Source organism: Paramisgurnus dabryanus, chromosome 6 (assembly GCF_030506205.2).
Source record: "Paramisgurnus dabryanus chromosome 6, PD_genome_1.1, whole genome shotgun sequence".
NCBI lineage: Eukaryota > Metazoa > Chordata > Actinopteri > Cypriniformes > Cobitidae > Paramisgurnus > Paramisgurnus dabryanus.
The window spans coordinates 11,639,630-11,783,808 of record NC_133342.1 but is presented as its reverse complement, the minus strand read 5'-3'; the positions used below and the strand labels follow the sequence as shown (position 1 = coordinate 11,783,808).

At 38.2% G+C, this 144,179-nt stretch overlaps 8 protein-coding genes and 3 long non-coding RNA genes across 16 annotated transcripts; 6 read left to right on the top strand and 5 right to left on the bottom strand.

The window, feature by feature from the left end:
• Nucleotides 1-4,325: 4,325 nt before the first annotated feature.
• LOC135757824 (uncharacterized) lies at nucleotides 4,326-9,290 on the top strand. Its single transcript, XR_010536338.1, has 6 exons — nucleotides 4,326-4,391; nucleotides 4,474-4,536; nucleotides 6,948-7,007; nucleotides 7,116-7,170; nucleotides 7,767-7,826; nucleotides 8,304-9,290. It is a non-coding gene; the product is annotated as an uncharacterized lncRNA (long non-coding RNA).
• A 5,827-nt stretch (nucleotides 9,291-15,117) lies between these two features.
• Nucleotides 15,118-24,330, bottom strand: LOC135757811 (uncharacterized). Of its 2 annotated transcripts, XM_065272542.2 has the most exons (4): nucleotides 23,973-24,330; nucleotides 17,141-17,986; nucleotides 15,416-15,509; nucleotides 15,199-15,335 (listed from the first exon to the last, which is right to left on the bottom strand). In XM_065272542.2, exons 1-3 carry the CDS (start codon nucleotides 24,217-24,219, stop codon nucleotides 15,457-15,459), a joined length of 1,146 nt encoding a protein of 381 aa, XP_065128614.1. In that variant the 5' UTR covers nucleotides 24,220-24,330; the 3' UTR covers nucleotides 15,199-15,335; nucleotides 15,416-15,456. The 2 variants fall into 2 exon arrangements, with proteins under 2 accessions (XP_065128612.1, XP_065128614.1); XM_065272540.2 differs by lacking the exon at nucleotides 15,416-15,509 and having other exon boundaries at nucleotides 15,118-15,335.
• Nucleotides 24,331-26,315: 1,985 nt separating this feature from the next.
• LOC135757815 (uncharacterized) lies at nucleotides 26,316-33,846 on the bottom strand. 2 transcript variants are annotated; one of them, XM_065272547.2, is made up of 6 exons: nucleotides 33,502-33,845; nucleotides 33,321-33,468; nucleotides 31,799-31,896; nucleotides 31,624-31,702; nucleotides 31,406-31,453; nucleotides 26,316-28,283 (listed from the first exon to the last, which is right to left on the bottom strand). In XM_065272547.2, the coding sequence occupies exons 1-6, from the start codon at nucleotides 33,589-33,591 to the stop codon at nucleotides 27,757-27,759; spliced, it is 990 nt and encodes a 329-aa protein (XP_065128619.1). In that variant the 5' UTR covers nucleotides 33,592-33,845; the 3' UTR covers nucleotides 26,316-27,756. The 2 variants fall into 2 exon arrangements, with proteins under 2 accessions (XP_065128619.1, XP_065128618.1); XM_065272546.2 differs by having other exon boundaries at nucleotides 33,321-33,846.
• Nucleotides 33,847-35,104: 1,258 nt separating this feature from the next.
• On the top strand, nucleotides 35,105-40,235 carry tpgs1 (tubulin polyglutamylase complex subunit 1). Its single transcript, XM_065272535.2, has 2 exons — nucleotides 35,105-35,611; nucleotides 36,094-40,235. Exons 1-2 carry the CDS (start codon nucleotides 35,343-35,345, stop codon nucleotides 36,638-36,640), a joined length of 816 nt encoding a protein of 271 aa, XP_065128607.1. The 5' UTR covers nucleotides 35,105-35,342; the 3' UTR covers nucleotides 36,641-40,235.
• On the bottom strand, nucleotides 39,721-42,301 carry plekhj1 (pleckstrin homology domain containing, family J member 1). The gene is made up of 6 exons (XM_065272536.1): nucleotides 41,992-42,301; nucleotides 41,699-41,766; nucleotides 41,549-41,615; nucleotides 41,082-41,172; nucleotides 40,940-41,003; nucleotides 39,721-40,853 (listed from the first exon to the last, which is right to left on the bottom strand). Exons 1-6 carry the CDS (start codon nucleotides 42,083-42,085, stop codon nucleotides 40,761-40,763), a joined length of 477 nt encoding a protein of 158 aa, XP_065128608.1. The 5' UTR covers nucleotides 42,086-42,301; the 3' UTR covers nucleotides 39,721-40,760.
• A 377-nt stretch (nucleotides 42,302-42,678) lies between these two features.
• On the top strand, nucleotides 42,679-46,828 carry sf3a2 (splicing factor 3a, subunit 2). The gene is made up of 8 exons (XM_065272531.1): nucleotides 42,679-42,763; nucleotides 43,237-43,460; nucleotides 43,616-43,662; nucleotides 43,742-43,851; nucleotides 45,584-45,633; nucleotides 45,766-45,906; nucleotides 46,042-46,110; nucleotides 46,251-46,828. Exons 2-8 carry the CDS (start codon nucleotides 43,263-43,265, stop codon nucleotides 46,533-46,535), a joined length of 900 nt encoding a protein of 299 aa, XP_065128603.1. The 5' UTR covers nucleotides 42,679-42,763; nucleotides 43,237-43,262; the 3' UTR covers nucleotides 46,536-46,828.
• Nucleotides 46,829-47,263: 435 nt separating this feature from the next.
• Nucleotides 47,264-54,013, bottom strand: LOC135757806 (uncharacterized). The gene is made up of 7 exons (XM_065272533.1): nucleotides 53,939-54,013; nucleotides 53,308-53,420; nucleotides 51,629-51,657; nucleotides 51,492-51,558; nucleotides 50,696-50,830; nucleotides 48,815-48,909; nucleotides 47,264-48,505 (listed from the first exon to the last, which is right to left on the bottom strand). Exons 2-7 carry the CDS (start codon nucleotides 53,411-53,413, stop codon nucleotides 48,158-48,160), a joined length of 780 nt encoding a protein of 259 aa, XP_065128605.1. The 5' UTR covers nucleotides 53,414-53,420; nucleotides 53,939-54,013; the 3' UTR covers nucleotides 47,264-48,157.
• An 18,158-nt stretch (nucleotides 54,014-72,171) lies between these two features.
• On the top strand, nucleotides 72,172-83,475 carry LOC135757810 (uncharacterized). 2 transcript variants are annotated; one of them, XM_065272537.1, is made up of 6 exons: nucleotides 72,172-72,243; nucleotides 73,767-73,816; nucleotides 73,921-75,964; nucleotides 77,082-77,171; nucleotides 82,344-82,385; nucleotides 83,064-83,475. In XM_065272537.1, the coding sequence occupies exons 2-6, from the start codon at nucleotides 73,799-73,801 to the stop codon at nucleotides 83,327-83,329; spliced, it is 2,460 nt and encodes an 819-aa protein (XP_065128609.1). In that variant the 5' UTR covers nucleotides 72,172-72,243; nucleotides 73,767-73,798; the 3' UTR covers nucleotides 83,330-83,475. The 2 variants fall into 2 exon arrangements, with proteins under 2 accessions (XP_065128609.1, XP_065128610.1); XM_065272538.2 differs by having other exon boundaries at nucleotides 72,180-72,243; nucleotides 73,924-75,964.
• A 10,413-nt stretch (nucleotides 83,476-93,888) lies between these two features.
• On the top strand, nucleotides 93,889-95,327 carry LOC135757818 (uncharacterized). The gene is made up of 5 exons (XR_010536336.2): nucleotides 93,889-94,051; nucleotides 94,570-94,663; nucleotides 94,762-94,894; nucleotides 94,978-95,078; nucleotides 95,189-95,327. It is a non-coding gene; the product is annotated as an uncharacterized lncRNA (long non-coding RNA).
• LOC135757821 (uncharacterized) lies at nucleotides 95,260-96,763 on the bottom strand. Its single transcript, XR_010536337.2, has 3 exons — nucleotides 96,254-96,763; nucleotides 95,693-95,829; nucleotides 95,260-95,374 (listed from the first exon to the last, which is right to left on the bottom strand). It is a non-coding gene; the product is annotated as an uncharacterized lncRNA (long non-coding RNA).
• A 6,643-nt stretch (nucleotides 96,764-103,406) lies between these two features.
• On the top strand, nucleotides 103,407-141,797 carry lingo3b (leucine rich repeat and Ig domain containing 3b). 3 transcript variants are annotated; one of them, XM_065272550.1, is made up of 3 exons: nucleotides 103,407-103,983; nucleotides 135,792-136,290; nucleotides 136,530-141,797. In XM_065272550.1, the coding sequence occupies exons 2-3, from the start codon at nucleotides 135,820-135,822 to the stop codon at nucleotides 137,871-137,873; spliced, it is 1,815 nt and encodes a 604-aa protein (XP_065128622.1). In that variant the 5' UTR covers nucleotides 103,407-103,983; nucleotides 135,792-135,819; the 3' UTR covers nucleotides 137,874-141,797. The 3 variants fall into 3 exon arrangements, with proteins under 3 accessions (XP_065128622.1, XP_065128621.1, XP_065128623.1); XM_065272549.1 differs by lacking the exon at nucleotides 103,407-103,983 and adding an exon at nucleotides 105,831-106,090; XM_065272551.1 differs by lacking the exon at nucleotides 103,407-103,983 and adding an exon at nucleotides 133,638-133,676.
• The last annotated feature ends 2,382 nt before the right edge of the window (nucleotides 141,798-144,179 follow it).

Sequence of the window (144,179 nt, the reverse complement as noted above, 5' to 3'; positions counted from 1 at the left end):
TAAAATGGGTATCACGGCGATGCAACTCGGTGTGCACGACGAGATGGATATAACAAGCAAACGTAATGGGTATCGTCGTGGATGAAGTTCAACTAATGTACAAATGGTAAGAGATAGAATTACTGTATGACTTAATGTGATATAAATGAAATGTTGTAAACATAGTAGGTGTTGATGTACGTTCGCAAACTCAGACTTGTAGTGTGTGTCGTAGCGAAATAACTAGCAGTTCGGTCAAGCTGCAAATACGTCATTTCAACATACGTCTCACACCCCGTTGCTCTGATTGGTCGTAGGTCTATCCAATTGAGTGCAGAGGCATTTTTCGGTTGAGACACGCCTCATAATTATAGCTCAATGGAGCGGTATCAGACTCAAATTCTGACTAGAATTGAGTATGACAACGTCAGGCTAGATGTCTTGTTCTTCACACAGAAGGCCCTGACTCACACATAAAGACCAAAGACAAGAGATCATCAAAGACTGAGAGAAATGGTAAGATTGTTTGATGTAAAGTGAATTCATACAAAAAAGTCCAGTGTTAAATTAACTCTCACAGAGTTGATTTCAACACTTTTTCAGAGTTTATATAGCTCCAAACTTATCAAGAGTTAAATGAACACTTTCAAGAGACACTTTCAAAAAACATTTTTAACACTAGGCCAGAGTTTCATTTTTTTGACTTAAAATAGTGTTAAAATAACACTAAAAGGGATTCAGACAATTCACACTGTTCAGAGTTAGGTTTGACTATTTAGGCTTTGACTAGTTAAACTCAGTGCAGAGTTAAATATTTAACACAATGCCAGAGTTTCTTTGACTCATAGAAGTGTTAAAGGGGTCATATTATGAGACTTTTTAAAGATGTATATTAAGTATTTGGTGTCCCCAGAGTGCATATGTGAAGATTTAGCTCAAAATACCCCACAGTAGGGCTGCACGATATGAGGAAAAGCTGCGATGTGCGATGACATTGTTTAAAGGCGCAAAAGAGGATGTTTCCGCCGACTGAGAATCCAAAGACCGTTACTGAGTTTTTTAAATAATCATTTCTAGGGAACACCTTCCAAACCTCGTGCACGAGTATTTGAACACGAATGTTTGTTTACCAATGGCATATGCTGTGTCGAGTCAGTGGATTCATTATGTGAAATGATATGGTAATAAACACATAAGACTTAAAGTTAGATCAGTCGACGCTACTCCCATTTCAACTAGCATGTAGCAGACTGGTCACTGCCTTACAACTACAGTACAAGAACAACGTCGATATACCTGAATAACAGTACAACAATAATTATTTCCCAAAGAAAGAATAATCACTGTTACCTGTCGGGAAGAATTTTTGCGAACTGCGCGGCTGTCTTGACACCTCTCTGTTCCTTCATTGATTTCCAGCGTTGAAATGTTTCTCCAATAACACCTCTGTTAACATTACGTTCTTCTGACAATTTTCTCCTCTTCTCAGCGACTTAAAAAGTCTTTCTCTTACGTCCTCTTTCGGGTTTCTTCTCTTCCGTGGTGCAAATTCGAGGAGGAAAGCAGGAGCGACAATGAAAACATACCAAAACTAAAGACGGAGTTTCATGCGCTATGCGCTAGCCGCTATATTCTACTTCTTATACTATCTATTGATTTTCTGTGTTCTCCTCTACATCTACTCATGTAAAGCTGCTTTGCAACAATTAACAATTGTGAAAAGCGCTATATAAATAACATTGAATTGAATTGAACGTCTCGCACAAGGAACGTAATGGCAGTGATTGACAAGCCAGAGGGCCAATTGCTGATGCAATGATTGCATCAACGATTGGCTGATGTTTTTAAGGCCCTACCTTATGCACAGATGACGTATATTAATATTATTACTTTCAGTGCACCTAATAAATAGTCTTTTATCATTTAGTAAAGACGTATTATGTAAATGTATTAAACAAACATCCTCTTTTCCACCTTTAATGTTGCGATGACAATGTGATTTGCAATAAATATTTTTTTTTCATGTTTTAGGTGCCTAAAAATGCGTGGAAAATGCTAGGCACATAGGTTCTTGTCACATTCTGAAAATTTTAATGTTTTTAACAATAGGCCAGAGTTTCGTTTTTAACTTGATGCAGTGCGGACACGCCTGGAAAAACAACCGCATTGCACTGTGTGAGTGTCGCGACCGATTCACTTTCTGTTATGAGCGCACATACATTAGAAATAACAAACTTGTACGTACAAAAGACACGATATGTAAATCATCCCTTACACAGTTCCTGTGTTTGTAACGCGTCATCTCTTCTAAATCCAAATAATTCCATATAGCTGAAGTGCTGTTCCTTTTCACCACAAGGTCTTCGTCAGACACCACATTTTCCTCACTCATCTTTCATTCATCCGCCATCGTATTTGCTAACGAGCACAGCGTCACAACTAAATTGACACCTCACAAATCAATCTGAGCATAGCTGACCTGGGGGTTCCCCTGATTGGCCTAATAGCATCAACGCGCCAACCATGTCTTCAGGGCTAAAAGTGATAGGTCAAAGGGTTATAACACGTGCTTAGCGTGTTTTCCCCTATTCATCGTGTTAGGCTGTCTGTTGTAATGTGTTTATATTGCAATGGCGATAAAAATTCGATGTATCGTTCTGCCCTTCCACACAGATAATTTTTTATACCATGTTAAAGTTGCCACTTTGTAGGTGTGAGCAAAAATGTGCCGTTGTGGGGTGTGTCACTTAAAATGTGAACGAACTAATGAAATGCAAACACTGATCGCAATGATGGTGACTTTAAGTGAAACACCCAATATCTAAACTAAGTTAAGAAAATAACTTTACATGTAAGATGTAAAATGCAAGTTTAGGTTTCAAACATAGATGGTGATAGAGAGGATAATGTTACAGACTGCAGCTTTTAACTCTGCATCAGTTTTACTTTTTAACACTCTTTAAGATTGGGACAATACACCCAGCAGTGTTCACCCAGCAGTGTTCAGGATTTTGATTTGTGTTCAGATAAGGATACTGAACATTAGAAATAAGCATAGTATGCAGCCACAGAATATAAGTTTATAAAATTTAATAAAAGTTAAAATCAGAGCATTAAATCTAAGTCTAATAACTTTGTTTTACCTACCATTCAATCAGCAGGACACATGGAAACAGAAGACTGAAATGTGTGGGCGGAGTGTAATTACATCTCTAATGCGTATCTACCAACCGCGTTTGAGGCGTCAAAATCGCGTCTACCACATCTAGTTTGCCGCTTGAAGAGTTTGAATGCATTCGCGTGTCTAAAAAAAGCAAGCATTTGACGTGCATCAGAGGCAAAATCCACTTCTTGTGGGAGGGGCAAGTGCTATGCGGTTGTCTGTTTGCAAGATGACTGATGTTGATTGTGCATTTATCGAAAGAGTTACCGGTTTGTATTTGGTAACCTTACTATAGGGGGAAAATAAACGGCGTGGGTCGATAAACGTCACGTGACTCAAAAGTGAAATGTGTATTTACAACTTACCAGGTTGCCCAATGTCCTCACTGACACTCTTCCAAGTGAGGTCCTTTGTATTTCTGTCTCTATAGAAATAAGAACTTGTGTCGTATAGCTCCAGGTGACTGCTCACGGACAATATTAAGCGTTCCTTTAGGTTGAATGAGTGACTCCACAGCAGCAAGCGGGCTCCTGATTGCTTAACGCGGCGCGAAATTCCGCCAAAGTTAACATTTTTAAACTCGGGCGTCAGCAGCAAATTTGCGTCAAACGCAAAATGCACAAAAAGCACCATTCGCATGTACCGCGCCAGGCGCTCAATTCGCGGCATTTGTGTGAACTAGACGTGCGAATGAGGCAGAATTGCGTCTTCGCCCCGCGCGTCAACGTGTCTTCACATTGACTTAACATTGAAATCACTCGCGCTTCACACCTCTACCGCGGCTGGGGTAATCGCAGCATAAGGAGTTGGGTTAACACTGGCATGATTAACTCTAGCAATTAACTCAATTAAGTAAAATTTACTCTTTAGGAGTTGAATTCAACTCAGAAATGTTTAACACTGATATTTTAACTCTCCATTTTTTGCTGTGTATAGTTGATTGCTTTGTCCACTGACATTATTCACGTTTACCAATACAGATGTAACTTGTAATGTGTGATCTTCACTTTCCTCTTTTCCAGAATATTCCAGACCTCAGAAAGAAAGACCTGAGCCAGACGAGCCTTATGATTCCAACTCAGATGGCATGTATTTTATCATACTGTATACAGACTTTCAGACATGTAGAGCAAAGTATGTTTTGACTTGATTTGTGCATATATCATGAACTGTCTAGTTCTTCACACAGAAGGCCCTGACTCACACATAAAGACCAAAGACAAGAGATCATCAAAGACTGAGAGAAATGGTAAAATATAGTTGCTTGTCTTCTCCACGCACGTTATTCACGTTTACCAATACAATACAATGTTCTCTTTCCCCTTTTCCAGAATTGTGCAGAACCCAGAAAGAAAGACCTGAGCCAGATGAGCCTTATGATTCCAACTCAGATGGTATGTATTTTATCATACTGTATACAGCAGGGCTATTCAATTGGCAGCCTGCGGGCCGAACCTGGCCCCTGAGATAATCCGTTCCGGCCCTTCATGTAGTCTAGTGTGAAAAGACATATCTAGAATAAATGAAGTTTAGATGGACAACGGCCATACTGTTATAAGGTTACGCGCGTGCGTCTGTTTCATACAGCAAGAGCTGAACAGCAGAGCGTGAGTCACGTGACTTTAGGCGAGTAGAGCGAGCAGCTTCTCCCGTAAGACGCGATGAGTGACAGTGGTGAGTTAAAGAGACCACGGACTCTATGGCCGTTATTAACTTTATTTGTTGTCTTTCAAGCTTACAACACCACCTTTTCTGTCAGTTGTTGTCAGATACGTGAGCTCAATGACTTGCATATCCACAATGACATTAGATGGCTTAGTAATGGAAACGCACTGAAACGATTTAGTGAACTATACCAAGAGATCCTGGCAAGTCTCCGAAATTCAAAGCAGGCAAAGTTTCAAATATTATGCGAGTCATCGTTCTCACACAAGAATGCAATTAAACTGAGTAATCACTCATCGCAAAATATAGGGCTACAGGAATAATTTACTTGTCAAAAAACAGCATATAACAATGTTATGTTCCATATTATAACTTACTTTTGTTACGTGCAATTAAGTGAGTAATAGTCTTGTGCCGGTGTTAAATTTTCATGTTGCTGTGATTTATGAAGGTTTTATTACGGTAGGCGATATTACCACAGTTTTGAAATGCATAACAAAAACAGGTTGAAAAGATAAGCAAATGTCATTGTTATGGTGTAAATAAAAGGTTTAATAACTTAAACTTGTTAAAATTATATATATAAAACAATATCCAGTAGAAATATGTAAACTGAACCAATCAGAATCAAACAGAATAAAGTCCAAACTGCACAAGAAGACAACTTTAGTGGTTTAAATGATTAATTAAGTGCAAAATATCATCAATCCATATGCACCCCAACGTTAGAAAGCCTCTTTGACCTTTGACTGTATGGCTTCAGCTAAAAATGAGCCAGGAGCAGCACTGCTAGATGCTTGGATACTCTGTAAAACAGGGAAGAAAATATTATGTTATGCTTTAAAGATGCATTTTAGACAATTATAGAGAATAAAAAGAAGGTAAAGCTTACTGATATTTAGTCTTTTTTTGCTTGTTTGTATGATTAAATATGATAAACAAATATGTGTGTTCCTTCAATTATAGTAAAAGAACACATACAGCTAAATATACCCATTTGTACCCACTGTACTGTGTATTCAACATACATAGTCAAATAAATTATGTATGTAACATTAGATTCATGGCTGTAAGTTTAAATGGTCATTATTACTGACAGTCAGACAGTGACACATCTCTTAATTCAATTCACATTTATTTGTATAGTGGATTTCACAGTCAATGAAAATATACATAAATAATGTACACAATTAAAATATACATAAAACACAATTCTGAAAATTTAAATCATATTTTTTTGTAAAATATAACGTACCGGTGTAAAGATACTGTAAATTGGGTTATATGATCAAACTTGCGTGACCTGGTAGCAGTTGCGTTTTGCACTTTACATTAATTGTAGTCTATTTATTAAGTAATTAACTTACTGTAACGTTACCTGTTAGACTCAATTTCAGCTATAATTAATAATATATGTTTAACCGGATATATATTAGGATAGCCAGTATAACGTTAGCTTAATAGACGTTAGACAAATGTTAGACAAACTAAACATTAGCGTAACGTTAGCTAGCGGACCTTAGCATTGCTAAGTGGACACTTAACTGTTATTATTTAGACACAAGATATGAGATACGATGCAATGTATCTTACCTTTATCTCCGTGAACTGTGGATGATTGTCTGTAAAGTTTGTGTTCCCGTATTTTGCTGCCCCTTTCCGTCCACACATTCTACACATAGGGAAATTGTCTATCGCCAGCACGCCAGCAATCAAAAGTCTTTTTCACGTTAATTTGAAGACCCCGCAATAACACTACCGTGCAGTTTTACTACCGTGGTTTATCGTATTACTGAACACATGCACAAGCCTAGTGAGTAAATAAGTTAAATTCTTGTGTTAAATTGAGTGTAATATGGCTCTGTTATTTACCCCTTTTGAATGTAGAAAAAAAGCTTAGTTGGATGTCTTACAATGCACTGATGTTGTTGTATGTTTCAAAAAACAGCATGACTATATTTAAATGTAGGGAAATGTAGTCATCATTGCTATATCTCAGGCCCCTCATTTGAGATGCTTTTCATGAACTGGACCCCATGACAGACTAATTGAATAGCCCTAGACTTTCAGACATGTAGAGCAAAGTATGTTTTGACTTGATTTGTGCATATATCATGAACTGTCTATGTTCTTTACCCAGAAGGCCCTGACTCACACATAAAGACCAAAGACAAGAGATCATCAAAGACTGAGAGAAATGGTAAGATTGTTTGATGTAAAGTTAATTCATATAGTTGATTGTCTTCTCCACTGACATTATTCACGGTACCAATACAGATGTACTGATACTTTCTTTTCTCTTTTCCAGAATTGTGCAGAACCCAGACCTGAGCCAGACGAGCCTTATGATTCCAACTCAGATGGTATGTATTTTATCATACTGTATACAGCTTACGCCTGTATCACACATACTCCGTATGCAGTACGTTTGCGGTGCGTAATTTTTTACATCCCATGTTAACAGGTTAGAGCTTTCACACAGTATACGTATGCGGTCCGTCCGGTCCGTTGCAGATGCGGTGTGGTGCAGCAGTGCTGCAATCGTTTCGGCAGCGAGTCTATTTTTGCTGTACGGCACGCAAGCTGCACACGCTGATTTAAAGTGATAGCGCATGTTTTGTGGTCAGAATAAACACAGATTTACACAAAAATGCAGAAATTTCACCCTAAATGGATGTAAATACAGTTTTTCAGTAGTTTTGTCTGTATTTGTTTAATTCACGTATGAAGCAATTAAAGCAAAACACTTATCACGAGTTGAAAAATTATATGTATAACATCTTGTTAAATATTTTACCGTGTTTATATACATAAAGTATGCTATTCATTTTACCATTGTTTAATTATACTAACATACATACGCACTGCATATGGAATATGTACTTTCAGACATGTAGAGCAAAGTATGTTTTGACTTGATTTGTGCATATATCATGAACTGTCTATGTTCTTTACCCAGAAGGCCCTGACTCACACATAAAAACCAAAGACAAGAGATCATCAAAGACTGAGAGAAATTGTAAGATTGTTTGATGTAAAGTTAATTCATAAAGGTCCCTACTACATATTAATACTACATAAAGGTACTACATATTAATTTGGTTGTCACTTCACTTTTAATGCTTAATCCTGTTCTATACACACACAGTTCAGTAATTTATGGAACTGGTTTCATATTTAAGTAAATTTCAAGTTAAACATGTAGCTATATACAATCTATGAAACATGCCCCTTTCAAGAGCTGACCCGGACTCTACAGTTCCAAGCAAGAATCGGGCCAGTGCTATAACATATATTACTATATTTTTTCTTGAGTTTAGGTTTAATGCACATATAAAATATTATAATACACAAAAATTATAAGACATGCATACATAGTGATTTTAATGATGTTAATGCCACAATCACACTTGCTTGCTATAAATATTGTTTGCAATCATTCTATGGTTTTATGACTTGGAGATTAAATTTGTGACTTTCTGTTTACTGTTTTTAGGTTCTCCTAGGCAGAAGAGTGGGAAAAGGCCCTGGAGTGATGCTGAAAAAAAGGCAGTTCCTGGCAAAGACAAGTGTACCAAGAGAAAGAACCAGTGCTACAAAACAGGGACTGGAAAGATATTTAAAATCATGTGCACAATATCATTCAATCTTGAAAGAAAAAAAGTTGATTAACTTTTTGTGTGTAAAACATGTTTTTTTATGCTTAAAGAGATAGTTTATTCAAAATTGAAAATAAGTATGAGTAATTTGACATCTTAAATTGATGGGTAATTTTTTTACTGTTTAGGAGCACGTTTGTTTGGAAATAGGCTTATTCTCCCACTCCCCCACTGTTAATAAGTTAAGTTTTACCCTTTTGGAATCTATTCAGTCCATCTCCGGGTCTGGCGATAACACTTTTAGCATACATCATTAAATCTAATTAGACCATTAACATCACATGTAACCTGGAGATCGGCTGAATAGATTTAAAAAAGGTTCAACTTAACTTATAACTGCGGGGAAGTTGGAAAACAAGCACATTTCCAAATAAAGGGAAGTGTTGGCCTTGTAAGCCATTGATATATATTGAGGTTTGATTTTGACAGGCTTTGGATTCATCATTTTCATTAAAATTATATATACAAGTATATATTCTTGAATATTCAAATAAATGTCTTCTGATTTCTTATTTTGGAGGATGAATTGTGGTGGATGTCAAACCTTTTATCTTAAGTTCATACAACAGGTTTAAAATTATAATTATAAAAAAAACTTGAAATGGTATTGGTTAATGTAAATGTTCATCATAGATTTATTATGTTACAAACAAAATTAACAGATTAATTTTGTTAATAATTTTCTAATAGCACTTCACAATTTTATTGATTCACTGACAACAAATATGTAAAAAAAATTAACCATGGTTTTACTACAGTTAAAAAAAAAAACATGGTTACTGTAGTAAAACCATGGTAACCACAAAATAACCATGGTTTTGACAACCATGGTTTTCAAAAACCATAGTTAAACCATGGTTAGTGTAGTAAAACCATGGTTTTGCTCATAGTAATCAATACACTAAAAAAAACATGGTTACTACACTTTTACCACAATAAAACCATGGTTAATTTTCGTAAGGGTTGTGTCAATGACCATCAATCAATAAACGAGACTATATAACCTACTATATACTGTAAGAAACTTGAATTCAAAATTTATTTGAACACAAAAGTGGCTTGTAGTGCAATTACATTCATTAGTACACGTTTAAGTTAGTCATGTTTTAAATGCAACATTTAAATAGGAAACTATCAAATTACTGAAATAGTACATAAAAATAAAATAAGTTCATTAAGTGATTAAAACAGTTGTTTAGTCTTATAAAGATTAGTACCTATATAACTCTTTAAAACCGCGTCCAATGAGTCTTTAAAACCGCCATTATGTGCTCTCAAATCTGCATAGCAACCGCCGGGTCCTCAAAACCCCGACCAACTTCACCAGTTTCGCGTGTATCGTGTTTGTTGAAATTTTAAGTGATATTCTGTTTGTCTACTCCCCCCTAGTGGTAAAAATATTTTTTTCATTGTCCTAGTGTCAGGGGAACACTGGGTCCTCACAACACACCCTAGGGTCATGGTCCTCACAAATGTACTAAAACACGTGTGTGTGTGTGTGTGTGTGTGTGTGTGTGTGTGTGTGTGTGTGTGTGTGTGTGTGTGTGTGTGTGTGTGTGTGTGTGTGTGTGTGTGTGTGTGTGTGTGTGTGTGTGTGTGTGTGTGTGTGTGTGTGTGTGTGTGTGTGTGTGTGTGTGTGTGTGTGTGTGTGTGTGTGTGTGTGTGTGTGTGTGTGTGTGTGTGTGTGTGTGTGTGTGTGTTTTCTTTACTCACAGATGGTTTTTAATAATGATTAAAGTGTTTGCTTAGAAGTAGTATTGCAGTAAAAGATTTAATATGTGTTTATCTATCTAAAGAAGTTAATGTGTGCCATATTCATATAACCAATTTTACAAATAATGAAATGATGTCATGATATTGAAATATGTTTTACATAATAATCACTTTCATCTTACAGCTTATGTTTTTTATAAATGAATGTTTTATTAATGATTTGTTTTTAAGAAAGCATTATAACATGCTATTCAAAGTGGAGGAGTACTGGAGAGGAACTGCAGGGCTCCCAGGGATGAGAGGAGAACAGTTTGTTTTTCTTTGTCTATGTGTGTCCATCTTTGCCTACAGGCTAAAATTGGGTGTGGTGATGGAGTCAGATGGACGAGGGGAACGGCCTTTGTGGGTGGAGATTTTCTGAAGAAAGATCGACGTCACATATTTTATAAATAAGCATGTTACTTCCTGAGCTGGTTGTTCGCTACTTGAGAGGACCCAGCGCTGTTAAACTTTTTCAATCTGATCAATAAATATTTGAACTTAGATATTCGTATCTTGTGCCTTTCCTCTAAATTACACGCAATGGACGCCTTAAAGTCCAACATTTCACAAGACTAGTAATGCTCATTGAAGTTTAAATGCTAAGCACTACAGTGCAACGTCTCCCTTACTTCCCGATAAAACAGTACTTTGTTTAATTTAATACCAATAAAAGCCGTACATACCAGCAAAACGCTCTTCATAGATCCTGTGTGTGCTGCCGCGTAATATTTTGGAGCACGAAGGAGCTGCGTGCCAGCTTAACCAATAGCCTTATTCGACTTCATGCGGCGCCGCAAGAATCGACAGCCGGATTACATCAAAGTACTGCGAGAGGATTCATATGGAGGAGTTTGCTTTTAAGTTGCTCTCGTGGAATTTTGACGTCACCGGTTGTCGGTTCTTGCGGTGCCACATGAAGTCGAATAAGTCTAATAAAAAGTGCAGCAGCAACAGCACGCTGCACGCTTGTGCGTGCTGCGCATTCACCTCCGCTGGGAGATTTGAGAAATGTTAGTAAAAATCAAACAGTGTAATGTTTTCAGCGGGGTGGCAACAGGGGTGGCAAGGACTTCGTCTGGGGTGGCAATTGCAATTTGCAAATCCGAAAGGTAATTCAACGTTGATTCAACGTTGGTCCCTGACGTTGATTCAATGGTGAATCAACGTTGAAATGCCGGCTGGGAAGGTTTTATCACTAGTAACAACCAGTGTTAGCATATAGCCTCTAGCATCACCAGTCGGTGCCGGCTAAAGCTAGCATTTCTTACCGTCAGTTTACTTAAATCTGCCTTCGTTGGCGATAAAATGGCGGATTCATCCGATGTATGCTTTTCTGACCTGTCCACACCAGATCGGGAAGCTGTGGGAGCAGGGTTTAAATTGGGCCGAGGCCGTCCGGGGCGAAGCCCCGGCACATAGGCTGAAGCTCGCGCTCTGCTTGTTAAGAAGGGCTTTATACAACAGTATATTTGTAGTATACTTTTACAGTCATTTCATTTATTGCATAAAGACGAGCTCTTAGCGCCCCCTAGCGGAATGTATACGACACACAAGGAAGTTCTGGAAAGTGCTAATAAGTTCAGTCGGTGGCAGTAATCGGTAGGCAGTGATGCATGAGAAGTTCGCGTCAATGATGGAGATAGTTATAGTGTAATTGTGTGCGTGCATCTAAATGTAAGTTATATGTTATAGGGTTAATGTCACTTATGTATGTTTATAGTTATTATCATGGGATATATATGGATATGTATATACACATGTGGAATTAGGTCACAGAGTTGACGACGCCCATACGATCCTAACTTTGGCTGTTTATATATTAATATTATATTTACTAAGATTGCATGGCTATTGATTCATTTAGTAGTTTTTAGAAGTAACTGATTTTCCTATGCATGGTTTATATCTAGTTTAATAACAGTAGATTGCCGAACTGAAAATGCTTAGCCATTGTATGACGTCATTTATATTACCGACGCTATTTGAGCCCATATAGCCTATTATTCTATATTCATTTGAAATGAGTGGATAATATGACTAAATCATATATTTGACTGTGTTTTCAGTTTAATTGTGCAAATGTTTATATGTATGCTATTGTTTATTGTTACTTCCTTAAATGTAATACTGATTTTCCTTTATACTGTTTGTTTATAGAACCACACACTGATACATTAATGGCAATAAATCCATAAGAAGTAATGGGAATCTTCATTGTGTCCTAATCAGACCTGCCATAGTGATTAATTCATACCGAACCATATTGGTTATTACACTGCTCTTGCCAGTGCCTGTGCACTGACGCGAAGGGAATAATGCGTTTCCATTCATTATGGGGCATACTCACCAACGCAAGTTCAACGATTTGCGCGAGCAGATTACATACAAATTCAATGCACAGACGCAACCAGGCGCGTCCTCGCACGGGGCGATGAAAATGACGCGAATGGGGCGCCGCAATTGCCGCGAAAACACGCGCTTTTCCCTTTAAACGCGTCTTCGCGCAAGTTATGCAACTCAAGCGAAAAAACTCAGGCGATTGATTAACTGAGTGACTGTCAGGCGGCATAGTCACATTCGGCATCCAAATCTTTAGAACAATTAACAATTATGAAAAGCACTATATAAATAAAATTGTATTGAATTAATGCAAACACTTTATTTTTTTTTAATTTTATTATATTGCATGTCCTTATACGAATACCAGATGCAACAGATGAAACATAAACGTTTTTTGTCTACTGAATTATTTATTTGTCATATTTACAACATGGTGTATGTACGCAAGGGTTAGTTTCACTGTATACTGTCTATGTCCATGTATTTACTTCATAAGTCTGTGTGTGTGTGTGTGTGTTATTCACCTTTGGAGATGCGCGCGCGCGCGCACACACCATGGCGAGTGCGACTTCATAACACACAAGCATTCCTGTGTTGATTCTCATTTCAACAGCATCTCCAGTTCAAGTTGAACCCTATCAAGGTATCATCTCACACCCTGTCAAGGATCAATCAGCAGGATCTGCAGGTACATTGTTAATATATTGTCTTATAGATCATATCTTATATCTGCATTTATATAGCAATGAAGATGTTTTCTAGCCTGCTTCTGAAGCATCATGAGTTATAATGATAATACATGACTGAAATGCACAATTTTCCTAAATCAAAGGAGTGATTACAGAAAAAATATATCTGCTTAGGTTAGGGTTACCGATTACTGTACAGTAAAAAGAAGAACAGTGCATGTGTGTGCTACAGAAGATGAACACTGCATGTTAGGATAAAAATGCAGAAAAGGTCATATATTCATCTAATTAATAGCAAAAATACAGCACAGAAATGACTCTGCATGTGCATTAGATTTATTCAAATTGTAAAACAGTAGCATACATTTGAAACATTGATCTGAGATGAGCGTCATGGCATCATCAAAGATGTACTTTACAGAAACGCGCGCGCGCACACACGCACGCACGCACGCACGCACGCACGCACGCACGCACGCACACACACACAGAGATAAAGGCATTTCAAAGCCTCCAATCCTAGAACTGGCTTTTGTTGTAGTGCCGTCAGGAACCAAATCTAGCTTTGAACACACAGGGACGAGGTCATAAGAGAGATCCTCAAACGCTTAACATTCTGCTTCATCTGAAGAATGTTACAACTTAATGTCAAAGTATGAGTCTGATCTATTAAACTAGATTAATATGTATATTTTCAAATGATATACATTGAATGTGGCTCTGTAAAAGGGTTTTGCTTTGTATTTGCTAACTTATTAATATCTTGTATGTGATGTTTTTTCACAGACAGATTAAGTTATTACATTCTGATTTAAGATAAAACAGACAAACGTGTTTTCCTTGATATAATGCACACTGATGAAACCAGGATGTATAAAGTGTTCGTTTAAATTTCATGATTAAATACCAAATTGAATTCATATACATTTTAATTCCTGACCACAGCTGTGAATTTGATTGCAGCAATCTGAACTACACAAGCAGTGTGGCAATCATGACAGAAGCTCAGGATTATCTGATGGATGAAAGTCCGCTCCTCACCGCTGCTCATCTGGGCAAACTGCGTTTGGTTCGACTTCTGGTGGAAGGAGGCGCGCAGGTGAACGCACACAGCCAGAGAGGAGAAACACCGCTGTTGGCCGCTTGTCGAGCTCTTCGGGGTGACCAGTCTGGAACAACGATGTTGAGACTTATCAAGTTTCTCCTTAGTAACCAGGCAGACCCAAACGTACAGGACAAGGCGGGCCGCACCGCACTGATGTACGCCTGTATGGAGCGGGCCGGAGCAGAGGTGGCGACCGCTCTGGTAGCGGCAGGAGCCGATCCAAGCATGGAAGATAACAGCGGAGCTTCGGCTCTCGTATATGCGATAAACGCCCACGACCAGGACACGCTTCAAGTGCTGCTGGACGCCTGTCGAGCCAAGGGACGTGACATTATTATCATAGCTACAGATCTGAGCTGTGACGGCAGTAGCATAACGCGCCGCTATCTGAACGTTCTGCCCTCACCTGACAGCTCACCTGTGTCCTGTATGTCCCCCTCAGATATCGAGCTGAAGACTAACTCGCCAAACTCAGAAGGAGAAAACATCTTTAATTTTCGAGGAGGTGGCAAGGTGTCTCCTTCACTGCAGAGGAGCGATACTCTGAGCGGCCAAAGGCTACGCTCCGAGCCCTGTCTGGCCATTCAGAGCCTAGCCAATCTCAGCCACACCTATGAGAAAAACTCAGAGGAACAGTTTCAAGAGGAAGATAAAAAGAAAAAAGATCAACATTTCACTTCTGAGGAGGATCAGACCATCTCCTCACTTACTGGAGCTTTTCCAAGAGCGTGCCAATTAAAGAAAACGCATTTAGACCCGACAGAGAACCCATTAGGCCAAGAGCAGCTACAAAGTCGAAGAAATACTCTACCTGACCTCCAAAGCCAAACATTACTTCAACTGCCATCTTTGAAACTGACTCTGTCTAGCTCGGACACTCGTTTACATAATCCACCCGCCACATCAGCAACGACTTTGCGCTTCCCCTCCATCCACAGAAGCGGGTCGCTGCTCCTCAGGCCTCCTGGTGGACTTCTTGACTGCAATACAGTAAACAAAAAGAAATCACGGGCTCACTTTAATGCTTTCCTGCCCCCCGTTCATGCTACCGTGCAGATACCTGTGTGCAAAGACTCGAACCCTGACCTCTGACCCTGAGCCTCACATCCACTCAAACAGGAAACTCAAAGAGGCAACGGTGAGATACTCCATCACTGGATTGAGCAGGAGCAGATAGGACAGACACCAGGTTCAGAGGAGGCTCTCTTAAATCAGTCTCTGGCAATTAATTAACAATTTTCTGGAAGCTACTAATATATTTACTTTTAAGTTTGGTCCCACTTATTTATTGCCGTTTGGTTGTTACACAAAACAATTCTCTCACAAAAATAAAGCCACCGAGCACACAGACTTTCAGTTTCAGGTAAATAAGGTAAAGTTTTTCTGAGTAGCAATGTAAACAGTACAAAAACAACCATGACAAAGACATGAAATGTTTGATGCTTCACAGTTCACTTCAATAATGAACGACAATTAAACAGCAAGTGTGAAGTGAAATGCCACTTACAGAAAACAAAAGAACTGCAAAAATAATCATTGATAATAATAAACTCATGTGACTGTTGTAATTCAACAAAGTGCAATTCTAGGGGTAGGCGGTATGAACAAAAATTTATGTCAATGTATACATGTTTTTCAGTTTATATTGTATCCACGGAACAGAAAAATTTGTTATGTCTGACATTTTATTTCACTGTAACAGAACATCGTCATACCGCTCAGCCCTATGCAATAAAGGGTATGCATTGACGTCACTTTTCCACGCGAGAGCTCGCCCTGTTGAGTGACAAACGTTCAACAAAATGGCTGGTTTTCATAGCGGGTGCTGCGAAAATGCCAGTAAAACTGACTTTTATCAGCTTAAATTGAATTTAGTTGGACTTGATAGCAGAGGTGGACAATACTTAGTTACATTTTCCAAGCATCTGTGCTTTATTAGGAAGTTTGTATTGGGAAAAATTTGACTTTACTACATTCTAAAGCATATAATCATAACTGTCTACTCTTTATATGGCATATTAAAATTAATTTAATAACTAATTACATTTAAACTGTGTACTTTTACTTGAGTAAAAGTATGTTTATGTACTTAAATATTAAATGTAAAACAAAAACTTATTATTTATGAAAGGTAATAGAGTAAAAATTATGATAATATGCTTTGGAATGTATGTTTTCCAAAGAAAAACACGGATAAAATACAAATACTTGAAAAAATCATTTTAAGTAGAAAGTAAAACCTCTGCTTGATAGTGACCCTAGCAACTTATCAACCCACCTGTGGTCTGTGGACGTTGACATGAACGATCAATTTATTTCTCCTTTCGGTGTTTTTTGGCAGTCTGTAAAACGATAGACCGAATTCTTGTGAATCTCTGAGTGCATTCTATCGCACAACAGCTGTTCCCCATTTAGACGCATTTTCGCCGATGTCACGCTGCACTCAAATGTTGCCGCTCTGTCTTTTGCCACTCAGTGGGCCTAACCGCAGTCCCTCTCGCCGACGGTGACGTCATGTGCATACCTTCTATTCTGTATTTTATTTGAATATAACACTTCATCTAAAAATCAACCAGTAACCTTTCAAACATAAGTGCAGGCAGATAAACAACATGTAGGGATAGATTTCAACATGCACAACAAAAACAAACTAGTTTTTTTTTAAATACAGAAAGTTGTTGTCGTCTAAACATGTTGTGATCTCCGAGCATGTCCGGTTACCAGTGCTGCCCACTGTGCAAGCGCACGTGTCTGAGACAGTTATCCTGTCTGGAGAACATCTTACCACACAACTGACAGCGAAAGGGTTTTTCACCCGTGTGTACTCGTCTGTGTGTTACCAAGCGTGTTTTCTGCGTGAAGCCTTTACCGCACTCCTCACATCGGAACGGTTTTGGCCTTGCATTGCGCCGTGGGTGGTCCGCCATATATATATTCTGCGCGAGTGTTTTAGGCAAACGTGAGCCGGAATGAGACGATGGAAATCTGCTAAATGTATTGGAGTCGGTCGGGCCGGTTCTGGGCGCAGTCGGTGATCGTCTATGGGGATCCTGTCGTGCAGACATCAAAAGGTTGGAACTGTACTCTATGTTTTCATTTGCTGAAGCACTAAAGCTCTCGTTCTCCAGCACAACACCAGAGCCAAACAATCCGGAAGAAGACTGAGAACTTAGCGGATCTTCCATCAACACTTGTGTGACATATGAATCTGTAAAAGTCTGAGTTTGTTGATGGGACTCTTGAATAAGACCCTCAGAATGATCAAAGGCTTTCTCTGGATGTCCTCCTGACAGCCATAAATCAGAGTCATTATTGTCATTTATAACACAGTGGTTTTGTTTGTCACTCTTTTGCTCTGTCTGAACGTCACTTAGTTTTTGATCAACAAGTTCTTCTACCTGTTCAATCTTCATCTCAAACTCCAATCCACTGAGGTCCTCTTCCTCGGCCGGGGTTCCTCTGGTTTCCTCTGAAGGTTTAAATGGCTTGATCACCTCCTCTCTTCTTAAATGATGTGAATTAATCTCTGATGAAATGCTCGGCTTCTCCTCTGAAAGCTCTTTCTCTGGACTGGTCATGATGCTCTTATCCTGACCTTCAGCCCTTGACTCTCGTGAACAGACCACCACACCTGCAGTGGAAAACCAAAACTCGATATGAGAGTTTAAAGAGCCCCTTTCATGTATTTCAACTTTTTAACTCTAGTTACAGTATAATGTAGCAGTTTTGAGCATAAAAGGGATGTGCAGAGTTACAAAGCTCACAGTCCAATTTAAAGGAAGATATTTCCTTTAACCGAAGGCCTTTTTAATGTACTACAGTAAACGCCTGAGATGTAGTTCCACAGTTATTTTCGTGACCTGATGACGTGGACGTGTGCATTTGAATAATGCCCGCCCACTAGCTGCTTATACCCGCCTACTTGCTGTTGTCAAAGAGACCTGATTTGTTAAATAGCCCAAGTCTATATGCTAACGGTATTGCTGTCATGCTTTTACACAGTGAACAAAAGTAACAGGTTATGTGACAGACAACTAGTCCAGTTCTCTTCAGTAGGCTACACAGCAGAGCTTCACCGAAAATTACTACAAGTGGCCACGATCAGACTGCTGCACCTGTGCTCTCACTCTGTCTAAAAAGCCCCGCTGTGACAAAGCGGTTTTACATTACAGACACTAAATATTAGGGATGCACCGAATATTCGGCCACCGAAAGACTTTTATCACCGAAACAATATGGCCGAAATGTTGTGATGACGCAAACAGAAACCGCGACCTGCACGTGCTTGTCTGAAGCTGAAGCAACATGTATGCGGCGTGGATGTATTTAATCGCAAAAAGGCGCTAAAGTACGCACAGAGGCACCTGCGGTTGTGTCCGGTCCAGACTAGGGATTTTAACCGATGACCGTTTGACCGATGGTTGACCGTATCAACGTTAACCGGTCAAAGTTGTCGGTTGTCGGTTAAAAAAAGGGATCTGTAAATTAGGCTATTATAGACAGTGGACTAAACCATGGGCGTCGGAAGCAAATGAAAAGTGGGTGGGTCCCCACATATCCCCCCCACCCCCGAAAAATACATTTACTGCAATATTTGACATTTTCATGTTTCCTTTAAATTAGCCTGAAAATTTGCGTTTATTAAATTAAAGACAGTAGCCTATTGCGGTCGAAATTCTGGTAATAGCCCTTTAAATATTTTGCAAATAATGACAGATGTCATGTTTCATTTATCTTTCTCTGTGTCATTTTTTTCTCTACTCTGCTGACAGTAGGCTACAATGTTTATTTTTTTTTTTGAGGAAATAAAAGGAAAAACGAATGAAGGTAAACTGATACAACTTTTGTATACCTTTTTTATTTGTTATACACAATCTCTCTTTCTCTCTCTTAGAGAAATATAAATGTGAGATTCTGGAAATGAGATCACTTTATTTTATGGTATCCGTCGGGAAACAATGCTGTCATAAGAGTTTGAGCATGTGTAGCCTACTTCTAAAACACAATCGATTAAACAGAGGTATGACTTTATGAATTATCTGCAAATGTACCTCGCAAATAATAAAAATATGTGAAGACGTTCATATCGTAAATGAAAAGTAATTGGCTTCTGTAAAAAAAACTTGAAAATTATCCAGCGATCGTGCCATAATCAAAATAAACTATTTTACAGCAGTAATAATATTTTAACGAGTAGCCTACACTTTTAACGTTTGAAAGGAACCCCATTTAGTGCTGTGTTAATTATCATTAAAAGCAAAACGGGAGTCTCTGTGCCTCCGCGACAGACGCAATTCTTCTGGCATCTCTCCTCATCATCTCCTCCTTTTTTTCTTCTGTGTCTTGAACTTGGGGCTCGAGTCCGAAGGTTCGAGCTGCCTTTAAGAACACCAAGCTAAGTTTGTTTACCGTTAATTATTAAGACTAAATGGGCAGGCAAACTCGTGAAACAATGAAAGTAAAATAATCCGCTTTAATATGGTTTTACACGTCTATAGAAAATATACTATAAATAAAGCAGTTATTAATTTTCCTAATGCATGGTTTTTTGACATTTACTTCTGTGAACAGACAAATGCGCTAAATTAGAAAAAAAGTGGGTGGGTCCATTATCATTGGTCTTAAAAAGTGGGTGGGTCCTGTCCCACCCACGTATAATGGTTCCGACGCCCATGGACTAAACTCTACTACAGTTAGTCATCTCTTTCTTTCCAAGATCTTTTGGTGTGAAGTGAACAAATTGAACAAATCCCTCACACTCAGTTTTTCATTACTGGTCTGTTTGTACTTTATAAACCAATAAAAAAACATTTGGCGCAAGGTCACTGCTTTTGGTTTCGCATGCTCACAAGGTTTGCGAAAAGTAAATGCTACAGGCTATTTTTTGATAAATTCCTTTATTCGAATAGTAAATAAAATACAGCAATAAAATAATTAAAATTAAAGTCTCTCCTGGTTGTGTTCCAAATTATTCACATTTATGTCTCTTAGGCTAACAGTAAAGTGCAGAGTAAGTTTTGTTTCTGTAAATCCTCAGCCATGATTTTTACCACTTTATTAAAGGTATTGCGGAGGATTTTCTATTTCCGGGTGGATCATCAACACTATTGGTCCTCCTAGTTGTCAATCAGGAGTGTTGTGCAATTGCATTTTTTAAAAATGTGGATAAGGCGGTTCTTTTTTAAAATTCGAGAAAATCCTCCGCTATACCTTTAAGTTTTGCTTTGTAGAAAGCATTTCTTTAAAGTGAATTTGGTTTTGTATAAATTGTATCTTAATTTTAATAAATGTTTCATCAACCAAATGCATGTATTTAATAAATAAAAAGCAAATATAGCAGAGTATATAATTACGGGTCCGTGCATGAAGGCGCCGGCACGGCGCGTTCACTTGCATTGCATTGTTAATTAGAACGCACCTCATCATAAATAAATAAAACTCAGCGTAGGCCTATATGCCTCATACAAGCATTAAATATCTTTGCTGCATTTGTTCTAGAACAAAAACAGTGCGAGACCTGCTTTGGCCGGTGCTTTTACACATTCTGAAGGTGTCCGTTTAATCCATTGGTTTTATTGTGTTGCAAGTCTATTAGGCAACATTCCGCATAAGATGGGTTTAGATTTGGAAATACATTACATCTATATTTAAGTGGTAACAGAAAAGGTGATGATGATCATCCTATGTCTTTATTATTACTACCCCAAACTAAAGCGCAGTCTCTTCTGAGCTGTCATTTTATTAAATGAGCCGTGGCAATTTTCAAATGAGCTTCACAAACGCCTTTATTTTCAAGTTCAACGCGATCACCTAGTACCTAAACTATTTCGAAACTAAGCATGGCGCCGCGTTTGCGGGACTTATGTTTCGTGCTGTAGGGGATTTAAAAAGTATTGTGAGGTCTGTGTGTGTGTGAGCCGGAGGCAGAGCGCACAGAGATGCCAGTTGCGAAATTGCAGGCGCGGCTCGAAATGGCTGTTATTTTAAATAGCATAGCATATTTTAAACTAATAGGCCTATCGGTTAACCCGTTTCAACCGGCTAATGAGGCTCGGTGGCCGGTCAAGAAAATTTTTCGTTTTCGCCATCCCTAGTCCAGACGTGATCATCACAGTGAGTACGCCCTTCAAAGATCAGAACTCTTGATGTGTAAACTTTAGAGAGAGTCGCGCAAATGTGTCTCATACTGTATAGTCCATTAACATACATGTGCCGAATAAAGCAATGAAAAACAACGTAACGTTTTTATGCTGCGCTGTTTGGGATTCGCCTTCGTTCTCTGTGTGCCCGCGCGTTTAAGTGCCCTCAATAGTGCAAACACGAGTGAGACGCAAACAAGCAAACGTAAAATCTTTCTGTTATTGACAGGGCACATATAAACAAAATTATCTCCAAAGTATTCTTTTTCTAATAAAAACATTTGTTTATGTCTTAAGTGTATGTATAGATTACAGTCATAAACCAGTCTCTGCTTATTTAAAGAGACCTCAATTAACCTACTTAAGTCTAACAAAGAGACAAATAGCTCTAAAAATAATAATATATTTAATTTATACCATAAAGACAGTGTTATGACTCATTTAATTTGATTTCTGTACCAAATGCTAATGTTAGCCCTTATTAATGTGCAGCTTTGTTCTTTTTTATAAATGTTTTTAATTTCTTTATTTGTTATTAGATTTTTCCCACCCCCTTTTTGCTGATCTGAAAAATAATCTGATCCGTGCCTCAAAAACTGTAATGTGATCTGAACCTTGAGTTTTGTGATCTGTCACATACCCGTAGTAAAGTTAGTACACACTGATAGCCATAAATGCATTTGTACTAATAATTGGCATAATAATTTGTTTCGGTGTTTCGGTTTCGGTTTTTCGGCCTTGGTTACCTCATTTTCGGTTTTCCGTTTCGGCCAAGAATTTTCATTTCGGTGCATCCCTACTAAATATCTATGCAGACACTTAAATGAAGAATTGTAATACACCGATTATTTATTTAGGGGGTTTACCTTTATTTCTAAATATGGAAAAATTACAGAGGTTTGAATTTTCATGACTCTGTTGTTGCAGCCACAATACCTCCGAAGTGTAAGGTTGTTTCAAATTAAGCATTGTGAAGCATCCTGCTCGATTCGTCCTTGGGAAGGAGTTTCTGTTAGATTTGTTTCTTTCTGCAAACTCTCTAAATCTGATTCAGGCTCAAACTGCAAGGTAATACAGATGCAATAGCCTACTAGAGGCAGTTTACAGAGAAAATTGTGTTTGATTATCTGTACACGCATGAGAAACCGAAAACCGATTATGGTAATGGACATTTCGAACGCTACAAGGATTGACCAATCACAATCGTTTAGAATCCCTGACCAATCAGAGTGTACTTGGCGTTTGTGGGGGTGGGGCTTTGAAGAGACGCTCTGCAATCAAGCGTTTTAAAGCCCGGTATACACTGTGCGATTTTAAATAGTCTTTTAGGATTGTTGCTTGCCACACTGTGCGATTAAGATCGTAATTAAGTCCATGTCACACTATACGATATCAGTTTCCATCAATGTCAGACTGTACGAGTTTAAAGACTTTTAAAAATCGGACGCACGCAAACAAACGCATCCGCAGTTTTACGCCATCGATTGACGACGGCTGGGAAAACACACGCTGAAGCGAAGGCTAACAAACCGAAACAACATCTACTGTTCATTTTAATCATGACTTGTCTCGAAAATAAAAAGAAGACAAAACGAAGGAGACGAGTACCTGGCATTTGAATTTCCAGCGCGATTTCTCTCCAGGCTGCTTCATTTTTATCCTATCGTGGTAGAGTGGCGATGACACGTTGTACAAACACTCTTTATTGTTTCCATAACTCCACAAGTTTCTCCTCCTGCTGTACAGTCTACCTGGTTCTTTTTTACATTTGTCTGCATTGATTTGTTGGTGTCGCCGCACTTACTGTGTCATTGGGTTCTGTGCTTCTATTAGTTATTGAGCTGCCGGTTGTCGTAGGCAGCTGTCACACAGCAGGATTGTATCTCAAAATTTCTGAAACTGTCAGAATTTTGTCGGAGGATAATTTTGATCGCAGCGGTCATTAATCGGCTGTCTGTGAACATGTCAAACTAGCAATCAAAGACGGCAGATTTTAGCCTGGGATTCCAGAAATCGTTTAGGATTTCAAAATTTGTCCCAGACAGCTAAATCCTGGCTGAAATCTCACAGTGTGCACCGGGCTTTAGAGAGAAAGATGTTGCAAATATCTATATTATGAGAAAAATAATGCGTTTTTTTTACTTTAATTCAAACAACAGTATTGTGGTAGACCACAACAATAAATATATAAACTTTTTTTGTAGTCATTTTAGTGGCTCTTTGAGAGCTGGCTTTAAAAGTTTACTATAAACCAGTTTTTAAATCTGAATTTGTGAAGCAGTAAACATACACAAACCCATCAATGCTATAATTATTATATTATAGTGGAAGAATTATCTGTATTAACGAATTGAATTGTTGTTTATTCGGTGTTAAATCTCTGTCTTTTATCGTAGTTTTGTAAATGCGCTACAAAAATTTTGATCTGTGCTCTTTAAGTTTTAAATGACAACATTTGGACAGAACTGTAACCCTTACTTGTGTCCATCATCTCCACCTGTACGGCCACAGAGCTTCTGTCTGTAGTAAACCGCTGTAGTTTAGTCTCGGTGAGGATCAGTCGAGCTTTCAGTCCCTGGATCTCCTCGTTTCTCCTCATGATCTCCTCATGCAGAGCAGCAGCGTCGTCCTCCAGCAGCTGACCGATCTCCGCCACCGCCGCCTTCACTAACACATCCATGATGGCGGAGATCTGCGCCTGTAACATCACTGCGCAGCTCATCATCTCAATAAAACAAAATCAAATATGTTATAAATATTAAAACGACATTTAAATCACTGCGACGACTAAAACAACACACACAAACATCGCTCGCGCACGTCTAACAGACGAACTTCCGGTTATGCGCAAACATCCGCCAAATTAAAAGACTTCATAGAAATGTTGTTTTAATTAAAAAGCTTGACTTGGCTATAGAATAAATTAGTTTAGGTCTGCGAACAAGTAATATTTTAGAAATATTTTGTTTCTTTCAAATATTTTACCCTAAGTTTTGTTGCACACGCCCACGCACGCACGCACGTGAGATCAACATTGCTCCAGTTCAGTTTTCAATTCATCCTTTAGCAGCACAAAGCAGGCAGATGTCTCTCTCTCTCTCTCTCTCTCACTCTCTCTCTCTCTCTCTCTCTCTCTCTCTCTCTCTCTCTCTCTCTCTCTCTCTCTCTCGTGTTTTTTGGGTAAGAAAACATACATATGATTTAAATAGATATTTCCCTTTTCATTGATGAACAGGTTTGCATGTAAAAAAATCACAACACTGTATTTAAAAGATTTATTTAATGAAATTTTAATACAATATGCTGCATGTGCTACCTAATAATTATAGTACTATAGTATTCTTTTATGTATCTATACAAAATACCATGTTACAGCCATCTGAGACAAGTCCTACTTGCATTTATGTTTTTAGATTCAATGATACTATCACTATGTCTTATATGGTTTAACTGTTTGTTCTCAGACAATCAATCTACAAACTAAACCAAATAAAATAGTATGCTTGTCAGATCTTAAGTAGATATAAGATGATCATTTTATTATCTTTCACCATGTAAAGTGAAACCGAGGACGAGACAAACAGACCCAGTCCCGGTAGATGTGAAAGTCGGCACACCTCTGATCTACTGGCCGTCCTTCAACGTTATGCCCAGCTGATACCTGACCAACGATCACCGGCAGAACCGCTTAATCTCCGCTAAATCTCCATTTCCGTTCTCCCAAGGGTTTTTCCCTCCTAGGACTTATTTTTCCTCGGATAAAAGCCCGGGGTTTTTTTTTTCTCCTAGGGGGTTTTTCACCCCGGGGAGGCAGCCTTTTTGGGCTTTACCTAGCTTCCTCTTCTATACGTTGCTTTAGTAATACGTGCAATTATAATATTGAGTCATAGCCGCAGCAAATTTAACTGCTCATGCTATCATGTATTCTGTTGTGCTATCTGTCGTTTTCTGTGCTTTTCACTGCTTCTATTTATGTAAAGCTGCTTTGAAACAATTGACTTTTGTGAAAAGCGCTATATAAATAAAATTGAATTGAATTGAAAAGTCTGTTTTCAAATGTCTTGGCCTTAACCCTTAATGTAGGCTACATTTTATGAGAGATTGCAGGGGTGTGACAGATCCACTTAAGCGGCACTTTAGTGGCCATGTTAAAATTGCCTTCTATAAAACATCATTTGCTCAGATAGCCCTCTCAGTGAAAGGTGTCAAATTTTGGAATTGATTACCTGATTAAATCTGCATCAAGTTTTAATTTAAAAAAGCAACGAAACCCACGGTTAAAGGAACAGTTCACCCAAAAATGAAAATTCTGTCATCATTTACTCACTCTCATGTTGTTACAAACCTGTATAAATGTCTTTGTCCTGATTAACATGAAGGAAGATATGTTGAGGAATGTTTGTAACCAAAATGTTTGTGGACCCCATTTACTTCCATAGTATTCTTTATTCCTACTATGGAAGTGAATGGGGTCCACGAATGGTTTGGTTACAAACATTCCTCAATTGCAATTATTGTAATGGACTAAAAAAAGCCCTTCTAGGGACAAGTGTTGCAAATTAGCTTGAGCTACAAGCACTATTATACGTGCATTGGATGGCAGTTGTTGCAGTTTATTGTATCTGTTCTTATGCAAATAAAATAAATGAAAAATACTTTTTAGCGAAATTCAATACAATAATAATAGCATGGAAGTAACAAAATCAAATGTCAACAGATTCCAGAATTACATTGAAAATATAATCTTTTTTAAATTGCATTGAAGTGAAAATGTACTGCAGAAGATGAAAAGATACGATTTAAAAGTGTGTTTTTTGCAGCTTAAACACTACCAAATATTTAGGCAACGAGTTGAACAGGAGAAAGAACAGGACCCATGTAAGTGTATGTGGTCAACTACAGCTTTTAAATGATTACATTACTAACAGAAGACAAAACTGCTATGGTCAATATTATTTGTGCCCTTAAAAAATTACCTGCTTCATTGGCTATGCAACAAACAGCTAATTGTCCAATGACTTGCCTAATTAACCCAATTAATCATCTAAGCCTTTAAAATGGGCTTTAAGTTGAGAATTAGTATCTTGCAAAACAACAAGTAAACTGTTATCATGGTAAAGACAAAAGAACAGGCATGGACAGGCCAAGACATAGTAATAGACTAAGATGTTGCCGACCAAAAAAACGTAATTTCTGAAGAAGAGCTAGACGGAAGTTTGCCAAGGACAACCTGGAGAAAAATACATGCTGGAAATGTGTCCTTTGGTCAGATGAGACAAAACTAAAGCTCTTTGGACACAGAGATGTTTCTTATGTTTGGAGGAAGAAGGGAGAGGCAGGAGCGTTCCCACAGTGAAACATGGCAGTAGGAGTATAATGATGTGGTGATGCTTCAGTGCATTTGGGACTGGAAATCTTGTCAGGGTCAAAGATAACATGAAAAAGGAAGACTACGAGAAGATTTTGAAAGACAACCTCAGGCAATCTGCAACAAAACTTGGTTTAGGTCTGTGTTTTATCACAGGCTGTTATCAAACAAAAAGGACACAACAGTGACCATTAACATCAGAGGGCTACGGTTTTGACCAGTTTTTATTTCTGGTTTTAATTTTGCTTCGATTTGTATAACAAACATTCCAAGCTTCCTAAATAAACTATTTTATTTTTATAGAAAATGTTTTCAATCTGTTAAACAGCACTTGGGAATTATTTGAAAAAGACAAACATTTTCTTTAACTGTATTACGTTCATCACGGCAAGACACAGTGGTTGTTTCTCAGTCATTTTCCGTAAGATTAAATGGAAATGATTTTAAAGTAATGGCTTTATTATAACATCTGCATAAATCTGATCTAAAGCAAAACAAAGGAAACAAATTAAACACCCTTCATTCTTCATATTATATAAATCCAAAATATAGCATGCAAACAAACGTAAGGAAAACAACAACAACAAAAAATCTAGTTAGAAAAAAAATAATGGAAAAAAGTCATATGTAAGAAAACAGCATCAAGTTATATTAGAAAACTGTTGAAAGTCTTATACAAATACTTCAATGTGACCAGTAAACCAGGAGTAATATTTCATCATTAATCATCCACAACTCTAGAAAAGAAGTCTTCATTGCTACATACCCAAATGACCCTTTCAGTACATATTATATATCTGAAAAGTGTTCAATTGCACAGCAGTTTAAATGTGTTTTTAGCAAACGATTATATCATTTCTTTCTTTCTTTCTATTTGAGTCCGTATGACCAAGGCTACCAATACACATATGCCTCATCTTCAGTGTGGCTGCGCTGGTGGAGTTTAAGGGAGTTTAAATGAGAGTAAGATTTGCCGCATTCTTCGCAGCTGTACGGTTTCTCTCCGGTGTGCGAGCGCTGGTGTGATATCAGATGAGAGTTGCAGTAAAAGCCTTTGCCACACTGTGGGCAGGTGTACGGTCTCTCTCCGGTGTGGATCCTTTGGTGGATCTTCAGGTAAAAGCGTGTGGTAAAAGTCTTGCCGCACTGAGCGCAGCGCGAGCTTCTCTCGGCCACGCCGTCGCCTCTGTGATCCGATGCCGGTGGAAGAGCGTCGTTAGCGGAGCGCTGGGAAAACTCTGAAGTTCTGTACGGCTCTTTGACGTTAAAATCTTCTCTTTGGTTTGGAGAAAGTGGACCTGCTGTAGCATGAGGAGAAGTGTCCAGACTCTGAGCTTCTGAGTTTAAAGGGCACTCCTCCAAAACAGGCGAATTCCACAAACCGCTGGGCTCCATTTTATTTGTTAGGATAAATTCACCACCTACACATTGAAGGACAGAAAATACAGTGGTGGGCTCAGAACCAACGGGATTTTTCTCCATGAGTGGCATTGGCTTGCTTACTGGGAGACTGCTGAAATGAGGTTAGGTTAGGGCTTTGTTTTGCACACTACATTAATAATACTGCTTTCATTATTATGGTCCAAAAGATTTCACATTAATTCAATTCAATTTTATTTATATAGCGCTTTTCACAAGTGTTAATTGTTGCAAAGCAGCTTTACATGAGAAACATTAGTATTAGCCTACTCATTAAATTATTTGATTAGAATCACTGTAAGAGAGGATTTGTTGGTTCATCATGGAGAGGTGGGTTGCCTTGAGATTTTGGGTGACAAGTGTGTCTCTTTGTGCTTGCTGGTATTTTGGGTCAGGTTAACTTGGGGTGTTGGAGAGGCCGGGTAGCTTACTTACATTAGGCTAAGCTTAGCTATCAAACCAGCGCATGTACTCCATTCTAATCTATATTCAAAAATTTCCATTCTTGACTTTTCTTTGTTTCTACTCTATATGAAGCTGCTTTGTAACAGTTAACGATAAATACATTTTAATTCAATTAAATAAAAATGGTCACTTTGACCCCAAGTAACAAGCAACATTTGGACACATTGGAACATTTAAGATTAAATTGCTTTACTAAACCTTCATCTCTGAAAGTGAAGTAAGCGGTAAACAGCTCATTCATAACATTGAATCCCATCTCATGATAACATTGATAACGTAACGATAAAATCTTAGCATACAGTAGTTTACACAGGACTGGTGGGAAGTGTACATTGATACACCTTTCTTCATTCTACATGTAATGTGGTTTATTTTGATAGGTGACCTGTCTTTTTAGTGTTAAGAGAGGGTAAGCTATGAGCGACTGCATTGCACCTTCACCAGTCCAGATGTGTTAAAGACATTGAAGACAAATTCTTTTCAGCTTGCCACTATAAATCGATATTTTTCTGCACTAACCAAGTTAATTTTGCCAAGATACTTGTAGAGAAGATAGACAATATGTTATAAAATAATTTTAAAAAATTAATTTTCCTGGTACCATCCCAGAATTATATTGGGCAGATTTTCCAGATATTTTACCAGATTTATGGGGCAGACGTGGGCTAATGGTTCAAGTCAAGAGTTGTTGGTTCAAGTCTCACAGTTGGCAGCTTGCGACTGTAGTGCACTTGAGCAAGGCATCTTACCCTAAAAAGTGATAGCTGCTCACTGCTCTGGGTGGGTTCATGTATGTGTGTTCACTTATCACTGGGATGGTTTAAATGCAGGGGTCACATTTCAAGTATAGGTTACCATGCATTAGTTATTTTGTAACTTTCACACTTCATGCACGTCATACATCATATTACATTTTTATATATATATATATCCTTTCTTTTAAAGAGGCCCTTCCACATAAAACCGTTTTTACTTGTATTTTTTTATATGTTTGAAAAGCTTATCGGTGTGACGTGGAACTGATCGAGGTCATTACTATTCATGAGCTCTTCAACTTGAGACCGCGCCCACATATTTCGTGTAGTTGAGTTAGTTTTCATAACAAGTTACAGCAAGGATGGCTAAACGTCAACCGTACCGTATTCGGGCCATTGTTTTTGTTGAGAGACATCATTCCTATTAAACGAGGGAATCATAACAGTTGCTACATGTTTGGATGTTCAGAAGAACGCTGGATTTGAAGAGAGACTGCGATTAAAAAGCAATGCTCCTCTATCAGTATTGGATCCGGACAGAATGGCGCAGCTTATGTGAGTAAAACACTTTAGTACTATGTGTCACTGTGGCGGCCGGTGTTTTCTCTTCCGAGGGACGCGAATTCATGCTGCACACACGTTGAAAGGGTTTATGATAAAAGACACGCGTGTGTGTGTGTGAGTAAAACGCTTTAGTACTAACTTATGTGTCACTGTGGCGGCCGGTGTTTTCTCTTCCGAGGGACGCGAATTCATGCTGCACATCAAATGTGATAAAAGACACGTGTGTGTGTGTTTGTGCGTTCGTAACACGCGCATCGAAGGGTTTATGTAAAAGACGTGTGTGTGTGTGTTTGTGTGTGTGTTTTTGTGCGTGGGTTTACGATAAAAGACACGTGTGTGTGTGTGTGTGTGTGTGGGGGGGGGGGGGTTTTGTGCGTGGGTTTACGATAAAAGACGCGTGTGTGTGTCAAAAGGGTTTATGATAAAATATGCGTGTGTAAGAAAGACACTGTGTCTTAAGACACTCACTTAACATTAAACTGATTACACATGAGATTAAATTGAAAGTTAGTTTGAACAAAAAACTGTTATCCAATCATAGCAGTGGGCGTTTACTTCCAAGTCGTCAATGCAGCCCGCCCATTAAAACGGATCATTTCTCTAACCAGCTTCAAAATCAGGGTACAAAATAGCCTATTACTTATTGCTTTTGATGTTTTTGGATGTAAAAACCATGCAAACGTCATGAGTAGACCTCAGACAACAGTATTAAACAATAAAAATGACAGAGGAAGGGCACCTTTAAAGTGCACCCCTTTCATTGCTAAAAAGGTACATTATTTTGTGTATTTGGTATAATACAATGTGTTTGCATGTTTTATTATTCAAAAACACATTACTTTCCACATACTATTAATTTTTTCTAGCTCCAGATTTGCCTGTCTTCCTGAAAAGTAAAAAGCTTATGGATTTGAAAGCTCTGTGTCCCTGATTGGCCAGTTAATCTGTACGTTGTGATTGGTCTGAATACCTCTGATGTCAGTTGGAAATGTGACGCTCCTTACCATGTTCGAAAGATTTGCTCAAAGTGAACTTACAGGCTATGAGTCCAAGTGGTAGGAGTTATGATAATGTCGGTTTATCCATGTCAACAAGCCCAGGAAAGAAACTGTTGGCTTTTTTTAGAGATTTACGTTGGAGAAAATAACTTGCGTAATAGTTTTATTTTGGGGTTTGTACCTTTTGCATATCGTTAACATGAACTAATACACACTTACACACCAAAGGAAATGTAAAATGGTGAATCGGACCATTGGTGCTCTTTAAGTTATTTCTGACCACAAAAGTCACATCATAAGGCAAGTTAGTTAGACTGGTGATGATATGACGAGGTCTCTTACCATCTATAGTGTTTTCTGTTCTTCCACTATTGTCCATCTCGTTCATATCTAGAGCCAATGCAGGAGACAGTAAGAATAAGATCAGCAGAATAACCATTTAAACTGATATAAGCTAAAACAAAACTTAATCATGTATATTTGAACTTTATACGGTCATGATGGAGATTAGATTAGAACAGAACAAGCATGGTTAGTTAAGAAATGCGCTCATATTTTACCATTATGTTTTGCAATAAGGTCCCAATGTCCGTCCTCCATCTGTTCCTCTTTGATTTGAATGGATTTGATCCCATCTGCCTGTGTTTGGGAACATCACAGAATCAAGGCCCTATACTCTAATAAAGAAAACATTATTAAATGAGATTAGTAACTAATGAATAAAGTATTTCTTACATTCAGTGGGAAAGTGTGCACAGAGGAATCACGTGTGCATCTAGCTGTGTGTCCTTCATCTTGAGTTTCATTCGACTTCACAAGATCAAGGTTTATCTCTGATGAGAAAAGTTAATGGTCAGAAAAAATATCCAACAAGAGTTAAAGCTAGACAGGTGACAAATAAATAGTCCAATTAAAAGTCTACATTATGTCATCATCAATTTTTTGTGATAAGAGTGCTTTGTGGCCACAATTTCCCAATCAAGGTTAGGCAAGTGTTACTCAATAAAGAAAGTCAAGTGTATTCGTCCCTAAAACGAACCAATGAAATACTGCTTTGACATCTCAAAATAACCTCTAGTCATTTTTTTTCCTAATTTGATATTTTTATCTTGAAGATATAAAGCTCTATTGTACGGTAGATGTCAGTTTTTGGTAAATCTTGCTTTATATTTTGGCGTGCTTTTTTCAATAATAAACATACCTTCCACTTTGTTAGGAGATCTTGTTGGATACAATTCCTAACAACCAGGGTCCAAACACACAAATGATTTATAAACATCTGTTTAGAAACAATCCATATACTTTCATGTATTGGTATATTTAATTCGAGTCAATATAATATGCAGCCAGGCCATTTTCTGTGATTGCAATTCAGACACAAGTGAAAGTCCTAATTCATAATTCATTTACATTTGTGTGATTATTATGAATATTACTATGTTATATTGGCAGTAAATTCAATGAATTTTCACTATTACTACTATTACAGTAACTGATTAAAAATTACCATTTACTTTTCTGGTAACACTTTACAGTAAGGTCGTAGTTAACATTAGTAACATTAGTTAATGGATTAGCTAACAAGAACTAACAATGAATGAGCAATACATTTATTAATCAAACAAAAGCATGTATAATGTTTGTTTTAGGATTTCCTAATACAAAAGTCTTTGACAAAACATGGTTTTTTTTTTTTGGGGGGGGGGGGTTACTGTCACATGTTTGTTCATTATGTTAACGTTAGATAATATACAATGAACTAACATAATCTAATTTATTTGAATTCACTAACATTAACAAGGATTAGTAAATGATAAAAAAAACTTTATTCTTCTTTGCTAGTCTATGCGTTTAATAATTAATATCAGTTAAAGGGTTGAAATTAAAGCTTCTGTAGAAAATATTAAAATGATCCCTGCTGAATCCTAATGGTCTTAAAGAACCCTATATCATGAACAATTAAAACTATTAGAAAACTAATGCATGCGTGTGTTAGGGCCTTATTTCAGTAAGATTTAATGCTTTCAAGCGGTTTCTGAAATGCGTTCCCATCCGCCAGCGATAACATCACACCAATAGAAACGATAACACAATTTTGTCACAGGCACCAACTCTAAATGATTTCTGTGATGGTCGCAATAGTTTGATTAATAGTAAGCAGTCATGGGATTATCTATTAATCTACGTGGAGGATACAGATGATGTCATAATTTCAAACTCTATGTATTCTTGTTGTGACTGAGGTGTGCGCGTGTACCTCGCTGTCCGGTGTTACCGGCTTGTGTTCCCACTGATCGCAAGTTCGCTCGGTTCTGTCGGACTGATCTCAGTTCACTCTCTGTAAACTGCAGTTTGAGCAGCAGATTCTCGACCTCCATCTGTCTCCGTGAGATCTCCTGCTCGACCTCCATCTGTCTCCGTGAGATCTCCTGCTCGACAGCTCGACTCATCTCCATGAGGGCGCATCTGGAGAAGCGCTCGATGATCGTCGCCAGATGCGTGTGGATATCAACATTGGCGGTGGACATGATGTTGACAGATCTATCAGAAATCTGTGTAATGTTCGTAAGAAGTGTGACTGTAAATACTCTCCCAACTGAACTCTTTTGTTCAGTCGGGTGTTTTCAGTAATGTTTCAGCATGTATCAATGATGTTTACATGGGTTCATGAAGCAGCAGCCCACTTCCGGCCCGGGTAAAGTGACGTCGCACGCCAACTGACCAAACGCGTAGGCGGAACTTGCTTGAAGGGGCAGCCAGGGGGCAGTCCCCCAGACAGATGCTTTTTATTTTTTATATATGGGCTATTTTATTAAGAATCACTCATTAAAAGATGTTGAGTTCATTATAAATTTTATTTAATTTCTTTGTAAATTTCACATCCATAAATGCAAGTTTACAAAAGGCAAACCTCTTTTTATGATGCTTAAAAAGGAGATAAAAATGTTTGTAGATGTGATGTCAAAATCTAAAAATAGTAAAGCAATCAAAGTGTTTAATATATGCTCCTCCTTTAACATTTTCGCATAATATTAAAGGTAAAATATAATAAATGGTGCTGACCTATAATGTATATTTTCTGTATTCAAATTGCATTGTAATATCCTTTGGAATGGTATAATATAATGAATATCTTTTTCTAAAATGTATATCTAACTATGTACCCTCCTGTTGTGTTTTTTCTTTTTACTCTTTTCTTGTGTTTTTTTTCTCTTCTTCTTGTTCCTTCTTGTTGAGGCATGTGAATTTTTTCTATTATATGATATATGGCACTGTACATGCTATCTGTTGTTGTTAATAAAGCATATAAAAAAAGAAGATGCTTTTTATAGTTAGTTTACTATAAATTACTATAGTACTTTTAATACAGTTTACTGTAGTACATTTACTATAGTATGGTTCAAAAACACTATAGTATTTACTAGAGTAATTTTACTAAATTTTTCTATGGTGATTTTACTATATTATACTATAGTATTTTTTTCATTTGGCATGGATATGCATAAAACATAATTATATTTTTTATAATAGTTTTTAATTGAAGAAAATATAAGAAAGCAATGAATGTAAAACAATACAATGAGACAGTTTAAATCTGCCATTTCCTGAGGTGAACTTGAGAGTTTATATATTTATTTCAGACAGAAATCTTTTGGATTAGTTTATTGCGAAATTTGGACAAATATTATCGCTTTGTGCCAGCGCAACAGGATAGTTTTAAATTTATGTAGTATTTTAATTTTAATAAAAACCAGGGGACCCCACTAATTTATATTTTTGTGCTTTATTGGGGGTTCCTTAAAGCAGGAGGTCCGAGACCAATATTGATTTCACTTAATTTTTAAATGCTATAAAACATGTTTTTATGTACACTTTAACGATGTGAAATTTTGCCATTAAAATAAAAACTATTAAAATAAGTGTGGGTTTGTTTATCATTGGAGATTAAAAACATATAAGAACATCAATCCACTGTAAAGTACATTTTTCTTTAACATTCTTTAAGAAAAACCCTATCCCAGAATCATCCAACGGTTTGACGTCATACGACGATTGGTCTGCGCAACCGCGCCGTGTAACGTCGTCGACTTATATGATCAGCTGATCTGTGTCATGTGTCCATAGCAACCGTCTCTGTTTTTTGGGCATTTGTGTAGAAAATGTCGTGATGTAAACTGAACCGGACTATTTGTAAAGTACATTTATTTATTTATTTCGAAAAGGCGATCATCTACAGCTGCGACTATTTGAAGGCGTATCAACGATTTAGACAGAACCGATGGCAGAGAAGCGCCGGTCCGGTACCGTGATGTCCGAGTCAAAGTCAGGCAAATGTGAGACGGATGAAGAGTTTCTGTCTCAATCCGGAACGAGTGCGCTGCTCAGAGGAGCTCTCCTGAAGCTGCTCGAGTCCAGATCCGAGGACCCCGTCGGGTTTCTGGCCGAACATTTCGGTCATTTGTCGTCTGAGGTGGATGATGGAGGTTCGGAGCATCAGACTGTGATCAGATCGCTGTGGCACCTGAGCCTGGCCCATCATTCACAAAGGTCACAAAACACTTTTACTTCTGCATTGGGTTTTCATACAAGAACTAGAAACAGAACTGATCTCCAGTGAGCTCTGAATGATGAAAGCTTAATTTATGTGTTTTTATGATTCAATGTCATTTTAAACCGATTCCTTTATTGATTTACTAAAAACTGTGATAGATGAATTCTCTTGGGGCGATTTTTATACTACTGTTGGACTCAGAGGTTTAGGGATTAACCCATCAGAGAAATTCTCATAGATTTAATGATTAAGATGGTTTTAATAGAAAATCTAATTTGTACTTGTAGTAATGTGTTAGAATGTTATCTGGAGGATCTGAATCCCATTGAAATACACCCCAAAACACATAAAACATAAAGGCATTTTCTAATGGTTGTAATGGAACTTTTCTATAGTTTTATCAGCAAGGTATTCAGGTGTAGATAGTCATGTGATCAGTGGTTAAATCATAGCATTTTATTTCTTTAATGTGATACAGATCTGCGTTCAACAACAACGTTCGAGTGGCGTATGAGCTGCTGACGCAGAGCGGCCCTCGTCAGCGCTGTATCGGAGGGGTCCGTGGGGCCCTGTACACAGAGACGCTCCGGTGCCTGTGCAGCGAGGGAGGGCTCTCGGCCTCCACCGCCTCACCCCTGCTGTGGCGAATCCGGTGCCACGATTACGAGGCCGTGCCGTTCGAGCTTTTCCGGCAGGGCGTGCTCACCTGCTCTGTGTATACGGACTACATCCGCAAGTCCCGGCGCCTGTACGCGGCGGTGGCGAGCGCTCCGGACAGGCCCGCGGAGAGAGCGCTGTGCCAGGCCGTGCTCACCACCCTCCAGGATGCGCTAGAGACGGCTGATGGAGGGGACGTCGGACGTTACCTAGAGGCCAGCGCCAAGATCTCCCCTGCCAAACTGGCGCAGGCCATGGCGGAGGCGCGACCACCTACGCAACAACAGGAGGGTCCGACTATGGACGCGCAGGAGTTTGAAGACGCCGCCGCTACGCTTTTCATAGCTCGGGTGCGAATGGTCACCTGAGGGGGGGGCAGCAAACTGACCATAGTAGGTGTGTTGGACTTCATGCAGCACTGCGCAGATCGATTGGCACGTGACATCAAAGTATTCAACAGCTGTACTCTTGTGATAGTTTGATGTCATGAGCCGATCAATCTGAGCGGTGCTGCATGTGGAATTATAATGTAACGGTTATAAAACTTTATTTCATTAAATCAACATGATTTGTGCGTCCTGTCAGATCGACTGTGAAGGTGAAATCCCAACATTCTATGCTCTTTAGCAGCGTCATCAAGCTGCAGACATTGTGGTTTTTTTAGCGACCTCTTGTGGTGAAAATGACATTAAAGCGTAACTAAACCCCTGGTCAGAGCTTGACTCCACCCACTGGCAATATTTGAAAAATGCTAGAAAAGTGGGCATATCCCAATGGAGATAGAGGGGACGAACTAAAGGGCTCCTTATAGTTGTGCGTAGGCCCTATGGCGTAGCCACGACGGCGTAGGCTCTGCGTCGGTTTTCATTTATACTTTTGCGTAGTCGTCCACGTCGATGTGCAAACACACGCGCAGGGGTTCTGGTGGACCAATCACAGCGCTTGCGGTCCGCGTAGATCTGACACGCTGTTAAAAATTTTGCGAGGTGCATGTCAGGCTACACAGAGCTACGCACAGCCTATGGATAACCTACGGCATAGAGCTTACGCACGACTATAAATCGGGCTTAAGCTCGTACCAAGTGTGTGGTGAGATCGTAACAAGGGCATGGTGAGCTTGAACCTGCTTACGTCACGAGGTATTTTTTGGACCAAACATCCAATAGGAAAATTCAACTTTAGTAGCCACCGTTCAACCTGAAGAGGGCAGCACCATATATTGTGGTATAGATGGAAATCAGTCATGTGACCTTTTACGTCATGCCGCCATCTTGAGGACCTACTGAGTACCACCAAACCACTGACAAGCATTGGCTAGCTTGCTACGATTTACGGATTTATTATCTTTTACTGTCTATGATTCTTACGGATACAGTAAAGGGCTACGAAAGACAACATGTTGCATCTCGACTGTCATGAAAAGAAACGCTACTTTAAAAAATATATCTTGGTTAGGGTGTGATGCCTACTCGATCCCTGATGCGTTCTTCCAGCCGCTGTCCGCTGCAACCGAATTACCACTATTTTACAACATAAAAGCGCGACACAACATGAAACTTTGCTCAAAGTATCACCTGGATCTCTACAAATGAACGCGAGCATTGAGAACATTGTTTGTGTACACGGAGTTTACTAAAAATAAAGGTTTTGTACAACTGACTTTGGCTGTTATGTTGTCCGCTCGTCATCTCTGCCAGACGTAAATAATCGATTTCCGAATGTGAATGAATGAATCTCATATGAGGCTCCTTTTTCAACTAGAAGGTCAATATTGTTTTTCACTTGCGACAAAACAACGAATTATCCGTGCATTTTTATGGAAATATGCTATAGGAGCTAACAATCTTTACTCTCCTCCCTCCTTACGTCGCAATTGGAGATCGATACATCTTGACTGGGAAGAAGGCGGTGAGCGGACGCCAAATCATCCAAAGTCAGTTGTTCAAAACCTTCTTTTTAGTTAACTCTGTGTTCACAAACAATGTTCTCAATGCTCGAGTTCACGTGTAGAGACACAGGCGATACTTCGAGCAAAATATCATGTTGTGTTGAGCCCTCTTAGTGTTGTTAAAATAGCGATTTTGATGCTCACAGCATATTGAAGGCATAGCTTCTAGTTCTTTTGCGACCACTTCAAGTCCTTAAAATAGCGGAAGACAAGTGAGTGACGTCAGCTGATATCCATGTATTGAAACACTTTATATCCAAATTTTAAAAAAGTTACTAAAATCAATGAACAGCACTAATAAAGCCCCATTCTTACAGATCATGAACTAAAAAAAGTTGGTTTAGGGTTTAGTTACGCTTTAATTATGGCATCACAAAAATGTTATACTATAGTTTCCCAACCCTGTTCCTGGATTATTTAACCTTTGTTTATTTAACCTTTATGTACAACATCTGTGAGATGCTGTTGATAACTGCAGAAAATGATTTAGCATTTATAGTAAAGTACAATGGAAGTGTATAAGGCATGACATTGCACTGGTGATATATATTATTCATAAGACTCCACCATTAACATGATTTACAAAGATTGCTAACTAACCTGTGTGTACTGTTATATTTCACATTTTTCTGTCATGACCAAACTGGTAAACATGATAACTTTCCTGTGGTAAATGCAAAGACCGTCTATCTATCAGACTGAGATGTTTTCACTCCACTGACAAGACTACTAGAAAATAATCCAGCTAGAGTAAACCACTATAAACTATTAAACAAAACCAAAAGCTTGAAACATTTGCTTTTAAACCCTGCACCTGTCTTATAGATGTCAGCAGTTTTCACTCATTTTACTGTAAATGTTGCATTTAACAAGCATTTGATTTGCTTAAGGTTTTATTTAAACAACCCAGATATGATTAATGAATTATTTCTTACTGGTGTCCTAACTAACCAAGTGTAGTAGGCTATATCTGTGTGAATTGCATTACACGATCCACTGAGTCACCGGTGTGTTTAGTCTCTCACAGGTTTGACTTGGTTATATTGTACTGTATCTGTGTTTTGTTGAGGAGATCTTTAGAAGCAGAACAGAGAGAAATGAGAGCAGGTTTAGGCACTAAAAGTCATCTGTAGTCTCTGTGTTATTAAAGGTAATGAGAGTCCATGTGTAAATAATTCAACAGGCTGTGAGTTACAGTCATTGGCAGACATGATGATACAAATGTGTCTGATGATGTTTCTGTGCTCTGCTTCATTCATACATCAGCAATTTCTGGAGCTTTTGGGCTGAAAGCAACCATACATTTTGAACTGAACACATTCACAAACAAGGGTGCACAATAGTGCTTGACATTCAGATCGCTTTAATGCTATTCATTAACCTTCTCCCTATTCTACATATTAACATTAATATTGTGACATGCATTAGATCTGGTAATCGGTGTAAAAACTGACATGACGTTGAGTGTTTGAAGCAGCATAAAAACTGAATTCAACAGCATTCTTTAATAGATATTTATTAAGAAAATAAGATCATTTTAAGATTGTACAAGATCTTGCATTACAGATTTAAGGAGGATCTAGCTGCATGAAAGTTCAAACAAACATTTATATAGCTGGACTGACATATTCATACTGATAACAACAACTGCATTATAGTTCCATCACAGAAAATAAAATAAAGGAAACTTCCTCGTGTGTTTCTACTGAATGCCTAAAAATCCCACTGAACACAACATTCTGAAGACCATTCAGCATATTCATATCAATCTAAATCTGACAAATATGATGTTTTCATCTGAGGCTAGTTTTTAAACATCTGTCATAATAAAGGTCTTCATATGTGGAGGAATGAAAACTGCAGTTCTCCCCTCAAAGTCCCATTACTGTAATGCACTGCACATTAAAATCACACACACACACACGTCATGAAAGTATCCTGCTCATCACAGTGAATATATACAGTACACGCATCACAGTCATGACAACTTTCATATGCTGTTTATTATTATTAAACACCACGTGCTGTTGTCTTCATGTATGTATTTGAATAGGGTTGAGTATTTGAATAGTTTTTCACTTTGATTTTGAGGTGAAATTGGACCTAGTCAGCTAAATGGCTTGAGACGCACCAAACAAAAGCAACAAAATGTTGGGTATAATAACATTTAGGGAGGGGTGAAATACAGGCACAGCTATGAATCAGTAGACAGACACCAGTAGACATTTTAGTGCACTTAGACTGGAAGTAGATGATGTGCGCTTGTGCTAAAGCTTTAGGCGGATCTCTAGCTTCATTAAAATCATTAAGAAATGTTTGTTATAAATGTCAAATAAACTACTGTAAGGCATTGAAACTGGCTCAATGCAGCAGACATTCATTACAGTAAAATCATCTATATGCCCAAGACCCTCAGCAAACATATCATTCAAAATTCATCGTAATATACGGACAGTTTTCATAACAGAAAAAACAACAACAGACAAATACCCCAGAGTAAAGTGACCGCACGTGAACGCAGGACATGCATCCGAGTGCATTTATGTTTCTGGAGGGGGTGGCGGCAGTGGAGGAAGAGCACTGTTGACCTGAAAACGCGTCTCATCTGATATCCCGTACTGCTCCAGAGGGTCCTAAACATAAACCAAACATAACAGACATCAGATTGAGAGTGAGCAGTATTTCTATATGTAATAATAACTAATACTAGTGGTTTCACCTTGCCAGTCAACCGATGGATTTCTGTGCGGTAGAATATGAGGTTTTTGCGCATGAATTCATAACTGTAATACAGAGATTACTGTTAAAATCCTGCCAATCCATATAAAATGCAAAGGAGAAATACAATGTGTGTCCGTCACCTGGCTTTAACGATGGCATCTATCCACTCGACGCACTGTTCCTGAGAATCACATTCAAACAAATACTTGCGCTCGGCCTCGTCTAGAAACGCTGTGAAACGTGAAGAAGAACCTGCGTGAGAGACGGACTTACAAACGTTTAAAGGCCATTGTTCTTCTGAAGGCCAGACCAAATCACGTTTGTTTGGTTTTCTGTGTGACTTTATAAGAGGTTTAAAGACTTTTATGACTGAAAAATCTTTGTATGTTTATTTCTAAATCTCAAGGTAGTGCGTTGCTTTAAATCTTCATGGGTTTAGGGCGCACACACATCATCTACTGGTAAAATGTACAGCTTGAATGCACCGTAACGTTAAGTGGCTCTGGACTGAAGCGTCTGCCAAATGCATAAATGAAATTGTACAAACAGGACAGAATTTTCAAGATAACAACAAATATCTGAGTCCATTTGAGTTCACTGCACTTACCAACAGAGAACACGTGACCATCTTCTCTCAGCACCCGACACTGCTCCAACAGCAGAGCACCGATGGGCTACAAAACACAAACTCTCACAGATTCACATCATCACACCCATATATTTACATTCAAGTGAATTCAGATCAGATGAAACTCACCTCCTCTTCATCGGTCCGAAAGTAAAACAGGAAATTAACAATCAGTTTCACTACACGCTTCTTCACCACTGTCGTGCAACACAAAAGAGAAATACAAATCTATATTTTACAATACTTCATAATAAGATCATTGTAGCAACAAACAGCAAATACAGGCATGGTCGCGCACATAAACGCTAGAATCTATTAAAACTGTTGTTGTTGTTTTATACCTTCGCTCGTCTATGACCCAGTACAGAATAAACACCCCGGAAGAAATGTGAATGGTTGCGGATGAAATGATCGGATCTTACCGTCTCCTCTCTTCGGGCCTCTCATGCCGAGCTCGGCTGATTTCTCTGACGGCTGTCGGCTCAGGAACACCAACTCTTTCTCGTTAAATCTCATTGTTATCTCTTTAACAGCAGTCGTGTGTCATTAAAGCTCATCTTTAGACAGAAGCATTAGATCAGACACGCTTGATACCGACGGTCCAGTATAGGCTGATACACGTGCTGTTGTGTTCGGTAAAGTCATCTGTTTGTGTTCTGTTCCCTAAACCGAATCAAGTGAATGTGTCACTCACACCCAAACACAATCACACACCCATACAGAGGAACTGACCTCCTCCGGCCGATAGAGGGCGCACATCTAACACCACTGAAAACTCTGGAAATGTTTTTAGAGCTAATTTTATGTTTCTTGAAACTATTTTAAGTTATTTCACTCAATTCAAATATATCCTTCTGTTTTGAAAATAGAAACCTTTCTGTCACTTGGCATGTTACTATTGCAATACCATTATGTTCGGACATTTTAGGAGCCTTGGAGTTTTTACAGAATTCCTGCAGTAAATATAACTGTGGTTTTATTTATTTGTATATTATCCTATAACCATAGTATAAAGTTATGCGTCAACCTAACAGGAACTGGTGTATTTAAACAAACATCAAATTAAACAGTAGGTGGCGATAATGCTCCTAAGGAGTTGTTTGCCATTAAAGAAGAAGAAGAAGGAAACGGAAGTGCTGCAAGTGCGGCTGCGCACTGAAGTAACAACGGCAGAAGCGTGATTTGGACGTTGTGGTAAAGAAAATGTTTTAAAAATCTTTTTGCAAAGAAAGTGTTTGTTAATTTTAACTTTGAAATGAAAGCTCAAACTATAACATTAAATATAACGCATTATGTGAGGCTATATTGAGCTGTGAGCGGCAATTAGTCTGTTCGGTGAATGTAAAGTTTGATACACAGACTGGTTTTATACGCTGTAACGTTAGTCATATTTGGTTTAATTTCTCTAGTTTCATTTCGGCTTTTTTAACTTGGGTTAATATGGTATTTGACAGTAAACAGAAACGAGGTTATATTTTCCAGTTTTGTGATATGATCGTCAGTTTCTTGCAAACTTGTCCTAATCGGTAGTCTTGTTTTAGTTATTTGTCCTGCTGGATATGAGGTCACGCTATAATATCGCTGAGTACATCAACACTTTATTTAAATGAATGAAAGTCAACGCGCTTTATGAAGTTGAATAATGTTTGTCTGTTTGGTGACTGCAGGAGCAGCAGTGTGAAGATCTGTTATCATGGATTTCCAGCACAGAGCTGGAGGGAAAACGGGCAGCGGCGGCGTCGCGTCCGCCTCCGAGAGCAACCGAGATCGACGCGAGCGTCTGCGGCAGCTCGCCCTAGAGACCATAGACATCAATAAAGATCCGTACTTCATGAAAAACCACTTGGGCTCATATGAGTGTAAACTGTGTCTCACGCTTCACAACAATGAGGTAAGAGCTTTTCACTGTCTGAATGAACGTGATTGTGTGTGTGTGTGTGTGTGTGTGTGTGTGTGTGTGTGTGTGTGTGTGTGTGTGTGTGTGTGTGTGTGTGTGAGAGAGAGATCTCTTTATTAAGTGTGAGGTGTCGTTTGTCTCTCTTGTAGGGAAGTTATCTGGCTCACACACAGGGAAAGAAACATCAGACTAATCTGTAAGTGTAACACTTTGCAGATGTGAATGTGTCAGAATGATGTGAATCTGACAGGTTAACTGATCTTCTTCTATATTAGAGCGAGACGAGCAGCAAAAGAGGCAAAAGATGCACCTGCGCAGCCGGCTCCGGAGAAAGTAAAGGTGGAAGTGAAGAAATTTGTCAAGATTGGCCGACCTGGTTATAAAGGTAGAAGATTATTCGGACTTGTTTAAATCTTTAATGAAACTATTCATGTTCTAACGTATGTAAGACTTGTTGCACTCATGTTTTATAAATGAAACTCATTGTTTGTGTTCTCATATGAGCGCATGGATTAAAGTTTTCCGTCGCTAGACGGATTTCCATTAATTGCAAAATTATTAAATTCACTTTTTATAAAGACGACGTGTATTCACCTTTTAAGTGGAATGTGATCAAAGCCTGGAATGGAGCGAAATCACGTTCCTCTCTCCACTGTAAGTGTTCTGTAATCACTACGCAGCGGATCCACTCCGGGTTTTCTGGCTGTATCACGTTAAGCTGAGGTAAAACTTTATTTCAGCTAGCATGGTCAAACTTCTAATGCAGGAAGGCACCGATGTTTTGAAACCGAAAGGTGTAAAACACCAATGGAGATTGACTTGGCTTAGCGAAATGAGGAAGATTGGCAAGCCTTTCAGTTGTGGGCTAAAAAAACCAAACAGCCAGGTAACTTGCGTGTCTTTGCACAATATCACTAAGGGTCCTGTATTTTGGGGGTAAATAATTTATCCCATACATGACGCGTTCCGTTTTAACTGCTATAATGATCTAACCAGTGGCTGATACAACGGGTTTATTAAACTCGTAGGTAAACTTCATGTGGCGCCACAGGAATCAAGAGGCAGATGACATCCAAATCAAGTGAGAGCGATTCGAGGAATCGTAAGAGGAGACTGCTTCCGAAATGCTCTCGCGGCACTTTGATGTCATCCACCTGCCGGTTCTTGCAGTTGCATTTGAGCGTGTTCACAAAAAACGTAACATTTGTACATATATTTAAGCACCGCAGTTTAAAAACAAGTGATTTTAAGCCATTCAAACACAAACAACACTGCTAAATGCACCAGCTGTTTCTGTGTCAGAGGAGCACGCAAGTCACGCATTCGTTTCTCATTGAGCTTGTGATTCTTTTTGCCGCTTTATTGGCCTTAAATACACACATGCGTCAAAAATCCTGTCTTTGCAAGTATCCTCAAACACGACCATTTAGGTCTTAGGAGAAAGTAAACAGCAAAAACATTGCGCATAAAATAGCACATCAGCGCTGCCTCTATTGTAACATAATATTTGGTTGATAAAGGTACAGTCATTCAATTAACAACTGTTACTATGGTTACAGGCATCCTGTGCGAATTGTACACTAGTTTAACTCGAGTTACTCGTTGAGGGTTTATATTCATACATAACGTTACTGTATTATTATTACTGTGACTGTAAACTGTTGTGTGAACAGAACAGACCCTGCATACTGACCCATGAGAGCGAGAAAAGGAGCAGCATGTGTACTGAATAATATAACATGAAAAAGTTTTATTTGTTCACATTAGTAAATGCATTATATAACATGAACAAACAATGAACAATATAGAGAATAAGCATTAATTATTTCTTGTTTTGCCTTAGTCTGAAATGCCATGCGAATGCAGCTATATACGCCACAGGAGATTTTAATATGGAATTAATGGCAAAAAAATCTCCCCTTAAAATGCTATTGGTCTCGCCTACATAAAGTGTTAGTTAAAGGAATATGACTTGGCCTGAAAAACATTTTCAGTCAGAAGAATTTTTTTCACTTTAATCCATGTGAGTGAGAAACCTGAAAAAATATATAAAAGCTTTTTAAATTCAGCATCAGTTACATTACTGATGTTTTTAAATAATCTTTTCTTACACATAGTTACGAAACAGAGGGATTCAGAGAGCGGACAGCAGAGTCTACTTTTCCAGGTAACTCCCAACCTTTGAGATTATGACTGTTTAGGCATCACAGGAGATATTGTTTTGCTCATAAAAGATTTTCTGGTGTAATTCAGACCTGTAAGCTTCTCTTGACCTAATGCTCATTCCCAAACCGTTCAGATTGACTATCCAGAGGTAGCGGAAGGCATCGGACCAAGGCATCGGTTTATGTCAGCGTACGAGCAGAGAATCGAACCCCCGGACCGCCGTTGGCAGTACCTGCTGTTTGCGGCCGAGCCCTACGAAACCATCGCGTTCAAGGTCTGTCTTCTAGTCCGAAGTCCTGATCTGCCAACCTCAATGTGTTGTGAAGGTGTATAGGCCGTGTTTATGTTTAGTGTGTTTAACGTGACAAAACCTTATCACATTTTATCCTTGAATCCCTCATATTTTCAGGTCCCCAGCCGTGAGATTGATAAAGCAGAGACTCGCTTTTGGACTCACTGGAATAGGGAAACAAAACAGGTGAGAAAAACATTTTCATGTGAGGTATTCTGATGGCATCTGAATACCTTCTGTACGGCTGTCGCTACGCATGCAATAAAGCATCTCCATCGAGCTGTGCCAAGCTGTCTTGTTTATTTCGTCTCTCTTTCTTTCTCCAGTTCTTTCTGCAGTTTCACTTTAAGATGGAGAAAGCTATGCCAGCTGCACCGGGTCAAGCGGTGTCCGTCGGCGTCAAGCGTCCACCGTCGCTCATCACTGGACTCGGGCCACGCTCATCTGGTGACTCCATGCCTCCTCCACCCCCTGGTGGCATGCATGGAATGCCCCCATTGCCCCCTGGTGCTCCTGTACCACCCCATATGCCCCCACCAGGTGCTCTGCCTCCCCACCTGAGGCCCCCCCTCCCCACAGATGGCCAAACTGGAATGCCTCCACCACAATAACTGAACATTCAGGATATTTTCTCTAAAAAATGTATTTCATTTGGTCTCTCTAGACACCGTGGACACTTGTGTAAAGCAACGTGTGATTCCTCTTGAGAATATGTTGCGATTTGATAACATTTTAAGTGTTTAACTGTTAAAAGAATTGCTTTGGTTTGTGTCCATATGCACCAGCATGAGGTTTGAGATCTGGATTTCTAGGTCTGAGTCTCAATGCGAATCAGCCCAACCACACAATGTCCCTAGTGATTTTTTTTTATGTTTTTAGTATTAAAAGGAAAATAATTCTTTAAGTTGTCAGTTGTTGTGTTTTCTTCATAAATGGGAATGAATGAATGTTTTACCTTCACAGTTATTTTGCAAAGCTCATAAGGAGCTGAAAGTGGGTTGTGCTTTTAAATGATTTGTGTTTATTAATCAACTGATATTTATTCTTGAAAGACACATGATATCACGTGACACACAAGCCAATGTCATTTTGTGTGAATGTCAAAAATATTTAACAGCAGATTTTTACCATTTTGTAATTGGTGGATGAATTTGTTCTTGGGGTTAAACCTGTAAGCTTTAGCTGCAGCTTTTTCAGTTCGGTGTTGAAACGTAAAGGGATTTTGAATTGGAGCTCTTGGTCCTATGTAGCATTTGTTTTATTGCAAGACCTCAATTTATTAATTAATATTTATATATGTTTTAGCAAAATAAATAGTTGTAAGTAACTTCAATAAGGATTTGCCGAAGTAAAAAAGCTTTATTTTTGCACGCAACAACTTTTATGTTCAGGCTCAAACATTTCCAAAAGTTAAAATGCTAATAAGGATTCTTGGTCTTAAAAGTTAAAATCCCACCTGACTGTATCACAGCATTTACAGCTGAATATCCACTAGTTATCCATCTTTAACTTTTAATAAGAAAGTCCTGAAGATCAACAAAATCAATGACACTACACTAAAAAATGTTGGGTTATTTTCAACCCAACATTGGATCATAAAGCGACAAACCCAGCCGTTGATTACTTATATTTGTCCCAACAATGGGTTAAGCATATAGGTTAAATTACAACTCAACAGGTTGGGTTTGTCTTTGATCCAATGTTTGGTTGAAAATAACTCCATGTTTTTTAGAGTTACTGTAGTGCAGAAGTCTCTTATGATCTTTTTATTTAAACACGTTAACTTTCATTGCTGTTCTCAAAATAAAAAATATTTTCATTGTTTTTTATGGGAAATAAAGGAATAGTTAACAAGAAAAATATTTACAATGTCAAGCCTCTTAGGGGTGGTTTACCGGCAGGGATTAGACTAGTCCTAGACTAAAATAAATTTAAGAGCTGTCCAAACTGAAAACAACTTGCACTAACATATCTTCAAATACATCAGTGCACTTTGTTTTGCGTCAAAATGCACCCCAGTAGTTTTTAGTAAGGCATGTTTGTTCAAACTCGTTATATTTCCTAATTAAACTAAGGCCTAGTCCTGGTTTAAGATAATCCCTGTCTGGGAAACCACCCTTTAAAGTTTCAAAAATCTAATTTTCTTAATGATAAATAACAGAATTCCTTATTTCTTTTGATTGTGATGTAAAATATGACACAATCATAACTTCATCATGTTCATCATCACACTTTAGAGTTTCTTCATGGATTTTTGTTTTCTGTCCTTCATTGCTGTCTTCTTTGATTTCTTAATCTTCTCTTCTTCCTCCTCCTCTTCTTCTGTTTTCTTTTTGACTTTAATCTCTTCCTCTTTTTTGTTCTTCGTTCTCTCTTTAATCTCATCTGTGTCTCGTCGTCTTCTGCGTTCGCTGAATGTTGTCTCTCTTTGCTTTAGGAGTTTTGGATGTGTAAAGGTCCGGTGCCTGAAGCCTCTGGACACTCTCTCCTGAGTTGCCCTCTTGGATTTACGTTTGTTAGAGTCTTCATCATCATCATCATCAAGCCACCAGAATAATGTGTCCCATAAAGATGTCTCATTCTGAGAAAATTATATCAGATGTGATTACATTTTACCAAAACATCCTAACATTGTTTACTCGCCCTCATGTTGTAATGTGCCTTTCATTCTTTATTTAGACAAGAAAAGCATTTTAAATGTCCCCGTTGCTGTTTTTAAGCTTTTTTGCATGCAAGTAATTGTAAAATTGCTATAGTGACAAGTACAGAAGTCAAACTTTATCTTCTGGTGTACCATAAAGGAAAAACATGTAGGTCAAAACAACATGAGGGTCAGTTAATGATGGGAGATTTTGCATGTGCAGCAGTGACGTCCACCTGTTGTTCTTACCTCTTGTGCAGGTAATTTCGACCTCCTGATGAAAGCGTGTCTTTCACTGACAGCTGTGGACTCTTCACTGACGTCCTTACGACCCCTGAGGACCTCTGTGTGAAAACAACACATTTTAATTTGACTTTGAGAGTTTCTGGACAACACACTTAAAGCTCCACTGTGTAAGATCTACTCCCATCTAGCGGTGAAAGTCTATATGACAAGCAACTGAATAATACTTTCTAGCCCCCCCATTCGGAACGCGTTTTAACTCGTACGGTGGCCCGGCCGTGTCATGCCAAGGTTAACATGGCTTCCAGTAGCTACAAAGCAAAAGCAATGAGAAAAAAATGAACAATTTGCAATGTCCTTTGCCTGTGATCCATCAAAGCACACAGATTTATGTTTAACATGAAAAAAGTCTGATTGTCATGATATGTCCGCTTAAAATCACATACAAAAAGCAACCATGACGGGTTTAAATGGACGCGAATTAATATTATGTCAAAGTACAATGCTTATGTTTTAAGTAAACGTTACATGTCCGTGTATATTTAAGAGCTTTCTCTCATATTGGTGAAAAAAGATCGCGCAACTTTCACACGCTTGTAAAATGAAACGAAAGACGCGCAGATCAGACGCTTTTATCAATGAAAGGCTAAAAATAGGGCTGTCACCGTGTGTTTGTGCTAGAGGTCAGAGAAGATGAAAAACATTTATCTCAGTACCTCAGATTACATAAATGGGCGGAGAGACGGCGTGTGTCTGTTTGAACACATTAAACCACATGCATGTTTACACTAACAAGTGTTATGCATAATCATGCTAAAGTTAGCCAAGGAACTATAAAACTTCAAGTTTACAACATGGACTGTATCGATGTAAACGAATATGCTGAATTACCTGTGGAGAAGATAGAAAGTGCAACTTCAGTGTCCCTTGAGCCCCCTCTTGGAAAACTAACTCCAATAGTGACTTTGGTCTTGATGTTTTTCCTGTCACGTTGTCGTTTAAAATCCCCGTTTCGCTTCCTTGGCGATTTGTTTTAATGTCCTCGAGAATATGTCTTCAACAGGCTTTCAAATCAAAGCATTAGATCGCAGGTTCATCACGGTGTGCGGTTGTTGTAAAATCCGAAGGCTTCAGCTACGCAGGTCACAGGCTGGATACGTCATCAAGCCTGGTTTATTTAAATCAACTGAGCATTACATTCGCAAGTCATACGCATATTACATCAATTTACAATTAACTAAGAATAATTGTCAGCTTTATAATTGTTAATATTCTGAAATAAGACTGTCTTGATGACGTATACCACCTACACATGCAACCTCCGGAGGCTTCAGCTATCGGCCAGCGTGAGTGTAGAGTGAAAGCGCGAAAGGCGGAGCTTGAATTTCAGGAATGTCCCTCGTCGGCGAATGTATTTCAAAGATGGAGGCACAACATGGATTCAGCCAGAGAGCGCTTCGACGGTATGCATTTTAAATAGCAGATTCTACACTTACGAGAATACTTTGATTAGTGGGTGGGAAGTAATTACACATGAATGAGCACATACTTTTGAAAGAAAACATGGGTTTTTGTTAAGAATTAACTCAATAAAGTACACAGTAGAGCTTTAAATAAATGATTCCCCTGCTGAAAAAAACAGCATACCAGCAAGACCAGCATATGTTGTGTTTTGGTCCTGGTTTGCTAGTATGCACCAGCTAAACCAGCACCAAACCAGCATTAGCACCAGCATTCCATGCTGGTCATACCAGCAAGACACAGCATATGTTGTGTTTGGTGCTGGTATGCTGGTGACCACCAGCATAGACCAGCATAATTCCCATGCTGGTTTAATGCTGGATTTTTCAGCAGGGTCAGTGGTATAATAAACGTTTGTGTACTTGCCGTTAATCCTCTGTAGACCGGAGGTGAGCACCAGGATGGTGATGGCGATGATCAGACATCTGTTCAGTGTCACGCCTTCCCACGGTGTCTCGATCTGAGCCAGATTCTGGATGGACCGGGCTTTACGCAATGAGGCTGAAGATATGGACAAATGAACAGAGATGATTTTCATGCAGGATGTTTTACAAAATGAAAACTTCTCCTTAAGAACATTTGTCAGAAATCAGCATACTGTTTGTTTATTTGTTTGTTTGTTTGCCTGATGTTATGTGGCCCTTAAAATGAAAAGTTCACCTAAAAATGAATAAAGATTTAGTTTGTTGTTACTTATACAAGTTTGTTTTTAACCTGTATAAATGTCTTTATTCTGCTGAACCCAAAGAAAGATATTTTGAGCAATGGTTGTAACCAAACAATTTTCGAGCACCACCGACTTTTTCTGTCCTAGTATGGAGGTCAATGGTGCTCTTACTTCCTTCCTTCCGGTTCATCAGAACAAAAAAAATGCATTCAGGTTTTAAACATCATGAGGGCAAGTAAATGATAACAGAATTGAATTTTTGGGTGAACTATCCTTGGTCTAACCAGGTCAGATTCTTGTAGATTGATCATTTTAATCCTATAAACCAGTTAGGCCAAACTACAGTTGTTGTAGTTGTGACATTTTAATCAGGGATCTCAAGTTTTTATTAATTCACCAAAAAATGTAAGCATGTTTTGTTAATAATACCACTGAATAAAGTTTATAATTGAAATGCTCATTAGTATTAGTAGTGTCAGTAATGAGTTGACGTACTCGCACTGGAGGTCAGGTGTTCGCGTGGAGTCATCTTTGGTATCTGCTGCTGAAGTGCTGGAGCTTCCTGTTAAAAACATTGAGAGTTTATCATGAGATCAGCGTGTGATTGTGACTCTATATGAGATCAAACTCACCTCACGTGTTCTCCTCTGAGCGTACATCTCTAGAAACAGGTGAGAGAAATAAACTATGATCTGTTTGTGTAAGTTACATATATATAGTGAGGAAGACAATGGATAAAAATACTGTTTAGATATTAAACAGTTATTGGGTTATTTTAGGTCAGAGCCGTTTGTGTCAACTCCATTCACTCCAGTAAAACAGTTTCTTGACATCAATGGCGGATCATCGTGGAGCCTCTTAAGAGTTCCTGGAAGTTGAATCTGATAAACTTGATGGACGTTTTAAGATGTTTAAAGAAAATGAATGTATATTTGAATCAGTGTGCTTTGTTATTTCTCATTAAATTTGTAAATTTGGGAGATGTTATTAGAAAACGGGTCAGGCTATTCAATTCAATTTTATTTTATTTATATAGCGCTTTTCACAATTGTTAATTGTTAACAGACTACTGGATAAAGTTAGCCACCCATAACTACGGAGCCTTTTAATTGTAAATTTCATTCTCTTAATGCAGATTTCTCCCTAATTGTGTAATTAGAGATAAAGGTTATAAAACTTGATGGGGTACCAAAACCGTATGGGTGGAGTGTTTTGGGCACTGTGATTCTGTTGATTATTACAGAAATTTAATGTAATAAAAAATAATCTACTAATAATAAAATGCATATATTAATGAGTTCCGGGATGAATAATAATTGAAATTGATGAAGATGACATCTCCCAGTATTATTATCATTCACAATAAATGAAATGAAGAAATGCCTTATCAGTATTCTGATGTTTTTTGCCTTTTTGCATATTTATAAATCAAATAAGCAACTGTAATTTACAAACTTGCATAAACAGCATCATACATACTACACAGTGTGATGGATTTTAAAGTCAGCGTAAAACATGCAGTTTACACGCACACACACACCAGTGGTTAACCATGCTAATCTTCATATATTAGTAAAAAAAATTCAAAATCATCATTCATGTAAGTACATACAAAAACTACCTACACATATCAGTGTGTTTTATAAATATTGTACATCGATGCATTTCTTGACTATTAACCCTAACTCAGTGTATTTCAATTGCTCACTACATGAAGTCTACATGAATCACGTGACGCTCCAGCATTTCTCTCTCTCTCTCTCTCTCTCTCTCTCTCTCTCTCTCTCTCTCTCTCTCTCTCTCTCTCTCTCTCTCTCTCTCTCTCTCTCTCTCTCTCAATGGCTCTGTTTAAGGGAAAGCTTATTGTATTATTGTATGATTGTGTGTAACCCTAATGCTGACTTGACTGTTTTCTGTAAAATAATTTCTAAGATGCTCTTTTAATATTTGAAGGTATATTTTGAGATGTATATTTAACTATAGCAGGGGTTTTTGTTTTCTGTGAGGTTTAAAGCATTATAAAGAAAGACGAGTGCTTTTGTGTGTCTGTCTGGCTGGTGTCATATTGCTCATGTTGTCCATTCGGATGTATTATTAGAATCACTGTTCACTTTAACACCACAAATACTCTTCATGCCATATCAGCCCTGATCTTAATTTAGCAGAGAGAAAGCTTTGTTTCAAAGACATCTCGACCCCTGTAACTTGTTCTCATGTTTTATAAAGAACTTCTTCATGCTTGTATGTCCAGCGGTTTCCTGTTGTTTTGTATTTGCCCCGCGACAGACTGTGTGAAATGATTTTTCTGTACCCGCTCGCCCTCCCGTACGCGCCGCTCTCAGAGGTTTCGGAGGAGAAACTTCTGGCAGTGGTTGACCGAGCTCTTCCTCAAATGTCTCAAATGTGCTTTCATCCATAGCTCACCTAATGGAAAGATGAAGATATCCAGGTGTGTGCACAGACCTCTCAAACAACAAAGGTAAATATTATAGGATAAACGTTCAAAACAACAGCTTTGGAAAAGCTTCATGGGATCTTTCAGAAGCCATCATGAAATGACAGCACAGATTTATCACTGCAGACAGTTAAACAAAGGAATAAATACGCACAATGTCCTATAATGTTAGTGTAATATATTGCAATGATTGTATGTTTAAGCTCTTTAATAAATGTAAATGAAAAGTCATGGTAGATGAGGAGATTATGAACGTTATGGAAATGGTGCTAAAAACCAATCACATCTAAAAACTTTCACGGTCTTATGTCAAATCATATACTATAAAATGATATTGTATGATCGTTGTGTGTCACACCTTCAATGTTCTGACAATAACAGCTTTAAAATAGCAGCGGTGCGTTAAAACAAAATAAAATAAAATGAAGCACCCATCAAATGGCACCCATAAATCCACTGAACATCACCATATAACACTGAGACTTACCTGCATGGAGGTGAGGAGACGTGAAGACGCTCAGTCACAGAGGACAACAGTGTAAGAACAGAGACTCATATACACACACACACACGCACGCACGCACGCACGCACGCACACACACACACACACACACACACACACACACACGGACATGACAGCCATGCACAGGTGCAGCAAATAAAAAAACAAACAGTGTTGCATGACACAGATTAATGCTGGTAGAGGAAAGCAGTGGTTGAAGTCTTTGCATTACAGCCAATATCTTAAACAGCAGTAAAAGTGTTCAGACAAAACTTTGAGTTTGCAGTTAGAGGATTTATATCGCTGTTGTGTGTGTCTGCTCTGCTAATCTGCAGTTGGTTGCTATCGTCTATAAATGTGTTGATTAATGTAGAAGATCTGTGTTCTTATTACTTCGAGCATTACATTCATTTACAAACTGCAGTGTTTTGTCAGTATTACTCTGTGTGTAAAGATGTTTCCACTGAGAGAAGATGAAGTGTAGACCCAAGTGCAGTTTTATTAACAAAACAGGAACAAACATAAAGCATTGACGTGCATGTTTTATAGATCCTATATGGAGTAGTTTTTGTCTTTTTCCACTGTTGTGCTGGTTCAATTCTCTGCATGTGAAAATTAAAAATCGTATTGAAAGGATGGTGAATCAGGGAAAGAAAATAACAGGGAGGAAGCAGATGACTATGGCTCAGTTATATCATAGACAGGTTTTGGGTAAAGCACAGAATATTCTGTTAGATGTTTCTCAGCCCTTGTTTCATGAGTTTAGTCTTCTCCCGTCTGAACTCTGCTCAGTAAAACTAGTGGGTTTAAGAATTCATTTGTACCTTCAGCTTTAAAGTTTTTAAACTCTATGCAAATGTATTTATTCGTGTATGTGTGTGTGATATTGTTTATGTGTATGCCTGTTTGCTGCAACCAAATTTCCTTTGGGAATGAATAAAGATGAACTGAACTGAAGCATGGGTGGCATGACATGAACCTCAGTTGATTACATGTACATTTAAATAAAGCTTGACAGGGACAATGCAACTAAAAAGGGCTTAACGAGGGTATGCATGTGACGAAACTGACTGCTGTTTCGCCCACTGAGTGGCAAAAGTCTGAGAGACGGCATTAGCATGTAGCATGAAATCCGCAAAAACACTTCTAAAATGGGAAAAGTAGTTGTGTGATCGTCGGTGCTAACAGATTCAAGAAAGAATTGGAGCGGTCTTTTCCAGACTGCAAAAAAAAAAAAACTCAAAGGAGAAGTAAATCAGTGTCAGGTATGTAAAATTTTACGAAAATACACCAATAAATACTCTCATTCTGTGTAATTGCAAAGTTTTGTCAATGAGCCTTCATTAAAAAAAGTTTCATTATGATGAGCTTTGTGTTCTACAAAGGTGGGATTTTTTTAATAGTTTTAATAGCAAGACAAACATATATGTCAGGAAAAGTAATGTCTGTCCATATGCCAATGTCCACAGACTACTGGTTGTTTGGCAAGTTGTTAGAGTCACTGTTAAGGTCAACTAAATTTAATTTAAGCTGATAATAGCCAGTTTTACTGGCGTCTTTGCAGCAGCCGCTATGAAAACCAGCCATAACTTCCGAATGGAATGAGGTACAGACACCAAATTTGGTACTCATATACCTGGGGTCAACTGGAAAAAATGTGCTGCTTGACCACTAGTATATAGAAACGCTATAACTGCAGAAATCCTGAACCGATCAACTTGAAACTTGGCACGTGTGCTGACTTGGTCTGAGGTACCAACATTACCATTAATGTCTAAAAGGACTTTTGCGTAATTCAAAAAACATGGCCGCCATCGCCCAATCCAAAAACAAGCAGCTATTAGACAAGGTTAACGGAGGCGATCAAAACGAAACGCTGTGGGCCTGTTTGACATATTATAGATGTAATGGTTTTTATACTGTACAAACTGTATTTTCTATTCCCTTCCCCTAACCCAAACCCCAACCATCACATTTATAAGCTTGTTTCCTCATGGGGACCTTAAAAATACTAATTTTATGGGGACAATTGGTCCCAACAACATGATAAATACCAGGTACACACACACACACACACACACACACACACACACACACACACACACACACACACACACACACACACACACACACACACACACACACACACACACACACACACACAAAGACAGATGGCGCTGTAATTCCAGAAGTGTAACTGATGGAGGTTTGATGGTGACATCCACAAATCAACAAACCTGACCTGAATTTGACTGTGACTTCTCTTTAATATCATCTATATACACTGTGACACAAACATAATTAGATCTATTGGTTTGATTCGACTCATGGTTCATATTTTTACAAAGCAGCTTGACCCAACATTGACAATCTCACAGCAAAACAACATCTGTGTGTAAATCACGTGGAGAATGTGTGTTAGTATTGTAAGTCACAGGTCTTGTGTTGTTTTGTTGCTGTTATGTGAGTCTGTTGTGCTGTAAAAGATGAGCAGTGTCTTTAAAGTGCGGTGTCTCTCTCCTTCACGGCTGATTTCAGTGTGATCATGAGGTGAGACAGCAGAAGCACAGAGGATACAGAGAGATGTTGAAATAAGTGTTATATTATATAAGTGTTGAGATATTTTCTTTCCTCTAAACTCTCCCAAAAAACCACTGGCCTTTTTGAATGTAAAACAACATTAAGGTTAGGTTAGGTTTTTGTTCAGTTTTTTTTTTTTATTGTTATACAAATGTGTAGAAACTCACAAATTGTGTTTAGCTGGTCTTTATGAGACAGCCCTTATAAAAATTAGTCATGGTTTTACTACAGTTAAAACAAAACAAAACATGGTTACTCTAGTAAAACCATGGTTTTGCTGATGGTAATCAATTCACCAAAAAACACCATGATTACTACACTTTTACCACAATAAAACCATGGTTAATATTCATAAGGGAGACTATGTTCACTGTTATGGATTGGAGCTGTAATGTGTCAGATGAAAGGTCATATGGCCAGATCTACCAGATCGAACCAGAACATAGATTTCGGTGCCTCTGGATGGTCATCTGAAATATTATCTATCTGTGGCGCAACAAGCATAATCACACCAGCACCGCACATGATATTGCACTCATACGGTGTAAACAATTTTCTGACTTACAAAATTCATGTGAATGAGCTTTAATAATACATAGGATTTAAGTTTCATTTCTTCCCCTAACTGAGCTGAGTTTGTCCATGTTTTATATTGTTGTAGATTTATATTGATTAAAACAAAATGCAAACTAATAATTTGTTTTGAAAAATTTAGGGATAAGGCAGGTAAAACGTTTTCTGTTTATTCGTTTTTATTAAACGTTTTGTTTAATGCTTAGTCATTTTACTAATTTATTGATGTTATGTTTTAGTAAAAATAATTATGAACAAATACTAAACATTCGTAGCTAATGGAAAATTATGTTTTTTATACAGCCTTGGGCGTTCTCAGTTCCGTCAGGTGGTGCGTGTTTTTGCATGCCATTCTCCTGGGAGAGTTAGGGTTAGCTCCGGATAGCATGTTGGGTTTCTTTGCTACGGCAGAGTCCAGCATCGCAATCGTAAGGGTTAGCTCCAGGTGGTCACACCTACGGGTGCAGATACCGCACGCTTGGGGATGGAAGTCACAGCGCACTCCCTAGGTCATGTGATGCCCATTACAGTAGTACAGTTAACGGCTTCGCACCTACCAGGACCGCACTCAGAATTTAACATATTCTGATCAGCTCTTTGTCTGTTTTGGAGGTAAAGAAATGGAAAGCGAAGGCTATCTCCAAACAGGGGCTCACTCACTGGATTGTTGATGACATCTCCTTTGCACGTCGTTCCCAGAATTTGCCCTGTCTGCTGGGAGTATGGGTTTATTCTTTTAGGAGCGTAGCTACCCCTTGTGATGTCCCGGGTGATGTCAGCTTCCTGAAAGCAGATCTTTTTGCTGCCGATCTCTTAGGAAATGGCCATTTGTCCTTTATTCAGGCTCTTTAATCCTGATTTATATTTCCCCATTCGGTTTCCTTTTTGTAAACCTTGGGTCTTCCCTGGGCATGGCATACCATCGCCCTGTGCCATGGTTGCACCATGCTGTGTAGCTCCGGCTCTGAGTTTGGTTCCATTATTTTTGGAAATGGGCGGCAGTGGCTCAGTGGTTCATGTAGGTTGTCTACAAACTGGAGGGTTGGTGGTTCAATCCCTGGTTCCACTTGACCAAGTCCTTGAGCAAGACATCCTATCCCAGATGCACCAGATAAGCTGGATGAGATTTACTAAGAATAGCACAGAAATAATTTAACTGAATATAATATTTAATTTAAACAAAGGTCAAGTAAAACTGTTATAGTTGAAATAACAGATATGACAAGAACAAAGTAATACAAAGTTGCGCAGGGTTTAAATGGTGATGGCGCTTTAGGCAAATCACTAAACAAATTATGACAAAATGACAAACACAGGAATTTTCTTGTGTTTTATGCTGTACTTTCATCTATCGTTGTTTTGTTACTCTTTTTTCAGATGAGGCACCGGTACCATTTTAAAAGTATTGATTTGGTCCCTTGTCTAAGGGCTTTGAACTCTCTGTGAGAAGTAAAGAAAGTGGGCTAATGTCGTTCCTGCGCTCTAAATACACTTCACGACTGAAGCTACAGTGAGTTTGTCCTGCTTTATTCACTGTGAAAAACAAGACTCTGTTCTTCAGATGTCAAGATTTCAGATACAGAACTGAGCAGACAGAATGTGAGGCGTCTGGCTTCATAGGAAAAGTCAAGGTAATGTTTTGAAATAAAGAAGTAAACCCTTTATGATACATTATGGATCTTTCAACACTGTTTTAGTTACAGTGAATCCCAAAAATATTGAACACTTAGTAGTTTGACGTTTAAGTTACACATAAAATTATACTTTGTAGTTCTGCTGAATGTACTCTTTGTGTTTTCTCTCTCTCTCTCACTGTATATTCTATTACCGTATCCTACCACAGTCCTTAACCCAAACCATCACAAAAACGTGTTGGCAGTCTTTAATCTATGAAAAACTAACATTTTGTGTTTTTTAGCTGTTCAGTTTATGGTGACACAGGAAGGAAACCATGCATATTATAGCATAATAAACATGTCATTATACACTATTCATGTCCCTGTAAACCACATAGACCAACCCACAGCTCTCAGATCATAAAGGCCATTGCTCTGAGATGTTGCCATGGTTACATTGAAGGACTGTTTTTGCTACGTTGAAACACTTTCAAATTCAGAGAACTTTTCTTCTCTAAACCAACTTGAGGGGACATGTCAACTTAACCGAGGATTTTTGTCCACCACTGCTCTTTAATCTGTCACACACACGCACGCACGCACGCACGCACACACACACACACACACACACACACAGTGAATGTTTAAATTTAAAGTCAACATGTAAGCTCTCTTCTCAATATTAGTAAGATGTCTAGCTTGTTTGCATTTTAAGGCACCAAAGGCCCCTATGCAGTAGATGACTATAAAGACTAAGGATCGAGCAATAATAAAGTCCAGCACAGAGCCGTACACCTGCACGGACAGACTGCTCAAATATAAGAAACAACAGCAGACAGACAGACCGATGAAAGAGTCTTCTGTGTGTTTGAAAGTTCACAGCAGTCACTACAAGGAGTTAAATGAATGCACAATGTGAACGTTTTATGAATCAGCCAACCCAACCATACACACACACACGCACACATATGAAATAAGTGGGAAAATCAGGGCCTTAAAATGTTTTGAAGTGGATTCCTCACTGTTTCGACGTTGCTTGGCAGATTTTAAATTGGATCTGGACCTGTGGGAGTTTGGTTAGGTTGCTGTCAGAGGATTTGCTGGAAATCAAAGATTAGACTGTCTGTCCCCTCACTGTGTGTCTCTCTGTGTGCAGTGATTATTATATTGATTATAAGATAGTTAAGCTGGTGCGTTATGATTTTATAGGTGATTTGATCCAAACATGCAGCCCTGTTGAAAAATAAACATGCAGGAGCTACCTACAATAGAGTATCTGCAGATAACTTTACACAGATGATAATAGCTTGTAGTGGCTTGTCTTGTGTCTGTAGACGATTTCAGTATTAACAACATAAACAAACGGCTTTCGTGGAATAAACGTAACTTCCGGTAATCTTCCACAAAGAATCAATAAGAACAAGTACCTTCTAGAGTAGTTAATTTCTGATAACAAACAAAATAAACAACAAGTAGATGACCTTAGTTTAAATCATACTTAAAGCTCCCGTTCTTTCTGTGATTTTGAAGCTTTGATTGTGTTTATAGTTTGCAATATAACATGTGTTCATGTTTCATGTGTAAAAAACGCGGTATTTTTCCACACAATTGACTTATCTGTATAGCGCTGTTTTCACTGTTCTCAAAACAGGCTGATGTCTTCCTTGTTCTATGAAGTCCGTCCTTCAGAAATACGCAACGAGTTCTGATTGTGTAGTTTGTTTAGTGTGTTGTGATTCGATAGCTTGCCCTTAGCTTAGCTGGTGACTGACATGTTCCTGTGGGCGGAGTTTAGTCAAAAAACTGTTCTAGTGACGTCATTAAAGCAGGAAGTAGAGGTTGTAGTCCAAACCGGTCGTTCACTGTAGGCTTTGAAAGGCGAATTCTGTAAAAGAAAATGTATCACCTGGCAGTGAACTTTGAGCTTTATCATTTTACAGACATTATTTATGGTATTATAGCAACATTATACACTAACTAAAGTTTGAAAAATTGGATCAGAAAGAACGTGACCTTTAAAGCGTATCAAAAACTACAGCTAACGTTAAATGTGTACTATATAATGTATACAATCTTAACTCTGCTGCCAAACCTCCCTTCACATAGCACTGATCTATGATTGCAGTCTTTAGGAAACAAAAATATTTTATATTTTCCACAAGTTATTTGTTCCAGAGTTCAGTTTAACCACTAACCCTTACCATTAAACAATAAGAGACCGGAAGTTAAGTTCAGTCCAGATACGTTACCATGACAACACACATGCGTCAAATGAAAACGCCTATATATATGATGTTTTTACATTGTATGAGAGCTGTTCAGATATCTCTGGGTTAATACAGCAATGAGAGCCCAACCTAAATCTCAGTTTGAAGATAATTCAATTCCCTTACACTTCATGACAAACACACTCAGAAAATGTGTTGCATGACTCTACATCATGCTCACATGCTTTCATAATAATAATAATAATATGCTTGTTATTTGTATAATTGCTGAATTACTTTGACCTTGAAATGACTTCAAATCATCATTCATGAAACATTTGAATGAATTTTATATTATGCTCGTCGGAGTTGAAGGTTTGTTTTGTATCACATCTGAATTAGCTCACTACAATCAGTCTCAATCCCAGTTCACTTCAGATGTCTTTGTCTCTTTAAAGGGACTTTGATTTATGTGCGCGTGTTAGGATTTTTGGCAGGCTGATCTACTCTCTGTGACCTTGTCGGTCCACTAATTCTCTGTGGAGTCACTTGTGTGCATATTAAGTTCATCGGTGTATGTGAGCGGCTTTGCATTACATGAAGGCTCAGGACTCTCAGCCGATCGGTTAGAAGTGGTAAGCATCCTGACCTATAGATGATCATTATGGGCTATCAAAGATGAAAAGATGATCATTAATAATACACACCTGCCTCCTGGAACCGCTCGGCAATCTCTCAGCAAACTGCTTCATTGTACCGACTGTACAGGGGTCATCTGTGGGGGTTTGTGAGGCCTTCAGGGGTGTCAGACAGGCAGCGAACACCCACTGATTTGTCGCCTGGTTATAGAGCAGAACAGTGACCCACTTTTTAAGTGACCTTGGCTACTGAAGTATTTTCTTCATTTATTTTTTTTAAAGTATAAGTGACATGTTTGTCAAGTATGGAACACACACTCGAAATTTGTCCTCTGCATTTTACCCAGCCCAGTGAATAGTGAACACACACACACACAGTGCCTATGGGGGAGCAATTGGGGTTAAGGTGCCTTGTTAAATATTCCTAGGACAAGATTGAAAACAAGAGGAGAACGAGCCTTTGACGTTGCTGAACTGTGGAACAGCCTTACTGTTTTTATCAGAACTGCTTCCACATTACACGACTTTATACCACGTGTCTGTTCAATGCTTTATTCTGATTGGTTGAGAAATGTTCCACAGGTGTTGATTATTATTTGTAATAGTAATACTCCTATAAAGGGGTGATATCAAAAGATATGAAATGAGTAACACACAGAACACAAGACTTCTTTACCATTACTTTACCATGAATGAAGCATCTCGCGATAGCTCCCTCTACATGGCAAGGGGTCATTAAAATTCTGTTGAGTATCTGGGATTCGAGCTCAAGATGAGGGTTTTTCTGGGACATATCTACCACTTGGGTCACACCCTGTCCCTTGGGGGCAATCCGCTCCTGTTTAATGGGGCTTCTGACTGAGGTCTGGAACTTTTACTTTTACAGCCTGCTCAGAAGTACTCGCTGCTGAACATTGAAACATTGTCTGGCTGGTGAAGTACAAGGCTGGGGAAACTGCTAAAGGGTACTTTTGTGATAGCACTCTATACTGCTGGGGATAATCATAGACTGTAAAAAAAGATGGACGTAGTGTCCGTGACGTCATCCATAGGTTTCTGAAGATCATTTTTGATCGTCACCGCCATCACTCGTGGATATCCGAACATGGGTAAAGAGGTGGGACGTGGGTGAAGCTGAGGTGACTGGTTGCTGAAACCACGCCCCCCTAGCTCGATACTAGTGACAGCAGTGGCTGTTCAACCGTCACTCAAGTGGCCACACCCTTAATTATGCAGAACTTTAAGGCTTAATATAATTTAAATGCATGAGTTACAACAAAATTCACCCCTCTTACAGTCGTGTTGAAGGGCAAAATTAACCATACAGACCAAAAACACTTTTTGTACCAGGCTGTAAACATATTATTTTACTGTAAAGTTGGGCATTTTAACATGAAGGTCTATGGGAATTGACTCCCTTTTGGAGCCTTTAGTGGCCAGTTGATGAATTGCAGTTTAAGTCACTTCCGTATTGGCTTCATCAGAGAGATCAGAACGTTGCCCCTTGGGGATAATACTGGGGCGCTGCCACACTTAAAAGCTGAGTTGCATAATGAACTGACATGGAAGGGTGCTGAGGAAAAGGTACACAGGTGGTTGTCCATAGTGAGTGTTGGTAGTTAACTGATTCTGGTCTCCAGGTCTGATTCTCTTGAGCTTTGGTCCATCCTGACATCTGTTGGAAACTCTGAGAAGAATCTTGATGTATTGGGAAAGCTGTCTTGATGAGTAATGGAGTTTGACGAGTATGCCTGAAGATCATTCTGAATGCGATAATTTTGCAGCCCTGTCAGGACAGTGTGAAGGAACATGTTTTGTACTAGGGCGGGATCACATTTGAATCCAGAGCCATCTTCTTGAGAGGCGAATAAGATTTTCTGTCTGAGGTCAAGAACATGAATTAAGAAACTTTGTGGTGTTTCTCGAGAGTGCTGAGCTTCTATAGTCAGCTGCTTATAATGTTCAGTAGCCTTTTGTCCTGATAGTGGGAGTGAAGTATTTGTCTTAACACTGGGAGTTTCACTCCTGTCTTGCCCTCCAGAAGCCCTTATTGTCACGACACGGGAAACAGGTAGGAGGATGCAAGTGCAAGTTCATAAGATTAACATCTATTTAACAAATACACGAGAGCTTAAAATGGTAAATAACCAAACAGTCAGGCAAAAACAGGAACAGGAGCAAAGACATATACTTGTTACAGAGACAATGGCTGTTTCTCAGTGTCAAGGATACTTCCTTGGCAGGACTGGTCTTTTCAAGTCAATTCCTTCAGATGCTGGGCGAGGCTCCTCTTTAAAATTTGGAGAACACGTAAATGGAACAGGCTAGCAGGTGCACATCTTTGCGTCATTACGTCAGTAAAAACGTGTGCTTTCGGCGCTGCGTGCATAGGATTATGGGTGATTTGAGAGCGCGAAGGATACAAATATGCATCCTTTCCTGTATATGGGGTATTTTTTTGAAACCAAGTCCTCTGAGTGCAGCCGCAGTTTTTGTCTCCATTCATAAGGCGCATACAAGCGTCACCAATAGTTTCTGCGTGCTTCTTCATGTCGGGTACTTGTGGGGCGGGCGGGCTCGCGCAAGGCGCGTGTTTGCGCGCGTGCGTCACATCAAACCGCCCAGCCCTAAAGCATAGACCGCTGCCCAAGCCTACCTGGACTTCAATCTTATGAACTTTAATTTCTGTGTTTAGTTTGTTATGTTGATTACCTTGGACTTTGTTTTTCTAGTTTATTTTATTAATCTGTTGTCATTTGTCATAGTCTGTATCAGTCTTGTCTTGTCCATTGTCTGGTGTACCCCCTTTAGGAACGCCTGGTGCATCCCTTTGTTTGGGTAGTGTGCTGCTGTGTCTCGTCTCTGCCCACGCCCCATCTTCTCTTCGTTAATTATTCATTTATTGGTTAACTCCCCTCACCTGACCTTCCCTCGTTATCATGTTTAGTTATTTCCTTTTTAAGGCCCCAGTGTGTTCTGTCCTGTATGCTGAATTGTTTTATGTGTTTGGTTTGAACAGGTCTGTTCTGTTTGTTGGTTTCTCTGCCAAAAGTCATTGTTTAGTCAAGTAGTCAAAGAGTCTTGTCGTATTGTGTTGTCTTGTACAGTCTTGTTAGTTATTGTTAGTGTTTAGTATTTTGCCCCCTTGTGGGCTCTTTTGTTAATAAACCCCATCTCAGTCCAACATTTCCTGCACTTCGGTCCCGTTGCTCCTGTGAACCATGACACTGGTGTGATAGCTGATGACAGAATCGATTATTTCCTGCTCCGGATAGCCCTTTATTTATCCACTTTTTATAAACTGGAAAATGAGAGGCAATCCTTTTGCCCTGGGTCTCCTATGAGGCCAGGGGTCTTGAAATCTGTATACATCGGGCTCCTTTCTGCATTTGGTGGCACAGTAGGACAAATATGCATAGAATTCTGAATTGTGTTCACTTCTTCACCAGATTCCCTTTCCTCCCGTCTTGAAGCCTTAACATTTGTTCCTATGAGCTGATTCAGTTTCTCATTGAGTGCGTTTACATGCACAAAATAAGCGGATAACTATCAAAAATCTGCTTATTATAGAAAACTGTTTCATGCGTTTACATGCAAATCAAAAACCGGCTATGCAGACAACTGCGTATACCAGAGAATTATCAGGTTTCTTGCAGGCAGTGACGTCACCGCCTACATAATAGTCGATCAAAAAGCCAACGTCATATCTGTCTTAAGCTGTACTGTTGTATCTCTTCTCGTGTGTGCAGTACCTGTAAATGTAACATGAGCTTCTATTTTCACAGTTTCTCTGCCAACAGCTTTAGTCGAGCGGAGACTTTTATGCGGTGCTTTGCGCTTCCGTGTGTGACGTTCATCTTTCATACGCGGGGACATGCGCACATGGACAAAAAAAAAGCGGGTTAAGGTGTTTACATGCCATGCGAAATCGGTGTAATGAGCAAAAAACTACCTGTGCCGATCGGTTTTTGCTTACGCCGTTTATGAGCTTTCCTCGATTAAAGAAAACAGTTTTACACGTTTACATGACCCCACGTGTTATCAGTTTATTAAGCATAATCGACGTAAAAGACTGTGCATGTAAACGCACTCAGTGATTGCTAATAGCTCAGCCATTCCTCCGTCCTCTTACTCATAAAGCTCAGTTTATAAGAGATAGTTGCTGAGGAGATTTAGCAGAGGCAAACGAGTTACAGCTGACTCACTATCTTTTGTGATGTAGATATAACCCATTTTTTAAGCATTTCGATTGTACAATTCCTGGACGAAATCATTGCCTTTGATCAATAAGCTTAAGTTAATAAAAGTACAATTCCATAATCTACTTAAAGTGCTCCATTTTCATGTACTCATTTTGTACTTAATGTAGCCTACATTTGTTTTTGTTTGTACTTTAGTACATGAATTTGAATCAAAATATGCTAAATATTGTATGAAAGATGAGTACAAGTTTACTTCAAGTGTATACATTTTTGTAATACGAGAAAGTATGTTAAATGCATAGCCAATTTTTTTTAATATATGTTTTTTAATATTCATATTTTTTTAATATGATAAACATGGGAAAGTCTTAAAGTTATATTAAACGACAGCTCTCACTCCCAGGAATAAAGCTGCATCGTTATTTTTGTTCTATTATCATCACATATCCAACAATCGTTGAATGAACAATTAGGTAAGAAATGTTTATTAAACTTACGTGAAACTTGAGCGTCAGCGTCATGATATCACATATTAGCCACAAAATGCTACAGGATCTATTGGCGTAGGTTGTCCTCTACAAAATGAGTCCATTTACAGTGTTTTCTTATGTTGTATTTCTGAACAATCCCTTGCTATTTATTGTATGTGCAAAACACAACAAAGTACTTTTATATGAACAATTTATTGTACTCATCTGACTTGAACGGGACTTCCTCGCTTGCTCTTCAACGTAAACACATGGTTCTTTTTTCTGGCATTTATTGCCACCTGCTGGTAACAACCAGATCTGTCTCCAGTCTGATAGACCACAAAAAAAAAACACTGTCAAAGAAGTTTAGATCACAAAAAAAGATAATTTGGTGGTTCATCATATGAACAACAACATAAATAATAATATTTGTCACACACAGCAGCTTTTTATGTAACTTTAAAGGGTCTTCTGTAAAATGAAATAAAGATATTGCATTTATTCCACTGTATGTGGTTATGAGGACACTTCAAATGTGTGTAGGCGGAAATTGAATACAAAAAGGGTATTATTCATCCCATCAGTTGGAATTGAATAACTTTTGCAGACATCAGGATAGAGACAAATTTCCTCTAAAAGCTGACATTTGCTGGAATCAAACAAAACCGTCTGCAGGTTTCATGACCACTCAGGGCCAGAGTTATACACTTTCAAATACAGACTTAAAAAAATAATAATCAAAAAGCGTCTTTATTAAAGCATGTTTATTAGAGGACTGACAACACATATGTAACCGGGTGGTAAATAAAGAAACACACACGGCAACAGAATAGCTAGTTTGTTATAAAAGGGGTTTATCTGACTGCTGTTTTTTATACTTTCAGTTTACAGCGGTCGGTGGGAACATCAGTAAACAAGAATAAATGAAAAAGAAGAGATTATTACAAAATAATGTTTCACCAAAATGCAGTGTAACAAAACCAGATCTTAAAAGAGATTTACCAAAGATAAACACTGGTCAGAATCACAGCACGAAATGCACACTCAATAAAATACACTTAAATAAGCACCAAACCACATCTTGAGTGTTAATGAGGCTGTCTGAATGTACACAATCTAAGGGATTGTTTAATAGAAACTTTTCTCACTTAATTCACTGAACACACGGGCTCAGAAAATACAACAAATCAACAATCAGCAATAATACGAAAAGGAAATAAAATAAATAAAATACGGTAGTGCTATGGTTCAAAAGAGATAAAAGAAACACAAATACACACTGTTATACATTAAACAAGAGGTTTAACAGTATTTATAGCACTTAAAACACTTTTAGAAAATCACATAAATAATATAAGAAGCACTGAACTTACACAGACACTTGTATTGCACACGTGACACGAGGATCACGCAGATTATACTCGAACCGATCTCATCTACAAGAGTTACACACAAATAAATGTTCACACAAGTTGGTCACTAGTTCCCACGGATATAAAAACAGTTTTAAGAGATATTTACCAGGCGGAACAGCACCATTTCAAAATAAATCCTTCTGGATGTCAACACAACACACAGCATGCGACTGCTCCACAGAGTTCTCACAAAATGGCTGTTCTATTTTCGCGCATGTGAAAGGGAAATCTCGCGAGCGCAGATCGGCGATCTCTTAAAGGGCCACACACACAAATTCAGCACAGTGAAAATTAAAGGCAAAAAAAGTGATTTATACCACCGGCCACATATACAACCATGTTTAGCACTTTTAACGGTGTTTTATGTCATTTCAAAGGGTTTCCTGTAAAAGGATGCCAAACCTTTGTATGTACACCTCTGCATGTGGGTATGTGAAACTTAGAAGCGAGGAAAACAAAGGACGCAATCACATGAAGAAAAGGGCAGCAGTGCATAACTGCTGTAAATCTTGTCTTGGTTAACCTAACACAGTACATGAAGCATGAGTATCTAAGAAGTGTTGTTGTTGTTGTTTTTTAAAGTGCCCGTATTATGAAAAACTCACTTTTTCTGGGTTTTGGGGTGTTATTTTGTGTCTCTGATGCTCCCACACGCATACAAACTTGGAAAAAAATCCATCCATGCTGTTTTGAGTGAGATACAGGTTTCTGAATGTCCTCTGCCTTGAGTCTCAGATTGCGCCAGTTAAAACTCAGCTCCGTTGTGACGTAACAAAAAGTTTCGTCACATTCAGTTTGAATTTTCCCGCCCACCACCCCACTCGCAGGTCTCCACCCACCAGGTAGCTAGAGAGCATAGAGCAGTCACTTGAATGATACCCTCTGTGCTGTTATCATGTCTCACGGAAATAACAGCGCTATTTGGATATTATGGATTATACTCCCACCTACTTTAAAAAACAAAGTTATAACGCGTGGTTATTGGAACCCGGAGTAATCTTATATACAGTGTGTTACGACGCAAACAGTCCTCAGATTGTAGGTGATAAGACCTTCATGCGAAATCTGATGTAAACAACAGACTATGTATCTATATTTCACGGATTATACGCATTTGTGGACAAAAATGGTAATTGGATGTATTTTATTGGACTTTCATGGATCATTCACACATCTGAAACAGACTGGATTCAATTCGCGATTGCGTTGTTTCATCACAAAAGGTAAGAAGTCACAGTATATTTTGCATGTTGTCATCTTCTGTCACAAAATACTACATTTATGATGCTAGAGCTAAAAGCTTTTTGCCAAACTAACCGAGACCGTACGCCCCGGCTTTTCTGACGAGGCAAGCCTCTAATAACTTTACGGTCCGCATAGATATATACACGGTCCGGACCTCCTGCTAGCTTCTAGCAATTAGCATGCAGTCCACAAGCAGTATACATCCCCCGCCGGGTCTTAATTTCTGTAATTTGCTAAAATAATGCGTTTGAAAATGTTTATAACGGGAATATGTTAGTATTGTCCAGGGAAAATGAGTGTATTGTTGAGACTGCTACATCACAATTTACGCTGGAATCTTTGTGTGTCATGATGAGATTGACACACCGAGACCGGGCCTTACCGCCCCGGCTTTTCTGACGATGCTAACCCCCGAGCCTCTTATAACTTTACGGTCCGGACCTCCCGCTAGCTTCTAGCAATTAGCACGCGGTCCACAAGCAGTATACATCCCCCGCCGGGTCTTAATTTATGTAATTTGCGAAAATAATGCGTTTGAAAATGTTTTATAATGGGAATATGTTAGCATTGTCCAGGGAAAACGAGTTTGTTGTTGTGACTGCTAACGTAACATCACAATTTACTCTGGAATCATTGTGTGTCATGAGTTTCTTCTCCTGTAGTGTACTTATTAGTGATACTTTTCTGTATGATTTGTCTGTTGGCAACATAAACCGTTAATAATAATAATAATATATAAAATAATAACACAGTATGGTCTGTACTGCTCACGAGACCACTGAGCATGCGCACGATCACATGACGTTAGTAGTGGGGCGTGATCAAAGGAGCAGTAGCTCATAAATATGTAATGACTAGCTCAAAACGGCACAATCTGAACTGCCCTGAAACAGAGGCTCCTAGAGATGGGTAACAATCTTTTCCTACAAGTTATTTCGAGCAAACAACTTTTGAAACATGCTTTATGGAACTCATACACCTATATAACTTGTGGAAAAGCAGTCATAAGATGGGCACTTTAAGGAAAGAGTAAAGAACAGACTAGGAGAAAAAGTGCTAGCAGTGCAGGGTTAGATGTGTCTTCTGCAGACTCGGCTGCTCTGGCGATCATTGCACCACTGGGAACGCTCCAGGACAACGTGCCATTTGATAGTTGTTTAAGAAAAAAATGCAACATAGAGGCCTTGAAACAAAACAATTTGCTATGAGATGAAGCACAGCATTATAAAGCAACAAAGGTAATACTGCAAGAATGTGTACTTCAATTATTTTGTGACGATCTGAATATTTAGATGACATATTGAACCCAATTAACTCAAAATCCCATTACCTTAATGTATCTGGATCTCTTATTGAAATCTGAAAGCTTTACTTTTCTGGGATTTCTAGTTATTTCAGTAAAGTTAAACAATAATGAACAAACAAAAATGTAAATGTGCCCGAGTCTTTATTTTTGCATTACTGTTATAATAGGCATTTGTAAGGAAATTGAAAAACTATTGAAAACTATTGTTTGCATTACAGTCTGTAAATGGTATCAGAATGCAGGATATATGATGTCTTACTTTTTGAGGTGTTGTTAAATACATGACTGTGATGTCATCTGGTCAATGATTAAGCTGAGAAGACTTCACCCAAACCTCATATCTGATAGAGTCTGTAGTGTCAGTTTTTAGCCAAACTCTAGCACTTTTCTTTTGGGCTCTATGATGTCCTCAGGCTCTGTAATCAATAGCTCATTTTCACACGACACAGTCTGTCTCACAGTATTAATAAACTCACAGATTGAATCCTCTCTTCCAGCTGTCAGTCAAATAGACAGTCTCTTTCTCTCTCTCTCTCTCTCTTTGTTTGTGTGTGTGTGTGTGTACCTTTAGAGGGGGACCACAGTAATAGCAGTGGTGGGACAAAGTCTATAAATCATACAGAATAATAGTATACTCCAGAGACCCAACTCATGTTTGTCCTCTGTGGTGTCCTCTGTTTCAGACCTCTAAGTCAACCTTTCCACATTTTATGGCAACAGCTTAAGTAAGTAATACTTTTTTGCATATTCTATGTTTTCTTGATAATCATCAATTGTTTTTTTCAACATGAGAGTCTAGACTTAAAATTTAGCAGTATTACAGAAATTTACAAAAACTCTGACCCGTTCAAAACACGACTTTTATTTGATGTCCTTTGTTCTTATGTTTGCTTCATGTTCTATATAAGATACTGAGCAGTTTATGAATAAAATAATTTGTCACACTTTACAATAAAGTTGTATTTGTTAACATTATTGAATGCATTAACTAACATGAACTGACAATGAGCAATATAGTTTACCATTTATTAATCTTTGTTAATGTTAATACAATTGTTAATTTTAGTTAATTGTGTCATTAATCTGCGATAAATGACTAATGTTAACAAATACAACCTTGTTGTAAAGTGCTACCAAAATAATTAAAAGAAAGCCACACCCAGATGAGAGAATTAGGAAATAGGGTTTAATCCATTTGCATCAAATGCTGGACATTCCCAAATGTTTCTAGATGCAGAATACCCAGATACACAGAGGAAGATTTGTGATTAAGGTAACCACAGAAAACTGAAGAATTATTAGTATATGGTATACAATACATGGTATTATTGCAAATTATATTTTCCTCATGGATTAATATAATTGATTAAAACAGCATTTTCATTTCACTAAAAGACGTTTAGTCAATAAATATGATGAATTACAGGTGCCATATTAAACTAGACATGCCTTTCCATCTTACAATGAAATAAAAGAAAGAATTTAATAATAGCAGGAGTTTTGCAGCAATGTGGCTGTCCTGATCTTGCCGAGTGGTTGATGTCCTCACACTCTAAATGTCCTTTCTTGTATTGGTGTTGAATTATTTGTACTGTGAACTGTTTATATTTCGCACAACAAAAAAGAATTACATTTAGATTTACATCCCAACAATTACTAAATACCCTTTTCCAGTAATGAACAGTTCATCTCCGTGTCTTCTGCTTATAAACATCTTCATGTAAATGCATGTATTTCAGTTGCATCTTTTTCGTCTGCGATAAATGACCGCGACCTCTGCAGTGTCCGACATCAAAGCTCTTTTTTTCCCTCGATTCTCCCTCACTGCAGTCGTCTGCATCTCAAACAAAGCGGAAGTCCAGCAGCAGCAGCAGCACACACAAACCCTGCAGTCTTCCAATGTCCTCGATTCATTGGTTGAACCCTAATCCTTGCTCAGCGATTGGCTACTTTTGATGTCAGTCATCGGCGGCCCTCTGACGTAACGGTCGGACACAAGCTGAGCTTCAGTGCAGCTCGTAAACTGTGCGTGTTTAAGGTAAGTTTAATTTATCATCTCGGTGCTCAGTTTATATTTAGTCGAACGTTTTTTTCCCGCTAGGTTATATTTAGATTTCATGTGCATGACGACGGGTAAAGATGAGTCCGCGTGTTAACTTCATTCACATCAATTTTCAGAATTATTTTCGAGTTTTTGTTGTTTGGTAACGTTACAAACTAGGATTGTTGCATTTCGAGTTATCGCTACTAATACGATTCAGATTCTGCTTTATAACCTTATATGTCGGCGTGGCGTGAGTGTGTAACTGTTTTGTCCTTGTTTTTAATTTCCCTTACAAAATTAACCATGGCTTTACTACAGTAAAACAAAAACACGGTTAGTTACTGAAGTAAAACCATGGTAAACCACAAAATAATCATGGTTTTAACATGGTTTTCTAAAACAATAGTTAAAACATGGTTAGTGTAGTAAAACCATGACTTTGCTAATAGTAATCAAAACACACACACATAACATGGTTACTGCACTTTTATCACAATAAAAACGTGGTTAATTTACGTAAGGGTTGTGTTCATGTCGGTACCTCTGGTATATAAGCACATTAGCTTTACTGTAATATACTAAGCAATGTTTGTGGTATATTTGAAGAGTTTGGTTCCAAAACGAGATGACGTCCCTTTAAAAAAATCTGAAATCTCGTTTTTTTTTACTGTGCATTCCAATTAATAATCAAACTGCGTTTGGTTTGTTTTGATTTGAGATTTTATAATAAAAATGCAGCTAATATCACAAAAAAAACAATAAAAACATGATAACATAATAACAAACATGACAAATTTTGACACACTTTGTTACGTTATCTCGTTTTTTAACCAAACTCTTCATTTGCTTAACAACATTGGTTTTACAGCATAAACTCACATCATGTGTCCTCAAAAACTTAAAAGTAAAAAAGGTGTTTAATAATACAAAATGTAAAAGTGAGAGTGAAGTTTAGGGGTGGGGATAGAAGAAATAATTAGCCTAGCATAAAAAAACAACGTCTCTGGAAAGTCCCAAATGTTGTGTTTTCATGTTTTATGGGGACATCCCATAGACGTAATGACTTTAAAACTGTACAAACTGTATCCCCTAACCCAACTCCTAAGCCTAACCCTCACAGAAAACTTTCAATATTTTTACATTTGAAAATTATTTTCCTCAAGTTGTTTTTCCTCATGGGGACCAAAAAAAATGACCCCACAAGTTGGGATGGGCCAATCAAATAAAGCACTTTTTGCTGAATTGGGTATAGGACTAATGGGACCATTCAGAATCATTATCTTCATTTAAAAACTAAAAGACCATGATTAAAATTTTTCCAGAATCGCTCTAGTCATAACCAGGGTTTGAAATGAACACACGACCAATTGGGGTAAAACTGCTGTGATGGGTAACATTGTCAAATCACTAATCAATTTGGAAGGTTACTTTTAAAAAAAAGTTTATAAAAAGGATGTGACATAGTTAGTTTTTGTTAAGTTGTTAATGCTCAATATTTATTTTAATTTTGTTTTCAGCATGTCCAAGATCTTGGCACAACAGTTGCTTCATGAATTATATGAGAATGGTACGTTCATCTCGTTTGCTGTTTTAATGTTTGCAGCATATCAAATCTGTGCTGGAGGGTTTTTGTAATAATATTGAGAAATTGGTTGTCATTTGTGTTTTTAGCAGGATATTGAAGACACTAGCTTTGATGAGGAAGACTATGGACTTTACTCTAATGAAAGCTCTGAAGAATTCACCGATGACTTTATCTTAGGCTATGAACAAACAAATGATGATAGTGTTTCCTCTGACACCCAACATCCACGGGATTGTAAGATCACGCCAGCTGTTTCAGTGTCTTCTATGAAGCCTGTGTCAAAGCCTACATACGGTTCAACCATTGACAAATCCAGATCCGCTCAAGACCTCAAACGTGACTATGTACCTATAACTGATGATGATGATGATAGCTCAGACAATACTGAGATGCTTCACAGTTTAAAAAAAACGCGTGCAGAGTCTTCTGACATTGACATTGTACCAAACCCCAAAGACACTTTCTCCACCAAAAAGAATTACTGTTATGTGTGCAAGAAACCTCAGTCTAAAATCGCCCGTCACCTTAAAAAGCATCAAAGCAGCGAGCCAGAAATTGCTGCCGCATATCTGCTCCCTAAACACTCCAAAGACAGAAAGCGTTTACTCGAGAAGCTCAGAAACAAAGGCAACTATGAACATAATCAAGAGGTTATAGCGAATAAGAGCGGACCGCTGAAGGTTAGGAGAAGACCAGTAAGATCAGAGATCAAGCTGAGTGCCAAGACATACGTGCACTGTATATACTGTAAAGGCCTGTTTGTTCGCAAAGATCTGTGGCGTCACACGAGAAGATGCCCTTCAAAATCCTTCCCCGAGTCGAAAGTGACCGGTAAGGCCAAAGTCTTAGTTTTGGCCGATATCACCGAGTCAACTTTCTCTCAAGCAATTTCTCCTGAGGTGTGGAAGATCTTGGCCAAAATGAAGAACGATGACGTTTCATCTGTAGCCCGAAATGATTTCCTCATACTGCAATTGAGTCAGTGTCTTCACAACAAACACGGAAGCGATCCAGCAAAATCTGAATCCATCGGACAGCAGGCTCGAGAAATGGGCAGACTTTTGTTAAACATGAGAAGAAAATTCTCCATATTTAATTTTGAAGAAGCCGTGAGACCAAGCAATTTTTTGAAAGTCGTCGAGGCCGTAAAGGAGGTTGCCAGTGGTTACGATGAAGAGAGCCACTCGGGTAAGACCCCACGTCTCGCACCGAAGCTAGGACATTTGCTTATCAAAATCGCCGACATCATTATATGCAGGGCCATCGCGACGGAGGACAACGCTTTGAGAAAAGCGACCGAGCGGTTTAAAAGACTTTGTTCCAATGAATGGGCAGAACAGATCTGCCGTGCTCCTCGTGCTGTTTTGAGCAAGTCAAAGTTTAACAAACCATCTACAACATCATTTACACGTGATGTACAACTTCTCCACCAGTACCTAGAGAGGAGATCAGCCGATGCTTTTGAAAACCTGAAAAACCTCCAGTCCTCGCAGACGTACGCAGACCTCGCCAAAGTGACGCTTGCTCGAGTCGTAATCTTTAACAGTCATCGAGCGGGAGACGTCTCCAAAATGACACTCGAGTGTTTCAAGAAAAGACTTCATGAGGACATCGCTGTCTCGGGTCTCTCGATGTTTGAGCAAAACATTTCCAAGCGTTTCAGCCGAGTGGAAATAACGGGCAAGAAAGGAAGAAAAGTTGCCGCTTTTTTAAACCCTGAACTTGTCAATGCAATCGAGCTGATCGTGGATAAGAGACATGCATGTGAAGTGGATGAGAACAATCCCTTTGTGTTTGGAAGACCGATATCCTCGTCCTTCAGTGTCTTCAGGGGACAGGACTGCCTCGGGATTTTTGCAAGTCAGTGTGGTGCCCAGAGCCCTAAATATCTGGGGTGTCCGCAGCTCCGTAAGCAGGTGGCAACGATCTCAATGATTCTTAATCTTAGGGATAATGAGCTGTATCAACTTGCCAATATTCTGGGCCTTGACATTCAGGTCCATAGAGAGTTTTTTTGGTTGCCAGATGCAACTGTTGAACTTGCAAAACTCTCAAAGCTGCTTCTAGCAATGAAGGAAGGAACTTTTGCAACTTTTCAAGGGAAATCTCTTGAGGAAATTCAAATCGAAGGCATGTACATCATTTCATTAATATTGAAGTTAGAATAACCCTAATTTTAAAATATTGGTTTAAAGAACTACATAGGAAACCATACATTCAACAAAAACACTCAAGCAGTGTCCGGCAGAACTGGCACAAATGGCCACCCTATCTTTATCATACAATTACACCGAAAGTGTTAGCAGTGCAAACGTTACCCCATAGGCGGGGTTTATTGTAACAGATGGTTATTGTAACAGATGGTTTGTTGTAACACCTCCTAGAAAATTTAGTTATCAACAGGTTACGAACCAGCAATCAGTTTCTTGGAGTTGCTGACACGTTTCAAAATGGAGAAGATGAAGAAATTTACTTAATATCTTAACAATTATCTTAACCAAAACACATCAAAACTTTTCACAAATTCACAGGAGATCTTTTGACAGTAAGAGAAAAAGATGAAACGCACAGATTGCTTGGCCCTGTAGAAATATTTAAAGTAGCGGTCTTACGATTAACCTTGTGTTAATTTGTGTACGACTTACCCATACTCTGGACTGTGCTTTGTGCTGAATAATCAGTCATGACTTATGCACAGCCTCGACTCGAGTACCTTATAGCTTTTATTAAACTCTTACTACACCAGGACGGCAGTTAAGAACCACTGGACTACACAATACAAATATTAAAGCAAAAAAATCTGCATCAAAACAACTTTCATGAAGTAAAATCACTAAAAGTCTGGATAAAATAGTTCCTGGTCGACTGTGAACGGTAACTGAATGTTTGACATGTGTCTGCAGTAATACACCAAATCATTGAGTACATCCGCGCTCATAGATGTGTTTGATTATAAATAAACCACAACTTTTGACTCAAGGACTGAAACTTAATGTTAATTAAGTTAATCTTAACATCTGTTTTACAATGTACAGATAGCCAATGAAGTTGTGATTCTGATGAAACACACAGTAGAGCTGTCATAGGTAGTACTAGAGAAACCACTGAAGAAAACTTTTAAAATCTCACTCATAGAAAAGACAAATATTGTTAACCTTACCTAACCTGTCTTTACATAAAGCTACTACAAGAACTATATGTGTATGCTGACTCTGTGCATGTGTGTGTCAAATATATTTTTCTACAGGTGAAATTGATGTGGAATTAGGTGAGGAAGAGACAAGTGATGATAATGATGAAGAAGAAGAAGAGTCAGATCCTGTCATTGGATTAAGGGGTATGTAGAGTATGTGTTTACTTCAACTTTCTGCAGTAGAGTAGACCCGCTTTTAAAGATGCTTTTTGACTGTCAGTATAATTTATATAACTCTGATTTATTCAATCCACATTGTTTTCATGCTGTTCTGCTCCGTGTAAAGATGGATATAGACATAATACACAATTATAGATATAAAAAGCCCATGACACATTATTAAACGTACAATTTGTAAGATATTTGCAGTAAAACATCCCAAAAATCACTAGTCCAGTGTTATATATTTTGTCCAGTTAATTACTAACAATATCTCTAATGTTTTTTAAATACTTGTAAATTATGAGAAAGTTGCCATTCTGAACAGTGAGACGGGGCAGTGCAGTCGCCTGTCAATGACGTTAATATCCATGTTACCCTTTTTACTGATGTAAAAACCACATGAAAACAGTGTCGTGGACAGTTGTGAAAGTAATAGCGTCTGTCGGGTTTCTCGCTTGTTAATGATAAATTTGTTAATCTGAACACTTAATTCTGTGCTGTGTTATCACACCATCGATTTGGACTAATACTGTAACATCTATGACTAACAATTGCGTTTTGAGCGCAAGGGTTTTTAAAAATGTTCAGTTTCAGTGACCTGATACTGCGTTTAAGTAAAAAGTCATGAACTGCGTACAAAGGCCTTAAGATGGTCAAAACAATGTTGGGAGAGGAGGTGTAGAACGGGAGTTCCAAACCTTTTTTGTGCCAGGGACCAGCATATTCATGAAAAAAATTCCAAGGACCAGTTGTCAATTTGAATGCCTCAAATTTAAGATGCATCGTTTTTGAAACATATCACTGTGTAAAAACAGTAACAGCCTATCATTTAATTGCATATAATGATCTAGGTGGCAACAAAGGCTACTTGTATGAATATTCCAATCTGTTTAAACTTTCAGACCGGTTCGCAAAATATTTCCCTTCTCTCCCATACAATTAGGTCTACTTCAAAAGCAACTAATCAGCACTCAGTCACTAGCAGGTGGCAGTAATGGCAAATTGTATGTAAATACCAGTCCATTTTACCTGTCAAATCTCTCCAGAACCACTAAAGACAATCACTTCAACACCAACTTAGTGTTTTCACTTACCAACAGGTGACAACAATAACTAGGAAAATAAGAGCCAGTTTCAACAGTCAGACGGTTTTAGAAAACAATATCAAACACACAGTAATTTCTGTTCAGCCTAATCACTAATCAGCCAATCATTTTTAAAAGTATAAAATTAGAGATTAAGCTTTAACCTTTAAAAAAATACCAGACCCAACCAATAAGAACAAAACTATTTTAATGTGAAAAAAACCATACGCATTCAAAACATCGCAGAGCGTGCCGGAGTCATGTTTGGGACTATTTTACACCATCATGACTATAAGTTTGCGTGTTCATTCGCAGCTTTTGGTTTTGTTCAAATGTAAGTTATAATATTGTGTTTATTTTGTGGAGGCCTATCTGTATATCTAATTTATCTAGGATGCATTAGGTTAAAAATGAATGCAGAAAGTGTAACCTGGTGATCCTCAGCTTCAGCGCGCGCAGCTCAAATGGCACAAGACTAATAATGACTATATTACATAACATTATAAAGAGAACATTTCTGATTATTTCCACTAATGTTCGTTTGGGAGCTTGTGTGAAGTCTGAGACCCGTTGTGTTTGTCTGTTGATCAGTGTCAGATGTGTCTCAGCAGATTAAACCCTCACACAGAGTTACATGACTTAATGTCTGCATGTTCTTGCTCAAAAAATGACAGTGGCTGTATCATTTCTAGTGTAAAGAAATGGACATATATTAAATATTAATATGGATTTAAACATTGTTTGACTAAAAATAATAGGGATGCTCCGATCGATCGGCCGATAATGCTTGCTATGTTTCTCAATGAATTACGGTGAAATGCCACTACATCCAAAAGCCAGGGGGCGCTCTCGTGCAGAAACTCAAAATGCGCTGTAGATGAAGAACAATACACACGCAGCTGTGATGACACGCAGCTCCGTGAAATGGCTGAAGGGTATATTTATATTGCTGTTCTTCAAATCTTTTCAGGTATTTTCATGATAATAAAGAATATGTTTAATAATTATGTTTGACGATAAACGGCTCAAACTAACAGTGATTTTAGATCTATAAGGACTTACTGACCTAAAGCCGTAGTACATGAAATAGCTGTAATAAGATCGGCTGTCCGATTCAGAAATGTGATCGGCCACGTATTATTAGTGGAGATCGGGACATCCCTAAAAAATAAGCGTTTCTCTCCGTCTGAAGTGAAAGTGAAAGTGAAGAAAGCGGTTTCTTAAAAAGTGTAAAAATCTCGTCTCGTTCTCGTGAACCCAATCTCGTGTTTCGTCTCGTCTCGTGGATTAAGTGTCTTGTCACACCCCTATCATCTAGGTCAGGATACGTTTCTTTGCGTTAAATTAAGGGCAAGCAATGCTCCAGTTTACTGGTATCTATTTTAGTGCTGCAACGACGCGTCGACGTCATCGATTACGTCGACTATGAAAATACGTCGACATGCGTAAAATGCGTCGACGCGTCGCTGTTTACATTCATTTCGCGTAATGGCGGCTTCTGCTCCTGGCAGTGTTATCCATACATTGATTTGTTTGTGTGCGCCACAAAATCAACAATGGCCGCAACATTTAACGTTACATTTTTATTTTCATTTAAAACGGCTTCATTTATTGTTGTGCGCTCTCGGTGGTGCCTCTCTTGTGCACGCGCGCTCTCTCTCTTTCTCTGCGTGAAGCCCCTAGACAGCGCCTCTCATACATGACACTGAATGAAAGAATTAAAAGTTGGCTGTGTTTTGTACTTGCATTTTCACGTAAACGTCAGATGTTACTGGCAGAGAAGACGACTGATTCGAGTTTATCATGAAAGATTAGCAGTGTTTTCCCACACAAACAGGTTATGTGCTTGTGCGCGAGCTCTCTCTCCTATGCCCGCGCATGCCTTCTGTAGTAACTCTGTGTAATGGCAATTGTTTAATTTGCGCCGAATTGTGAGTTGTCATGCCACCGGGTTGAAGGTTGCTGCTGCCAGCACTTATTCAGCCCCACTCGCGTAATTTGCCGGTAGCGCAAGACGCACGGGTTGCTTTTCAAAGCGCTCGCCTGTGAACACGAGTTTAGATTCAGATGCGTCTGTATTTGAGGGCGTTTGCCGCGCGTCTAGATGCGCGACCTGATACGAACGGCCACATAAATGAAAATGAGACAAATCGTAATTTTTAAAAATCTAAGTCATAGATGCAATAATGAATGATCTATGAATAGTTATATTATTCATCGTCTTTTGATAACAAAAACTTATTTGATGCAAAACTCATCAGTTTATTTAAAGCGTTTCATATGAATATAATGTTTTCTTAAGTAAAACAAGTCCATTCAATATTTGTTCTTTTATGACACAAGGTATTTGGCAATGTACATGATCCAAGTAATAAAAATTAAGATAAGGATTCTTTATTTTTCCTCCTGTTCCTCTGCATACTTGATAAATCTTGCTTGTGTATTGTATATCAGGAGTTTCTAAACTTTTTCAACCCAATAGGTAATCTCAAGACCCACCATTTTTTAAACATAGAAATATAGGGGAAAACACAAACACATTTGTTCCCTTTTAGTAGCTTTTGAATATGTTTAATTGAATAATATAAAAATACCTTATCTTAGGGCTGCAAGATTAGAGCAAAAATCATAATTGTTTACTGTATTTGCATTGATTCGAAAATTATCTATTTAAAAAAATACAATGAATTGCAAGGATGCAGAAAACAGTTCACTATTGCACACTTATGTATAGGCTACTGAGCATTTAACTGTATTATTTTAATATAGTCAGTCATGAACTAAAGTGGGCTGGTCTAAGTCATGAAACTCCAGGGCTGAAAATGAGTCCCACTCCGGCCCTGGGTGGTTTCCATTAGCTTAAGCCAGGACTAGACCTTAGTTTAATTAGGAAATATAATTAGTTTAAACAAACATGCCTTACTAAAAACATTACTTGTGTGCATTTTGAGGCCAAACTAAGGGCACTGATGTATTTTAAGATATGTCAGTGCAAGATGTTTTCAGTTTGGACAGCTCTTATATTTTTTTTAGTCTAGGACTAGTCTAATCCCTGTCTGGAAACTGCCCCTATATATCTGACAACAGAACAGATAATATGTGAAAATAGCATTCAGTTGTGTTAAAATACAATAAAACAAACAATAACTGTCAGATCAGACAGAGAGTAGAAAACAGATTATCCAACAGATTAAATAGCTAATCAAAAAAAGAACACTGTATTAATAATAAAAAATAGTCGTTAGACTAGTCGACTAATCGGAAAAATAATCGCTAGATTAGTCGACAGAAGAAATAGTCGTTAGTTGCAGCTCTAATCTATTTAACGCACGCACCTCAAACAACATTGCACAGCTAATAATAATGATGAAAAACACTTTTATTACTATATTGTTGTGGATTTATTGGTATTTGTTATTTTCAGCACGTTGTTCCAAGAAGAGCTTGTCCACAACAGTAAAAATAATATTTTTAAATTAATTAAATATAAAAAGTAGCCTATTATTGTTTGAAAAATCTGCATTTGCTGAAATTACTATTTTGCCAAATTGAAAATTAAATAGAAAATATACTTTGGGGACAGGCGTTAAATATGAATATGTAATGTGCATTTACCTTGGACTCAGAGTGGGTTGCGCACCCATACTTTGCCATTCATTGGGTCTTTTTCAGATGGAAAATAATGCTCAAACTCATCAGACAGTGATGTTAGGTGCATGGCAATGTATCAACTAATGAAATTAGCTATTTGAAGTTTGCTGAGGCCAGCTCATCTCTTCACATACTTCTCTGTTACTTCAGGTGCACCGCGCATTTTTTGCAGTCCGTTCAGATACGACGCGTTGCTAAGCACATTTTTATTGATTTATTGTTTTAAATTTTGGATGAAATAACATTACATGCCATAGCATTTAAAAAAGACCATTATTATTATTATTATAAAAATATAATTCTGGGAATATTCAGGGAATATTTCAAGGCCCGGTCCTAACGGGTCCATGGACCGGTCCGGGGACCGGGGGTTGGGAATCACTGGTGTAGAAGATTTAATTTGATTTTTGTTTTGTAGGGAAAAGAAAAATGCCCCCGGATGAGGCTGAAAGCTCCACAGGTTTGTGTTTATGTTCTGTTTGTATGTGTTTTTATGTGTGGAAATGAGACCCTTTTCATGCTGATCAGCATACAGAAGCAAACACGTCTCTGGTCCCCTACCTGTTGAGATTTCAGACGGTCAGATTGGTTGTGTTTTTTCTCTCAGAATAATAAAGAGAAATGAGATGAAGCTGAGACGTCTGTGTATAAAGACGGAGCTGTAAGCACAGAGAGTGGTGGAGTCTTGTGTTTAAGTTTTTTGTTTTCTGCATAGCTGAACTCTTGGTAAATCCATTAGTTTACTGATAAATGAATGATAATCTTAGCAATAATCTTATGCAGTGATGAAATTATTTTGTTATATTTTGTAAAAGAAAGACATTGTGGCAGCATTTACTTAATATGACAGTGTGATTATTAAACTTGCTTTTATATATATATTTATTTAAAAATACCTAATATTATTTTAACTTTACAATCCAATGACCTGCTTTCTCTTAAATTGTATTATGAAGACATAATTTACTCATAAAAGACAGTAAATATACCGTAGATTAAAACAGTGCTTCTTTCCTCTCTCCAAATGCATTTGCTTCTAGCTGACAACAAGAACAGGCGTTTTCATCAAGAAACTCTTAATAATAGTTATTGCAAGAAAATGTTTATAAAGTAAATTTGATCTTTTTTGTATTTGTAGAGGCTAAATCAAGGAGAATCGTAAAAAGGCCATGGAGCGCAAATGAAGTGAATGCCGTCATGAAGCATTTTCATAGCCATATTTCCAAGGGAGCCCTCGCAACAAAGGCCGAGTGCGAACATTGTAAGCGTGCAGAGGACCCTTTTCTAAGAGAACGAACCGTACAAAACATAAGAGATTTTGTACGGAACCGAGGATTAATGTTGAAAAGGCAAAGTTCATGGCAAGATCAGTGTCTTCTTCCATTTGATCTGGGCCAAATTTAAGTTTTTTTGTTGTTGTTGTTGTTGCCCCTCTGAATCCGCAAGCTGGTTCAGGAATGTTTATGCTGTTACATATTGACGCTTTCAATTACTTTGTTAAAGCATTGCTTTTATACCTATTTACAAAATAAATTTGTTTTTGAAGTAGATTTCAGAAGTTTGGTGTTTTTCCACTGTTACTGTGATGGGAAAAAAATAATATTTCAGTCAAAATCACATACCCTATAGACCAGGGGTGGGCATACCACGTTATGGAGGTACAGAGGGTCCTACAGAGTTTAGCTACAATCAAAACAGATCATCAAAGATAAAGATAGTTAGGGAGATCCCAACCTTGGGTGATCTACCATTGGGAAGCTGATACCACGAGCGAATCAATAATTATCAGTGACATCAGTGGCGGACGTTCAGAGTATTACAACAGTCCATTACTGTTTACGTTTTCATTTCAACACTTTAAAACAATACATAAATAGTCAATAAATATGTATGTGTGCAGCACTATTGAAGTAAAATAGAAAGGCACAGTTTATCGATAAAAGAGTCAAGGATGTTTGTAGATTTAACAATCGCACCACTGTAGGAACAAAAGTTGCTTTTCTCTTTTGTGTTCTGCACACTGGGCAATTAAGATTTCTTCCTGAGGGGAGTCACGCAAAAAAAAAAAACGGTTTATTATTTTACAATTTATTGCCACTATTTAACATGAACCCTAAAACTGGTCAAAAGTAGCACAGGTTTATGTGAATCAATAGCCAATATTACATTGTTTGGGTCAAAATTCGAAATATTTTTGATGAAAAAAATCCTACTGTAAATATACCGAAATGTTTTTAATGATTATGTGTTGCTAAGGACTTCATTTGGGAAACTTTAAAGTCGATATTCTCAATATTTTGTTAGATTCTGGATTTTCCAGAAATTGTTGCATCTTGGTCAAATATTGTCCTATCCTAACCAGTCCTACCCAATACATTAATTGAAAGATGATTTATTCAGCTGATGTATACATTTACATTTCAAACATTTTGCCTTATGTGACTGGTTTTGTGTTTCAGGGTTTTTATATGACTATCATATTCTTTAAAATTCAAGTCCTTTTTCAATTGGAGAAACCTAAAAGCCTGTGAAAAAAATAAAGTAATTTTGATGGTGAATGCAGTAACTGAGTCGTGACATTCCCTACTCTGCCTTCTCCTATAAAATCTCATTTTAATCACAGTAAAACCTAAATACATTTTTCCAACAAAAGTATTGTTTAGTATAAAACGTGGAAGATTAACATTGATTCATTTCCTCACAAAAGGGTTTTTTAAGCTTACTGAAGCCTCTCCTCTATTGACTTCCATTCAAAGAAAGCTTCTGGTCTCCTTCCCAGCGTACTGCATCATTACTCGTTTTCATCTTCACCTTGCAGGCTTCCCTAAACTGACTTTGATACAAGGTTACTTGAAAATGACATTTGGCTGTGTTTAATTAGGGTTAGGGTTTAAACTCTGTAGGACAGTTGCTCTCAAGGACTATAGGGTTACTGCCCAGCCCTGCTTTAGATGAATGCATACAGACCATGAATTATGTCCATTTATACTATATGCTTTATTCTGATTGGCTGAGAAATGTTTCATGGGTGTCTTAAAATAACCACCAGAGCAACGTGGTAAACGTGATATAAGAGGAATAATTGACTCCGGTCCTTTGAATTATTTGAAAATAATGCACACCCACTGTGTAACGACACTTCACTCCGCATATTTTTTAATAATTCAACAGCCTGTCATCAGTTATTCCTTGCGTATATACCAGTTGTCTTCATATTGTCAGCGATGTTCATTACGATAGCTTTCATCTCATCACAGCAGGAATTTTTCGTTTCAAAATGCACTAAAACCAGCAACTTGAGAAATGTGTTTAAGCAATTGTTTAAATGAAACCCTTCAGATCCAAGCACACCGTAGCATTAAGTTATTCAAAGACTTAATCATTTCTATTCAATACACAGAGATGTTGCGATCTCAGTTCGTGTGTTGTCAGGTTTACTGACTGTTGTAGCACACTTGATCATTACAAAATTATTTGGAAATCAATATAGTTTCCTCTCGCCATAAACACAGAAGTTGACATGGCATTTAAAGGAAAAGTATTCTCATATGCACATTTGGAATGGACACTTTAAATAAAAAGAATAACAATATTATAATGTGTCATCGAACTAGAGTAGAAATTATATTTCTAGATTAAAGTATGCGTGATGGCACGAGGCAAGATGAATGTACTAATGTACTATATTCCCTGCTCGCCCCTGTTAAGGACATTATTTTAAACCGGGTCAGAATCGTTGGCATCTGTGATTTCTGCTCTGTTTGGAGTCCTCACGCTTCAGTACGTTGGTTCGTATGAGCCATCTGCTCTCTTATTTCTGTACATTGATCTGCATTGACTTCTGCGGCTCTGAATCTTTAAAAAAGCAAACGCATTTTCAGCACGCTGACCCAACAACGCTGTTGTTTAACACTAACAAATGCAACGGCCTCATTCAGCGCTCGCATGAAATTACAGCTTGTGTTCTGCAGACGACGAAGTGCTCGTGAATAAAAAAGAGGCCGCATGAAAGGCCAGCTATCAACACAACTCTTACATGACAAGACACACAAACGATTCTCTTCAATGTGAAAAACTGCTTTAAATGGCCATAATTATCTGCTATCAACAGACAGACAGCAGCACATCTGAAGGGACGAGAGAGAGAGATAGAGATTTAGGATGTATTTCATGTATGTGTTCTGTAATAAGAAACATTTCATTATGGTACTTACATCTGATAATAAAATCTGTCTCAGGTGATCAGATCACAAACTTCAGGCATTAAGGCTTTATTTTTCTTCATCAGAACTGATCATGTGGATAAGAAAGAGATCTGTATATTTGTATCTGTAATGGTTCATAAGCATCACTGCGTCAGTCTGAAGTGTTTGTTTGTCACTGTACAGACTGAAGTGTGTTTGTGTCACAGACTGCAGATGAAAGGAAATGAGCTCCAACACACAAACACTCATCAGATCTTTTGAGTTTGACCTTGAGTTTTTTTGGCTGATAAATTCTCCATCTGTCATGCATCCATTTCATTATGAGAGCTGTTTGCTGAAAGACTCATCATTATATCTTCCTGTACCCCGACTACCACTTTTCTGTTTCGCAAAAGATTTGAACCAAACAATCATAATTATTAGCTCCACTTACACTGTAAACTATACTTTGATATGGTACTGAAATTATTGTTCTATGATATTTTGTGGTACTTCAAATACACCTCACTACTATACTGTTAATCTCTCTTTCTTTCTCTCTCTCTCTCTCTCTCTCTGTCTCAGTATTTTCTTTTATCTCTCCATATGTTATGTTTTAGTGAAGGCTTTGCCAGACTTCACCAGCTCAGATTCTGTCACCTGTCCTGATTAAACACCCATAATAAACCACACACATACAGTTTGACAAACAGCCGATGACACACACTGCTTTATCTCTCTCTCACAGTTACAGCGAGCGAGAGAGAGGGAGACCCTTTTTTTTACTTAAGTCACCTTTTAATCTACCTTACCAGGTCAAAAAAAGTTAAAAGACATTACAGTACATAAACATAAATGAAAAACTCCAACTCTCCAGAGTCATCTACTACAACCAACACTTCTTTAACACCCCATCTTCAATTAAAGAAGAACAAATGATCAATATGCTTATAATATGTCAATTCAATAGCAATTTCTGATTCCACCAAGGACCTAACTAAGGAAACTACACAGATATCTTTTCCTGCATTTTTATGGGTTTTCAGAATTGCTAATTTAACGTGACCAATTACGAAATTAGCAAGAACACATTTCTCTTGTATAGATTTGTTATAAAGACATTGCAGTATAAATAAGCTCATGGTATATGAACATTTTTGTTGTTATTTCTCCTTATAATACAAAAAGAGGTACCAGTCTGGGGCAGTCACAAAACTGTATCTAAAGCATTGCAAAATGGACAATTGGGTGTAATATTCACATTCACCTTTGCAAAAAACTTATTCGAAGCAATAATGCAGTGAATTAACCTCCACTGAAGATCTCCACATCTCTTAAAGATACAAAAGTCTCCAAGATGGGGAAATTTCTACAGATAGCAAAAAGTGAGATCTCCATTTGTATCAATTTTAGCTTTCAGTTGATTTAAGAAAAGGGTCTTAACACTAGGGGTGTGACGGATCACATTACGGTTTTTAGGCACAGATCGGATCATTTTTCAGATCAGCAAAAAAAAAGGTGTGGTAAAAATCTAATACCAAATAAAGAAATTGCAAACATTTGTAAAAAAAGAACAAAGTTGCACATTAAGTAAGGTCTAAAATAAGCAAATCGTATCAAATTAATAATAACACTGTCTTTATTATATAAATTAAATAAAATAATTCTTTTTTTTAGAGCTACAGAAGTGATTTTCTCTTTGTCTTGGGTTGTTTGATTAACATTAATGACACAGACATTACATTGTTGTTAATGCTCTATTCGCCAAATGTATTTTAATTGACTACGGTTGGAGACACAGTAGCGCAACTCTCTCTAAAGTTTATACATCAAGAGTTCTGATCTTTGAATGGCATAGGGATGATCACGTCTGACTGAAGCTGGACCGGACACATTCAGCAGCAGGTGTGTTTGTGCATACAGAAAACTGCACACTATCGCATTTTTGCGGTTCAATTGTTTAAAATCACTTAAGTGTTAACATTTGCAAGCCTTTGAAACATGTGCAAATGATAAACTTTTCCTATTTAAATGTGCGTATTAATCCGCAAATCGCATGCGAGCCGAACCTCATGGGGATTCGTACAGATCATGGATCAACTGCGATCCGTCACAGCACTACTTAACACATACAGTCAAGCTCAAAATGATTCATACCCTTTGTAAATATGACCAAAGAAGGCTGTGAAAATAAATCTGCATCGTTAATACTTTTGATCTTTAATTAAAAAAATCTGCAAAAATCCAAACTTTCATTGGAGAATAATAATTTTAAAATGGGGGAAATCTCATTATGAGAGAAATATTTTTCTCTAATACACACTGCTCACAATGAATCATACCCTTTTATTCAATTCTTTTTGCAACCTCTTTTTCCCAGGAGAACAGCTCTGAGTCTTCACCTATAATGCCTGATGAGTTTGGAGAACACCTGACAAGAGATCAGGGATCATTCCTTCATACAGAATTTCTCCAGATCCTTCAGATTCCAGCTCCATGTTGGTGCTTCTTCTCTTCAGTTCATCTCACTCATTTTCTTTAGGGTTCAGGTCAGGGGACTGGGATTGTCATGGCAGAAGCTTCGTTTTGTGCTCATTGACTCATTTTTGTGTTAGTTTTGATGTTTGTTTTGGATCATTGCCCTGAAGGAAGATCAAACCATGGCCTATGGTCAGGTTTTGATTTTTTTATCTGTTGGTATTTCATAGAATCCATGATTCCATGTATCTGATCAAGATGTCCAGGACCTCCAGCAGAAGAATTAGCCCAGAAGAATTGCTGCTTAAAAAGCAATTTTTTTGCTTCATCTGACCATAGAACATTATAAAAGTAACTGACACTACTTGAACTTCAAACGGGATGGGTTCTACGTCAGATGAAACAAAAAATGGCTTTTTAGCAGCAAACACTGGACATTAGGCATCCAAGGTTACCCTTTTTTGGGATCAGCATTAGTGAAGCTCTACGGCAACTCAGTGGTAAAGTTCCTTTGTAAATGCATTCCACGAGGATGTAACCCTGTATAATTTTATTAATTAATTATTAAGAGAAAATAGTTTATGAGTTTGTTAAAATAATAAACTAACCAGATGAGCAGAAAAGTGAAAGGAAAAATTATAAAATCCAAGATAAATGCATGTCAGTGTGATGATTGACATGTCAGTAACCATCCAATTATGTGAGTGTTCTGTTGAAGTCCCGCCCCACCACGCTAGTTGCTGGATGGGGAACGCCATTTTAGTTCTCTCTGTGTGACCGATGAAACGAGCAGCAGTGTAACTTTGAGTTAAAGTTAAAATCCTCAGAGAAGATTAGACCTTAAAGGTTTTATGGAATATTTTCTTTGGATTTTTGGTAAGTACACATTTAATATGTGTAAACTGTCATAAATGTGTTTAAATGTGTACTTATGTTTAAAACTGAGAGAGAATGAAACCGTGTTTCTTTATCTAAATGAAATACTGATGAGATCTGATGTTTAACATGTTAAAATATGTATATATGAGTTCTAAATGTTTATTTTGTGTTGCTAATGATATTGAAAGAATGGTTTTGTTTGTTTATGTAGCACAATGCTATTTAAACTGTTGACTTTTTATAAAAATATAGCAGTAAATGCTAAACACAATATATGTGATTGCTGTTGAACTAAAACCAGTTAATTTAATGTGTGTTGTGAACTAAATACTGCCTGTTGCATATGCAGGTCAGGTTTTTTGTGCCACGCTGGAACTGTGTTCGATTCAGCGTGACGATTAATGATGGCGAACCTCCAGTGAACTGAGCATTGATTGCGAGAGTTGAGTTCAAACCAACACCTGTGGATTTCGTAGGAAAGTTCTAAGTTCCTGCTAGTTTTTTCAACAGAAGTGAGCTTTGAGTAATTGCAAGGATTTTGTTTTGTTTTGGAGTTGCAGAATCGTTATTCCGCGATTCAACGAACTTTCGATTCACCGAAGCGAATCTTTTGAACCGAATCCTTGATTCGAATCTTTTGAACGGTTTTTTCCATCTGAACTGTTTGAACACACACTTTTCAGAACTGAACTTTCCAGAAACAATCTTTTTGTAACTGATTCAATTAACTGTTTGTTTATTGTTATTTTTCTTGTTTTATTTTGAGTGAAATGTTCAAGTTACAACTGTGAACTTGTGAATGTTACTTGAATGTGAATGTTACTTGATGGAGTGTTCTAGGAAATTCATATAGCCTAGAGGGTGCACCCAACAGAATAACTCTTTATTCACTACTTCAATTGAACTGAATGTCTTTAATTTATGTGTTTTGCATCTGAACAACAGTGTGACATTGTTGACTAAACATTTTATTTAATTTCTCTTTCAACAATTGCCAATTTCTCTAATCATTCATTTAAATACAAATACTTACTTTTATTTAACCAGTGTTGTCTCATTACATCTCCATAGTCGAACCTATTGGCCTATGATAATATTAGTAACAAGTGCAATATTATTTGACACATGTGCTACAAGAACATCTATGCCAAATAGCTTCCAAAAGTGTGAAAAAATTCCACTGAAAGACCGTCTAAACCAGGAGACTTTCCGAGGCTCAATTCCCGAACAGCTTGTGAAGGTTCAGTAAAAATCAAAGGGCTGTCACAGTGTTCAGCACAATACAGATCCTCATAGAAAGAAATAGTAGATGACTGGATCTCTTGTTGGTCAGTTGTCACACGACCATTTGACAATTAAAATTTTACTTTTGTTCTCTTGGTTTCCTTTCCAGGTCAAAAAAGTGGAAGGAGAGTACATTTCATTCACTTGGGAAAATCCAGTCCTCAGCAATTCAATTTCAATTCAATTTTATTTATATATGGCACTTTTCACAATTGTTGATTGTTTCAAAGCAGCTTTACATTAATAGATGTAGGAAAATCATAGAAAAATGAGCTTAGTAGTAATGTAACGTATACAGTAGTAAAGCCAAAGGTGGCGGACTCTCCAGGGGATAAAAAAAACCCTCTTTTAAATATTAAAGTAAGTATATATATATATATATATATATATATATGAAGAGTTTGGTTCCAAAACGCAATAAATCCATTTTGACAAATTTTGGTAAAAACGTGTTTTCTATACCAAGAAAGTGACAAGATGAAAACCACTATTTTCTGTTACAAACTTTCACATAGCATCTTTAGGTTATAAAAACATAAAAAATTCAAATCCATAACTTGATTTTCAAAGATTTATTATAAAAACTGATAATTTTTTCCACAAAATGCAATAAATCCATAACAAGTTTTTATTCAAAATGCTATAAATCTATTGAATCAATAGCCTATATAAATGTGCATTCATCTTTGCCATGTTATATTCATTTAGTTGACTAGTTGTACACACTAATTAAAAATATAAACATTAATGTCATTAATCAAAACACTTACTTTGTCATATTAAGAACACTGTCATTGCTGCGGTTATACTTGACGTCGTGGCTTAACGTTTTTCACAGCGATCAGCTGTAAAATGTTTTGGTCCCGCTCGATTTTCGTTGACTTTGAGTAAAATTATGGAAAGTTTTTCATAAGATCCCCTGGGGTCAATGTGTTATCATGACAGAAACTTGATGCTGTCTGGAGAACAAGCAGCCGAGTGCCTCTCGCGGAAATTATTAGATGTTGATGGCTTACGTTTCTTTCCCGTCACAGAAAACCATCACAGGTTTAGCAATGCTATTAAAGTATTATTTTGTTTTATTTGTTGATCACGAAGTACAAAGTAGATGAGGAAAATTAGGATTCCGTGTACTCAGCGCGCCGCCATGTTTGTTTACATTGCGTGAATGGTCCGCTGTAATATCAGGAATGGATTTATTGCGTTCTGTAAAAAAGGAGGAGTGGCGTTTGTCGCATTTTGGGAACAAAGGGAGAAAAGATGACAGAATATCACGGCGGGTATTGGATTTTGCGTAAAATTAATTATTTACTTTTAACTACTGACCTGATATAATACTGATTTTGGCAGTAACTAATTTTTTTCAAAAATGGCGTTTATTGCGTTTTGGAACCAAACTCTTCATATATATATATACACTATCGGGGTATGTGAATGGGTAAGCGAATGAAACTGGTTCCGCCGGTGGTCATTGGTCAGTCATCGGCTGGGCATCACGTTGAAGGACGGTCAGTAGATCAGTGGTGTTATGACCTTCACAGCTGCAGGAACTGGGTCTGTTTGACTCATTGTCCTCGGGGTCGAGGACGAGACAGGAAGAGAGAAACAGAATCCTATTACCGTACGGGCCGTTCACATGTAATGCAAGTGTCATACAGTATTGTGGTTTAAATCAGCAAGGCAACTTTCCCCCTTTTTTCCAATAATTGTCTAACAAGCAGATTATATGATCCATGGAGTTTACATTGTTAGTATCAAACAAAAAAAAGTGAGATATAGGTGTTAAAAAATCTATCTTTATGTTTTTCCTCATATAGAAACATACAGTCTTGCACCAGGTATATTACTAGATTTGCATTTGAGCCAAGTATACTGTCTGAACTCAGTTAAGACCTCCAAATCAACAAAATCATGACAATTTATTAGACGCAGAATGAGGATGAGGGTTATCATGATTCCCTTCTAACGTTGGGTGTGTTGTGCAATTAAAATCACCACCCATTACAACAACATTATCCTGGGGACATTGTAAAATTGCGTCAGAAAGTTTTCTACAGAAATGTATACGCTTCTGACCAACAATTGGTGCATACACTTTAAAAAAGGAAGAGTCATATCACTCCCCGGTTAAATAAGGTCTACCACAGGGATCAGTTCTAGGCCCTTTCCTTTTCTCGTTATGTTACCTCTTGGAGACATTATCAGGAAACATAACATAAGTTTTCACTGCAATCCAGATGATGCCCAGCTTTACATCTCCTCACATCCTAGCGAAACCCTCCAGTTCTCTAAGCTAACAGACTGCATTAGCGATATTAGGGACTGGATGGCACATAACTTTCTTATTCTAAACTCCAATAAGACAGAAATACTTATTATCAAACCGAATCGCTACAAACATAATATGTCAGATTACAAGTTGCCCATAGATGGCTGCACTGTGGTGCCATCTTCCACGGTTAAGAAATTAGACATGATGTTCGACAGCAATTTATCCTTCGATAGTCATATCTCCAATGTCTGCCGCACAGCATTCTTCCATCTCAGAAATATCTCGAAAATACGCCATATGCTGTCTGCATCAGATGCAGAGAAGCTTATCCACGCTTTCATGACCTGTAGAATAGACTATTGTAATTCGTTACTCGGGTTACTAGCGCCTTCATATATTAAAGAATTACTGTCAGAATACAATCCACCACGTACACTGCGATCACAAAATTCTGGCCACTTAAAGAGCACCTATTATGGGATACACGTTTTTAAACATCATTTTGTGTGTAAGTGTGTATTAGTACATGCTAACGATATTCAAAAAGTACATACCTCAAAGAAAACGATGACGCGAGTTATCGTCTCTAACGTTCGAGGACTACAAAAAACACTCGGATTGTAGGCAACAGTTTACTTCCTGGGATTAGTGACGTAGATAAGACCAACATTATCATAGTTCAGCCCTCTCTGCTTTGCTTGGGTACGCCCTCAAAGACGGGGGTGGGGAGCGCCGAGTCAGAGGAGAGCTAAAATGGCGGAGGTTGGGAGTCCCTGCTTTGACTCTGTTTGCAAACTCATTGTTTCATTGTTTAAGCGATTAAATCTCTCGAGTAGACGCTGTCTCTTTAGATGCTAGGGCAAAATAGCACTTTATGGACTTCCACAGAGGACATCATGTTTAATACGGTTCCGGAAAAATCCAGTCAGAAGTTGTTCACGGGGTTTTCACAATAACTGCTTCTCATGAACCGGAGCTGGACGTCTCCTTCTGAAAGTTGGATTACTGTGCACTTCTGGATCACAGGCTGTAAGTATTCACGTTTATTATTTGCCTTTTACTGTACATTACGTAACCGGTAACCGGAGATTAACATAATGTGCGTGTAGAGCTAAGCTTGCAAGCGAACTGTTTTGTGTTGTAATACTGTATTTCATAAACAACGTACCATATTTACACACGTGTATGTTGAATTATGCAGACTATCGTTTTTTTTTATCGATGTTGGTTAAGACATGTTAACAAACTTGCTAAGTTACCAGCTAAACTGTTACCAGTAAAATTTGTTCTCATGATCAAACTCAAGAAACTCTAAGTACAGATGATTTGTTTAAAGTTATATGTATTTTACTGTTGTTTTTACTTGAAGCTTTCTTAGATTTTGAAACAAAGTAAACACGTAATGTGTGTTGCTAATGTTGGGCCATGTAATATGTAATACATTAACGTTTTAATGAATAGTCTAACGATTTATAGTCGTTGTACTCTATTGTTATAATATGTCTTTTTGACTGAATACATGTTTGTTTTATTTGTCTATATCCTAGATTCGCAGCTGTACACATCCTTCTACACTGTATGCAAACATGCAACATCATAACACACAGTACAAGGAGTCAGACTGGCATATGAGGAGCAAAGGTGTGTAACACAAATGATGTATTTAGCTAGTGAAACCACTACCAGTCTTAAATGTATAACTGATGATGACAAAGTTTTTTTTCTCTGCATAATAATAGGAACCCAGGCAGTAGCATCGTTTCACAATGTTTCCATCATCATCATCAGTGGATGCCTTTGCCGTCCGTAGCCTGAGATTTCAGATTTGCAGCAAAAAAATTTGATTTTCTCATTTATTGGAATGCTATGCAGGTATTTAAGTATTTTAGTAACTGTGTTAAATAAAGTAGTATTTACTTTTACAATAAATTAATTGCTTGCTTATATTTTTACAGGTTGTACCTTGCAGCCATCCATTACAATGTCACCAAGCCGTAACAAAAGCAGGAGAGGGAAAGTACAAGCCTATGTTCCCAAAACACAAAAATGACATACCGTAAGCAGTAATGTTTTATTTCAAATACATTCATAATTAAAAACTTAATGTATGAAGCAGGGAAATAAATGATCAAAACAAAAGATTTATTGACCGCAATATTTCTACAGTTATGTGGAGGATGTGATCAGGCTTGTGTTTGATGAGGTATTTGAAGATAAGCTGAAGGAAGCCCTGATTCCAATGGACCTGGCATCACAGTTTGAGAGACCTTCAAAGGAGGACGTGATTGCATGCCATCTTCAGTGCAGGGGTCGTCGGAAGCCAACATTCCGATCAGGAAGCTCCAAGCGTATCTGGAGAACAACACACGACAGGATGATAACCCTAAAGTGTCATCTTAGATAGCATCAGCTGACAAAGCTTTGATATGCCATTTATCTGAATAGATAGCTGTAAGAAATGAATTGAACAATTTTTGAAAGAAGAGCACAATATGGTTACTAAAGTATGTTTATTTGTATATTGTTTAAAATTCAAATATATATTTGTAATAAATAAACTTTTGACTGACTACTATATTTTCTTTAAAGTTACATCTTTTGTTCTTTTGGGTACTTTGTTACTATAATAATACTTTAGTGTTATTGGTTTAAAAATGTAATAAAACTTACTCTAGTCCTGCACCTCAAAGGCTTATAGTCGGTACAATAAATGTTCTGTGTGTAGGGATTTAGACAATTTGTGCAAAACCTGGATGATGAATCACGCAGGTAAGAGGCCCTGGAACCTGTTACATTCTCCTTAAAACCTAGTAAGTAAAAACATAGCACAGTCTTTCATAATAAAGTTTACCATAGTAAAATAATGTAGAACTAACATTAATTTCAATTAATACTTTCTTTGTGCTACATTTGGTGTTTCCATATAGTTTGCACAGTAAAATAGTATGTAAGCAGTATTTTATAATTAAGTTTACTATAGTAAAATAATGTAGAAATTACCAAGTGAAATCGTTTTATAATCATTTCAACAAATACTTTATATGTGCTACATTTGGTGTTTCCATATAGTTTGCACAGTAATACAGTATGTAAGCAGTCTTATAATAAATTTTACTAGAGTAAAATAATGTAGAAATTACCAAGTGAAATCGTTTTATAATCATTTCAACAAATACTTTCTATGTGCTACATTTGGTGTTTCCATGTAGTTATGTAGTACGTTATAATTACCTTTTGGATGTCTTTGCAACACATTTTCGTCTTCGTTTAGCATTCTGGCAGAGCTAAGGACACCTAAAAAAGTTAAATCCAATCGCATTCATTGACGGAGATCGTTTATATCGTAACGGCCTTCTGAACTCTCTGGATCGAGCTCGAAGTGGTAAGGCAGTACAGACACCATCGTTTATAGAGAAATATAGCGCTTGTTTACGTTGCCTCTGAGGCTGTGACTCTCAGTCAGAATCTGTGTCAACCCACGCGTAGTCAGGGGCGTAACCTTTCAAACACACGCCGAACCCAGCTGACCAATAACAGTTGAGTAGTCATCTGACCAATCCGATTACACTAGACATTTTGGGAGGCGGAGACAGGAACTAAACCGAGCGTTTTCCAGACAGTGGGAAATCGGTGAGGTATGTAAGCAATTTATAAGACTCACAATGCATTAGTTCAAGTTTTAATAACATGTATGTACTATGGGATATTGCAATAACGTGCTAACGTGCCAATTTATTAGCATAATTGGTGCTCTTTAATTATCCCTAGAATATCAAAAGTGTCTAAAGGTGGTAGATCCTTTTCCTATTTAGCCCCAAAGCTCTGGAATGATTTACCAAATAATGTTTGAGTATCAGACACAGTCGATCAATTTAAAGTTAAACATAAAACATTCTTGTTTAACAAAGCATTCACATAAAATGTCCAGTAAATGTACTTATCCCGCAATAGTTTGTTTGTCCAGAACAAACCATTCACATAACTCATCTGGGTAATATACTTATGCCGCAATGGTTAGCCTTTCTGGAACAGAGCAGATTTAAACCACAATACTGTATGACACTTGCATTACATGTGAACGGCCCTTACGCTAATAGGTTACTGTTTCTCTCTCCATGTCTCGTCCTCGAACCCGAGGACAATGAGAAAAACAGACCCAGTTCCTGCTGCTGTGAAGGTCATCACACCACTGATCTACTGAACAAGAAAGACAGAAGAAGAAGAAGAAGCACTATTGCCCAGTTTAATATATAAACACAAAATTCTACCAGAGTTGGTTACTAACTCTCGATGAAAACAATATGGCAACACCAGCACTTAAATTTGTTCCATGACTAAAACAAGTATTGCCCTTCTATTCTCCAACCTAGTGTACCTTCATTTGTAGATTGGGAAGAGTTTCTTGCAGCAAAATGATATCTGCTTTCTTTAAAATTATCAAAAAAAAAAAATCTAACAAAGCAGCTTTTTTATTGTGCCCCGATACCCATTAATATTAAAGGTTCCAATATTTAAAGATGTCACCGGATATATAAGAGTTGTACGGAGCCCCTAAGGGGACATGGAGCAACTTTCACCTGAGCGTGCAATAGTTTCACGTGGGCACGCGAAACTAAACTTTAAAAAAAAATTCTGCACATGAAGGTTTCGCGTGAGGCTTGAGCACATGAAAGTTTCACGTGAGCATATGAAACTAAACTTTAGAATTTTTTTACTCCAATGTCACCTTAGGGGCTCGGTAGGGTAGGGCAATAGAAAAAAGCAAAAAAATGAATGCCTGTAGATCATAGACTGTAAAAAATATGGACGTAGTGTCTGTGACGTCACCCATTAGTTTGTGAAGATCGTTTTTGAAGCGTGGAGTAGGCGTTGCCTGTCGTCGCCATCTTGGCCACCCGTCACCGCGAATCACTCACTGAAAACCGAAAATGGGTTAAGAGGTGGGACGTGGGTGAAGCTGAGGTGGCTGGTTGCTGAAACCACACCCACCTAGCTCGACTCTAGTGACAGCAGTGGCAGTTCACCCGTCACTCAGGTGGCCTCTAATTATGCAGAAGTTTAAGGCTAAGTTACAAAAATTCACCCCTCTCACAGTTGTCATGAAGGGTAAAATTAGCTACATAGACCAAAACCCTTTTTGTACCAGGCTGTAAACATATTATTTTTTACTGTAAAGTTGGTAATTTTTAACGTGGAGGTCTATGGGTATTGACTCCCTTTTGGAGCCTCTAATGGCCAGTTGATAAATTGCAGTTTAAGTCACTACAGTATTGGCTTCATCAGAGAGATGGGAAGGTTGCCCCTCTGTTTAGATACATAACTGTATTATTATTTCTATGACAGGTTTCCTATCTTTTTTTAACAGCATTTATTTTTAGCCAAGTTAGATAGCGGAAGCAGCGGTAAGAAATCATTCCTTACAGGCAATCCACGCTCATTCAAAACTTCAACCATATTCCTCTTTTACAAAGACAACAATAGCCTTATACATCATAGATGCTGACAAGATATTAACAGCACCAATTACCAATTTAATTTAATTTAATTTAATTTAATTTAAAGAGAGAGAGTGAATGAGAGATCTATTATAAGAGTCAGTATGTGTTTGATGTTTGTTGTGTTATGATGTTAATATTGTGATTTGTATGCTGAGTTATATTGCTCAAACATTCAGAGGTCTTAATGTGGATTGACAGACTCATACTGGAGATTATGTGATGCTGTCATTCGTCTGAAGACCACAGATTTGTCATTGTAGCCCTCGACGTCTGCTTCTGTACTCTGCTATATTTGGCTTTTTATGTGTCAACCTGCATCCTCAGGGCTTTCATGTGAAATCAGTTATTCAGACATGATGTGAGTTGTGTCTGTCACAGGGAATTTAGTGCAGATATTGGTCTGATGTTACTGTAATTGGTGTTGTGTATTTGTGTACGGTGTGTTTAACTGATGGACAACCCTTACCCAGACCTGAACTCCATCTGATTACCTTTGATATGACATACAGGTTTTGCACCTGTATGAAAACTATCAGTGCATAGAGATGTTATCTATAGAGAAAAGAGCTGGATGATTGAATCTGAACCCTTTATATCCCTCTATTTCATCCCTCTATCATTCAGGTGTTTGTGTTTCTCTAGACGTCGGGATCAGGGGCCTCATGTATAAAACTATTCGTAGGATTCTTACTAAAAGCCTACTTACGCACAAAAGCCAAAAATGGCATACACCAAAAATTATGAAGACTTATAAAACAAAGCAATGTTCCCTTTATAAATCACAGATCACCTGCAAGTGTGCGTACATGAATCATCCTAATATCCCACCCTGCAAGCCCATTCTCCCATCAAGTTTGTTTTTTTATAAATCACAACCTTTGCGTGGGAACTGGCGTACGCACGTTTCCAGCCTTGTTTTGTGCGTACGCATGCTTTATACATGAGGCCCCAGATGATTATTATAGTCACAATCATAGCAGCTCTCATTGAACCACCGCCTGTCCTTGGCACGACTTTCACCTGCTCTCAGTGGATAGAGAGAATAAATGGAGGTCTGGATGAGGCGACTGAAGATGATGGAGGGAAAAAAATGGATTAATCTCTTCCATTCCAACCCTGTGACAATTCTCAAGTCTTTTCTGAATCCCTCTCACGCTCCATTTGTTCAAGAACAGAAAGAAAGTGATGGAAAATTGAATAGTGTAAGGATTATTCGTCTCTTACTCTCTGATAGTGTGATGCTGATGGTCAATATCTGTCTATTTGACATCTGAACACAGTGGAAAATAGATTAACATGCACTGAAAGGCTTAAGAGTGTGGTTAGATTATTTCTGTGTGGAGTAAAGCAGACACCAGTAACCGCAGGCAATCAGCTGAAGGTTTTTACTCAACATAAAAGACAAAAATCCTCTTTTACTGCGGTGACCTTTCAGCTGAAGGTTTTATAAAGAACCTAATAGACGTTGGGCTGATGCAGCATCACTGGGTTTGTATAATCCTCTGTCTAGTTTATGATGATGATGAATGTCCCTCATTAAACATCTGAGAATATCTATTAAGTATAAATCGAGTTATTCACTTCATTTGGGTGTTTGCTCTCCACCATATTTGCCTCCATGCAAGTTATTGCCTCTGTCATTTAGAGAGTTTCTCTCTGTCTGTCTGTCTGTCTGTCTGTCTGTCTCTGTATCCGTCCGTCATTCTGTCAGTAGTGATAGTGACTTGCCAAAGTATATAAATAAAAAACAATGTGCTTTTTGAAAAATGTGGATTGTTTTTAAAAAAATATGGAAAAACCCAACCGCTGCATAAATAATTTTATTCGTAAAAAAAAAACTCATCATCTTTGAACGTTGACTTTTGTTGTTGTGGTGAAATAGAGCATCATAAATATTATTAATACCACCGATCAAATCTACCGTGTTTAAAAAAGTGTTTTTGAAGGCTTAGCAGGCAGATGAATAGGAAATTGAAGCATGTAATTATAGTTCATTACTTAATGAATTTCACAGGCCTATAGACTTCATTAATATGCATGAGATGAGCTGCTCGCATAATGCAAGAAGTTCATTCAACCCTGCTGTGAAGCTCTGTTTGGTGTCTGCCAATACAATTATTAATAATCCATTAGAAATAATGATAAATACACAATGATTCTTTATACACAGTGCAGATATTGCATGTATACAAATGGGACTTTTGAGCAGATGTTGTGTTATTGAGGCTTGTAATGTAATGCAACTTCTGTCGTACATAAACGCATCATTACAGCAGAAACTCACTGAGACACAGACTTGTGCTCACATTATAACACAATTTCAGCTCTGACATATTTCTGAACACAACACATGTGAAATAGACTTGTGTAGATTGTGTGTGTGTGTGTGTGTGTGTGTGTGTGTGTGTGCGTGCGTGCGTGCGTGCGTGCGTGCGTGTGCGTGTGTGTGTGTGCTTCAATCTCTCTTTTTGGAAATCCAGCTATTTAAATCCTTTCAAAAGGCAAGAGCAAAGTTCTGAAAGTTTTGGCTCAGTCTGTGATTTGTTGTCAGTATAAACTGTATTAAAATGCATCTTTTACCTTGAAGTTATCAGTTCTGTCCATTTTCTCTTAGTTTACCCAGGCCCAGTTCTAGACATTTTGGAGGCCCCAGGCAAAATTTATGTTGGAGACCCCTTGCCCCCCTCTAAATTTTAGATTAATTAACTCAATTAACTCTTCCTCACCAGTGTTTTAAAAAAAGTTGCCAGCCAGAGCCAGCATTTTTTATGATTTTCACAAAAGTGTAAAATGTACTTCTTTAAATATATAAACATACAATTATTTATTTGTTTATATATATATATATAAAACATTAAATATTTTTACATTTTCTTTTTTCTATTGTTTTCTCATTTCTGTGTAAAGCACTTTGAATGACCTCTGTGTATGAAATGTGCTATACAAATAAACTTGCCTTGCCTTGCCTGCCTTGCCATAATCAAAAAGAACAGATCCTCTGCTTAAAAACAGTTTCATCTTATCTTCATTTTTTTTATCACCTCTCCATTATGGGAAAGTTTCTTCAAAAGTACCAAATATTGAGCAGAAAGCTGCAATAAATGCATTTTTGTGCACCCTAACTTTTGTTAGAAATCAGATTCAGAGCGATCCTCAAAACATACAGAGTTTAAACTGTTTGCCCAAAGGGGATACTTCTGGGTTTTAAAAGTTAGTTAAGAATGTCACCTTGTGGATAATAGCGGAAATACGGATTGCCGGAAAAGCTTGTCATTGGCAAGAAAGCATTTTCTCTTAATTGACGAGTTAAATGGCAGGGAAAGAGTTAAAAAAAGTTAAACACAAAAATTAACTTTTTTATCCATTTTAAACAGATTAAATGGCAGTTTATTAAAATCTAATTAGAAATGATGTGACAGCACACTAATCATTTTTTTTTAAAGCAGACATGATTTACCATCATTATTATTTTGCAAAATAAAAATCCTGTCATCATTTACTTGCCCTCGTGTTGTTCTAAGCCTGAATGAGTTTCTCTGTTGAACACAAAAATATATTGTTATAAATGATGATATAAACAACACACAGTTGATGGTACATTGACTTTCATAGTATTCGTCTTTCCTACCTGTAATAAGTCAGTGGTATAACTGCGTGCTTCCAGTCATTAATCAAAATATCTTCTTTGTGTTAAATAGAGAAGAGGTTTGTAACAACATGCGAGTGAATAAATGATGACAAGGTTGAACTATTCCTTAAATGTACTCATCCTCATGCTTCAATCTTATATGATACAAGACAAACTGAGAAAAGTTGAAGGAGCTCTTCTTAAACCGGGTCAGCTGGTTAATGCATTAACAGTGTCAAGATCATGGGTTTGAATCCACAGTGGCTCACCCATAATGATCAAAAGCACCATAAGTCACGTTTGATAACCGTCCCTGTCTGTGAAGCTTTAAAGACAAAACTCAGCACACAGTTTATGAAGTACAGACTGTAATGTAAGGGGTTAGGGTGTAAAACACAGCGCTTGCCCACCACACGGCACAGTCGCTGAAGCTCAAGATTCAAAGCCAGTTTACCTGTATTAGATAATATTGTTATTACAACCCTTCTGTAGAAAGAGGAGAATAAATGTTAAATATTTTTACAATAGTATTTTGTAATGTCTTATGAAGAGGTTTTTTGATTGTCTCTGGTGTGTTTCTGGTGTAAAAATGAATGATGGGATCAGATAAACAACTCATTCTAATTTCTCCAAACTGAATGACATCCATCTAGTCAATGACTGAACTCATTTATTTCATTTGTTTATTATGGCACACTACAGACACCGAATTACATGAAACCCTTGTGCAGGTCACCCCAGAATCTCAAGGAAAAATAAGAAACCAGTTTGCCCAAAGAAAACAAAGCCTGCATTACATTTCTGGGATGTATAATAATTCCCATTTTCTCAATATTGCATTTCTCAAACATTTTCTTTCATCCACAAATTTGCAGCTTGCATGTGGATTTTCAATTGAATGAATGTGATGATATGGTGCTAGGATTTCAGTCTGTTTGTGATTATGTTTGATAATGATAAGCTAATATGCACCGTTATGTTGTGTTGTAGAGAATAAAGCCTGCGGTTAAGCACATGTCTTCGGTCTGTCTGTCCTGAACCTCTCTCACAGTAAGGATGAAATTCTCCCAAGCGGTAAATATAGGTCATAGACGCATCGCAGCTTCTTTCTCATTTCATGCACACAATAACAAGCTCAGTATGGACTCGCTCATCCAGCACTTTACTTCTTTTATGGGTGTGCTGCTGTGCTTAAACTTGAGACGTAGCCACATCTTCAATACTTCCACCAGCGGCTGTGATCTTCAGTCTCTCCAGATCTCGTATGGAGTGATGGGTATTAGCGGTCGATGGATTTCCTGAGCCTGGTTTAAAGTAATCCAGACCTGGAGGCTGTGCTGAAATGCAGGGATAGACGGATACATCATTATAGAGCAGCTGCTATATCTAACAGAGTCACCGTTACTAAAGCTCAGCTTAACCTACAGTCCAGATGATGTTATTTTATTCAAAGCTTTGTTTATTTGCAAGCATTCATTAAACTTCATCATTTCTCAAGGTCAGTTTATTGTTACTCAAGGTTATTTAGGTCAAATGACTCTTTCTGTTTTAGTTTACAGCAGGTGTTTATGAGTGGTTGAATTTGATTGATGAATTTAATCTCAAGATTCCACATTTAGTAGAAATTGAATCTGAAGCAGCACAACATTTCCACTTTTAACTGGAGTTTATCAACATCTTGCATGTAGCTCTTTTCATGTATTTTTTTCATGGGTGCGTGCGTGAGTGTTGTGAGTCCAGGTGCCGTTGCATATGGTCAGGATGGCTCTGCTGTGGCTCTCCTTCACAGCATCACTACTGATCTGGAGCTCTACGGTGGCCCTCAGGGATATAAGGTTTGTGTAACCATCACAGCAATCAAAGAATCTAGATTTTTACAAGAAACTGTTCGTTTCAATTTGGTTCACAGTAGAGGTGCGTCATTATGAATAGTTTGAAGATATTTATTTGAATACATTGATATTGTCATGTGTGGAGGAGGACACGAGACAGGAGAACACATAAATACTGCCATGATCCTGACACAAAACTACTTTTTTTCTGCTTTTTCCATTTTTTGATTTCTATGCATATACAAATGTCTGTAAACATGAAATATTTTTTCTTTGTTGCTTTTTTAGAGTTCTGAGCAACACAGTATGAGTCAGACATTAAGATGCTTTGACCCAGAGAGATGTTTCATCCACTGAGTTCTTAATGAGTTCAGCCTGAGGTCTGGAGCTCTCACATACAAACACATATAGACACATACACCAACACGCACATAGACAGACAACATGGTTTATTTACATTGTATTTGTGAAAATATTTATTGAATGAAAGATTTATTATGTACATTATAAATAAGTTACCATAGTAGCGAGAAGACAGAATTGTATGAAGTGAGTTGTGGAGGAGTAAAGATCATCACCTCATCATACAGCACTGTACACCAGCGTCTGCCAGCCATCATACATCAATGTAACTAGGCAGGTTTGTGTTGGTAATACATTTTTGTTGTGTCTCTGTTGGAAAACAAACAAAAAAATGTTTTGTATTTTCTCTCCCTCTTTCTTTTATCGCTCCTGATAGTGTTTCTCTCTTTCTCTCTCTGTTTCTGTCTCTCTCTATTCTGCTAATGTTTGCTGTAATGAAGCTGTCAGTACTGATGTATTAGTGGGTCTTTTAATGTTTGTGTGCTATAAATTAAAGAAGAGAAAGTATTTGTTTAGAGCTTCGAATAAAAGAAGAGTGTAATTACTGGACGGTCACAGACATCCATTCAGACCCTGTGTGTAAACACAACAACACAGAATATACTCCTCTTCACTTTCTCTCTTATATTTTATTGACAATAACTGATTTTCTTTACAAATTCTTATAAGAAGAAACTTTATCTTTAAAATATTGTAATTTAATGAGTGAACTGATTAATTTACAATTACACGACAAATTTCTGAAATATTCTGGTATGCAGATGATCAAAAATGACTATGCTTGTTTAACTATGATGGCATGTTTAAGTATGCAAATGTAGTTTCAAAGGCCTGTAAAAGAAGACAAGTTAGCTTGTTTAATTAGATTTCATTCTGATCTTTGTAGGACTATAATAAATGAAAATACAGGGATACATGCAGGTACCTGAATACATAGTTACTATTACTATCATTATTTTGTCTTTATTTGGGAATATTGTATTCGAGGTACTCTGGATCTGTGTATCCTGTATATTTATTTTGTATATTAATTCTTTTATTTCTGTATATTAATGCTAGTGTCTTGTAATACAAAGTGAACATGTTTATGGATTTATCAGGGCTTTCATCTCGAACAGGCTGGAGGAGAGAGAGGTTATGTCCCGCTGTAGTCTTTTGTAGACTGTTGTGGTCAAGAAAACATCTTAAGGTTCACACCTGCGAGGGTTTACATATCATAGGGTGACCATACAGACATTTTCCCCCAGACATGTCTGGCCAAGATTTCGGGTTGTGTCCTCCGTAAGTCACATTTGTTGAACCACATACGTCATCCCTTCTTAACTTATAATAAAGAATTTTTTTTTCCAAAATAGGAAACTATATTTTTTTCCAAAATGCTACATAATAATCCACGATCCCTTAGTCTCGTTACATTTCTGCTCGGGTTGCGCAGTTTTGAGACGCTCCCTGAGCGTGACAGCGGGGTGAGCTGAGAGACGAACCGCCGCAGAGAGAGAGAGACAGAGAGAGAGAGACATCACTGAAACAGCAGAAAGACATCACTGAGACAGCAGTGAGACAACACTGAGACATGTTTGTGTATGTATGTGTATATGTGTGTCTGTGTTGAGATGCGTCTCTGATGTGTGCGTATGAAAGGTAAGCGCGCGCGCGCGCGGTGTGTATGGATGTAATCGCGTGACCTGTGGACAGACAGAATAATGTGACACACAATGAGGACAGAGGCTTCACACTCCAGAGCTGGGTGAGAAAACTTTATGCCTTTTTACATCATGTATTATTCATTTTTAATCTGTTTATTCGTGTGAACATTTGGACCCCACCGTGAATAACACACGCTCACGCACACACACGCGCACCTGTGGAGCTCGTGGGCTGATGTATCGCATCAGTTACGCAACATGATTTTACCTGCAGGAGTTTTGTTTGTTTATCAGATTCAGAAACAGTGAACAGTGTTAGAGGAGATGCAGAAAGTTTTGTGTTTATCTGTGTGATGTGATGATGTTTACTAGGGTTCAGTTGTGTGTGTTGTTGTGAAGCATCACTCAAAGCAGTGTACAGTTGTGTTGTTTCTTTCTGTCCCTAGACACAACAGTTTTATTCCTCAGACATTGCTCTCAGTGTGGATCAGGAGTTTTAAGAGGAAAGTAACATTTTATTTGAGAAATAAAAATGAGAGGAATTAATCTGAGCATTTGGTATTGGAAGTATTTTATAATTGAGTTGTGGAAAGCTTGTATACAGAGCTTTAAAACTAATACTAGTGCTGTGTATATTAGTTGGTCCTGTTTGATTTGAAGTCTCTTGACTGTTGATTGTAAACATTGGTACTGTAGGTCGAGTCTGTGTTACCACTGTAAAAACTATTACTTGGATCTGACGCCATAAAATTAAGGCAACGTTTTCCAACAACTTTTTGTAAGTTTACTGAACTAACTGATATTTTAAAAAAACTTAATAATATGGATTTCAATTAATGTGAAAATATTAAGCAGCATTTTAAGAAAAAGCAAAAGCAAATAAAAAACAACCAATGTCAAAAATGTCAGCATACTATACACAGACTTAAGTAAAATAGGTAACATCTAAATGAAAAAAATACTAGTTCATGTCTTCTGATTTATTAATTAACTTTATGATTATTATATAATTTATGGTTTGTTTCAACACAAAATTATTAAGTTAATTTCCTTCTTATAAAAAAGTGGATTATACATGATAAAATTAAGTTGAATTTACTCAATGATGTGTTCATTTAGAATTACTCAAATTATTATGCTATTTTAACTCATGAAAAATGAGAATTAAAATGTTTTGAGACATTTTACTCATTTTATTTTTGTTAAATCTACTAAGGCACAGAAACACTTTTTAGGCTGCAGTCACACCAAAAGCGCTTTAAACGCTTGCAAACGCAAGGCGCGACGCACTGCTTTTTTTTAAAAAAGAGCAGTGCGACGCGGCTTTTCATATTGCTAAGCAACCACCGAGTCAGCTGTCTTGTCAATCAAATATGGAAGCGTGAGCGCTCTTTTGCTGTTAACTGTCATATCAGCAGAAACTTTAAAAAGAGGACGCTTGCTCTGACCTTGTTTGAGGATGAGAGGTGCACAAACACACAGGAGAGAGTGAGCGAGTGGTGTCCGGTTCTTCAAAGCAACTGTAAACTTCCCTCACCACAACGTAAGGCCCGCCTCTCCCCTCATTCGATTGGACAATGGAAAGACACGAATGACGTCGGGCGCTTCTCCGCTCTCAGCGCTCCTTCAAAAACGCGTGCGCGGCAGGCGGCAAAAAACCGCAAGGCGCTCAGCGCGCATAAACAGCGCGCAAACGCGCCCTGCCCATAGAATATCATTCAAAAAAGGCGCCTGCAACTGCCATAAACGCTATTGGTGTGACTGGCCCCTTACAGTGCCTTTTTGCATTACCTGCCAGGGGTAACTAAAAATAAGGGAAATTTACTTTTTTGTGTCTTTTAAGACTATGGTTCTTAATAAATGTGTCTTGATATCAATGTTTATGAGGCAATAATACAATCTCAGAGATCTCAGTGTGGCTTCATGTGGTAATTGTACTCATTTTCACCGGCAAACAACAAAATTGAACCATTTTACATAAATACTTGTGAAATTGTCATTTAAATGACCCCATCCACATATAAGTAGATTCATTTTCATTCATGACATTTATTATTTTAGGAAAGTCTTTCTCTGGAAAGAAAATGATAATTTGACACAGAATGACCCTGTATGTGAAGCTATGAACCCAAAACATTTAAATGAGCATTGCATCTGTACATTAAAGCACAACATGCTGAAAAACATTGAAGATCAGATGTCTTATGTGTTTGTGTGTATGTGTGTTATCTGCTTCTCCTCTGTTTGCCAGTCCTGGCCATTATAATGGAAAGTGTTTCTGACAGGCGCGTTACCGTCTCTCCCGGGGCGATGGGGGTTTTAAACAGACTACAATCTCAAAAGCCAGCAAGAAGAGAGAGAGAGAGAGGCAGATAAAAGCTATAATATATATCACATCCATTTCATCAGGCTTCTGTGTCCATTTTATGTGGATGTTGAAGGTTAATCAGAGAACGGTTCACTCAGACTGTAATCACCTCGGACACGAGCAACAAAACCCTTTCAGCTGAATAACACATTCGCTCTTCCACTTGTGTTGACAGTGATTGAACGCAGTGAATGAGAATAAATGTAGCATTTCTGTGGTGATTCGACGGCAGACTGGGGTTTAATGTGCGCTCTGTGATAAAGTGCTCATTTGCATACGCTTGATGTATGTTGAATTGAAAATTAGCAGCATTATTATGAGTGTATGCTAAGGCAAGCTTCACTTATTCCTCATACAGTATGTACTGTAGCATTAGACATCTCAACACTTGATGACAATAAAACAAGTAAAATCATGCAGTAGTTTTAAGTTGAAGACGGGAATAAAAAGGTCAGGTGATTCTGAGAGAGCCGTTGGTCAGATTATTATTGTAGAATCTGAAATTTCAGTAAGAACGTTTCAAAACAGTCATTTCACAGTCAAATTCACACAGCCTACTTGAGGTAGCTGTGATTTTTTCACAAGGTTTTGTGACATCCGTAAAATCGTGACATCAGGAAGTCATCACCCGAACACTGTCACCGCTGCATCCCCCCCCCCTTTTGCAAAAAAACCCCACCAAGGAATATCGCAGTTCTATCGATGGATGTCAGGAAACTAAATTATTGCACAAGCTTCTGAAAAACATTAATATACGAGGTTAATGCTCATTTAAAATGCACCTATTTCATTTCTAAAAAACAAGGTTATTTTGTGTATTTGGTATAATAAAATGTGTTTGAGTGGTTTATGGTTAAAAACACATTATTTTCCACATACTGTAAATTTTTGTAGCTCCAGATTTCACTCTCTTCCTGAAACACATGGATTTGAAAAGCTCTTTGTCTCTGATTGGCCAGCTAATTTGTATGTGGTCATTGGCCTGAATACCTTTGACGTCAGCGGGAAATAAGACGCTCCTTACCATGTTTGAAAAATGTGCTCACAATGCAATGCTAACAAGAGTTAACTTAAAGAGCACCAATTATGCTAATAAATTAGCACCTTAGCATGTTATTGTAATATCCCATAGTACATACATGTTATTAAAACTTGAACTAAGTCATACATGATGTTTTGAGTCAGAGTCAAAGCAGGGACTCCCAACCTCCGCCATTTTAGCTCTCTTCTGACTCGGCGCTCTCCACCCCCGTCTTTGAGGGCGTACCCAAGCAAAGCAGAGAGGGCTGAACTATGATAATGTTGGTCTTATCTACGTCACTAATCCCAGGAAGTAAACTGTTGCCTACAATCCGAGTGTTTTTTGTAGTCCTCGAACGTTAGAGACGATAACTCGCGTCATCGTTTTCTTTGAGGTATGTACTTTTTGAATATCGTTAGCATGTACTAATACACACTTACACACAAAAGGATGTTTAAAAACGTGTATCTCATAATAGGTGCTCTTTGAAGGACAAGTTCGGTATTTTAGACTTAAAGCCCTGTTTTCAGATTGTTTATGGTGAAATAGAACGTTTTTGACTGAAATTTCGACATTTGCGGCTGCCCTGAGAATTTTCGCGTGGTTGTGTTTCACCTCACACCTCTACAATGGGTTTAATGGTGCACTGGAACAATCCTTCCTAAAATGCATTAAACTTTCGTTTACAAAGATGTGAAACTCACCGAGTGGTCAGGGGTGTTCACTGGTATGCTCACACAAAAATCGCTGCAAATATAATCTGAAAACAGTGCTTTAAGTAGGGGTGGGCAAAAAAATCGATTCTTAGATGAATCGCGATTCGGACGTGGGCCGATTCTGAATCGATTCACAAATGTCAAGAATCGATTCTTAAATGTTAGTTTACAAAATAACGTCACGTTATCAGAACCAAAAGGCGGAACTCAACTGGGGGAGCGGTGATGCACACGGACAACTTAAGAGAGCGCGCCCTGCAAGAGCGCATAGCCGAGCTTACAAGAGCAGAAGAGAAAGAACACTTTAAATGCTTGTAGGACTATACTGCATATATCTCTACATTGAATTTAGGGCTGTCACCATTACTCTATTATTTTTGAGGAGTTTTAAAAAAAATCCTTGAGTACATGTCGAGTACTCCTTAAAATAGCGGAGATGCGGTTTAGTGAAACTAACAGTATTAGAAGCATACAAATCAGCGCTATGCTGCCTCTCTCTCCCTCTCGTTTGCTCGCTCACACACACACACACACACCGTGCGTGTGAATCAGGAACTGCGTGAGGCAAGAATGTGCATCCATGTGAATTTTGGAAGTTAAAGACGACTGAGCTGCAGTGGCATGGCAAAACACATTTGAGAAGAAAGGCGCAGCAACTCAAAAAGACCTGCATGTTTCACAATTACTCCAAAAGACCATAATGACAATTTTGCGCGTGGAGCAGCAGTTGTGCGATCTACCGGCATTGCCTTTGCGATCGACGTATTGTACACCCCTGCCCTAAACCATCCGCAGACTGTTTAGATATAACATGAATATACTTCTGTAAAAATATGCACATAGTTTGTTATTCAGTCGCTGGGTGCGCTGCATTATATAAATACAGTAATACTGCCAATCACTGTGTATAATGATGATGATTAGACGCTTAACGTTCGTGGAAGTTAATGCCGGTTAACATATAGAATTAATATGTCACGTTAAATTAATATTTTTACTGGTTTTAATGTCTTACAACAGAAACAACACATGTATGTATAGTATGTATATAAGAATGACATTATTTATCCCTAGTTGCATTAAAGTACAGTATATGACAGTTCAGAGACTAGCAAAAGCGCAAACATTAACCTGGCTTTGAAAGCAAATGCGACGTAATGACGTCACAGATATGCAAATTAGTACGTCAAGAATCGTTTCCGAATCGAATCGGGACCCTAAGAATCGATTCTGAATCGATTCATGAGGGTCCAAGCGATTCCCACCCCTAGCTTTAAGTGTAAAATACCGAACTTGTAGCCTGGTAGAACCATCCTCTGCTATTTTGCTTCGCTTCATAGACAGAGTCTGGCTGGGCATAATTGACAATCGTTTTCCTTCTCATGGGAGGGGCTTGTCTGAAGTTTAAAATCATTGGTCTAAACGTAAGCCAATCACATAACGTTTGGATATGATGTGCGTTATGCGCCAGCTCAGCCGCATCAAATTTCTGCTGTAAAACACACGCATGATGTGAAAACAAACCCATCGAGCGAAATACCGAAGTTAACATGGCTATGAACGACTTCTGCAGATTATGTAAAGTAAATCGGGCCAGAGCTAGTTGAACACTATCCTTACGGTGTCTTTCCACTCACGTCTAAGTGGAGGAACGCCCCTCTCTCCTCTCAAACTCTTCCACCAGACGGCCATAACCATATGTAAATTAAATCTTCCTACCTTTTTTTCTGGTTAATCAGAAACGTCACCAAAGAATGTTTGCCCACGCGTCCTCCACCATTAACTGTGAACAATGAAATTTCCTTCCATGATATCTCGATTGTTGTGCACGTCAAGCTGTGCTGCACACAGTTTCTCGCTGACGATCGATAATAGTTGATAAATTAAACTTTTCCCAAAACCTGTCGGGAGTAGGCCAACAACATAATCTCCATTCAAAATGTTTAACAAACACTTTTCTTGTTCGGGATTAAGTTGGCAAGTGCCGGTTCTCCACAACAGAGCAAATAGCTTTCTGTGCCTCCATGTCCACTACAAACTACAACCGTACATTCGGCGCTTAGCGTCTACGTCACGGCTCTCAGCCCGCCCTCTGTTCATTGATTCGCCGGTTGTTTTGAGACCTGAGGAAAACGGTTTGAATGGGAGGTATCTCAGACTGAGTACAGAAGCGTAATGAAATTTAGCGGAAGTACAAAGTCTGACGTAGTCAGGCTACCGAACTTGTCCTTTAAAGGCTGTGAGTCAAAGCGGGATGAATTATGATAATGTCGGTCTTTACTACATCACCAATCCCAGGAAGTAAACTGTTGTCTACAATCAGTGTGTTTGTTGTAGTCCAAGAAGAGACATTTACGTCGGAGTAGGGGTGTGACGGTCATTATATAACCGTGAGACCGACGGTTATAGTTGGACACGTCATTAGAACTCTATAACCACCAAAACCGTGTTATTAAAATAATTTTTAAAACATTTTTTATTATAAAGAATTTTTAAATACTAATTAAAAACAACTGTTAACAGTCTTCTCACGCAGTGAAAAATATAGGGCGGAGCAGACACTGACAACACGCTGACATACAGGACAGACCAGGTTACTTTTCGGTTACTTTTGAGATTAAAGATATTAAACAAAGTCTCACCTTTCAAATCATCTCTTCCTTCTAGTTAATTTATAGCATCAAATAAACATGAATAAATGACCATGAGAAGGAATGTTGTTTTAACCGTGGAAAGGCGTCAGTACACTCCGCTTTTCCAGTTCAAATCCTCCCATGCTAACTCTCCTGAAAGCACATTCACTGCTAGTTGTCTTGCTGTTAGTTTTAAAGAAACGTAGAGCAAGTAGCTAATCAGTGTCTAGTTTATTCAAACGCCGGGTGAGCACTGTGCAGCGCGTCTGCGGAGAGCGTTTGCCGCGCGTAGCCATTGTGCTTTTACACCGGCTGCATAACAATCTCAAGTTCACATTACTTTCTTTTACCTGCATTTATGAGCAAAACCTCTTCAATACGCTTTTAATCCACATTGTTTTCGTGCTGTTCCGGTCCGTGTAATGACAGATATAGACACAATTACAGACATAAAAAGCCCAATGCACAAATCTCTTTCTCTGAAGATTATTAAGATAGATGATAGATAGAGGATTAATTTATGCTGGGCAGAGAGTGACAGCGCAGTTTTCTGGCAACCGTGTGTTTTTTAAATTTTTCATTGCTTTCTGTTAAATTGTTCAAAGTTATTACTGTTTAAAACACACTTGGCATCACATTCATGATTTTATGGTAAAATGACACTTTCCCGTCAATCCACGAGCATTTAAACGAGCAAAACGCCCCCCCCCCCCCAACGACGGTTATGTGACGAACCGTCATCACCAATTCTGAAAACGGCACACCCCTACGTCGGAGACGATAACTCGCGTCATTGTTTACTCTGGGGTTTGTACCTTTTGCATATCATTAACATGAACTAATACAGAACGAAAGAAAATGTAAAATCATGAATCGAACAATAGCCGTCTGTTCTCAACATTTCACAGGTGACTGCTTAATCAGTGTGGCACAGTTCAAGGTCGGTTTCTCTAAGAATCTACTCATCAAAGATGTTGCAGTCCCCTGGGTCCCATCTCAAATCCACAACCCATAAGTAAATACATTTTAATTAGGGTTACACAATAAATCACAGGCAATTGTCAAGTGCATCTCGTCAATAAAGCTGTTTCCTTGATTAGTAGTAAATCGCCATCACCTACTGCAGGCTGATGGTTGCCACTTTGGATGGCGATTTTGTTAGCCTGGTTAGCCAGACCTACATCAAGATGTAAGGTCTGGCAACTCTTCACACAAACGGCTCAATGCAAGGGGCGGGATATAAGGTTGTTCCTCAAAATGCCTCTGCACGCAATAGGATAGCGCTATGACCAATCAGAGCAACGATGTAGGTCTTGATGTAGGTCTGGCTAACCAGGCTAGCTAATTGGTATATCAAACAGTCTGCAAAACTCCAAACACATCTTTCTTGCTTAAAAAGGACTTCAGTAGGGTTATTTGCTCTTCTCTCAAAGAAAAACATAAGTCTAAGTCCTCCAGAGTCGCGGCCAAAGCCGCTTCAAAAGAAAGCTGTTCGCCAGCAGCCATTCTTTGTTTTCAAGTAGGAACCGTCGCAGCTCTGTCGTCATCATGTTAAGCCCGCCCCACAGACGCTACACACGATGTGATTGGCCTGACCAAATTTTGTTTTTTTGAGCTGTTAAGTGTATTGTGAAATATATTTTGCGGCCGCTAGGGTGCGTCTAGATTTCTAGGCTACGATTTTGTACCAATCAAGGAACTGATAGAGATGCACCTGACAATTGCATGCGATTTATCATGCAGCCCTAATTAAAAAAAAACTGAAATAATATATTTTTAACGGTTAACTTGATGCTTACGTGTTGTGTTGTTTTGTAATGTTACAGTCACTGGTAGTCACAAGTTTGATAGATCTGTTGGAAATCAGACTTTGAGGCCCTTGAGTTAAACAAGGTGTGGTTAAAAACTCTTAGTCTCTGTGTCTCTTGGTTTACTAACCTAACATATTGGGGCTGTTTCCTGGACAGGGATTAGACTAGTTCTAGACTAAAATAAATGTAAGAGCTGTCCAAACTGAAAACAACTTGCACGGACATATCTTATCAGTGCCCTTTGATTTGCCTCAAAATGCACACAGGGAATGTTTTCAGTAAGGCATGTTTGTTAACTAGTTTTATTTCCTAATTAAACTAAAGCCTAGTCCTGGTTTAAATTAATCGCTGTCCGGGTAACCACCCCTTAGTGTACGTGGTTTCAACTGTGTATTTCTCTCAGAAGAGAGGCTCATGAATATTAATTATTACAGGCCAAAACCACCTGGTTTTGACGTTCAAGTTCGAAACAGTGCGCAACATTTAGCTACGGTTTCCGGGTTGAACGACATGTTTCCTGGGAACTGTGTGCACTGATGTGCAACAGGGTTTGAGATACGTTTTCTCTTGTTTGGTGGGTGTGTCAGAACTGCAGTCCAATCAGCAGCAACATGTAAATAAACCACACGGTACTAAAGAGACAGCTCACGCAATGGGCTCAAGTTGGAAAAAGATGTTCTTGCCAAATCAATGTCACTGTAACATTGAGCGTTTTTTACAGTATTAAACATGTATACTATAACGATTTCATCAGGGTTCAGAAACATTTAAAAAAGAACACAAAAATGTCCTCTCAGCTACCGTAGTTGCAACTCTTGCGTCATCACAACAGGGTTTTCAACGCATCACCGTTTCTGTTTAATAAATGTTGTGCAACGTTTTGTCGGGGCTGAACGCAGCCCTGTTCTTAACAGAGCTCCTGAAAGAGGAGCTGTAAAAATATATAGAGATTGTTTTTGGTACTTAAACTGCAAATATAAATTCTTAAGCACATCACAACCTAAAATAAATCTCTAGAAAGCTTTGAAATATGGGACCTTTAAGATGCATGAGCATCTTTTATAAATATGCCTTGGAAAAAGATGTTCTTGCCAAATCAATGTCACTGTCTTATTTTAAAAATCTGTCAGTCGTTGAGACATGTGTTTTAGTCTAGGACTAGCCTTAAGCCTTGTCTGTGAAGCCAGGGGTAAGACTTTAAGGTGGAAGGACAAAACAGTTTGACTATTATTTTGGAATGAATCCCAGAGGAAATGTTTTTTTTGTTGACAAATGTTTGACAGAATTAGGGCTGCAACCATCAACCATTTTTATAATTGATTAATCTACTGATTATTAGAACGATTAATCAACTAATCATCAATTATATCAATGACTAATCAGTACGTTTTAAACGATTATTCAACTTTTTCAATGAGTTAAAACATTGAGTTATACACATTCTAACTAATACATTAAAAAAGAAAATCCCTAGAAGTGGGTTACTCAAAGCCAGACTATATCTGGTTTATAGTTAACCTAGATGCTAAAAGGACAGCTATTGCTTGCTGGGGTGAGACTAAACATTAAATCAATCATGTTTAAGGATTTAATGAAAAATATTGTACTAGAAATAAAGCGTTTTGGTGTTTTGCATGTAGCAGCACAGATTTGTTATAGAAATGTTAATCCAGCACCTTTTTCACCCCTCATCTCATTACAATTAATCTTTAACAGAATAATAGAAGAGAAATATGAGAGATCTAATATAAGACACCATACAGTACAGTACATATCTGACTATGAACTACAGCTGATATAAATCATCTATAATAAAGTCATTAGGAAATAAATGAATGACTGTTAAATCTCCTCTTGGGTTTTTTTTATTGAAGCCACAAGATGAACACTTTTCTATTGGAGGAACAGAATGATGATGAGATAAGAGCTGATTTAAGAATGTTTAATGGCAAAGATTTGTTTCTGCTAACCTCAGGATGTCTCGTGTCAAAGACGGCTGGGGTTGAGATGATTTAAATGAGCTGTGTTCACCTGTTAACTATCTAATTCTTCACATTAGATATTTGTGGTACTGATAATAAAGTCCCAGTTTAAGACTAAACCTCACCCTAACTCTCATCACGTCCTGTTTGTGCTGGACATCTGTGCTAAACTGATGAAGATCAAACATCTTAAAGGGCCCATATTTCATGGCTAAAAAGCACATTACTTTTGTGTATTTGGTGTAGTACAATGTGTCCGTGTGGTTTATTGTTAAAAAACGCATTATTTTCAAAATACCGTACATTTTTGTAGCACTGCTAAGTCCTGCCCATTTGTACAAATCTCATCGTTTGAGCTGTACTGTTCTGAAACAGTGTTGTAAATAAAACCTAATCACTGGTTTCTTAATGTTTACTCTATTGGAAAACCAAACAAAGTCATTTGCCTTTCGCAGGTGAAAACACAGCGTCTACTCGACATGTCTGCATCAACAATACTACAGCGTGATTGAAAGTCTCACCCTCGATCTTTGCGTATACATTAGGGCGGTGTTATGCAAATGTTCAAACGTTTATGACGTCTAACGGCATGGGCGTGTTGAACGAGCTGTTTAAGGTAGACGTGAATGAGGCTTCACTTTTTAAACTTAATTTTTTCAACTTTACAGATACTTGATGTGCCCAGACATCATTTAACACTCTAAAAACAAAGAAAAACATGAAATCAGGTCATATGACTGCTTTAAATCATATCTGATCCATGCACAGAACCTCATAGGTCCCTCACACTTTATAATCCTTCTTGTGGATATAAGCATTCGTGTGATTTTTTTGTTTGACAGAAAAGTCGCATATCTAAAATATTCAATTATTTTTAGAGATACGGACACACGACAAGAGGAGTAAAATGACCCTTCTTCTATGTCTGGCCATGAATCTGGACACATCTGAAACTTTCATATGGCTCTTATCAATATTGCATTTTAATAAATGATTTACAGATCAGCTGGCTTCTTCACAATGAATGAGGGGGAAATTATTACACACTACAATGTCTGTAAGATTTATTAAACTGATCAAAGTTTGATTATTACCCCTAAAATAGCTTGTGTTTAATATATACTTGTACTTAAATATTTAGTTATTATAAGTATCTTTATATACTTATATTGCTTTATATTTATTTGGATGCTTCTAGTAATAATAGCAGCTTCAGGTAAGGGGTGTGGCCTCCTGGGTGTGATGGGAGGAGCTGGTGACGGTGACCCCATGTGAGTGGTGTTGGCTGGGCGTTAATGATTTGTGAGGATTAAGTGATTGACAGCAGTGGAAGTGGTGAGAGTCAAAAGAATCACTTGTTTTTATTCCAATACGAGTCGAGGGTTTTGGTGACTGAAGGTAACGATGCTTTTGAAGTGTTTACATATTTGGTGAATTCAGTTTCACTCCAATACATGATTAATTGTGTTAGCAGCTCGAAATGTCATGGGTTTGATTCTTAGGGAGCGTGTTTGCAGGTGCAGGTGCTTTACATTTACATTTAGGCATTTAGCAGACACTTTTACCTAAAGCAAGTAAGAAACGTGAGGAAAACGGTAAGGCGATGGATTATATTCCCTGTTGTAATGTGATGTATTATTTTCTGAATCAGTATGACTCTTGATTTTGGAGGCAGGCGGCTCTATGAAGGCTGGTTTATCCCGTGTAGGGATGCAGAGTGTATTTCTTCCTTCACTGTAAGCTTGCTGTCTCTGTCAGATTCCTGTAAGTTTCAGATTAAAGTCCAGGAGACCAATCAATTACATTAATGAAATGTTTAATTACTGAGAGACCTCTTAAGCCCTGCAGCTTCATTACTAACTCTTCATTGTGCTGCTGCTGATAATATGTGTGTGTGTGTGTGTGTGTGTGTGTGTGTGTGCGTGCGTGCGTGCGTGTGTGTGTGCGCGTGCATGTGCATCTGTACTGTAAGCAAGGGTGCCGTGTGTACAGGTTGATCATTTGAAGTACCACAAACTTAGTAAATTATTGTACATTATGTGATTTTTCATTATTAGGGTTTTTCATTAGTACAGAGTAGGGATGGGACGGTATTAAAATTTCATATCAAGATTATAGTGATCAAAGTTATTACGGTTAAATATTATCATGGTTTTGTTAAAATCATGTTCATATTGCTGTTAACTTACCGTGTTGAAGGCTGAAGCACAGCCACCACATGTAGCTAACTTTTTACAAGATTTACCCTAAGTTATATTAACATTTACCAGATAAACATTATTTTGCTAAAAAACATCTAAATAAATGTCTGTGAATATGAATTAATTATTTATTACCTCCGCAAGCTGTCGGGGTTTGATAAAGTTAATGCATGAGTAAATACATAAACATTGCTTTGTCAACAGCCATTTCATCAACTATAACAACAAAATATGAATTATTCTGACATAAAATAACAGTTAAGAAATTCAATGAGATATAAGATGTTTTGTTTTTACTTTCCAGAATGTATTATTTCAGTCAATTAACATTATCCAGTAGGGCTGGGTATCGATTCAGATGTTCCAGATCAATTCTCGATTAAATTTTCGATTCACAAGCTATCAAATCGATTCGATTCCGATTCTCGATTAAATTTTCGATTCCTGTTCTCAGGTAGGTTTTTATACTCGATTCTCGATTCAACTCAATGAATATATAGATTTAATACACATACTATATTAATAAAAAAGAACAGTGAACAGCAGTTTACAAGTGGGTAATTAATAAAAAGAAATTAAAATCCACGAACACGTCTTGCTTGCAAAATCTAAAATGCTTCCATTCCTCCGTTGAATGTTTGCAGAAATAAATATGAAAAAAAAAATCAATTCTGCTCTTTGAGAATCTTTCGATTTTTTTTTGCCCAGCTGTAAGGAACGCTCAGGAATACTGGGATCCATTTTGCGGTGTTTATTTAAAACAAACCAATCAAGCAAACAAATCAGAACGTGAGGCAGAAGAGTAGTCAGGTATACAGGCAGGCAGATCAAAACACAGATAGACAATCCAATCCAGGCAAACTAAGCAAAAGGGCAGATCCAAAAGGCAGATAAACAGATAAGCAGGCAAATGGTCACAACAATAGGCAGTCAGAAATCACAATCAGAAAACGCTTGGTATGCAGATAAACTGGCAATACTTCGCGCTAGCCCTAGGCTAGCTTGAGTCTTAAGTAGGGACAAACAGGAAACAGGAAGAGAAGCAGAGGCAGCGCCCCGTCAGTACTCCGGCGAGGGCTCCCTCTGGCGGCGTGGCGGTGTGGATGTTACACCAGCCCTATTATCCAGTGAATTATTCTTTACTCTTTCAGACCCCTTAATTTATTTCTTTGTATGTAAAGAGGGAGTGATTGTTATTATTATATTATATATTATAAGGGTTTGTTAAGTTTAGTAGTGTTGTGGTAAACAGTAGTATAACAGTAAATAAAAATCGGTTCAGCATATCGGTTATCGGGCACATAAGCAGCCAATTATTTGGTATCAGTATCTGTAAAAAAAAAAAAAAAAAAACAGTGTCGGTCGATCACTAGTACAAATATAATTATTATTGTACATCTGTCAACACTGATAAGGTAGTAAAGACGATATTGACTGCATCTGAAAGCTCGTTGCCTCGCTACCTAATAAAATATTCAATTTTCCCAATTGTAAATCTTTATCTGCTGATGACGATAATAATAATAATGGTGTAAATATCGTCTGATACATCGGCCACTGTAATATATCAGTCTATCACTACTGTCAATCTTGTTTTGCTCAAGCTTTAGTAGAGATAACAGAGTAAAGGATTAAAACCATCCTGTCCTGGTGATGATATATGAATGATAAATATCTATCTGATAAAGTGTTGATTCTGTGGATTGTGATTCTGGCAGTGTTTGTTAAAGCAGATGGCTGATATGTTAATGAATCATCAGTCTGTGTGTCACTCAAAGTGGGCGTAAAACATTTTCATCACTAATGTCTAAGAAACAACAGCATTGTTGAATCTTTAGCAGTAATGTGATGATGATGATGACCAACATGAGAGTGAAACAGGAAAGCTTTAGCTGATGAGTTATTGATTTTTGGTCATTTATTTTGTTGCCCATGGTTTAAAGACAGAGATTTATTGCAGGTTTTGGCCAGAAGGTATCTATAAAGTAAATTACTATGGCAACCAGTGTGATGGGTTATAATGAAGACAACTAGCACAAATATGCTCCAAGACATCATGTTGTTTAGATAGAAGACATTTCTACTGCTGTGATGTGATGTAGTTATCTGTTAAAGTTTTAATCTGAGTCGACCCTCATCATTCATCACTCAGTTGTTTTCCTCTCGTTTTATTCAAGTCATGTGAATGTACTGTAGATGTAAATGTGATGCATATACTGTAGCATCTTATTCTGCCCACATGGACCAGAAGCTTCTGTTTGACTGACATTTAAAATCAACAACCACTGTTTGTATGAATCTGTGATGATCACGAGCGGATCATAGATTTGAAATCAAACTCTGAAAATAAAATGGCATAAAGAGATGTTTATTTCTTTTACATTTAGTCATTTAGCTGACGCTTTTGTCCAAAGCGACTTACAAATGAGGTAAACAATAGAAGCAATTATAGCAACACAAGAACAGTAATACATAAGTGCACTGGAAATAGTCTCTTCAAGTCCAACACAATATGCATAGACAAGGGTTGGTTAGTAAAAAAAAATGTCGCCTGTTTATTTACCACCAACTACAGCTGTAGACACATTCACACTTTTTATTTACAGTAGTAGTTTATCTGATGTTTACTATATACTGATTACAGTTTTTTTCGATTGCTAAACGACAGTGAGCACAACTGGAGCTACATGTGCAAAACTCTAACTACAGTCTGCAATACCAAAAGTCACATGAGCACAACTCTACACACATGGCTCAAAACACCTCCGTGCAGCCAAACACTAAACACAACCCTCACTGAGATAACACACACTGTCACTCACAACACACTGAGAGGAAAAACAATAACATCAAACACCAATACACAAAATACAAACTTTATATCTTTACAGTTTTAACAATTTCAGTGATGTCACACCAAGTAATGTTTTCTTTAAAGAATGATTTATTTATTGATTTATCACATTATTTTTTTAGAACACCATAATTTTTTAAGGTAAATGAAAATTAGCAGTTTGCTTCAGTTGTCTGTAGTAATTTACGGAATTACAGTAATGAGAAAAAAAGGTAGAAACTTAAAGTACATGAAAGGTAATATTATATATAAATGAAATACATATGAAATTGAAATTTATATTTATATGAAATTGCAATCAGCAGTGTTTGAAAGGCACAAGGCTGAAATCAATTGTGTTTTGAATGTGTGGTTCACAGTTTTGACAGCAGTGTGTTAGCATTTGAACAAAGTGCTGTAAATCCACAGTGTTGTGCAGGTTGTGGTTAAAGTCATGGGATAAGTGTGTAAAGTTTTGAAAACTGTGTTCAAGCAATGAAAAATTATCTAGAGTTTGGTCCACATGAACTGCTGCTGTGCAGACTGTAGTTAGAGTTTTGCACATGTGACTCCAGTTGTGCCCACTGTCGTTTAGCAATCGAAAAAAACTGTAATGAGGGTTAGTAGTTTTGCAGTATAATTTAGTTATCTGTGAGCCTGACCCTGCTTGTAAAAAACCCAGCCAAAGTATTTTTTTTTATTTGTGATGATTTACTGTTTTCTGCATTAAATCATCCTACATAATATAAAGACGATTCTGTTATTTTGATATCTTTAATACTGACTGAGTATAAGATCATATAAGTGAAATCAAAGCACAGGTATGATGCTCCTGATCTTATTATCAAAATATGAGACTTTACAAACCAGTTCTATGTATTCATTATTTGACACTTAATTGTACAATGAATGAATATGGTTTGATCTATGGGCTACTAAGTGAATCTGTGAATGTCACGGCTAGTCCGTGACATGTTTTGTGTTTTGCACTTATCCGTTTCACCTGGACTCTCATGGACTCATTACGCCAACACACCACACCTGTTGTATGTTTGATTGTGTTTATACGCCTTTGTTCTGTCAGCCTGTGCCGGATTATTGTCATTGCTACCCCGTCTGTTCCCTGTATTGATGTTCCTGTGTTACCTGTTTTCACTGTGTCATTCCTCGTGTTTTTATCATTAAATGTTATTTATTTTTTAACTTTGGGTTTGCGTCCTGTCACTCCTCCCGAGTCATGACAGTGAAAGATTGAATGGGCACGAGTAATCGAGCGATCGATTACTCGTACCCATTCCTACCATTAAATCTTGGCATCGGGAACGATCACAAAAACAATGATCATATGGGTTCATTTAATTATTATTTTTCATTTTTTGTGGTTATGGCGGCATTTGGATATCTGGTTAGCGTTACAAGCACCTGTGGTAGTTAAGACTGGATGCGTGTTTGACAGTGACGTAAACTGCGCAGACTTTATGATCCACATAAAGCTGTGAAGCCGAACACACCTCTCATCACTGAGGCACTATGGTTTCATTTTCTGATTTGCTTCGGCAGGGTGAAAATGCAAAATGTACAGCGCCGTCACAATTTCCTTCATATAATCTCATAATTAAAGAGCCACACAGATCCAAAATCAAAAATTGCATGCAGTGTATCATGTAGCTGTCCATCAATGTAAACAATGTGCAAAGTAGTTAACCAAAAAGTGCTCTCAATTAATAAAGTTATTGGTTTCTAATAGGGCTGCACAATTATTTTTACTTCTACACTGCTACCCTGCATTACCACTAGTTTTAGATAGAAATTACACTGATAACAGTGCTATTCATCTGTTGTTGATTGTCTTATACATTTTGTATATCAGTACTAGCGAAGATAACATCTGTGTTGGTTATACAAGCTAAATGTTAGAACAGTAAAAACACTGATTTTGTGTATTTAGGTATGCTTCGTTAATAACAAATGTAAAAGACAAATAGAAAATTAATATCAATGACAATAAGAATAACTTAAGACAAAAATAAAACACACACACACAACAAACTAAATTCACAGGGTATTAAAATAAACAAACCGCACAGAGATAAACATACTGTATAATGACTTTATCATAATCAATAGTCCTTTTTGCTTTGTTCTTTACATCCTTTAAAGTTTCAATATATTAACTCAAAAACATTTAAGTAAAAATGTTTGGACAATCATCGTGAATATACCAAAAAATAAAACGGTAAAAACTCAGAACAGAACTCTGAATATTTTAAGCTATCAGTCCAGCTGCAGTTGCTTTTTCCTCATATAGCAGTGACAGTGAGCTCTCACTGAGATCTCATTTGCGTCTCTTATTTTAGCTGACACTTTAAGACAACATTAATAAAGACATAATATATAATATATTACTTAAGGCCAATTCACACTGGTCAGACAGACACGTCTCTGGAGTGTGTTGTGTTGGGTAAGTGTGAAACCCCTGTTGGCAGTTGTTGGATGAAAGTAAATGAGACTTTAGAATCTGTTGGTGTCTGTTGGTGTTGGTACTTGTCTGACCAGTGTGAATTGGCCTTAATGTGATTAGCCTGCTGGACGAATTGTAAAAAACAGCACAATGTCAGCTCTGTTAGTACAGGATGAACATAATGGGCTCTATTTTAACGATCTAAGCGCATTGTCTAAAGCGCACAGCGCAACGTCTAAATGGGCGTGTCCGAATCCACTTTTGCTAATTTAACGACGGGAAAAATGGTTTGTGTGCCGAGCGCATGGTCGAAAAGGGTTGGTCCTTCTTTTTTAATGAGTAATGGGAGTATTTTGGGCGTAACGTGCAATAAACCAATGAGATTCTTACCTCTCATCCCCTTTAAAAGCAAGTTGCGCTGGCGCTATGTCTAATCCCTATTTAGATGACGGACTTTGTAAGCTGAAAAACTAAGCGGAGGAAGAAGATCCCCAGTTTAGGATTAATGTTAAATAATTCTGTTGTTTTTCACGTGCATTGAAATAGTTTTTTTTTTATTAAAACCTTTAAAACCCGTTTTCTTTTAGTCATGGAAGTAAAAAAGCAGGCTTTTAATTGCTTTAAATGTATGGCTATCCAATATCATAAAAAATAATTTACAAGTATGTAAGAAAAGGTTTGTACTCTAAAAATACTTTATTTGTAACAAACAGGAGTTAAAGAATTTACAAACGGCTCTCTGCACGTTTCAGCACTTGGACAGCGTCAGTTTTTTTAAGCATTACTTAAAAATGTTTCTCATCTCACCATATCCACAGAGTCATCATATACAATAAATCCGTGGGGTAGCATAAAAAAAAAACATTTAAAAACAGATGCATTTGTTTAAAGCAAAGCATTTATTTACTTTGCGCCGTCTAACATCTCATAATTAGTCCTCATTTATGTCCAAGAAACTCAATAATAATCTTTTACATTCAATCCTTTAATCTTTCATATTTAAAAGCGTTTTTGTGCTGCTGCGCATCCATGTATGTGATAAGCAAACCCGCGTTGTCGTCCCGTATGTCCCATTTATAGGCGCATATTACTAATGCGCTCTTTAAATAACATAAAACACATTGCGCCATTGACTTTAGACTTTAGAGCAGGTTTTTGTTGGTCAGTGGCGTAGTTTATTTTAGTTGCCTCAAAATAGCAATGCGCCAACAATGCACCTGAACACACCTCGTTTTCAGACCAGAACGCCCATGGGCACAAAAGGGGGAGCTTTTTAAAAAACGTGGCGCTAAACGTGAAAATGATCATTGCGCAGGGTGGAAACTAGCAAAAGACACTTGTGTCGCGCATTGCGCTGCATTGCGCCGGGTGTAAGATAGAGCTCATAGGATTACAGAGATAAGACGACATATAAAACTTGCAACCTTTCTCGCGTTTGCACATCTGGACAATTCTTCACACATCACAGGTTGTAAATTTGGGTAAATCCAGCAAACAACGAGTACATTTTAGCGATTCTGCCGTCACGCTGCTTTAAACCTCCTGTACCAGAAACTGAAGAGCAGCCTTGAGTCAAACGCGGAAGTTAAGCATGCATAGAGTTCTTTGGATTGAGGCTTGCTTTATAGTAGTAATGTGCACGAATGGTCGAATATTCGATCTGCATTAATAATTTGAATAGAAAAAAAAATGCTATTTGTTTGTTTGTTTTTAATGCACAACTGAAGGGTTAAGAATACTGCTTATTTAATGCTTTTTCAGCTGACAGAACACAAACTTTTTTCATCCTAAACATCTTGATGTGCAGGTCAGGTGTGCTTGAGGACACCATCAGAGTTTAAAAGCAACACAATTACATTCATAAATGATTTTTAATGTCCATCCAAAACAAACAAGGTGCACTCGTTTAAACAAAAGGGTGCTGTGTTTTATTGATTATTCTCTATTCTCTATTAAAAGTTGAAACATCTGTGCTCTGTTCCTCTTTTAAGCTATACTGTATAACCCATGTTGCCCCAAACAGATGCAAACACACAATGAAATGTAGCGACATCGCATGACAGCACCTTGAAATGTGTCATTTAACCTTCGACGCCTTCTCATCACCTGTGGTATCGTCTGTGATCTCCTCCCGGGGGTGAACGGCAAGCTCAAACAAAGAGCGAGTGTTTGAGGTCAGATGTATCAGGTTTAAAATAACTCCAGTAGCGCTGTGACAGGTTCACTGTTCATAATTTTGAGGGACAAAATGCTGAATTATTCATTGTGAAGTATCTGCATGTACGAGAGGAAAAGACACAAAGAATCAGAGCTCTGTTTTCACTACCATCATTACATCATGACAAACTAAAAAGAAATGATTTTTCTTCTATTAATTTAAGGATAGAGAAACTGTAAACCTGTGTGTGTGTGTGTGTGTGTGTGTGTGTGTGTGTGTGTGTGTGTGTGTGTGTGTGTGTGTGTGTGTGTGTGTGTGTGTGTGTGTGCGTGCGTGCGTGCGTGCGTGCGTGCGTGCGTGCGTGTGCGTGTGTTTGTGTATGTGTAGATGATGTTGGGTGAATTGTTTGATAATAGTTGTGTTAGTAAAGATGAGGAGATGTTTTTTCAGAGGAAGTTGATGACAGCTGCTGTGTTGTGTACTGTTGTGAGTAAAGTTGTGTTGTGTTGTTGTGGAGCTGTGAAGTCCTCACATCTTGCTGTGTGTTTGTAAACTAAGACCTCATGTGGAGAGAGACAGATTCACATACAGTATGTCTCTCTCACACTCCTGCTCACTGTTCATTTCTCTCTCTCTCTTTGTTACATAGGGTTTTCAGTATTTTCTGCAGTATATTGTATGGAGGTTTAGATCCGTTGTTTTGTTTTATTCTGTTGTTGTTTTTACATTTTCATATATGTTCATCTGTTGTCTGTCACGGATTGTTACTGAATCAGTAGCCACAGGAGAGAGACGCCTTCATTTTTCACAGAGAAGATCAGAGCTGGGATGTGTGCTGTGTGTCACACTTCACACCACGCACAAACACGGACACACACACACACACACACACACACACACACACACACACACACACAGAGACACACGTTACATACACATAGATTCAGTTGATGTGATTGGCTGTATTTGTATGACACACAGATATGTTTAATGTGTTCAATGTCATTTCTTTCCTTCCCACAGCTCACTGCTGACCTCGTCAACTTTCTCTTCTGCTGTTTCTCATCTGCTCATATCAGTCTTGTCCTTGATATTCTCATTCTGTCTCTCTCTCACAATCTGTCTCTTTTTGCTGAACTGTCAATCATCTTCGCAGGACCTTTTGCTGTTCCTCACAGGTTACACTCATTTCTGTCTCAAACTAACAACATATTATTATTTCTGTCTTGTGTCTTCAGCTTCATTTCCCTGAGCTTTCATGATGAACTTCATGTAAAAAAAAATAATGTGCATACCATATGGATAAATGGCTCAAACAGAAAGAGCGCACACATTTAGCCCTGTTGTGTTTCAGAAGCTTAGAATCACTTGTTTTTTAAACTGCGGTGCTTAAATAAGAATACAAATGTTAATTTTTCAATACACGCACAGCAATGTGGCATTGTTGCATAACCTCGGACGATAGTCCAAAATCTACCGGGTTCATAGCCCACCCCTATACTGTATAAATATAATCGGTCACATTTAGTGCTGTGTTTATCACTCCAAAAACCTTGCAGCTTGTATGTGGCCAAATAAAAACATGTCATGAAACATGAAAGTCCTGTATTCTGATTAAAGGTTATCATGATTTAAGCGTGGTCTTGAAGTCACACATATGGAGTCATATTAGTGCTACTGGTTCTCCGCCTCACTCGTTTCATCAGTAATTTAAATAAGCGCTCATTTACAGCATTTAATTACTGTATGGTCCAGCACAAACAGCCTGCTGCCAGAATGAATGCTCAATACTGAGAGCAAAGCTCATGGGCTGACATGCGTCTGAGCGCTTTTATCAATCATTCATCCTCCGAAACAAGTGCTGAAGATCTCCAGATCTCTAACCTGTTGACACTGAACCTGATTCAGACTTTAAGTTACGACTGGAGATGCTGATGGCTGACAGATCATATTGGATGTCTGCAGTCGGGGAGACAGTCGGGACGTTTTAGGGTCACGTTGATATAAGAATCTCATTCTTAGCCGTCTGCATACTGTGACAAATTGTTTTGAAGAGAATCTGACTGAATCTCAGCAGAGAACTGAAACAAAACCCTCAGTCATATCTTATGTTCATGTTAGGTCAAAGATAAATTGTGAAATTATTAATTAAAAGAGCTTTACTTTAAGAGTTACTGTATTCATTTTCTATTTGATTGTTTTTTGTGTAATAATTGATAATTTAGGAGACTTTTGCCTTCCCTTTGTTGTTGATGAAAGGTCTTATGTTGAAATCTGTCACACATTATAATGCAGCTGTTTTGTTCTCTCTAGTGAGCTGGTTTGTTGGTCTAAGAAAATGAATTCAACTGTGAAGAGTTTGTTTTTAATAAAGGGTCAAAAATAGTCATGTCTAAATTATTTTGGCACAAAAAGACTAATATTTTAAGTGGCTACAGTCATAGAGTAAATACAAAATGGAGTTGACGGTGATGTATCTCATTTAATCCTTTGCCTTTGGATGTCTGTAACTGTATGTGATGTGAAATATTTCCCATTCAAGATGAAGAAGCGCTCTGTCTCTGTCTGCACGATGTTTATAAGAGAGTGATGTGGTTAATAAATCCCATGAGCGATGCTTTAAAGCTGTCGGGCAGAGAGCAAAACCTCTTAGAAACCCGCTGACAGCATCCCACTAATCTGATGTCCTGATGCTGTGATGCCTTTTCACTTCTGATGGACCTTTAACAGTTTGTTAGAGAACAAGTTTTAGACTGAGTAACACTCAAACAATGACTGATCCAGTGCACACACACACAGACAGATTAACACACACACAAACAAACACATTACATCACAGATTAACACATAGACACACACACACACACACACACACACACACGCATAGACTCACCTTAAGTAGAGCGTTGTGCTGCAGATATCTTTACATCACAAGTATATCGAATTTAGAAATCTGTTTTTCTAAAGTACATATTTGCAAATGACATTATTAGAGAAAATGTTACCAGGTCCTCCGGGTCTACTCGACATTTGTCAGTTGTTGCTATGTGATTTTTGACATGTGAATGTTTTCTGTTTATATAATGTTCTACATATACAGTGGCATAAAAAATTGTGAACCCCTACTAGGAACAAAGTGGTTTTCTGCAGTGATTTGCCATTAAATGTGATCTGATCCTCATCTAGGTCACAACAATAGACAAACACAATGTGCTTAAGCTGCCTGGAAACACACAAACAATTCTAGAAAAAAAAACATTAAACATTTAGTGCTGGAGGAAAATGTAAGTGAACCCATAGACGAATTACTCTAATGAAAGCTCATTTGTGTCAGAAGCTGGCAAACTGGAGTCCAAATAATAAAATGAGTTTAAAGGCGTGGTGGTTCTCAAACATTTTTAGCGTGCGGCCCCCCTTGTGTACGGCGCATTCCTTCGCGGTCCCCTCAAAGAAAATGTATGACAAAAAAACTGTTCTAAAACTCAACTTTTAATTAAACGAAACATTATAAATGATAGAAAGTAGTGCTGTTGGTTAGTCGCCTTATTTTTTTAGGTTTAATTGTACAGAACTCATCATAAATTAATTTATTTTAAAAATGTAATAAAACTGGGGCCCCCCTGGCATCACCTCGCGGCCCCCAGTTTGAGAACCACTGGTTTAGTGCACTTTTGATTAAAAGACACTTAAACATTTTAAGATTGCTGTCCTTAAGAAACATCAGCTCTTATAAACCATGCCTTTCTAAAGATATCCCATCAAAAGTTGTTGCGCTCCATAAGGCTGAAAAGGGATACAAAACAATCTCAAAATGTTTAGACGTCCATCAGTCTACAGTTAGACAAATTGTGTATAAATGGAGACAGTTTAATACTGTTGCTACCCTTCCTACAAGTGGGCGCACAGCCAAGATGACTCTTAAAGCCCGATTTATAGTCGTGTGTAAGCTCTACGCCGTAGGTTATCCGTAGCCTGTGTGTAGCTCTGCGTAGCCTGACGTGCACCTCGGCTGCTCACTGATCTCCCTTTTTTTTTTAAACCTAGACATGGTTGGACCTGCCGAACGCACTTTTATATAGGCCACTGTGTTGAACAGAGAGGCTGCACAGTTTGACCAGCGGGAGGTAGGAAGCAGCCGCACATCAGGCCGCCAATGCTTTCAAACTGGAAGTAAATGCTTTCAAACACACTGTAGTAAAAATGAACTGTTGTCCCTCCCCCCTCTTAACCAGTAACTGTTTATCAGCTTATTTCCAATTCAGTTATGTACATCTAAGTTACGCAAGTAATATTTCCTTTACAACTGATTTTTTTTTTTTTTATTGTGTTGTCATGCATAATAGTAGTTTTACCGTGAACGACCGATATGAACGAGGCAAACTACTGCTTTCGTGTTTTGTTTTTAATTGGGAGAGTGGGCATGAGAATAATATAATTATAAATAAATAAAATATATATAAAGACAAGCAAAGGGAAAACATCATTCGTCCAGATTAGACCTTACTAATATAAATTAAGACAAATATTATCCTTCTACATCTATTTATCCATCCATCCATCTATCCATCTATCTATATTTATATATATATATATATACATGCCATTCTTCCTGGATGTGTCCTGGCCAGGATTCCGATGCGTCTTCTGGAAGTCTTATTTGTTGACAGCACACGCCATTCAGTTAAAAACATAAGACATGCAATCGTAGTTTCATTCTTACCTTAAAATGTAACTGTTGCTTTTCTGTTATAATAATAATAATAATCCTCTATGACGTATGCGGTCGACAAATATGACTTCCGGAAGACGCACCCAAAATCCGCGTCCGGATAATATATATATTAGGTCTGAAGCTCTTTTTCTTTTCTTGGAATCTTCCGTCAAGGGTTTTCGTTGCTTCTTCCCCGGGTCTGCCATTTGCATCAATCGCTAGCCGTGTTTAGCTCGCCTGCCTCTGTGTTGTTTGCCGTAAAGTGATCCTGCTTCTCGCGATATCTGAGACTTGGCGAGACTGAAGGATACCGGGTCGGATACAGCGAACTTGCAACTGGGGTATTCTTCCTACAGACGGTAGGGGCGGGCGAGAGAGTCTTCATTCGTCCGGTAATGAGTCATTTAACCATATACCGACTTACGAAGATGATTTATTAACATAAAAATGTTGCCTTGTGTCCCTTTAAATACCAATGAAATGACTAAAGTGACATTTGTGAAAATAAAGTATTACAATGACTGACTAATAACCTTTTCATTGGCATTAAAGTGAAATGACTGAATCTAAAGCCTGATTAAAAAAGCTCATTTTCAAGATTCTCTAGTGGGATCTCGCTGGACTGATCTTCATACACACGCTTTGTTCCGGTTTAAGTCTGAGGAGCCGGACGAACTGCTCGGCTGCAATTCCTCATAGAGTCGAGTGATGTTAGTGCACGATGTGCTGTCAGTGTTAGGTGTATTTACAGCCCCTAAAGCCCCAGTTAATCACAGACGCATCGCTGTGATCCGAGCCGCAGAGCGCCGCAGGTTAAACGGGCCGTGGCGGTTCAGGAGTTTATCAGCTCGCAGCCAGATGTTGATGTTAGCATGCTGGTTGTAAATAGTTTATGAGGTGTAATCTCCAGCCTTCACCGTATGTCTGAATGCATACAGAGTGCCAGAAAGGTGAAATCGTCTTTGAAAACTTGGTTTTAACCTTCAGGGCTGATTTCTGATTCCTGATGAGAGAATTTCATCATTTCTGTTATAATTCAGCTGAAGTCACAGATTGTGTGACGGTCACAGTGGAGAGTTTTCTGTCAAATATAGGATGGGAATTTTAATCAGAAATTGTGAATTATATTCTCTTAATATAAGTGACATAAAGATCACATGCTTGTGTTGTCATACTACTCATATACTCTTTTGAAAAGAAATTGCTGTATAGTAAAGGGCGATTTATAGTCGTGCGTAGGTCCTATGGCGTAGCTACGGCGTAGGCTATCCGTAGCCTGTGCGTAGCTCTGCATAGCCTGACGCGCACCTCACAAAATGTCTAACAGCGCGTCGGGTCTACGCGGACCGCAAGCTCTGTGATTGGTCCACCAGAACCCCTCCCGTCAGGTAAAAAAAACTGCGTCATAGGTATTTCCGTTTGAGACGGTGAAAACAAAGATGAGCCAAGTTGAGGAGTGATTTAACTCAAACTGCAACATAAGTCGCTGTTTATTTACTTCCATCATTGCTGGTCTTCTCAAATTATACACAACAAGTTGCTATTTCGTCTTCGTTTGTGGGTTAACTTGCTTAGCTTCTTCTTCTGTGACGACTTCTGCTGCTACTGCGGTTACACGCGTGATTACTGCCAACCAGCGGTTTCGCGTGTGTTTGCACGTCGACGCGGACGGCGACGCACAAGTATAAATGAAAACCGACGCGGAACCTACGCCGTCGCTGCTACGCCGTAGGACCTACGCATGACTATAAATCGCCCTTTAGTGTCATACATACTTTCGGTCGGTGTGTCGCATGCAGGGTAGTTGCAAAAGTTCAATTTTTTAATGCACTCAAAACTCAAACCGGATCCGAAAATTAGGCATTCGCTGATAGTCTGCACGCCATGCAGCCCCTTTTTGACTCTCCATAGATAATGATTAAATGATGGTTTATGGGCTACAGTTTGTTGTATACAGTGGAAAGTCGGCTTCAGAGTTAAACTAAAAACATTGTCAACCATTATTTGACACATCATGTTGGGTTGTGTTTTTGTAAATGCAGTCAAATACTTTAATTAAATAGTATTCAGTATATTATGCATTAATAAACAGTAATTGGCCATGTACTGCATTGTCACATGATCTTATAATAGATTTTAAATCTGCTGTTGTTAACACCTGCGTTTTTAATCCAGTTGTCTTGTTGTAGTCCAATAAGCTAAAGAAACTAGGGGATAGATATTAAAATTAGCTTGTCTATGTGACATTTTCATATCCTCTTGAGTTTATCTCATTTTGGCAAACGCCATCCAGTTATTTCAAGTAAAAAGTAAATGTTCATAATGTGAAAAGTGCAATACTGCAGATCTATATATGCATACACAACACAGTATATATACAGTCTAATCAAATCAAATCAGTCAGAATGGCACTGCGTCCTCCTGAGAATAAAAAATAATCAGCTTGTGTTGTATTGAAGAAAACTCCAGCGTGCTGCACGGCCATCACAGACAGATGCTAGACGCTGCTTCTTATCTTCTTCTGTGGCAGAAACTTTCTGTTGGGTCTCCAGAGAGATTCAGTTCATGTTCAATATTACTGACAAACAAAACCAAACCATCACACATCCTCATCTATGTGCTTTAATACACACACACACACACACACACACACACACGCACATGTGTGTACGTTGATATATCTTTCCTGATGCTCAGCACAGCTCTGTGTTATTTTTCTCGTCTTTCTGGTTGATGACAGCAGTAGTTAGTGGGGTCGTGTGTGATGTTGTGTGGATGGCAGCTCTGGACAAGTATGACCTTTCACTAAAAGCCCTTCATGTTTCTCAGCAAACATTTACTTCTGTTTCACTTTAGTCCAATTTAAAATTCAGAAAGTGTTTGAATAATGAATGAATTTGATGGATATTTAACTAAAATTCAAGTTTCTCCTCTATTAACCTAAACTAAATTAGGTCAATGAACAAAACCCTGTCCCCGGTGACTGTGGTAGTCCATTATTTGTGGGTGTGTTGTCTGTTTGGGCTGGTAGATGTCTGCTTTATGAAGTGTGAATGCGTGGATGTTCTTTTAAATTCCCTGCAAGCTTGTTCGCCGAAACTTCTAGACTCCCACAAACCGCCGAATCACCAGCGGCACCCGTGTGTCCTTGTGTAAAGACTGTGAGACATTTATTTTTAGAGCGTTCCCACACTGTAAAACTGAAATAATATCAGGGCATTTCATAAAGCTACAGCATGTTATAATATATCAAACCCAGAAATGATGAATAAATGATAATTATGAAACAAAATATGTGATGTTTTAGGCAGGCTGGTGTTTGAGGTGATATACTATCGTGTTTGATTTCTCTTGTCCATCCTTCAGTCTGAGTCTATGGGGTGTTTGTCATCAGTTTTATTTTCTGCTGATGAAAATCTCAAGTTTGATCATTAATGAAAGTATAAGCACCCACGCATTTGCTGAATTTTATTTTCGCTTCAAGTTCGCTACTGTTTACTTGAATGCTTTCTGTATGGTTAATAACATCTACATTAACCTTAATCATATCAATATGTTGAGCTCGAAAAAATATAAGACTTTCACAAACACATTTTTATATGATCAAAAATATTGTCTGTTGTTCTTTCCGGCAAATGATCCAGGTACGAATTTTTGCCAATATCGCACAACACTAAGCTGCATAAATGCACTAAAGTTAAGCTGTTACTAGAGTAATAAGTTATTTAACACTTTTATGCGCATACCCATGTTTGTGTTTACATTTACATTTAGTCATTTAGCAGACGCTTTTGTCCAAAGCGACTTACAAGTGAGGTAAACAATAGAAGCAATTATGGCAAAACAAGAACTGCACTGGAAATAGTCTCATCAAGTCCAACACAGTAGACATAACCATGGGTTAGTTAGTTTTTTATTTTTTACTACTGATGTTAACACGATACAATCAGATTCATTTCTAGCCCATAAATAAAATATGAACAATAACAAGAGTATGTTTGCTGGATGATAATCTGAACAAAAAACACTTGCATTGAAGGATCTCATGCTATTAAACAACCCTTACATCATAGAGGTGAATTTAGCCCAGACAAGTGTCAGTGTGACATCACAGGATGGGTTAATCTCACGCTGTAACTACTGGACCAGATTAAAGTTTAATATGAGTCCTGGCCTGCTGTCAGATTCACAAAGTCTTTGACTTGGCCAACGTGAAGATTAAACCAAGTTGGCTGGCATCTCTGTCTCAGTGTCCAAACGCTGTGGCCCTACGCCCAGTGTCTCAAATCTTTATATGTGTGCCAACCACAGAAAACACCAAAACAAGCAGTAGACAGATTTATAATTCACTCACACACCATACCAAATAATCTGAATAATTTGTGGGATTTATGTTCCTACTTTATTATCAAATGATGCTTACCTTTCCTCTCATTTAGTTTTTGAAAATCACTACAACTCATTTGAACTGAATTTGAATATTTATATGCGGGTAAAGTTTGTGTTTCGAGTCACAGGTGGTAAGTAAGACTTCTGTGTTTTGTTGTCAATCGGCGCTTAAGTTTATATAATGTAAACAACACGAACATTTAGTGAATCATAAGTTATTCAGTGATAGTGAGATTGTGTGTTGCTTGCTCGTGACTCGCTCCTCCTGTGGCACACCCTAACGGGGGGGGGGGGGGGGTCCAGATACATTCGCTAGAGCTTATCTGTCTTTTATAAATCTGATAAAACTAAAGACTCTTCAGAGATAAAAGATGTAACATTTACTCTATAGGTACTCAATATTAACATGAGATGAGTAGAAACAGCAGGTGTTATGGACGCTTTAAGTGTCCAAATACTTGATGAGTGTTGTCAGTAATACAGCTGTTTTAATCTCTCTTTCTCTCTCGTGTCTATAGGTGTGTAGAGTGAAGTGGAGGGAGGCTCATGGCTCTCTGGTGGGGTTTGGGTCGGCTGGGCCTCATATTGGCCCTTATGGCCTTCTTGCACCCGACACAGAGCTGCCCACCGCGTTGCGACTGCGCGGCTCAGCTGCGCTCCGTCTCCTGTCAGCGCAAGCGTCTCTCCGGAGTTCCAGAGGGCATCCCGACAGAGACGAAGCTGCTGGATCTCAGTCGAAACCGCTTGCGCTGGGTCGCGCCCGGAGACCTGGCACCGTACCCGAGGCTGGAGGAGGTGGATCTGAGCGAGAACCTCATCACGACTCTGGAACCGAACGCCTTCGCCAGTTTGCAGGCCCTGCGTACCCTGCGGCTCCGGGGAAACCAGCTGAAGCTCGTGCCTATGGGAGCATTCGCACGACTTTCAAACCTTACCACGCTGGACCTGAGCGAGAACAAGATCGTCATCCTGCTGGACTACACCTTTCAAGATCTAAGGAGTCTCAAAAATTTGGAGGTGAGGATAAACGATTGAACGGTTAGGGACTGTACTGTTCTGTTTATGGATAATTTCAGCGTGTTACAGATTAAATATTACATCTCAAATAAATGCTGATTACCATTACATGATTTTACAGATTGCTGGATAATGCATCTTGATTTTGACATTGTATGGTTTAGGTTGTCCAATATTGATGTGTATGTTCGCAACTTTACAGTCAATACAGTCAGAATAATTTCAGTTGTGTTTTTCAGGTGGCTGACAATGACCTGGTCTACATATCGCACAAGGCTTTCTCAGGGTTGCTGGGTCTTGAGGATCTCGCCATCGAGAGGTGCAACCTGACGTCCATCTCTGGCCAGACTCTCTCGTATCTGCGTAATCTCGTCACCCTGCGACTTCGTCATCTCAGCATCTCTGCACTCGAGGACCAAAATTTCCGCAAGCTCACCGCTCTAAGAGGCCTTGAGATTGACAACTGGCCCTATTTGGAGTACATCTCACCGCTGAGCTTCCAGGATCTCAACCTGTCCTGGCTTTTCATCACCAACACGAACATTACGTCGGTACCGTCGGCGTCCTTCCGAAACTTGGCTTATCTGACGGCGCTTAACCTCTCCTACAACCCCATCTCTGTGCTGGAGCCCTGGGCCTTTAGAGATCTTATTAGACTGAAGGAACTACACATGGTCAGCACCAATCTGCTCACCATAGAGCCTCACGCTCTCGGAGGCCTGAGACAAATACGAGTTCTCAATCTGTCCAACAACGGGCTCGTCGCTCTGGAGGAGAGCTCCTTTCATTCCGTCAACAGCCTGGAAACTTTGCGAGTGGACGGAAACCCGTTGTCCTGCGACTGCCGACTTCTTTGGATCCTGCAACGACGACGTACCTTGAATTTCGACGGACGGATGCCCGTGTGCGCCGGGCCGGCAGAGGTGCGGGGATACGCGCTGAGCACCTTCACAGATTCAGCGTTGTTCGATTACTTCACCTGTCAGAAGCCAAAGATCAGAAACAGGAAGCTCCAGCAGGTGACCGTGCACGAAGGCCAAGCGGTGTCGTTCCTTTGCCGGGCCGAGGGCGAGCCGACGCCAGCCATCGTCTGGATCTCGCCACAGAGAAGGAGGCTTGCGTCAAAAAGCGAAGGCAGGATCGCGGTGCTACCGGGTGGTACGCTGGAGATCCGTTACGCCCAAGTGACGGACAGCGGCACGTACATCTGCATCGCCAGCAACGCGGGCGGCAACGACACCTACTTCGCCACGCTGACGGTCAAGGGCCGGGCGGCGGACGCGGTGCCGTTCGCCAACCGTTCGCTGTATTCGGCAGACTTTAACGACACTGGCCTGAACGGCACACGTGTTTTCCTTAAGTTCACGCTGGACCTGACCACCATCCTGGTGTCCACGGCGATGGGCTGCATCATGTTCCTGGGGGTCGTGCTCTTCTGTTTCCTGCTGCTGTTCGTGTGGAGCCGCGGACGGGGACAGCGCAAAAACAACTTCACGGTGGAGTATTCCTTCAGGAAAACAGAAGGACCGAGCACCGCCGCAGCTTCCGGAGGAACGCGCAAGTTCAACATGAAGATGATATGAAACAACGCAGCCAGGGGTCCGCTGGGGGAAGCATAAACTCCACATGTAGACACAAACACACACAGTGCTGATTTGCAGAAATACAAGCCAAACGGAGAACGGCGGGTCACGATCTGATCTTATATAAAAATATCCTCGTCCTCCAAACGCTTTTATTTCTTATGGTTATATAAGAGGCTAATGTAACTGTCAGTGAATATCTCTGCACTTTTACAGCCGCGCTGTCTTCTCCCTTCTTAGCTTTCATACAAGTAAACGCATGTAAATGTGCTCTTTAGAGGGAGCTGCTAATTAGCATTTAGTCATTTAGAGACAAATAAATCCAAAGCTATTTCCATAATGTCTCCTAATACAACGCCTACTTTACTCCAGTTCACAGAGCCAAAGCTGAGAAGAGAAAAAAACAGGACCAAGAAAATAAATGACATGTAAATCCATTGATTTAACACATTATACTGATATATTAGATTTGGGTCTTAATGACAAACAAAACGTGGTCCTAAGAGACGCCATGAAAACAAATCATTCGTTGCCATCGGCTTGATGTTCTGCAATAAGCGACTGTGTGAGTTGGGATGAGCACACCGACCGCTTCGCTGTAAAGACAATACCGTAGTAGCGGTGCTGTATTACAGTTTACTGTCAGTCAGAATCACTGTGTGTGTGCGTGCGTGTGTGTGTGTGCGTCTGTGTGTCGTTGGTTCTGACTGTGCACAGATTCAGATGCCTGTCTCCGACTGATGATGAGGTTTCTTACCCACAATTCCCCTCCATCATTCTGGGTTCACGCCACTGATCTATATAAATGACTGTATTGCGCATGACGTCACACTTGTGAAGCCACCGCGCCGCCATGTTGGTATACCCAAACGTTCTATTAAATCAATCAATAGACGTTCACTTCGTTTTTATATGTGAAGTTACCCTGTACATTATTACAACACAAACGTCCTAAGCATGTAAATAGTTATTTACTGAAAGTTGTACATTTTGCGTTTTAAACAGTTATTATACATTCACCTTTATTACAGTATCAGATCAGCAGACAGACCGCAGCATATTTAGTATTAAAGGCGTTCTAAGCGAATCTGCGAGATGTTAGTTTTTGTTGACGTTTGAATTTTTTTCAAACAGACGGAGCTTCTGCGCTTTCATGAACGCGACCAACCCCCACCCCCAAATCCTTCTTGTCGTTTATTGGTTAGAACACTTTGTTATGGTTTCTGTTTGTAGGTTTGGCCACTGTGTTGTTATTGCCGTTTGTGAAGCCTGGGCTGTCTCAAGAGATCGCGTTTTTTTACAGTTTGATCAGCGGACAGGCAGCAAGCAGATAGTGAGGAGATGTTTCTGTATGTAACAAAAAATGTTTTATGGTCTAAAACGCGTCAATTCGCTTAGAGAACCTTTAATGACAATAAACGTGCTCATTCTGAAATCTAAATAAATAATCATGCTTTGTACCGTATGTGCATGCAATAATTTGCTCGTTTTGTAATTATGTTATCCAAACTTACAAGTTGCCTAAACTTATTTGGAGAAATAACGCTGACCGTCACCATGTAGCTGAATGTCAAAAAAAACTTTATTTATACCCGTGTCATTAACAAATGCAGCAGACACACTCACCTTAACGTTTTTTTATAAATCCATTATCCTGCCGGATTAAAACATAAACATTGCAAATAACACCAGAATTAACAAATAATTTACGAACACATATCCTAAAAATTAACCTTGTGTAACTGATACGCTGTAAAGGGGGTAGATTTTGATCATAAATTTGAATGTAAGTCAATGAAGCCCTCTGCCGGTTGGGTATACCAAGATGGCCGCTCGAACTCACGCGGTTACGTCAAGCGTTCTATGCACAATCCAGTCATTTATATAGATCAGTGGTTCACCCACATACTGACAACCTGCTAGCCTTCATGGGGACAGGCCGAGCGAGGGTCACATCAGACAGAGAGAGAGAGAGAGAGAAGCGCACATATGCACACAAGCCATACAATCAGATTTATTATCAGGAGGTTTACAGCAATAGCATTCATTGAGACCAAACCAAATCTCTGGCAGAAAAATACAAATAACTTTGTGATTCATAAACAGAAGCTTGGTATATTTGCAATAAATTGCAAGAGAAAAGTTTATTTTATGATTGTTTCAATGGATTTTACTCTTTAAATATTCATGAGTGATTGATTAGTTATGTTTGATTTTATATATTTGGTGTTTTTTCATAGACGCGCCCGGCCGAGCTCAGCTTCACTGTGAATTCATTTCTTTATCTTTATTTCACAAACAGTGAGATATGACATCGTTATTCACATAGATTATATTTACATTTATTAATGGTGCCAAATATCTGATTAATAATTAGCTTGGCCTGTACGACATCCAATACCATATACATAACACACACACACACCTCTCTCTCTCTCTCTCTCTCTCTCTCTCTCTCTCTCTCTCTCTCTCTCTCTCTCTCTCTCTATCTCTCTATCTCTCTCTCTCTCTCTCTCTCTCTCTATCTCTCGCTCGCTCTGACAGTCTTGGTTTGGCGGTCGGTGTGCAGATCTCTGCTTCCTCTGCCCAGTCTCATTCCCTTCATCCCTCTCATACCTGACTGGGTCTCAATGAGGGAGGGTCCCTGGCTGGTGACCTCAGATGTTCATGATATCATGTCACTCATCTAGTCCATATGTCGTTGACTGTAGAGGTATTAATATGTTTATATTTATATATGATTGGTTTAGGATGTGCTTTCGTATTTCTATAAATTGCTTTTTTAATTGTGTTTTAAAAATATCATCAGAAATATCAATAATGCATCTGTTCTCCACACCGCGGCTGCAGGTTAAATGAATAGTTAATCTGGTTCTCTTGTGAACTAGTAAGATTAACCAGCAGCTGCTGTTGAAAACAGATATGTTAACCAATAAACTACAAGAGCCATAAATGATGAATGTTGTGACTTTATCCAGGAATCTGTGTGCAATATGAGAAATACAATCACATCAGCTTCATGTCTCTTTATTGATACAGTAACAAACTCTTCAGTGATAAATATATAACGCACACATGGATACTGAAGATCAAAACAGACACCTGGACCACAAAGATGCCATCTGATGTTGTGTCTTTCACAATCCTCAGTAAAAGTTGTGTAACAAAACCTTGATGAAATCCATTTTAAGTCAAATATATCTGTAAATGGATCTGTTGGACTGTGACATTGATCTGATGTGTTTGTATTTTACACCGGGGAGTATTTACAGTCCCTGTTTAGATGTCTGGATTGGGTGAAGTAAACATATCAGGATTATTGTGACCCTGGCTGTTTTGTGTTGACTTGTAGCTCATTGTGTGGTCATGTGAGTAGAGTCGATGTTGTCCTTGTGATTGGATGTTGATTTAGTTGAGCTCTCTCTGTAAGTGTGATGATAGACAGAAAGCTCAGAGATTCAGCCGGGATTTAAACCCACAACCTCCCGCTCGCCCGCCCGCCCGGCGTCCTCTTATCCTTCATTCATGTCATCTGTTATTACAACTACTGCCTCTTGGATGAACTGGATGCTGTACTTCCCTTCTTTCCTGAAAACAGGATCTCAGACGAGTTATTCCGGATCGTTCTGAACACGTTTGTAGTTTGGTCTGATGATATGGAGGGGTTCAGCACTGAATTGGCTTGTTTTCAGTTTGTGGATTTGAATTGAAAATGGGAGGAAGAGAAAATTACCAAACAAAAATGACATCGCTTTTTTAATCCATCTTCATCTATTGATGACATTGTTTTGTTAAATGTGATTATTCTGAATAAAGTGTTCTTGCATTAGGGTTCATAATTCAAGTAAAAACAATAACTATTATTGAAACTCAGTTCTGTATTGTGTAGGACAGTCATGAGAGATTTATGTTTGTTTGTGTTTGTGTATGAAAAGAAGTGAGGAGATCATTCAGCTCCAGTGTTTCTCTAGCGCTCCCTACTGACAGTACAGCAGACACACAACAATAATTCACATTGACCTCAAGATATTCATGTGAAAGAAGAGAGATGGAGAGATTTAAGTGAAGGTCAATTCACACTCACAACATCATTATTGAATTATTTTACAACATACAAATGAAATAAGTAGGGATATATAATGTAATTTAACAGTTCTGTAATATTATTTTAAAATGCTGAATTCGGAAAAGTGAATTTTTCAAGTAGATTTACTGCCATCTAGTGGAGAAGAGCCAAAGTGCTTCATCTTCTGCAGATGAAATGTTATGACTGTTAGTACTTTAATAACACACAATGAATCTTGTAACTTATAAGGTTTCTTCTGACAACTAGGTAGTGAGATGAAGTTTGATTAAGGATGAGATGTAGTTTTAGATCTGTTAAATAAGATAGATTTGATGTGACGGTAGATTAATGCTGTGTAAAATGAATTTAAATGCACAGCCTCGTAATAATGAAATTCGATTTAAAGGTTTTGCTGAATGCTGTTCCTTCTTTTGCTTTTGTCTTTACATGAATGATATTTTGATCCTAACATTGCCAAACGCACACACGGGTGTATTTGTGTAAACTTCATCTGATGTGATGATGTTGAAGTTCACTGTGAGATCGGATGAAACGTTTATATAGTTTATTCAACTAATGAGCCATATTATAGTAAGATGTTGGATTTGTGAATATTTCAGGTATTAAATGTTTAACATGATGTTTGTCTTCCTGCCATCTGCTTGTTTCTAGTACATCATGCCATTTCAATCATAACTCATGCCAACTCTTTGTAAAGCAATATATTCTAGTTTTCTCTCTCTTTTTATCTGCTGTGATGAATTCTAGATGTTAAATCATTGAAGAACTGTGAAAGGATTGTTGCCATAGATATTCTTCAATATTTCAGGTTAAACGTTGATGTGCCGTCTTCATGCGTCGCTTCTCTTTGCTCCATAATGTGGTGTAGACGCTTCAGGTTTATGAATCAAAGCAGGTTTCATCCAACCTCACAGCAGCTTCTGTCTCGTCCTGAATAATGTGAATGGATGTTGTTTTATCTGTTCTTTTCTATGCATATGTTTGTTTGTTTTATACGGTTTGTGAAACTTTTTTTTCATAAAAGCATGTTGTATCCAGTTTACTGTTGTTTAGTTTGTGTTACACACATTTGTGCTCAACACAACATATACAGTACAGTACAGTAAGATGACAGAGATACTGTACATGTGATGTCATCTTCTGTAGTTTGCTGTTGTCATTTTGGTGAAAAACAATCTTGCTTGTTATAATTGTAAATGTTGTTTTTACACCTGGTGACGAAGTTGAATGCTGATATTCAGTGGAGTTCTAATGCACATCTGCTGCTATAAGCAACATGTCTTTACAGCAAAATCAAAAGAGTCATTGGGGATTTTTATAGGTAATGTTATCAATTATATTTCAGTTATTTATTTATTTGCAATGATTTGTTTCTTAAGTTGGCACAGCTGGATACAGCAGGAAAACCTTTATGTTTTCTTTAACTAAACATAAAGATCAAATCTGCTTTTAAGAGCAATATTGAAAAATAACTTTAAGTCTCATGAGATTATAAAATAAGTAAGAGTTTAATCCGATGATATATTGTTACTCTCTTCTATGTAGTGTGTTTGACTGCATAATAAAGGTTAGGGTTATTATTGTGTAGTATTGCAGCAATGCCACTTTAGTGTGTCTGTGTTGTTATCATTCAATGATTTATTTCTCTGCTCTTATAATAAATCGAGGTCCCTCTTTTAAATCAATTGTGCATTTGAAATCATTTTGACTGACCCTTCATTTTATTCAATCCAGACACCGTTCAAAATATTTGCATTGTTTTATCAAACTTACATTCAGATCTGGTCATCGTGTCATGTTTTATCATCCATGCAGTGAATTAATCTTCTTCCTTATTTAATGTCCTGTGTATGTCTGGATGGTTGGGAATGCAGATGCATACGAAGCAACTTTGCTCTTGCGTTAATGTCGGAGTTTGTGAATTTCTTTCCCAATGTGAAATACAAAACTACAGTAACCTTCACTCTCACAGTCAAGCAGATGACCTTTGACCTTCACAGAAGAAAGATAAATCGTCTCCATTTATTCTGACCTTTAGAATGAATTTACAGGAAGGTAAATAGTATTGTGATAATATTCTAGACTAGGGGTCTTTGACAGGGGGACCGGGGTTTTAATTATAATTAAAATTAGAGATCAAACAAAAATGCAATAACATCACAATCTAACCCTAAAATGAAGAGCATAAATTTCCACATGAAAATGTATTCCGTCAAATT

Bases quoted from the DNA above. Each gene is read 5' to 3' on its own strand.
- LOC135757811 (XM_065272540.2), bottom strand. From the start codon at position 24,219: ATGATGAGCTGCGCAGTGATGTTACAGGCGCAGATCTCCGCCATCATG. The intron at 17,987-23,972 runs GTAAGGGTTACA...TTTCCACTGCAG, and splicing joins GGTGGAGATGATGGACACAA to GTGTGGTGGTCTGTTCACGA. The intron at 15,336-17,140 runs GTAAGATGTTCT...ACTGTATTGCAG, and splicing joins CTTTCGCTGTCAGTTGTGTG to TCAAGAAGTCCACCAGGAGG.
- LOC135757815 (XM_065272546.2), bottom strand. From the start codon at position 33,591: ATGTCCACCGCCAATGTTGATATCCACACGCATCTGGCGACGATCATC. The intron at 31,897-33,320 runs GTACACGCGCAC...TTTTCTCATCAG, and splicing joins CGGTAACACCGGACAGCGAG to AGATAAACCTTGATCTTGTG. The intron at 31,454-31,623 runs GTAAAATATGAG...CATTGGCTCTAG, and splicing joins CCTTATTGCAAAACATAATG to ATATGAACGAGATGGACAAT.
- tpgs1 (XM_065272535.2), top strand. From the start codon at position 35,343: ATGGCAGAGAAGCGCCGGTCCGGTACCGTGATGTCCGAGTCAAAGTCA. The intron at 35,612-36,093 runs GTCACAAAACAC...AATGTGATACAG, and splicing joins CTGGCCCATCATTCACAAAG to ATCTGCGTTCAACAACAACG.
- plekhj1 (XM_065272536.1), bottom strand. From the start codon at position 42,085: ATGAGATTTAACGAGAAAGAGTTGGTGTTCCTGAGCCGACAGCCGTCA. The intron at 41,616-41,698 runs GTGAGTTTCATC...TGTGTTTTGTAG, and splicing joins TTCGGACCGATGAAGAGGAG to CCCATCGGTGCTCTGCTGTT. The intron at 41,004-41,081 runs GTGACGGACACA...TCTGTATTACAG, and splicing joins GATGCCATCGTTAAAGCCAG to TTATGAATTCATGCGCAAAA.
- sf3a2 (XM_065272531.1), top strand. From the start codon at position 43,263: ATGGATTTCCAGCACAGAGCTGGAGGGAAAACGGGCAGCGGCGGCGTC. The intron at 43,852-45,583 runs GTAGAAGATTAT...TCTTACACATAG, and splicing joins TGGCCGACCTGGTTATAAAG to TTACGAAACAGAGGGATTCA. The intron at 45,907-46,041 runs GTCTGTCTTCTA...TCATATTTTCAG, and splicing joins ACGAAACCATCGCGTTCAAG to GTCCCCAGCCGTGAGATTGA.
- LOC135757806 (XM_065272533.1), bottom strand. From the start codon at position 53,413: ATGGATGAAAGCACATTTGAGACATTTGAGGAAGAGCTCGGTCAACCA. The intron at 51,658-53,307 runs GTACAGAAAAAT...ACCTGTTTCTAG, and splicing joins GCGTACGGGAGGGCGAGCGG to AGATGTACGCTCAGAGGAGA. The intron at 50,831-51,491 runs GTACGTCAACTC...CCATATCTTCAG, and splicing joins ACACCTGACCTCCAGTGCGA to CCTCATTGCGTAAAGCCCGG.
- LOC135757810 (XM_065272537.1), top strand. The intron at 77,172-82,343 runs GTATGTAGAGTA...TTTGTTTTGTAG, and splicing joins TCCTGTCATTGGATTAAGGG to GGAAAAGAAAAATGCCCCCG. The intron at 82,386-83,063 runs GTTTGTGTTTAT...TTGTATTTGTAG, and splicing joins TGAGGCTGAAAGCTCCACAG to AGGCTAAATCAAGGAGAATC.
- lingo3b (XM_065272550.1), top strand. From the start codon at position 135,820: ATGGCTCTCTGGTGGGGTTTGGGTCGGCTGGGCCTCATATTGGCCCTT. The intron at 136,291-136,529 runs GTGAGGATAAAC...TGTGTTTTTCAG, and splicing joins GGAGTCTCAAAAATTTGGAG to GTGGCTGACAATGACCTGGT.